The 144179-nt window shown below is 37.2% G+C and overlaps 2 protein-coding genes across 5 annotated transcripts; one reads left to right on the plus strand and one right to left on the minus strand.

Annotated features, from left to right (window-relative positions):
* Positions 1–10115: 10115 nt before the first annotated feature.
* Positions 10116–95043, minus strand: ESYT2 (extended synaptotagmin-like protein 2). Of its 4 annotated transcripts, XM_014945021.1 has the most exons (24): positions 94514–95043; positions 65053–65094; positions 63982–64116; positions 61125–61201; positions 55213–55285; positions 53737–53826; positions 40315–40370; positions 35363–35483; positions 34572–34748; positions 34075–34157; positions 32722–32770; positions 31943–32032; positions 31279–31374; positions 28252–28353; positions 23957–24019; positions 21910–21984; positions 21563–21649; positions 20635–20784; positions 19216–19604; positions 17640–17738; positions 15392–15523; positions 14402–14507; positions 13461–13510; positions 10116–13337 (listed from the first exon to the last, which is right to left on the minus strand). In XM_014945021.1, exons 1-24 carry the CDS (start codon positions 94874–94876, stop codon positions 13292–13294), a joined length of 2751 nt encoding a protein of 916 aa, XP_014800507.1. In that variant the 5' UTR covers positions 94877–95043; the 3' UTR covers positions 10116–13291. The 4 variants fall into 4 exon arrangements, with proteins under 4 accessions (XP_014800507.1, XP_014800508.1, XP_014800509.1 ...); XM_014945022.1 differs by lacking the exon at positions 23957–24019; XM_014945023.1 differs by lacking the exon at positions 28252–28353 and having other exon boundaries at positions 94514–95042.
* Positions 95044–102293: 7250 nt separating this feature from the next.
* On the plus strand, positions 102294–134133 carry WDR60 (WD repeat domain 60). The gene is made up of 25 exons (XM_014944869.1): positions 102294–102546; positions 103914–103945; positions 105981–106034; positions 107583–108015; positions 108595–108647; positions 109273–109599; positions 111096–111154; positions 113817–113874; positions 115556–115633; positions 116813–117008; positions 118666–118768; positions 121234–121363; positions 121888–121999; positions 122371–122465; positions 122790–122919; positions 123791–123963; positions 124293–124455; positions 126198–126311; positions 127516–127577; positions 128634–128685; positions 129808–129868; positions 130199–130289; positions 130705–130836; positions 132388–132611; positions 133736–134133. The coding sequence occupies exons 1-25, from the start codon at positions 102294–102296 to the stop codon at positions 133905–133907; spliced, it is 3357 nt and encodes a 1118-aa protein (XP_014800355.1). The 3' UTR covers positions 133908–134133.
* Positions 134134–144179: the final 10046 nt, after the last annotated feature.

Genomic DNA, 144179 nt, shown 5'->3' on the forward strand with positions numbered 1-144179 from the left:
TGATTTTCTTCAGCTTTCACTTTAGAATCATAGAATCATAGAATCGTCTAGGTTGGGAGAGACCCTTGGGATCATCGAGTCCAACCATCTACCCTACTCTACAAAGTCCTCCCCTACACCATGTCCCTTAGCACTGCATCTAAACGACCCTTAAACACAGCCAGGGATGGTGACTCCACCACCTCCCTGGGCAGCCTGTTCCAATGCCCTATCACTCTTTCGGTGAAAAATTCTTTCCTAATGTTCAATCTAAACCTACCCTGTTGGAGCTTGAAGCCATTCCCTCTCGCTCTGTCACTAATTACCTGTGAGAAGAGACCACCACCAACCTCTCTACAGTATCCTTTCAGGTAGTTGTAGAGAGTGATGAGGTCTCCCCTCAGCCTCCTCTTCCTCATACTAAACAAAGTCCAAACTCCCTCAGCCGCTCTTCATACGATTTGTTTTCCAGCCCCCTCACCAGCTTCGTTGCCCTCCTCTGCACTCGCTCCAGCACCTCGATATCTCTCTGGTATTGAGGTGCCCAAAACTGGACACAATACTCGAGGTGTGGCCTCACCAGTGCTGAGTACAGGGGGACAATCACCTCCCTACTTCTGCTGGTCACACTATTTTTGATACAAGCCAGAATGCCATTGGCTTTCTTGGCCACCTGGGCACACTGCCGGCTCATATTCAGCCGTTTGTCAATGAGAACCCCCAGGTCTCTTTCTTCCAGGCAGCTCTCCAGCCACACTTCCCTGAGGCTGTAGCGCTGCATGGGGTTGTTGTGGCCCAAGTGCAGGACTTGGCACTTGCCCTTGTTGAAATTCATGTCATTGATATTGGCCCAGTGATCCAATCTATCTAGGTCCTTGTAGGGCTTCCCTATCCTCCTGGGAATCAACACCCCTGCTTAACTTGGTGTCATCTGCGAACTTGCTGATGATACAGCCTATGTCCTTATCGAGATCATCAATAAAGACGTTAAACAGAAATGGTCTCAACACTGAGCCTTGAGGCACACCACTTGTGACCGGCCGCCAGCTGGACGTAAATCCATTGAGCACAACTCTTTGGGACCTTCCAGTCAGCCAGTGCTTGATCCAGCAGATTGTGTGCTCATCCACTCCGTGTGAAGCCAGTTTTTCCACTAGATTTGTGTGATAATAATGGATGGCTCGCTTAAACTAATTACCCAGGAGGAGCAACCAATCAATTGCCCAGACAGGGAGTAAATCTACATACCAGCGTTCTGTAGCTGTCTCTTAAAAGCCTTAACACCTTCAAACGGGGATAAAACATGTTTGGTTAAATTCACGTATAGGCTCAAGAAACAGTATGCCTTTGTCATGGGTTTGGCTTGGATGGAGGTAACTCCTTTGATAGCAGCTGGTGTCGTGCCACGTTCTGGAGTTGGGATGAGGAATAGTGTTGATGGCTCAGGGGTGGTTTTGGTTGTTGCTGAGCTCTCAAGGCCTTTTCTGCTCCTCATATTGCACCAACAGTGAGCAGGCTGAGGGGTGTGAGAAGCTGGGAGGGGACACAGCGGGGATGGCTGATCCCAACTGACTGAAGGGCAGTTACCATGTGATGTCGTGCTCAGTATGTAAAGCTGAGGGGGAGGATGAGGAGGGAGGATGTTTGGAATGATGGCATTTGTCTTCCCCAGTCACTGTTTATGCGTGATGGAGCCCTGCTTTCCTGGAGATGGCTGAACACCTGCCTGCCAGTGGGAAGCAGTGAATGAATTCTTTGTTTTGCGTTGCTTGTGTGTATGGCTTTTGCTCTACCTGTTGAATTGTCTTTATCTCAACCCATGCGTTTTTCTCACTTTTACTCTTCTGATGCTCTTCCCCATCCAAAGTTGCGGGGGGAAGTGAGTGGCTGCCTGGTCCCAGTTGTCAGTGGGAGTTAAACCGCAACGGCCTTTTTCCATGGATCTTGGGTAGCGTGGATGTACAAGTACTGCAGTAATTTCTGCTAGCTCACAAAGCCTGCATCATCCATTTGATTACACTGGTGTCTATTTTCTCCAAGAATGTTTTTGTTGCTGTTGTTGACAACTACACATTTAATCTTAGTCATGGTGAACAGTGCATGTGTTACACGCTCTTCATCCAAAGCGATGAAGAGCTAAACAGGCTACTCACCAGAATTTATAGGAGACTATGTAAGCCAGATGATATTTACACTTTGATAAATAAGTATTTTTTTTATCTATCAGGAAATGCTGCTTTTTGTTTCTTCTCAAACTTAATTTGCGGTACTCAGAAACAGTTGGACTCAGATCTTTGAATTGAGCATAATCAGCTTTCAAATTCTGTGGTATTCCCCATTCCATTTGTTTGATCTCTTCTGCTATCTAGAAACAGTCAAGATGTCTTGTTAAGGGCTTAATTTATATCTTTCAATTTTGAATTTGCACTAGTGCAATATTTCTCAGGATGTGTTGTACAGGAGAGGTGGGTGCTTGACTGAAATAATTTACTTTCAGACTGTGCTAGCAGCACAGCATATGCTGCTTTACTGTGCAAACAAACAGAAAATCAACAATAATTTCTATAAAAGTTCTCACATCTGATTGGACTTTTCTGGATTGTAATTTTTAAGATTTTATTTAATATTATATGTAAAAAATCACTTCTTAAACTAGTATTTCTGTCTTTATATTTTAACATAGAATCTTCTTTAATCATCCTACCTCACTTTCTATTCAATATTAAGACTTGTCAGTTTTTCTGCTATATGTATTTGGCTTAAAGACATTTCCTGGTTTACTCTTTTAAGTTTTTGAGTAAACTATTTACCTGTTTTTTAGACAGTTTGAAGACTATAGGATGAAAAATAGTTTATTATATGCTTATCCCATATAAATAGTGCTATTCTGTGTTGCTTAAAAAATGTAACAGATGACTAACGTTAACTGAAAGCAAAGATAAAAACTCTTTCAGTTCCTGAATCATCAACTGAGTCCACATGACTTCTGAAATAACTGGATTCCAAAACAAATATGGGTGATCTAGAAAGTTCTGTCAGCACTGCAGAGCTACATTCCTTACAAGCTGTAACTGAGATGGTGGCGTACCCCAGGCAGGGAGGACGTGGCAGAAGGAGTTAGCAGCCAAAAACTCTTCTTGCGCAATGTAACTGCGCGGCGGCAGTTGAGTGCCACACTCTTTGTCTTCTCCTGAAGCTGAACACACGCTTCCCCACACCATATGGCCATCTAGACAAAGGCCCGGCTCCTCAGAAGTGTGGAAATATCAGTCCAGGACACGGTTCACATCCACCTCCCGGCAACTACAGAGGAAGGTCCCAGGAGAGACAGGTCCCTGGAGAAGTGCTTGAAATCGCATCTGTCCTCCAGCCTGAATCCCCGCACTGCAACAGCCAGAGGCATTGGCTTCTGGAAGTGGGCTACCAAAAGAAGGGGCTGTTCTGGTGCTCTGCAGCAAAGGAGGATGGAGTCAGGGTTGGTTCAGGTCCTATGGACTTGACTTCAGTTCTTACGTTAGGTGTCCAGCTGTGTGCAAGAGGTGTCCCTGCCCACGGCAGGGGGTTGGAACTCGATGATCTTTAAGGCCCCTTCCAAACCATTCTGTGATTCTAAGTCTGTGAAACAGTTTGCTTGAAGTAAGTTGTGTGAGCAATCATCATACTCGTAGAATAGTAAAAGCAAATAAAAGAGTATGAAAACTGACATTTATACATTGTGCTGATGTCTGTCCTTTCTGCATACATTAAGAATCTTTGCCATTTTAGATCCAAACTGATGGTTTTATTTATCATGTCTCGTGTGGACCGAATATTTCATTAATACCTTGATTAGTGTTTTAATTAGATGCTACATTAGTCACCTGGTTACTGTTTATTTAGTCGGGCACGTATCCATTTAGCAAACCAACTAAAACATATTTTAGCTTATCAGTTGTGTTGCATAGCAACCACAGAATGATTTTTTCACAGTATTGAAACTGGAAGTTGACACGGATAATAACAGACTGAATAACACCAAATGATTCATTTTAACGGACCACACAGAGAAAAGAGAGAGGCAGAATACCGTTTTTCAGGTTTTTTCAAGAATTGTGCGTGCACTGCAAGCTAGTAATGAAGCTACAACTCTATTTGCAGCATCTCTAATGTTCTCCCTTTCGAGAGTACCGAATTACATGCCTCTTTTTGACATATCTGTTCATCTGTTCAAAATAATCTATACCCTGTGATAATAATCTCATATTTATTATCATTTTCCTGTCAAGTCAAGTTAAGGCAAAAATGAAAAATGGGCCTTCCACACATGGTTGCTGAGCAACAGCAAATAAAGATTTGCTTTTGTGCCACCGCTTCATAAACTGGTCTTTATTCTTGGTGGTGGCCTGGGTAAGAGATCTCCATTACAAACGTCTCTCACAAGAGCATCGTGGCTTGGACCAGAGCAACTATTCTGTTTTAACCTACTGGATCCAACATTAGAAATACTTGTAAAAAATAAACAAGTAATTCCCTGAATGTCAGATGCTTTCTTGGCAGTTGTATTTTTGTTCATATTTACCAAGTTATTTTCTAGATAATAGAGTCTGATGAGATTATTGTACACGTTATCTCCTAAACATGTTAGTATTGCGACTCCCTATTTCTTTTCATTTGAATACATAACAAAATTTGTTATAGTCAATACAGTATCCACAAAATCTGCTCTTCCTCAGAGGCAGGCTGTTAATAATTTACACGCCTTCATTTCCCTTGATTTTTTTTTTGATCTTCACGTACTTTGATAAATAATCCGAACAGCACGGGAGGGAGATGAAGTTTCACACTCTCACACTCTTCCACTTCTCCAGCTCTAGATGTCCCCTTGCCTGAAGGTGATGCTGCCAGTCACCCCAGCCTGCCCCCCCAGGCAACTGTCACTCTCCCTGGGCGCTGTGATTAGGCTGGGAAACTGCTTATTGCCCTTAAATTATTAATATTAACATGAAACGATGTTAGAGTTTAAGAGATTAAGTAGGAAAACAAAACAAAACAAAAACAAGCCCAAAACATTCACTACAGAAGAAAAAAAAAAAAGTCTCCTGGAGCAGCAGCTGCCAAAGCCCTGACCCACAGGTTACTCACACCGAGCTCAGGTTAAGGTGTGAAAACAGCGCGACTTTATTTATTTTCCTTTATTATTATGCTTTACAATAACGTATTTATTATTACGACTTGTGCTTGTACTGTTATCCCTCTCTCCTCATAGGCAGTGCTATAAATCCCAGTCATTTTACTCTGCTAACTATTAGCACCGTGGAAATAGAAAGATTTCTGAAAGGCTATAAAATGCTCACAAAAAGAAATTACAATAACAATATTTGCATATCTAAATCCATTCCACTGTAAATATATGGAATATCACTTGTTGTGATAACTACAGCAAACATTTTCTTGTATAAATTCATTAGCATATTTCAGAATATTATATATCAATGAGTAAATGTATAAGTTTGTCAGTTAATTTGTTTCAGATGTAAAACGCTCCAGTTACATCTGCCGTGTCTACGTTATTTTAACCCTATTAAATTTAACATCCTGAATTATTAGAGATTTACAGGTACTACTGTAAGAATACTTGTAAGTATTCTATCTCCTTTCAGCTCTCATTCTATTTTAGTCTTTATGCTAAAGAGAAAAATTGTTTCTAATGTACAAAAATACTGTTATTTTTAATTTTACAAGTGCTCTTCAAGGTTTCATTGTGATAGACATACATCATCTAGATATGGCACCGTCTCTGTTCCATCTGTCTAGTATGAAACATGAAAATACTGTATAAATATCAGAATGGACATGATTTGTTTGTCCATATTAGTTTTTTTATATATATGTGTGTGTGTATGTACGTGCAGACACATACACACCAAACTACATTGGTTGGAGAACATACCGGCATCTTCTTGTCTCTCGTACCAACATTGGCTTTGTCAGGGCCTTTCCTGATCAACTCCTTAAAAAAAGGAAAATTGTTTTGTAAGATGTTTTTTCTAGTAGAATTTGATCTTTGTCCCCTTTCCCCGCTGTGTCTATTGTTTCTGCTGTTGCTGGATATCCCGAGTTTGTAGCTGCAGGCTTCAAGCAACGGTAGCAATAAAGACTTAAAAGATGATGATGTTTCAGATGTGCTGGTCAAGGCCCTTCTCCATGTCTTAAACTGTAATTTCACTTCTCCCTGCCTCTTGATTAATTTCATGTTTTAATCTTATTAAAGTTGTGTCAGGTCCTCAGGGGAGCTCTATAATCAACTCTAATTGTCTAGGCTGGGTACCTCAGGCACGAAACACCCAGGCAAATTACTGCCAGAGGCAATTACGGTGAACTTAGAACCTTAATCTCCAGAAGTTTCATGTTTCCTCAAGTCATGGAGCAGTTGTTTTATTTGCCAGTGCCTCATGATTAAATGCTTTTACAAAAATATTTTGGCAAATTGAATCTGGATATTATTAACCTCCATTATGAAACTCAACTCAAAATATCACCTGCGCCTCAGAGCACAGGGGCACCCTGCCTGTTTTTCACTGCTTTTAAGGTAGGATGACTTCAGGCTCCACTCCCAAAGATGCCTACAATCCACACCACCTTGTTATTGCACAAGAAACGAAGTGCAGGCAGCAAAAAAGGCTTTTCAGAGTAGGGTCTGCACTACCATCTAGTGGAATATAATGATGTCTTCAGAGAACAAAAATTGAGCAGTAATGAGTATGAATCCAAAGACTTTAAAGTCTCATTGTGAGCTATAAGATGAGCAAAACTAAAATGCTTTATAAGAAATGTGAAAAACGAAACATTTTTTACATTTCCAATAATCTGAACTTGAAAATAAAAACAGAAAATAGAACAAAGTTGCCTAAAACTCTTAAGATTTACATCTCTTTTCAGAAAGCTCATCCCTTTTAGAGATCTTCGATTCTAACTACTTTACACACACATTAATTAATGATTTACCTAATAAAACACAAAGAACCAACATTGCTACAAATACCATTCTATGAGTTAATTTCCTTCAACTCATTTTCTTTACTTTTCATTTTCATCACCCGGATGAATGATGGGTCTGGAGACAATCCGAGTTCTTCAGCTGGATGCCGTTGTCACAGTTTGTCCAATTTGTCCAGTTGGGCTCTGAGCTGAAAGTTACAGTAGAGCACCCATTTGGTGGTTGTTGTAATTACTTTAGCTCAGAGAACATTTCATGATTCATGCAAAAAAACAGGTAAAGGGTTTTATCAATTCTAGGTTGAAAACACTGCAACATGGTAACTTCAGCTAAACTTCCAGGCAGCAATGAAAAGTCATGCAAAATATGGCAGGACTTCAGCTTCTCCCATGTTGAGGTCTGCATGGAACTATCTTGCAGGATTCTCTTTATTAAATTATTAATCTCTGTGAAATGCTTGCTAAGCTCCAGTTGTCAGTCTCTGAGAGTTTGTAGGGCAACACACAAGCTTGCAAATCCAGCCGAAGAATAAAAAACCTTATTTGAAATTCTGTGCTGGAAACAGCCACCATTAAACGTGTTCACCAGTTTTTGTTTTAGGGATCTCACCCCAGTTACCTGGTAAAATTAACGACCTTCCTTCAGTACCTACAAATAATTATCGCTTTGCTAGCATTATCTATATTGCAACTCAAATTGTATTTTAATTACTACGCAATTTTTGCACCCTGACTTAACAAAGCTTGGAACTTCCTGCTACGTGCCCCTTTGGTTGCCCAGCCAGGGTTGCTCCATCCCCATCTCCGAGAGCTTGGGGTCAAAATTCCCAGGAAGAGCTACTGCACAGACTGAGCCAGATTGCAGAAGAGCTCCAGTACATTTACTTATTTTAACATTAAATAAAATGTACTGAAGACTTATATAAGAATTCAGGTTGGAAGGGACCTCAGGAGGTCATTGAGCTCAATCTCCTGCTGAAAGGAACTACTATGCTTAGAAAATATGTAACAATCAGAACCAGATTCTTGCTACACACCTGATGAATGAAATCCCAGGACAGCTGGGGTGCTGGGACTCCACAACTTTCTTCTGAATGTCCTTTCTTGCTGGGGTGCTACATGCCCAGCTCTAAGGGCAGTTGGATTATCAAGTCCTGGCAGGAACGGACCCCACTGTCCCCAAGCCAGGAGCTGCCCCTGCACAGCCCGGGTGTGAAAGGTTGGAATCTTGACCAGCTTTGTCTGTCCTTCAGCCTGTTTCTATACGGATCTTAGAGGGAAGAATGGTTGCTATTAGCCCTTAATGCCTTTGCAATAAAGGTTACGGCTGCTGAGGACTCAAAGAACCACCAGGGGAAGAGAGGCTGGTGCCCTTTGGTGGCATCTGAGGATACAGCTCCGCGGGGCTCTGCTCAAATTGGATTCCACTGCAGGTGACTGGCAAGTGATATTCCCTGCAGACGGTGAGAACAGAGAGCATCACCTCTATCACATGAATGCAGATTAGAGAGCTTTTCTCCCCGAGCTGCCATCTCATCTGGCAGTTAAATTCACCGCGTAACACCGCAAGAAATACAAGTGGATTTTTCACTTCAGCTGCTTTGCATTTTTCAAATAATGTATTTCAGAAGGTGACTGAGAATATTGTTGAGAGCCTGACAGTTAGGCTTAGAAATCAGCAGGAGAACATAAAATCATAAAGTTAAACACTTTGTTAAGATGTATTAAAACACCATTTGTGATTAAACAGACAGACTCCTTCAGCGACCAGCTACAGCCACAAATAGGTCTTGGTTTTGGTTTTTTCTATCTACCAAATAGCAAAGGTACCATACAAAATTCAGAGTTTGTTTCGGGGAGAACATAACTAATAAAAATGATTAAAACAGAAACATCATAGGAAACTAAATTTGTATTCAGCTTTTAGCTGAGAAAATACCTAAAATAATCATATTGGTAACCATATTGGCAACACACTGCTCTGAGATGGAGACTGGATGGCCCAAACCAATTTAACCATTACAGCAAATATTAAGAAAACGTCTGAGCCCATCAAATTGATACCAAATCCACCTGGAGGAGTGTCTTGCACAGTAATTTCTGGTCTCTAACAAGATGTTGTGAATACACGGGCAGCGTTCTTGGGCGGGCACCGATCCAGTTACCACCTGCCTCGTGGGACAGAATGGGAGGTTTGATTTTGATCCCAGTCTGGAGAAGGCAGACACCAGTTCAGTGCTGGCACTGCCCCAGAAACACCTTCCCGTGGGGGACTGAGGAAGATGGGCATGTTTTTACTGGCTTTAGGTGCCTTCCCATGGATTAGCAGAAGCCCTTTATTCTGCTAAAAAAGGAAGACATCCCCCTTAGGACAAAAACCCCAACAAACCTGAAGGTAATTTTGTAGTTAGTATCATTAAAGATTATCCAGTGGGTCCCTTCTAAATGCGATAGTGATTGGGTGATGGACTTCTCCAGCTTTTAGTCTGACTGACTATTAGGAATTCAGACAAGTTGTAGCTGTTAAAGGGAAGAGGTATCATAATTAATTATGGTAATATAATTAACTAAAAACTAATGTTTAATGCAAACAGCATAATTTCTATGGTTGTTTTTCTGTAATAAGAAGAGGGGTATTGGATCCTCTATCTATTTATGCAGCACATACTTGTATTTTCTATCAGTATCTGCCTTAACAAGCAGGTAGGACAGGAAAGAAATCTGCTGGTTCTAAATCCAAGGCAATTACATGCAGTCCCAGGTGCTTTTGAAAACATAATTCATGACAACTGATGAGTAAGTGCTAGAACCGTGACAGCTTGTCCAAATGATCATTTCAAGAAAAAAAAAAAATTTAGATACTTAAGTTGATCAAAGGGACATTCTAATTCTTACGTGTGAATCTGTTCCAGACCAACAAGCAAGGAGTGCCCCAGAGAAGTATCCTGTACTCATTCCACTGTTTCTCCTGTAAAACCCAAAAATCTGCCTACAAACCTTACAGCAAGGCTACCCAGGTTAGCACAGTCAGCACACTTCACATATTTTACAGACATACACATTTCAAAAATTCACCTCATCGTATTAGTAATTATTAGGACAGGGATATTAAAAAAAAGGGGAAAAGGGAGTATGTGTGTAGAGGGAAGCAACACACCCACTTCCATATGAACCATTTATTGAATAAATACATGCATCATAATGTAGAATTACATGAGCAAAAAAGGCAATCTGTACAAAATTGATTACCCTTTGTTCTCATTTCAACTCTCACCATTTGCTGCAGCTCTGATAAAGGATTCAAGACAGAAAATGAAAATTCTTTTAATCCAAATCCAAGTGATATGCATGCTGATTTGAGTTCGGCTTATACCACTGCTATAATTAAGAAAGCTGGTTTTCTTGTCAGTGAAGCAGAGTAAATCTAAAAACAGTTTCGATAGTAGAGAACACGTGTCGGTACATACAGGTAACAAAGCTTATTTTTAGCCATATCTTAAACATCTTCATATGTTCATATTTTAAGGCACAGGATAAACAAGAACTACATGAAAAGCTATCGGTTGATATTGAATACATTGATTTGATAATGAAGTGCAATTTTTGCCCAGAGGAAAAATGTTATTTGTCCTTCCTACCTCCATATAAAAGGAACAATCAGAATTTGGTTATTATACAGAGGTTTGTTTCCACTATCCAAAGAGTCAGTCCCATCTTGGCAATCATATGCTGATCCAAATTCACATTTCTAACGAGTTTGACATCCAGGACTGATTACAGCCCATGGGAATTACTGTTGCTGAATTACAATGACAATTCGATCTCTTAATTTTAGATTCCTAGATGGGAATTAAGCTCTTTTAAGAACTCATCTCTGATTTCAGATTGTGAGCTATTTTGGAAACCTGTCCTATATACTTTATTCAGTTACTCACTTTGTGCAATCACCTCAAACGCAGCATTTTTCCCCCTCTAGATTTTAGAAGACAAACATGCATGTTTTTTTTGTTTAAGTGCAGAGTCTTTTAACACCTTAACAGACTTGACTTAAGACTTGAAACACGCAGTCAGTCTAACAGCCCCTTTGCTGGCTCTGGGTCAGACTCTGGGGAGTCACTGGCCAAGATGTACAGTGAAAGTCCTTCTACCTCGGGCTGAACCAAAGCAGAAGACAATTCTGCTGAACTGCTGCACTTAGACCTCCTTTACTTAGATCAGCTTTCACTTTGTGCATTTTCATTGCATTAACAATAATTCTCTGTCTTTCCATTCTCAACATTTTAATGGAGAACTAGCAAAGAAAATATGTATTTCATAATATATTACATTTTATATGAACAGATGAGTGTGTGTATATATATACATAGATAGATAGATATTCATACATTCCAATATAGAGTGAAGCCTTCAATTGGAAATGTTTTCTTACAAAGAACCTCTCTCTATTGCCCAGCCCATCAGAAAGTTAACAGCAGCAAAATTTACAAAGTAAGTTTCTTTGCTAAAATTGTCCTGTAGAAAATGTGGCAATAAGAAGGCCATCACTGTATAGAGGTGTATATGTGCGTGTTACACACATCCGTGACAAATGGTCATGTTAAACTGAATTTAGACAAACTGAAATGAGTCAATTCTTAAATTTGAAAAAGACAAAAAGCTACATCTATGGTAGGCACTTTGGTACATCTAGTGATGTAGGCAAATTCTACATCTAGAATTAAGGTTCTGTCAGTAATCTTACAATAAAGCTAATTTCAGGAGTTTATTTTTCTGCTTTAAAAATTCTTTCTTGGCTGAGAGATCATTCTAGAATCTTAGCTAAATAATATACTTTGTCTGTCTAATTGCATACTTATCCAAGAATGAGGGTGTTGGCTCTGAAGGAGCTGAACTGTTCTCTTGGATTCTTAATGCACATTTTTATAACAGTCTGAGAAAACTTACCAGAAAAAGGAAAATTAGCTCTCAATAATAATAATAAAAAAAAAAATTCCCCGTAATTCATTAAGTTAGAGGTATGAGCTCAGCTGTTTAGACTGATACCCTCCCTGCAACTCTCAACTGTCTACTTCCATCAGTTTGTGCTAATGGTATCACTGCTGGTCTTGCAGCAGAGGATGGCAACGCTGCAGAGCAGAACGCCGTTACATCTCAGGCAATCTGTGTGGACCACTGCAGTGCACTCCCTCCATGCACCAAACATGCTACGGAGCAATGAAGCAACTGGAAAGAGAGTCAGTTTTAACTCAGTTTCACACTTTCTTACTTATTGGTGTTCAATTTCAGCATTACAGAAGGTATAGCATAATATACTATTTATATTATTGTGTAATAAAAATAACGTATGTCTTGTATGTATGCCTACTATATGAACTTACATTGCAAGCTGATTTGTATACCTTATAAATCAGTGAAACATGGCAGTTAGGACAGTTCTAAGTGGTTAGAGATTTTGTTTATAATACAGAAAAATCCATGTCCTCATACCTTCAAAAGGTCACATGTCTGGTACTATGGAGTACAGGAATAAATAACAAAATCCAAGTGAACCTGTATAATAAAACCGTACTGTTCGTTATGTTTACTCCATTAAATGAAAACCCAGATTTAAAAACTGTGATTCATGGACCTCATCCTCTAGTTATACAATATTTATAGAATTCTCATTTTTGTTTATAATATTCTATAGCATGATTTCCCAATAATACATTTATATATAAATATTAAAATGTTAATGTTTTGTACATTTTAAGCTAGCCACATTGGGCCAGGAACACAATAAAGTAAAAATGTTTTTCTGCATTTTGTTTTTGAAGAATATCACAAAATGATTAAGACCATTGTGCTGCAAAGACAAGAGATTCTTCTGAAGAAATTAACATGCATTTAGAAGAAAATATCTATATCCTTTCTCTAATTTTCTTCTGAATTCAAACCAGCATGAAAGAATTATAAAAAAATAGTATATATTTACATGGTACAGTATACCTTGGTGAGATATAAAACAAGGCAGGAAAACAGCAGAACATAATCTTTTCACTTTCTAATAGGTACAGCCGTCGTACAGATCCATTGAAACACAAGAGGTTACTTTACTCTACTATTGCACATTGCGTAACACATAACATTGTTTAGCAAATTAAAATACAAAGTTTAACAATGAGAAAGGCTTTGTCTACATAAAATGACAGAGTGTTACAAAATTATTGGGGATGTGTCTAAGAACTAAAGTCAGTAAAGCTATAAAAATAATATTGGTACATCTGTGAGAACAACGCTTTAAAAATATATAAAGGTTGGCAAAATTCTGCACGGGGAATTCCCAGTATCCACGGGTCTAACTTGCACCATGTGGCCTTGTACCATCTTCTGTTAAATCATACCTGAAAAGGAAAAAAAAAAGTTGTTTTGTTTTTTTTACGATGAGCAGGTATTGTTAAACTACTATTAATGCAGCAGTGATTAGTATGTAGTATTATTAGTAATAAAGGAAATACTATACTTACCACTGGGTCCAGCCTTTAGCAAGTTCTTCAGATGCCAGAGGTATTAATACCTGTGAAAAGTTAAATTGACAATCTATGAATTATGTCTGCCTTTCATTCTATGTCTTTTAAAGTTCAAATCTGACAATCCTGAAAACTACAGTGTAAATAATGCCATTAATAAACAATGTATTTTACATCCTTGTCATCATAGCTATCTGCCCAACTTTAGTAAAGTTTCGAGTTGCTGATTTTGACCTAAAAATCTATACCCTTCAATGATACAGTCCCAGACAACCTCAGAGGCTTAAATTCTGAAGATGGCATGTCTTGGCAATGGCAATCAGTGGTTCTGGTAAACAGGAAAATGAAGAACACCATTCACCATGAACTGGCCACAACTCTGGTATCTTTCATTCTCTTTACAGAGCTTGAACATGTTTTTTGCACGCTCCAAATCACACATGTAGGAAACAGAGTGATTAAATGAATGCCTTTAGAACAGTGAAGCTGTAAATGCAATAGCTGGTTTTGGCATTGGGAACATCTCCAGTAGCAGTTCTTTCTCATGAATTTTAAAATCTGAAATTTTAATTACTAAATACACATTTGTTCTGTGTGCTTCTTCAAGTACTCTTGCTTATCTTTTCAGTTCTGTCTGAACATTTTGCTGAGATATCACCTGTTTTCTACTGGTTATTTTCTTTCTATGAATTTATGATTAGTAAGTCTGACATGCAGGTTTCTCTCTCTAGAAGAGACTACTGCCTCATCTTTTGATGTCTCTCTCTGTAATGTGTTCCCTCCCCAACTGAAGCTTGACATCTAAGCCATCTATAATTTTTAAAAGCTTCGTACCTGAATCAGGTGCTTCAGTCAACACTAACCAGCTCATATGACGAGGATTTTAGTATTATATAATAATATGCTGTATTAACAGAATTTTCCTGTTGTCAGCTTACTTTGCCAAGCAGCCCTTTATCTTTGGACAAGAAACCACCACTGTTCTTCACTGCTACATCTAGTGTTCTTCTCTGTACTTCAGGCAGGGAAACACTGAAATCAAATCTGAAAGGCAAAGTGATGCTTTAGTGAGAATTTGGTACCTGAAATGCAAGTTCTAAACAACAACTCAAATCATAACCAAACTATCTCTACTCCCCAGGCAAAAAATAAGGTCTGAGATAAATGAAGAAAAAGAATCCTGATGTTTTGGCTAAAATTTTTCTTCAATCCTATGATCAATATCAAATATTTGACACTTCTGTTACCAGTGGTGTCTAGAAGCCACTGGTAAAGCAAAACAAACAAAACAAGGAAAAGGTCAACTGCTGACTCTACAGAGAGGAGAATGAGGAATCCTATCTTGACAGCTCAGCATCACTGGGCTTCAAAGGGAAAGACTGGTCAGTCTTACTGATCCTCATTCCTCTAGAACCAGAGCTTCTTTTCTTTCCTGGCACACCAAGGAAATGTATCAACTCTTAAGGAAGAACAGATTTTGTTTGCTAGATCTAGAATTTACAGAAAACAAGGGCAAGATTGCACCACAATCTATAACTATTTGTCACTACAGTTCTTTAACAGCTTTATTGCTTCGTAATACATTTTGCTTGGAAAGACACAGTAAAACAAGTCTATTACCTGGAATGAACAGGAGAGAGCTGCAGTCCCAGGAAAACCTACCAGAGCCCCTAACTAATGACTTACAGATTTCCCTGGGACAGAACAGACCAAAGTGTTATTTTTCCCCAAATTAAGTTTCTGTCCGTAGAGAAAGGTCTTTATTGATATGTGATGAGCTATTATAGCAGAAGGGAAACGTATGACCAAGTCTGGTGGTGACAACTAGAAGTTTCAACAGCTCATCCAGTCAGGTAAGCTGAAAAACTTCAATTTGACAGCTTTGTAATTGCATGATATAAACCTACTACACACAGTTGAGAACGTACATTTGATCAAACACTGGGTTTAAGGTCTTCTTTGATACATGTGTTTTTCTTCTTCCTGATCGTCTCTTATCAGGCAATAAATACATTCGCACGTATGGATCAGATCCCTCTTCTGAAAAGGCTATTAGATTTCTGTGAGCAGTGAAAAACAAGGGAAAACATTTAGAAAATAAGTAAGACATTACTGAATATAAGTGACTACACTACTATTGTTAATTTAGTACATCAATCAGTTGTGGGATACCCTGCACAAAGTATGATGTGCAGGGTACAGCACATTGCTAATAGCACCGGTAAAGAAAAACTAAAAATATGCCAAGCAGTGACTTGTACAAGATCAGAGAAATGGTGACCAGGCAGCAGAGGAAGGAATACAATGTTTCTTAAATTCTAATACAAAGGTTAGATATGGTTTTCCAAAAATCATGTGGTTTTTTCATTCCATGAAAAATTCAGTCTCTTGGAGATACCTTCCAGACACTGCTCTTCCAGTGTGCTGCTACACATCTACATGCCATTTTCATTAAAAATCTGACAGAGATATAATAGACAAATACAAAATCACAGCAAAATCTTCAACAAAGTTTTTACTGATTCTGAGTATAGCTCTGTATTTTTTTGTATTTACACATAATTACAATTAGTACGTTATTTCAAAAATAGCAAAGATCATCCAGACAACCAATATATTTTACGTCCTTGTTATCATAGCTATCTGCCCAACTTGTAGTAAAGTTTCGAGTTGCTGATTTTCACCTAAAAATCTATACCCTTCAATGATACAGTCCCAGACAACCTCAGAGGCTTAAATTCTGAAGATGGCATGTCTTGGCAATGGCAATCAGTGGTTCTGGTAAACAGGAAAATGAAGAACACCATTCACCATGAACTGGCCACAACTCTGGTATCTTTCATTCTCTTTACAGAGCTTGAACATGTTTTTTGCACGCTCCAAATCACACATGTAGGAAACAGAGTGATTAAATGAATGCCTTTAGAACAGTGAAGCTGTAAATGCAATAGCTGGTTTTGGCATTGGGAACATCTCCAGTAGCAGTTCTTTCTCATGAATTTTACAATCTGAAATTTTAATTACTAAATATACATTTGTTCTGTGTGCTTCTTTAAGTACTCTTGCTTATCTTTCCAGTTCTGTCTGAACATTTTGCTGAGATATCACCTGTTTTCTACTGGTTATTTTCTTTCTATGAATTTATGATTAGTAAGTCTGACATGCAGGTTTCTCTCTCTAGAAGAGACTACTGCCTCATCTTTTGATGTCTCTCTCTGTAATTAGTTCCCTCCCCAACTGAAGCTTGACATCTAAGCCATCTATAATTTTTAAAAGCTTCGTACCTGAATCAGGTGCTTCAGTCAACACTAACCAGCTCATATGACGAGGATTTTAGTATTATATAATAATATGCTGTATTAACAGAATTTTCCTGTTGTCAACTTACTTTGCCAAGCAGCCCTTTATCTTTGGACAAGAAACCACCACTGTTCTTCACTGCTACATCTAGTGTTCTTCTCTGTACTTCAGGCAGGGAAACACTGAAATCAAATCTGAAAGGCAAAGTGATGCTTTAGTGAGAATTTGGTACCTGAAATGCAAGTTCTAAACAACAACTCAAATCATAACCAAACTATCTCTACTCCCCAGGCAAAAAATAAGGTCTGAGATAAATGAAGAAAAAGAATCCTGATGTTTTGGCTAAAATTTTTCTTCAATCCTATGATCAATATCAAATATTTGACACTTCTGTTACCAGTGGTGTCTAGAAGCCACTGGTAAAGCAAAACAAACAAAACAAGGAAAAGGTCAACTGCTGACTCTACAGAGAGGAGAATGAGGAATCCTATCTTGACAGCTCAGCATCACTGGGCTTCAAAGGGAAAGACTGGTCAGTCTTACTGATCCTCATTCCTCTAGAACCAGAGCTTCTTTTCTTTCCTGGCACACCAAGGAAATGTATCAATGCTGCTACACATCTACATGCCATTTTCATTAAAAATCTGACAGAGATATAATAGACAAATACAAAATCACAGCAAAATCTTCAACAAAGTTTTTACTGATTCTGAGTATAGCTCTGTATTTTTTTGTATTTACACATAATTACAATTAGTACGTTATTTCAAAAATAGCAAAGATCATCCAGACAACCAATGTAAGAGGATAAGTCAAGATATGACAAAGTTTATAAAGAAATATGCGCAGAAATGAAATTTGGCATTTCATGCTTACCTGCAGGAATGCACTACCACAATCAGTTTGTTTCTTTGTGAACTATGACGAATTGTTAGCTGGATCTGTCCCAATGGAGACTGCCCCAGAGTTGTTCCACTGAGGAAAAAGTAGAACACTATACTTAGTTCTTAAAACACATATTTAAAGTAATATGTAACTGAAATATATGCTGAGTAGTTTTCCCAGAAATCATATCTTATCCATTTAACTTTTCACCAGACCAATGTAAAAAAATCCCAAAAATCAGTATGTCTATAGAACATGGGGCCTGCAATAAAGGACCTCCTTAGCCGTAGCTTTACCACTCCTATCGGATGAGAAAGTATGAAATTTGTATATTAAATAAGGAGTATTATTTCAACATTTATCATAATTAATGAAGTCTAACCAAGTTTTGGGCCAGAAGAGACTAACAAATGGAAGACAAGACAGCAGAGGACCACAAAGATAAATGGGGGACTGCAGCACTTAAGCAGATGGTGAAGGAAATGTATTTGTACAAATGAAAGAGGCCAACAGCAGATTGGACGTCAGTCTTTTACCACTTAAAACAGACATTATAGAGAAGACCGAGTCAGACTCCTCGTGGCTCTACACAGTAAAGAACAAGTGGCCACAGTCAGGTTGCAGCAAGACAAATTCCAATTGGAAATAAGAAAAAAACACTTTCACAGTGGAGTGGTTAAGCATCAGAACTGCTGGAAAAGTTTGCAGACTCTCCATCCTTGGAGATGTTCAAGGCTTGTTTGGACAAGGCCCAAGAAACCTGATCAAACTTTGAAGTGGGATTTGCTCAAGGTCAGCCCTTGAGCAGAGGGCTGACTGACCTGAGGTTCCTTCCCACCTGTATTACTCTTACTGATTCTATGAACTCTGATAGAAAAAGATGAATTGGTTCAATCCCTTACAAATAAAAAATTTAAATCTTTCTACTTAGATTCACAGAGAAGCTAGATGAATAGAGAAGTAATGGTTTCCATCCTGCTCAGAGCAGAATGGCTGCTCAGCTGTCTTTACTGGTAAGTATAGCTGCCTGTTGAGGCAAGTAAAAAAAATTAGAGAATTTAAGAAAGCATGGCTGCAGCGATCCTCATTAATTGAATAGTAACTGACTATTCATTTAACATTTTTTATAGTCAACTACCCCTCTGAGTAATTTTAAAACACCAGCTATATTCAGCTTAATTGGCTTAATATTAATGCTAATAGGATTCAGTAGTGAAACAGGCAACCATTGCCATCAAAGCAATTAATGTTGTATTGAAAAATATCTTTCTCTCTTGCCATCCCACTCTTTTTAGTGCCACACAGTGTAGCTATGAGAACAAGGGAGACTTTGTCTTGCAGATCATCGCAATGGTAAGGTAAAGGAACTTCCAATTGCAGAATCTGTTTAACTGAGGTACTGGGAGGAAGCAGAAAATCACAATGACTGATTTTCAAATGACAGGCTCAAACTGCAACGGGAAAAATTTCTGAAATGCAAACTAAGGACTTTCTCTTTGGCTGCACTGGTGACATTTTTTATAAATCAGCTTAGATGTATTGCAAAGCCAAGTAATTAACACCATACTTCTCAAGCTGTCGTAGTCTTTGCCGTAGCTCCTGCGTGGCGATGGGCAGAGATATGTCTGAGGCTATGCTGGGAGTGGGTTCTTTGACCGAGAGGTGGCTGGGAGAGTAAGAGAAGTTAGAGGCATGAAGACTGGAGGAACTTCGGCTGAGATCTGTTGGCCACTGAGGGCTGGCATTGGGAGGCTGACTTTTTTCAGCTGCATCAGTCTTTTTATCACTATCAGTCACTGGGGAAGCTGGAACAGGTTTGTTTGAATCAAGTGGTGGTGAGACAGGAACCTGAGGCTTAAAAGATGATTTTCTTGCATCTTTGGAAACAGATGGCCTTTTCACTTGGGCTGAGTGTTGATGATCTGGAGATCTTGCTGTCTTTTCAAGAGAAAGGACCTGGATATAGTAAAAATACATATAATATTACTATTTTCCAGTATAAAAATCAATAACAAGTTTGTTTCTACAAGAGTACTGGTTAGTGACAAGTTGTTCAGTTCAGACACTAATGCAGGACCAAAAATATTCACACTTATTCACTCTACAGTAGGAAATATTTTGCACAGCAAAACACAGCTGCATCTTCTTTGCGGCAACTGCAATAACTATAAAACCATTAATTTAGAATTATTCTCCTCATTGTTCCCTTCCCATACTTTACACACTTCTGGTGCAAGTGCTATTTACTTTGCAGCTCTAACCACCTGGAAAGCTATTCTATAATTATTTTCTTCTCATCTTTGAAATGTAATCCTACATCACAAGTTGTTCTTGCTCCTTGTCCTTACTTTCTTTTGTAAGTTATTTTCAGTTATTAATGACAAGCAAGAAAGAAAGTGATTTAGAAAAGAGCAAATAACAGAAGTTAAAAGAAGTTTGACAGTGCTTGCAAAGAGATACACTACCTTATTAATCAAATAATTTAGCTGGGAAAAAAGACAAACCAACTTTCAGGTACACAAGTTCTATCTTCAAAACTCCAATGTGATTGAAAGTTGATCTGAATTTTTCTAGTACTATGAAGGTACTTCCTTTTTTTTTTTTTTAAACCATCATTGTCCCAGTTCCATTTCTATAAGACAAATGTGATTTCACCGATTTGTAGCCTGTTGAGTCATAACAGACTTGAAGGAATTCAGATTCCAAACTTGATTTCCAAACCTAAAACCCTAAAACCACTGGGAACCTCAGTCACGATCAATGTAGCTTGTAACTGTTTTGTTCAGAGAATTTTCTGGTTGTGAAATAGAATGCATTTAAATTAGAGGTTATCTTTGTGTACTTGATGGCACTGCCACAACCAAGGACACCTGACACTGGGACACCCAAGGAAATGTACTATCTTCTTCATAAAGCTAGAAGACCAGAAGTCACAATAGTCTGAAATACGCTGTCAGGTATTTACAATGGGAAAAGCTTAGAGTACCCTGAGTGCAATCTTCATGTTTATAGTGCTGTTTGGACCGGAGTTGCTCAGGTGGAACCGCTGGTGCATAGTTAAATCTTCACTCTCCAGCAACTGGCTTAGAGGCAGTTTGAAGTTCCCCAAAGAACACTGGTGCTGTTCATCCCTCACCTGAAGGAACACAGAAGCTAAGTCATTTTGATGATCTGCTTTGTAAAAACTCAGAGAAAGAAAAGGAAATGACAGTGTTATTTAAAAACAAAAAACCCAAACAATATCAAATGTAGCTTGTTCTTAAACGAAATTTTCCTGATCATAAAATTACTTTACATTGAAGAAGGAAATAGCAAATATTCTCAATGCCTAGTTTCCACATCCCTATACAGCAAAAGCAAGACAGAAAACTAACCACAACGTCTCCATCTACCTGACCCTTCATCAAATAACTACATGGTTTGAAAACAGTCTGTGTGGAAATTAATTCCCACAACTGTTAGAGGAATAGTAACTGGGACAGAACTCATTTACACTTCAGTCTCTTTGACTTGTGTAAATGACACATCAGCAGTGTAAAGGGATACAGTATTTGGATAAAGCAAAGAATTCCTTGGAATGAGAGAGGAAACAAATCAGCCATTCTGCTAGCAGTTAAGACTGTTAAGGTTTGAAACAGGTATCAAAATTACTTATTTTTATTTTCCTTTTTTTAAGTAAGACAACCATCAACTATGTTCTTCTGGTGAGAGACTAAAAGTACTAAATGCTAAAAGTATTTCTTTCTTTTAGCAGTAAATGCAAATCAACAATTTCATAGCTTGGTCTTTAAAACCACTTTAAGTATAATCTTATATGGTGTTGACAACATATTCAGCCTCATTTCATAACAGCCTATAACGCCTGAATATTACTACTGAAATGTCTTGGAAAGAAAGGGAGTGAAACAACGCACCTCAACTTCAAGATCTTGTCTTTTGGGATTGTGTACAAAGAAAGTAAAGTTCTCCTCCCATACTGGTTCATTGGTCTTGTATCGAATCTGAAGTCAGAGAACAGGAAGCACACAAATTATAAAACATTTTTGTCTACTAAAGTTGGTGTCAAGAGTTGAGTACATTTTTCATTTTGGCTTTGCAAAATCAATGCCTGAAACCTGACATATTTAAACAAAGGCAATTTCAGTCCTGGTGGTAACTTTTACTGCAGTGGATACACTCAACGGCCTGACAGCCAACACCAGCCACACACAGCCACCAAATGTTTGTAGACAGAGCCAAGTCTAAAGAAGCAGGAACTTACCTTACTTTCCTGTGCCTTGTGTCCAACTGACAGCAAAACGAGTGGGTTGGGATTGCTGTTTATTTTCTTTCCTGACTGGTAAAGAGAAAGCAAAAACTTTGCCTTCAGAATAAAGCAAAATCTCTCTCCCCTGAGACTTAAATATTTGCATTTTAAAAATACAAATCAGATGCATTCTACTATATGCTTATCTATTATTCTCAGTATTTTATTCATCAGGTTTGAATGGCAGACTGGCCAGTAACTCGTGAACACATCAACATGAAGGCATCCAACAATCCTATATACGCTGAAGCAAAACACTACAAATAAGCAGGAGTTTTAGACTCCTTTCTGTTTTCTTTGAATGAAATTGGTAAGGTGCAAATTCTTATCCTTTAATGAGCATTAAAACGCCTGGAGCTAATGAAGCATAGCTAATAATGCAAAATAAATATCGCATGCAGATGGGAGATATGGAGAAAGAACAAACTCAGGAAGCTTACTTTATTTACATTGCAGTAGTATTATTAAATTGGATGTAGTACCAGAACATTGACATTCCCCCCTTTTCATTTTGGGGGGAAAGAAGATGCACTATAATGTACCTGATGTATATTTCTACAGTTTACCAAATACTCGTTATTAGAGAATCAACCATCTGCCATATCTGAGCCTTGCTCTCCAGGTGTATTAGCATTACACCAAACTGTGAAAATAAACATCAGTTCAGAAACAAATGATATACACAAAGGAACATTCCCAACTACATGTTTCTTTCACAAATTTTAAAGTAACCTAACAAAAAATTAAATTAGAAAGAAAAGTTAGACATGAAAGTTAATCATCTCAAGCAGGTATTAATGCAGTTTAAGAGGCCTAGAAAATATAGTATATATGGTTAATAATATACTTTGAATTCTACCAAATAGGAAATTGTACAGATAAGGTATGTAAACAGAAAGTTAGTTAAAATCTACTTAATGCATGTAAGGTCACAATTACTACCAAGTGATTAAAAGATTTTTTTATTTTTAAATAGAATGTGCATATTTTAGTTATTTTTGGATCTGAACTTACATTTTGTACATGTTGCTTCCACTAATATGACTTGACTTTAATGTGACACTCTGCTTATAACCATACTTTCCTTTAGAAAAAAAGCTGTAAAGAAAGCACTCCTTTCTTGGAAAAACGCTGCATTGCTTTTTTCATGATTTCTAATCAAAAATATTTAGCTCTCAAAGACAACAGAATACAAAGGTTTAAGGAAAAGAAAGTCAGATTACATTCCAACTGATGGTGTTTAGAAATAGTAGGTGAAATTTGTTTCATTTTTTCTTTGTTCATAAAAAGGTGTACAAAAGTCTCTTTTCCTCATAAAATGATGAAACTACAAAAGATCCTTATTGCTTATGCTGATATGTAAATATAAATAATTTTAATGGATGCTAAATAGGCAGCAATATGTACACACACTTATAATATAGCTCTAACACCTGCCACAGAGATTTGCTGTTGACAGTCTGTTAGAGACTGCCTCTCGTCCAAGTTTCTCCAGCTGAGAACTTTGCTTGTGCCTTCCAAGTTTGCCTCTCAACTTTATGTCTTCCATTTCAAAGAACTGGGCTAAATTTATTTAGCGCTTGTATGAAAGACGTAAAGCCTTCTCAAAACATCTAACAGAAACAAGACTATTTCAAAACACGCCAGAGATTGATTTTATTGGTTAGTCATTCAGAGCTGACCAATAAGGTACCACTCAGTATGTAAAAGATGTTTTAGCTTTCATGTCAGCCTTGTTCTTTAGTTACTGCTACAAATGAGTTCTCAGGACTGTTTTTGCCACAATCTTCTAAAGCAGTTTATACTCCACTCAACTGATCTAAAACTCAGATTACCACAGACCATAGTATTTTACCAGTGTCTTGACTGCTTCTTGAATAACGGCACTAAATATGTATCTGGCAACAGAAACTCCGTCGACTGTTGGAAGAGAAGTATCGCAGGCATTTGTGCATTTCCAGTTACTTTTGTGACCTTAAATGGACAACTATATTAGTTTTACCTTTAGGGCTTTCTGAACAGCAGCCTTCTTCAAGCCATCAGGGTTAAATTCTAATGGATTATGCTTTTAAGTCAGGAAAGAATGAACATAGGAAGGGTTAGTAAGTCATGCAATGAAGCAATTTCACTAGGTTAATTAATTATGACATGACAACATAGGACAAAGTGGGAAAAAATATCAACCTAAAACAACCCCCAAAATCTTTCAAACAGAACAATGAAAAAGCCACAACAACAGCAACACCAACAACAAAAGAAGCCTGACAAACTTTTTTTTCCCCTTTTGTCCTCTCTGAATCTTTGTATTCTGCTTTAAAACTAATATACTCGCTTTTCAGTCCACTTATATTTTCGTTCCTAGGTTTTTACCATAATAAACTTCACAAAATAGGATTTATTGAATACATGATGTCCTATAGACTGCCTTCTGAATAAATCTTTTTAAAATTTGGTTACATATATTTTCACAGCATAGAAGCTTCTCTGATGAGAAGTCAAGTAATTATTTGAAAGAGTCAATTTACTGGAGAAATAACTATGCTAAAAGTATTGATAGGGCTTAGATCATTATAAAAAACTGTTGTTTGAGCCTCTTCAGCAGACAAACGATAAAAATACTGCATGCTCACTAGAATGAAGGCCTACTACTTTACTCAGTTGAATGAAGACATGCAGATAGATAAATTAACAATAGGAATTTGAACTGATTTAGCAGGTCAAAACCTCTGACTAATTTCCATTAACTAAGCAAATTTTTAAATTTTATTTTAAGAATAATATATTGTTCTTGACGTGACACATGTAAAGTAGAAAAGTATCACAGAAAATTTGCATTCAACTCATAAGAAGTAATTTCAGGAAATATGATTTTGAAATAAAACAGATTTCAAGTTACTATACTTTTGGCTGGCTTTTTCTTGAAGCACAATTTTTGTTTCCAGGGAGAATTCTGCCTTAAAAGCTATAGAGCACAGCAACCAAAACATTCATAATGGCCTTTTTAAACATGCTGGTTTATGAACAGGAACCAATCTCATTAATGCTTTGCCAAAAGAAATGCCTTCCTGAAATTCAAATCCAAAAGTGACAAAAATTTGAAGAGAGATTTAACCTTCATGCAGAAATGTATTTTTACATTTTCTTTTGGAATGTTATATGCTGAAGTTGGCCGATATATACATGATGAGATTCCTGGCATTCAGCTTTAACATTCCTATTTCAGAATGTACATACCATATGATGAAACTGGCTAAAACTAGAAGTAAGGTTTGGCTGGTTTTGTGGGACGTTTTTTATTCATTATTTTTCTTAAAATAAAATCAAGGAATCTTTCACAGCTATTTATTTTATATGCTTGGGACTTAAATTATTGTTCTTAAAGACCTTCAAAGATGGAGACTTCCTAAACATATGAATCCTAATGTTTAACTTTCCTTTTCATTAGAAAATTTGCAATGCCAACAGGTATGTTCCTTGCTGGAGTTTAAGGGCTGTTTCTTGATTTCTGACAGAGGTTAAAAAGTCACTTTGTTTGCAGCAGCCTTGTATCATTTCCATCCCCACCTTTGCTTCCTAAGGCTAAACTCATCCTAGTTACTCTTCTTCCACTAGTCACATTTATTAGCTTTCTCGTTATCATCACGGCTGCCTTTCAGATCTTTAATTCCTGCAGCCAAATCAGGGCAGTAGAACAGAAGGACTATGACATACATCTCACAGGCTACACTCCTCTTTCCACATACAGTACGGTGCTTGTCTTTCATAACAGCATGATACTACAGCACCACTACAGATCTGTTTCTGTAGAGCTATCCAGCAGACAACCATTTCTATCCTATAATTATATGTGTACAATGTTCGTCCTCTATGGAAAAGCACTTTATTTTTCCAGATCATATCTGCAAGTCATCAAGATGATTTTGAATTCTAAACTGCCCCACAACTTACTGGTCATCTTTCCTTCACATTTGCACCTGCATATTCAGTACACATCTTTTTCCCCCCTATATTATTATTTCAAAGAATTTTAGAAGTCAAAAACAAACCTATGTGATCAATTATAAAGGCAGGCAACCAATGATTCCTGGATATTGAACATGTCTCAATTCCTCTGGAATCATAGCAAGGATAGGCCAAGGGGGACATCAGCTGGGGCAAATATGTTTAAGCCAGACTTCAGGTTTGAAGGGAAGGAGCTGCAGGTCCATGTGGATGGTGGCTGAAAGGCTGGGCGGGAGGAGACTAGGAGAAGAAAAGGGAGCGTTCAATATAAAAAGCCAAGAAAAGGACTTGCCTTGGGTGACAAAATTGTCTCACTATGGTTCTGAGTGTTTCTGCAGTTATAGGAAAAGGGGACAGGTATACAAGAACTATACTGGTAAGTGACAGAGCGGAACAAATCAGATTTCAGGCTTGCATTCTGTAACAGCCAGTTACTGATCTGTAAGAGCTGATTTAAAATATGCATAATTTATATGTTATATAGACACCAAATTAGAAAAAATTAGCTATTTTTTGAGCTAATGATAATGTATGATAAAACTAGTGGTACTCACTTCTAAAAATTACACTAAGAACACTTTCATATTCCTTAACTTCAGATAAATCTTACTTAATGTCTGGATTAGGTGCCATGAATCTAGGTTCCCAGCAGCCAATAAACTGTCTAGAAAGGAACAGAGAGCACTCAGGGCACTGGATTTTCCTCTCCCTCTATAAAGTGAGTCTCCTTTTTAACAATCCTCACACCTCCCCAAGGAACTCATGTTACATGTTGATTAGGCATCTGAACGTGCAGGTGTGAATGTGTGCATAATGCCTCCTGTTTAAAGATGCCCTGAAAAGGAGGTGCAGTTTTATGACTGCTGAAGCTGTTATTACCTCTGGGCTACTACAGTCCTCTCCTCTCTCCTGGCCTGCAGCCACAAATATCATCCCCTTGCCTGCTGCAAGACTAGCACCCCTGCAACTGCAGAACAGGGCAGTTGAGGCTGCTGCTGCTGAAGGAAATCCAGACCTGGCTTTCGTGAAGTGGTTGTGATTCCACTGACTCGCTGAACGCTGCGGGGATTGGGAGAGTTTTGTCCAATGTCTAAACAAATGCTGCCAGAAGTAGACAACGTGTCCTAATACAAAGGGCCTAAGATCAACAAAAAAAATAAGGGCTACGCTCTTTAACATGCATTTTGATTTTTTAAAAAGTTATTATTCTTTTTAAAATCTATCTCGTATTTCTATAACTAAAAGAAAGAGCAACTACTTATTTTTAATACCAAGACAACTGAACCATAGCTTATGAACTGCATTTGTTATTCATTACATTTTAAAAAGATTTCGTAATGGATCTAATTTTTTTTGATACTTTAAAATGAATTTCCACACGGAAACTAACTGAAAGGACCACAGAAAAAGGGTTTTGTTGGGATTTGGAGGGGGCGGGGGGAAGGTGCTTTTAAATCAAGGTTTATAATATGAACCACAAGTAGCCAGCCAGCACGAATTTATCTGCACAATCTACAATGGCATATCCACCTCTCCCTGGCAAAAGAGGTTCTTATTCTGAACAGATTCTCTTTCTTTTTTAACATACCAAGGTTGTGTTTACAGATTAAGTGTAACATATTCAGAGGCTCATTACCTAGTAATCATCTTGTAACCTTAAATTCAAGCAAAAAGTATTAATTGGTGGTTCTCCCTGGCCTGGATTTTCCTGACTACTGACTAATTTGGAAAAAAAAAAAAAAAAAAAAAAAGAAAGGAGCTTGGGAATTTGCAAAACAAGGAGCATCATGAAGTGAAATAGAATTTACAAGGGAATTTATATTTTGGGGAGCACAAAGAACCACACCCATTTTTAAAGCAATACTTGAACCTGTGTGGAGAGGTTGCAAGTTCTTACAAACATTGAATGCATCACCTTTTAAAGAAACTACAAGGATGTTGGTTGTAATGTTTACTAGTTTAATTTCTTTGCACTAAAAGCACACAGTGTGCAAATACAGTATGCATTTTATTTCTCAACGAATCAGCAATTTAAGTTAAACATAAGAGCTTTTACAACAAACTTGTTTTGGGTTTTTATCACAAAAAGTTACTTACCCAATGATATGCTGATCAATGAAATTTAAGTAGCCTTTAAAATGCAATAAAAATAGCACAAAAACAATGCACACTTGTTTAAATCATGCAGCAAAACAAATTGCATGCTCTCATTCCACTAGAGTGAGTGGCTTTAGTAGCACTAATCCACACTCTGGCAGAAAAAAGGTACAATGCAAATAATACCAGAGAACTCACAAATAGTGCTCTATAGAGTGAGGTAGTGTTTTCACAAAAGACTAGTCCCGATGCTCTCCTCTCTTTTAAGTATCCACACCCAAAGTTTCCCTCGTAGATACTCTTAGGAAGATGGAAATGGAAGGAGAAAGCAGAGTGATGGGATTGTGGCAGAATGAATGCATAAGCAGCTTTACTACACAAAAAAGTTAAGGAAAACAGTCAAAGGATTCCAGAGAAAACAGCAGATAACATAGAGTAAGTAAATATTTGTCATCCTAAATAGCTTAATCTGTTAAATGACTTTCTGTAGCGCAGCAAGGTGAAAAGTTTTTTGTTTTTTATTTCTTATTAATTATTCAATGGTATTAGCCCGCTTGCCAAGTTTACTCTTTGTAGTTCAGGTTTATACGTCAGATTCAACTAAGTAAATTTAGAAACCAGCCTTCTACACTGTTTCTATTTCACTTTAAACATATTTTAGATAAATCATGCCAATATCTCAGAAACCCACAATTATGATGCAGCTGTGCAAAAGAAAGGCCTGTGCTGGAAATTATCCACTGTAACTCAAACAAAACAAGGCTGATGACGAGATCTAAAATGTACCAGTGATAAGTATTAACTTAAGAAATCCGTTTTGAAGGTACTAAAAAGTAATTATTCATCCAGAATATATTTCAGCTGTAACACAAAGCTGCAGACAAAAGTCCTCAAAATTATTAATAAGGGTCAGTGTAATTTTAACACTTCATTATCTTTGAACATTTTATTCCCCATAAATACAAGCAATCCAAATGAGCAATTAATTTTGCTATTACACTACACGACCCCTATCAGGGAATATGAACACAACATGAGAAGCCAGCAGATTTTCGTGTTTAGTCTGGTAAATGTTGTTCCCTATCAGAATCAAATGGACATTAAAAAGCTGTATTCACTGCAGTTTGTCTAGCAGCTGCATGACATTATCTAAGCATTGTCTTTATTGAATCTCTAGGAAACTTTTGAGTTCTCCCACATGAAGAAGTCCTCCCATATATTCCCACCCCCACTCCCCCCCTATAACTGTGAAGCCTTCTTGTATCTGGTTTTGGACAACTTGAATTTAACACAATGTTGTATTATTTTATTGTTGTAAACTTGTAAATGGAATTTTCAAGTGTTCAATGCTAATTTCTATTATATTCTTTATAACATATTTCTGGAAAGACAATTAGTTGAAGTTAAATACTGAGTCATTTGTAGAGTTGTAGCAACTGCTTTTCTGGGCTGGTAGAGCAAGAGAAAAAAAGAAGGTTAAACAGGTCCCACATTATGATCATCCTTATTCTCAACCCACCCAGGCAATCTTGTAATGAACATCAGACACAGCAATAAGAAATCTGGGATCCTGTTCTCAAATTTCCTAACTGGTCAGCTTTGTGCCAAGAACTTCCCCTTTCTGTTCCCTACAGCATAGAGATCTACTGATTAGAAGTACTGATTAAGACATTTAAATTAAAATACTGTCCCCAAAGTAGGTAGAACTCAAGACTTGCAGCCTAACCTTTCTGAAGGAGGGAGAAAACGTTACAGAATGTCTGTTTAAAACAGGAAGGGGAAAAAACTAAACTTAGGACAAAACCTGTGAGTGTTTGCTGGAGATGCTCATCTAATACAGAGAACTGGAACTGTATGGGAAAAAATTGGAGATTGTGGGTGAGAGAACTTTCAACTATTAAGTAAAGGCTTTACTGTATTTTAACAAATATATTAAACTTACAACAGTTTGAGTAAATTCCAGTAGTCAAAAATACAGAAATGGGTTCAATTTAATCTAGTGCACAAAAGAGATAGCAGATAAACTTTTTCTGCATATTGCAGTAGTCTGAAACTGATGTTAAGCACACCATAATTCTATTTCTGCTTACTCTGTACTAGAGTAATTATACTCTTTTTCTGCTAAGTTAAGAAGTTCCCTCAAATTCAATACAGTGAGGTGAAAAAGATAATGCAGGGCTCTATTCCAAATGAGCTACATCGTTTTAGCTTTTAAAATAAGCTATAAATACTACTTCCCAACACTGCTCTATACACCCTGGAACAGACATGAAATCACCAGTCAGTGATGCAAATTGTTTAGGCTACTAAGCTTTCATTTGTTACCACTCTGTTTGATGCAGCATTTTAACTTAAACTTAAGATGAGTAGGAACATTTTAAAATGCATGCAAAAATATCTGAGGCTTGAAAACTTTATTCTCCGATTAGTATTTTAGTCATCACTTCCAGAATTTCTCATCTGATAGCAATGTTGAAAACCAGCAAAACTCAATGTTATGATTCACATATCTATTTATGGTAGGGTTTACTTTATTACTACTATCATTTACTTTACTACTTGAAACTTTATTTTACTAACCTGAAATAAACTACCAAACCTGAAATAAACTACCAAACTGTCTGTGCTTGTCATAAACAAGCTATTTCACAGCCCCATCATATAATCCACATAATGACAGTACCATTAATTTTTTTGGTTTTATGTTTTGCACAAACAAATAAACAATACTCCAAATGACAACCTGACAGAAATCCCATGCAAGTGCTCTGCCACTGTAACATCAACCGCACAGTAACAATTTCAAGATGAGGACTTCAGTACCTTCAAAGCTACTACAGATACCCTAAACCAAAGCAAGCAAGTTTACCTGAACTTAAGATGTGGGTCTTTCCCCAGTTTCTTAAAATTTCTTATGCTAATCCCATACTATTTACAGAAAACACTGTGTAATAAAAACATGCAGCCTTTCAAAATCCAGGAAAGGAGCATTCTTTAAAGAAAAATCACACTTATTAAAGAGAAATATTTTATTAAACATACATCTATAGTACTATAGGACTAGAAATGTGGACCTTACATTACACGTTTTGAAACGAGAGAAAGTATAGAAAACATGGCATAATGTGTGTTAGTAAAGCAGTGTGCCATACTACCAAGCAAAACATGCTGGAAGGACACGAGAGATACCCATGACAAAAGGGGATCCATCAGAATATAACTTACAGGCAGGTTTCTTGCCGAGTCCAAATAGAGAATAAGCAATGCAGAAGAAAGCCCATCATTGGCTTGGTCTTTATCAGCTTTAATGCTTGTTAGCACCTAAACCAAAAACATACTGTAAGCCTTTCTGAAAACGAAATAACACTATTATTTCCGTCCCGTTCCTGAAAAATATTTTTAAAACATTTCCCAAAACACAAACATTCACAAATGCACACTAAGAAGCATAAGAAGTTTTCAAGACTCATACAGATACTTCAAATGCATTTTTATGGAAATTTCCACCCCATTGCCTAATATATTTTTTTTCTAGCCTGAGCAGATTAAAATATCACATCCAACATTATCTTCCAGGCTAATGAAATGTTAGCTGATATTCTCAAGCCATAACATTAAGAGAAAAGCAGAGGACCACAAAAGCATTTTAAATCCCATGCCACAAGAGTACATTGACAGATATGACTAATTTGAGATTGCTAAAGACAGACAGGTTGGAATAAAGTTATGGGTTTATCCAAATTCAGAATAGCCAGAGAATTAAATTCCTAACATACTTAACAAAGAAAACCCAAAACAAGAACAACCCAAAAAAATCCCACAACACCCACAATAAAAAATACCTCACAACAATTAAGATTAGAATAAAAATAATGTGTTAATTTCATACCTTGTCTAGATTTTCAGCAGTTGGCATCAATGTGAGCCATTCCAGTTTTAAATGCAATTTTCCTTTGGACACTTCATCCAAAGTAAACCACTAAAAGTTAAGCAGAGTACTGTGAAATAACCTGACACCAAACAAATACATGGTTGCAGTTGGCTCTTGGGGACGTTTAGGAAATGCTAAGATCTACTAGAAATTTTATGGAGCTGAAGTCTGCATAACCGGAAAAGATGTGATTCGTTGCTTAAAATTTCCTATTTCACACTAAATATTACAACACAGAATAACAACAACAGCCATGCAAACCTCTATGTTGTACAGTAAAAGCATTTTTTAAATATCAAGAGAATTCTTTAAGTTCTGTAAAGATGTTCTGGAAATACAAACCCTGCATAACATACTTCTGAACAATACATAAGACCTCACAACAATCCCTCTTACATATAGGATAAAAATTAGTCTGCTAAGTCAAATAATAGTTAAACTTGGCAATTGTCCTATTGTCCTAAAATTGACTCTTGTCCTGCAAGGAAAAGCTCTCACCAAATATATGTTACTGTTTTTTGCATACTAGTAATCTTAAAGCTCCAAGACAGAAGAAGAATGGCATTATTCTTCAGGTTTCACCAATTCAGATGTCCCTTAAACCACTGTATTGATCATCAAGGAATCTATTTCAATCGCATTATTCATGCGAATACAGGAAACAGGAAAAAAATAATACAAGAACTACAACATATACAACATATGGGTTTTTAAACCAAAACTTGCTGAACACTTACCTCATCTAGAAGACGTTCCTTTTCAACTTCAATTAAATCTATCATCAAACTAGAAAAAGAAAAAACAAAAAAACGAGTACTTTAGTCAAGAAGCAAAAAATTTAATACTGAACTCAAATCCCACCCTCTGCTTCCTGAGTATCCAGGCTTCCATTGAGATCAAAAGAACAGAATACTATTCTTTTAGCCCCTAAGAGAGGAAGAAGTAGGGAATGAAATGGCTTAAAGATGAAAGCAGGATAACAGAAAATATGCCTATACTAGAGCCCAATTTGCAGCTACAATGAAAAATGGCACAATATGGCTCACATACATATGACCAAATTTTCAGAGCAGTAACTACATCCAAATTACCCACTGGAAATAGCCCCTGGACATATGCTATGACCAAATTCATGCTTTGGCATTGTCTGGAAAAAGTGCTAGTTCACACAAGCTAAAAATGTATCACAGAATCTGCTAAAAATTAAACAGGGCAGACGACTACATGCCAGTGCACGAATATTTGACGTGGCTTTTGATTTTATTAGTACTGATGTACACATTATGCCACTTTTCCCCCCCACCACTTCAGTGTAAGATTAGGGAAGTGCAAAGAAAAGAAGCCTTTGTACTACCTACTTCTTTATTTTAATGAGAAGAGAAGTAGGTACTGTTGCTCCTGTTAAAGAGAGAAGGAGCTGGAAAGATAAGGGAGTTCTACTCTGTATGGAAAGCAACAATGGGAAGCTCCAAAACTCTGCAAGAAATAAAGGTGACAAATTACTGGAGAAAGAAGCTGACTAAAACCCTGTTTCTGGGTCAACACTAAAGGTAGGCCTATGGACTCTAACAGTGAGTAATGTTTGCAAAAGCACTACAGCAACTTTCCTGAATCAAACAGTTAAGATAAGCTTTTACAGAAAAATAAACTGTGAGATAGCCATTTAAAAACTGTGGAGATGAAGAAGATACACAGCTACAAAAAAGCTATATTAAGGTTGCCTGAAGAAATAATTAAGACTCAGTGATGCTTACGAAAGCAAGTAGGGCACAATTACTGAAAAAAACCCACCTTTTTTTTTTTTTCCCAGGTATCCACAATACTTACCTTATTTTTTGAAAGATATATGAAGATCTAGATGTGTATATACACAAGTACATTTTTATATACACATATTTACATGTATGAAGTACTTAGGGAACTATTACTACTGCTTACTGCCACCATTTTACCAAGATAATGAACTTATAAATACAGTAATGGAGCAGAACTACAATTGCAATAAAATGCAAAAAAACCCAAAAAAGATGACATCAAAATATTTCATATCTCTTTTCAATACCTACAAGCATATTGTCTACAACATTTACCTTCCCAGGAAGTCATCTTTATCTGGATCTTCATCAAAGAGCTCAATCTCTAGCTCCTGTCCTGGATGTTCATATACTAAGGCCTGGAAGTACAGTAAGATGGCACTGTCAATGGTAAAACTAACTACCTTTGTTAAATGGCATAGTAACAGTAAAACATAGAACTACAGTCCCTCTGTGTATTGGAACACATCAATAAGGAAATGCTTTAAAAAAAGATGCAATTTAATGAGTAGAACAAGTATAAGAGCTTTTCAGATGCGATTTGCTAATGCTGGCTTTAAGAGAGTGGGCTGCTTTTCAGAACTACTGATGCTTAGTCTAGACAGAAGTATAGAGATCAGTGGAGAATTTTGGTTTTGTTACAACACTTCGGGCTTTTAGAGGGAGACATCAATAAGTTCCTCAAGGACAGGCCCAGAGTATCTTCTTTAACAAAAGAAACTTCAGAAGACAACTTTACAGAACACACAGCAAGGTATTTTTAGTGATTATACCTCATAAACTTCATTCCATTTTGGGTTGAGATTTTCTTTGATGACCTTGCTTTGGAAAATCTGGTTGCCCACACGGATGATTCCGTAAGGATCTGACTTTCCTTTGACAATCCCTTTTAGGTAAGTATCTTTCCCCTCCAGGTCCTGAGCTTCAATAAAGTGTATCCTTAGAACACCCTGAAAAAAGAAAAAATGAGCTTATGTAGTAATCTGAAAGCCTCTGTGCCATCGCAATTTATGCAATATATGTTTTATAATTTCCATTGTGATTTTCTTAACATGAAACTTAGTTTGGACATACTAAATGGAGGGATATCAATGATGATCCATATACACAGCAGACCTAGCACAAAAGAGATTCCTGAAAAGAAAAACTATCATCAAAAAATCAGAAACTTGCCAGTTATATCAAGAAAAGCCACGCTACTGGATGTGAATAGCAATAAGTAGTAACAACTTTCAAGTGAAGAGCACTAACAATAGCTTGCAGTGATAATATAAAACATGTGTCACTTAATTTTTAGTCTCTACAGTTGAACTATGTTTTAACAAGTAACACATTTAAGATTCTAACAAAACAAAAAGTCCTCCTTAGCATTATTATTAAACATTAACTCCACAGAAATCATTTATAAATTAAATCAATTATTTTAAGTGACTGGATTCACAATAATTTGTACTATTGCAATAACTATATTTAGAAATTCACACAGATGTGCATATCTTTTAACAGTAACTACTACAGACAAACCTAAATGCCGAGCCATTAGTATTAACAGAACCGTGCTTACCTTTGGTATAGGAAACCGCAGCTGAGCAATCTGCACTTCACTGACAAGGGGGACTGTAATTCTATTTGGAAGGACCAGGTAGTTGGATATTATATCCAATATTATTGTATCTGATAAGCCGCTGTTGGAGAAAATAATCCTCAGTTACTTCATGAGAATTAAACACATTATGTCATACTAATATATTCCTTTTTCTGCTTAACAACCTAAATGGGGAAAACATTTGCCTTTTTGGGGAGGTAGAAGACACATCTGCTTTTTAAACTCTTTTTTTTTTTTTTAAATAAAGGATTCTTGTAAAAATGGCCACCAGGTGGAAGCAGCTGACACTGAATAGCAGAAACCACAGAGATGAATATGCTCATTTCCCCGCCACCACCAAGTTCCCTTCTCGCTCCCCTTTTTAAAGCCACCCAGGGTAAAAGGCTGTTGCACAAGTTTTCTTGCCTGCATTGCATATAACCAAGCAGATGTTAAGTGTTAATCTGCTTTTGTATTTCAATAATGATTTAACTGTCCCTGAAAGTTTGGCTAACCATGCCCACATTGTTATGAAACAAGTTCTCCTCTTGAGCTGGGAGGACCATCATTTAAACCAGAAACAAAGAAAACACGCTTGTGGCGTGGAGTAAAACATAGCCTGGGGAAGCAAAACAGGTTTTGTTCTGGCTAAAGGGAGTGGCAGTACAATCACATCATAATGAATCATCTAAACACCCAACCCCATACTTCCCCACAAACACAGAAAAGATTTCGAAGCTACAAGTCCACCCAGTTTGGGTGTGAGCTGGCACCAAATCGGTAGGTTGTCAGGCCAATGCCGTTGGTTACACACATTGCCTACACTGGCAGAAAGGTAGAACTGGAGTGGTACAACTCACCACGGAAGAAAAGGACTCAGGAAGATTTTAGGGGTATGTACAAAGGCTCAGAGAGAAAATTATAGAAGTACTTGAGATATTCTCAACGGCACATGCACTCTCACTAAAGCTGGCATCCCCTTCAGGGATGAATGACTTCTCCCAAAATACACTTTATGATTTTCCTTTTACAGTCTTTATGGAATTAAGATGCCAATAATATTTGATTATTTAGAACATTTTTCAGAATAAGCACGTGTGTGTGATCACCTTCTGAAGTTTTTCTAAGACTCAATCTCCGGTTGGGAGTAGCTCTGACTCAGCAGCTAACATACAAGGACAAAAACTGCAGTGAGATGTGTATTACATTTTAATTTGGGAAGAAAATTTCATGGTGATTAATAAACATATTATGGTAGAGATGGGTAACAGAATTAACCCATTGAATACAATCTGGCCTATTTCAAATTCATACTGAACTTTCATGCCAGAGATTGGCAACCTGTACAGCCTACATCCCCTTGGCTGCCTACTTCCACTGTAAATCCAGATGAACTACGATACATGATAGAACACAGCTGACTTTTAATGGCATCCAGTACAAGAGGAACAGAAGGAGCTCAAAACTGCATCAAGATCAACAAGACAGGTCTGTGCAGACCTCGGTTTATTCTCTAAAAGAAGCAACAGTGGACCATGTTAAGATATTGCTCAGAGGAAAAGCTTCCTCTCAACTTCTGTTAGTTCACATCTCTCCTAGAGAGGAGTCTTAATTTCCCCTTTCTTTCTTGCAGAGCTTATCCAGATATACTTAAAAAGATTTTTATTCTACATGAACACCGAACCTTATAAATTATAGTCTCTTCAGATAATTACTACAAGAAGATAATTATGTTATTTGAAAATGTGTAGCTTCCTTGGTAACATAAGTTGCTTTTCAAATTTCTCAGTTCAGTTTTGCTAAGCGTCAAATTCTCAACTTATGTAGGTTAGACTTTCTCTAAAATGAGCCAAGAAAATAGAACCCATTATTTTTTTAGACTTGGCTTAAATTTTTAAGATAAACATCTCAAACAGTCTTAACATTAAAAGGAAAATCATCACCTCAGTTTTTTTTGTAACTACACAAGCAATAATCACACTTTTCAAAATCCAAGTCTGATGATGAAGCTCCAGGAGAGAGATCAGATAAGTTTTTCCATTCATGCTTTTGTTAGTGTCCCTACCGGGCAAGAAGAGAAAGCTCTGCCTTTATGGTCAGTAAAGCACACGCCTTAAGAACAGATGATTAATGTAGAAAACTAACTGACCTAGGTCAGAGAAAGCAAATGAGCAGTGCAAGAGAGACAATGGCACCTGCAATGCCTTAAAAGAAAGGTTATCGTGCTCTTCTCTCTTCACAAACATTATGAAATAAGCTATGGGCATGAATAAGCCTATCCTGGACTAGGAAAAGGTTCAGAGATTGATTAATATTCAAGTGGAGCTACAGGAGATGTCCTTAAATAAGAGAAAGAGACAGCCTGAAGAACAACAGAGCCCTGTCACTTGGAGGATTCACAATCCTTTATACTAGGACCAAACCCCAACTCTGTGATTCCAAAGGTTTTATCCCAACACAAATGCTTGAGTTCACTAAAACATCTGCAAAATTAATAGGAAAAGTGAACCAGCATTAATGGAATTTCACAGTTTTAAACAGAGAAACTGGACTTGTAGGAGGTAGCAGATATTCCAGCTTTAAAAACAGGGAGCTAAAAAAGAATGCCAAATATCATAACTAAGTAATGAATTAAATGAATTATAAACCAACACGAGACTTTCAAGCTGTTCAAAACTTACCTAACCAGATATTAGCCAACTGGGATGCTCCCAGCTCCAAAGTATTCTTCATGAATACAAGGCAAAAATAACAATCATATTTATTATTTTATTATTTAAACTAAGAGCTCTGACCCATGAAAAAGATTCAAATCACTGATCAAGCAACAAAGAAAGATGTACCAATTTAAACTCTTAGGTTGATGCATCATCAATAAAGAACCTAAGATTGTAAACTCCAAGTCATTGATTCTAAGTACAATTATTTTTTCAGTTCATAAAAATGAGAGAAGTGTGAAAGGCTTCAGATAATTTATTAAATGTCTTCAAAACCTCATTTCATTGCAGTAAAATAATTGGTAGTTACCCACTCTGTTGTATTGCTCTCTAGCTCTACTTAGTTTTTAGTGAACGAATAAGCAGCTATGTATTTTTCCTGTGTCTTTATTCATACTGCAGAGACAGCACATCTCTGACTGCACCAGAGTATTTTTACTATAGCTCAAGCAACCATAACAGAATTTACCTTCCCATCATCCACTTTCCCTCCTGACAGCACGTGAGTATTCTCACAGCCTGGCTTTTGCTCACAGAGATTTTAATTCCACTCCTCTGTAATCTACGCTAATGATAGGATATGAATTACTTTTGTGTCCTTCCCCTTGTGGAGTCATACACGAAGAGCAACTGAAGTTGTTAACAGCTAACAGGGAAGCTGCCAGCAGCAAATGCAGAAATTCATTTAGCAGAAAACATTTGCATACAAAGTACAAGTAAGCAGTTTAGTGTGCAGCCAGCAGCCGCAGGACAAAAAAGCTACCTGTGGTGGCAGCAACCTCTTGTTCATCATTGTTCATAACAACTACATATGTCAAGCTGTTGTACCAAAATATACAATCTATCTATACAGATGAGAAAAAAAAATACAGCACTGAAGAAATCTCTTGGTAAGGCAGAGCGTGAGTCACCTCAGTTACAGTTACTATAGAAACTATACTACATGTAGATGGCCCCGTTATTTGCATATGTGGCCAACCTCGGTTGCTCTGGAAACCATAAACTTGAGATTTTTAGCAAGACTTTGTATACATCTGAGGTTTTGTGTTTGTAGTCAGGCAAATATGTAGCATGATATGAATCTCAGGAGCCCGGTATGTTTAAGTACTAAATGTAAATTTATTAGCAAATTGTTACTCAGAAGCTGTATTTTGGAAGCCATTCTCTCACTCATGAAGAAAACCCCTTTCCTCAGAGGCGGTCTTTAGAGGGCTTGAATCATAAGCAATTCTTGCATCCATTAACCTACTTAATGCAAGTTCTAATTTCAAACTGTTCAATTGGGATTCCATGCAATGGCTTCACATGTCTAAGTAAAGCAGAAATTGTTTCAGGCATGCAACTGAGCACTAAAGGATTAATTTAATACCGAAATTCAAACTCTTGTTTTCAAACAATAGAAAAAATAATTCTGGAGTCAGCCAACTCTTGAGAGTATGGGATTCAATAGAAGAATTAGACACAAAATTCAAGTGTGTATCAGATCTGTCATTATCCCCTTACCCATTGTCTCAATATTAAAAAGCCCCTGGGTAACCATTACAACTTGATAATTATGAATATATTCATGGGGATTTAACCTTATTAGGATTGCAATGATTCAAAGAAGCTTGATTTTCACCTCTGCTTCTGCTTTTTTCTTTGGTGTTTTATCATGCGCTATTTTGAAAAGCTCTGAATACACCAAGCATTTTTTCTAGCTATATTTTTGCTACTCTGTTCGATCTTCACATAATAAACTGAAAGCTTCAAAAGTTAGTACTCAGAGAGATTAGAAAGTTTATTTAATTTGATTACTGTCTTAAGGTATTCCTAACTACCTTTACACAAGCAACTAGAGATGTATCCGCATACAAAGCCATAAACCAAGATGTTGTCAGCTAACCGGTGTGAAAAATAAGGCTCTTTGTCTTTCTGCTGTAGACAGGAAATACACAAGATTCTGAGAATCTGGAATGGCTGACAACACTAAAAAAAGTAGATTAAAAATTAACTTTTCAGAATGTTTTTAATAAGACCTACCAGATATGCTTTTAATGTACTTTCACTTATAGTGAAATCACTACCGTCTGCCAATTGCACAATTTCGTATAATCTAAATTAATGCATAACTGCTCAGAGTAATTTAACCTAAAATTTTTTAGCCAGTGGTCTTCAGATTTTCTGGGGTTTATTGGAGTGGACGAATATGAACACTGGTTTACATATACTCACTTCAGTCCCGGAACATCCAGAAGATTGGTCAGTCCAGTCCAGTTAATTTCCAAAAGCTGTGAATTACAGAGAAAAGGACAGGAGAGTTAAAAAAAAAAAAAAAAAAAAAAAAAAAAAAAAAAAAAAAAAAAAAACCAAAACAAAAACGATAGCAAATAACAAGATGTGGTGCTATTTCCTGGAGTAATCTTCTTGTATTCACCATAGACCTGTTACAGATGAAGCCACCAACATGAATTTGCGAAGTATAATAAACTGATGAAGAAACCCATTTGAGACCAGGAAAATAAGAGATCTAGAAGACACGACTAATGGAAAAAATGAAGGATTGGGATTAAGGAGGAGGACATGGTAACAGTTTGCAAATACGGGAGGTTGTTTTCAACGACAAAGAGACAAATTCATTCTACCACTGATGCAGTGAAGAAGAAAGGTATAAACAGGATTAAGTATTGAAGTGAGAAAAATGCTCAGAAATAATACGGGTAACTCATTGCTAGATCATATATACTTCCTTCACTGAAAATCTTTACAGAATATTATACATACAAATGCTGTAAAAGTACTTATTCTGTTTCAGGACTGCTGGAATTAACAACTAATTTCTAATTTCCTTTTCAGTCCTATAATCTTCGAATTCTAGATAACAAAACTCATGGATAGGTCACTTCTCACTGAAAACGTTCTATTAACTGCACAGGAGTTAACTGAATATAAACAACAAATAAATCCAAACCCATCCAACTACCACCATGCTTCCAAATCTAACTAACCCAATCTAAGAACTGCATGAAAAAGTTAAAAGGGTTTTGAGATTTCTCAGTTAAGAAACTGTGGTGTTATGCTAAATGCTGAAATAATGAGCTTCTACAAGAACATATGTTTTATCTTTCCACAAAGAGGCAAGAATAATCACCCTACATTAATTTTCCATTTCAAAAAAAAGCACATAATATTCTTTTATAAAGGATCTGTTAATAGTTTAGTTAGTGATTTCCCTTGTGAATACTTCCACTGAAGATAACACGTTATGTATTTGCTTACATAAGGAGCGCTGTTACTTAATATCTCAACAACATTATCTACAAAGCAGCCAGCCTACCTGTAACAAACCATTAAGCAGAAAAAAAATAATTATTCTTTCAATGGAAAAGGTAGCAAGATTTAATTGAATATTCCAAAACAAAAAGGCAAGACTTATCATGGGATGTACTGCAAGAATCTACATGAGCCAGCAATATGCCCTTGCCACAAAGGCCACTAATGCCATCCTGGGCTGCGTTAGGAAAGCCATCACCAGCAGATCCTTCCTCTCTGCTCAGCACTGGTGAGGACACACCTGGAATGCTTGGCCCATTTCTGGGCTCCTCAGCACGTGGACATACTGGAGAGAGTCTAACAAAGGACCATGAGGGTGATTAAGGGACTGGAGCGTCTCTCCTATGAGGAAAGGCTGAGAGAGCTGGGACTGTTGAGCCCAGAGAAGAGAAGGCTGAGGGACATCTTATTCCTGTCTATAAATACCTGAAGGGAGGGTGCAAAAACGACAGAGCCGTACTATTGTCCGTGGTGCCCAGTGACAGGACCAGAGGCAATGGGCACAAAGTGAAACACAGAAAGTTCTTTCTCTCTACCTCCACCAACCAAAAGGAGAACAATGGAGATCTGCTCTATTTCAACATTTAGAAATCAAGGCACCAAGAACAAAAGAATTATAAATTTATACAGATCATTACAATTTATCTGTTTGCTTCTTTTAAATGCAATTTTCTAAAGCCTTCAGGATATTCATGTTTCCCAGACACTGAAAGAATGAATGAAAGTCAAAACAATTTTTCACTCTGTCGTTACAGCATCAGACAGAAGAGAAGAGCTCTCAGAACGACAGCTTAGCTTAGTTTAGTTCTATTCAATTCGTTTTCTTACTTCACATTATTTTATATTGTGAGGGTAAAATGCAGTAAACAATACATTTCTGCCAGTTGCATGGATTTTATTACATTTAATTATGCTGTTGCATCCGCCATTTCCCCTTGCCAATTATAGAGTATTTCCTTTATCCATATATTTCATAAACTGATTTTCTCCCAGGAATCATATTCAATATCTCAACAGATACAATAACGATGAAGTTTTGATAGCAGGAAAAAACAATAAAAATCAACATTTTTATTGTTCCACTCTGACCCTTAAAAACACTTTCCCAAAGTATCCACAACAAAGTAGCAGTTGTACAGAAAACTGAAATGTAATGCTTTAGACAATTCACCCAACTACAAGTAACATGATTCCTATAAGCTTAATTCTGCAGCTTTAGGAATAACAGGACCTTTCCAATAAGATACTGCAGAACTGATGCTACTGTGAAAACTTTGGTTGATTTTTAAGAGAGTTCTAAAACTATATTTTGCAAGTTTGATCAGGAAGTTAATGTTTCCTTTTGATTTACTTTTCAGCACAATATCCCCAGCAGACACAGAAAATAATAAGTCGGAGGAGGTAAAAAAGTAACAGAATTTTTAACTTTTTACTAAATAGCAGTAATTTCTTTTTGCAGTTTAGGGCATAGAGAAACAAAGATAAAATAATTCTTGCATTAGCTGCTGGTTAAGCTTCTGTTTTAACCTTTACATCATTGGCGAAATGCACCACTGGGCAAATTGAAATGAAAAATGTTATTTGTCTGCTGGTAATTGCATTTCACAATTAAGATATTTTGTCTTTAAAACTAGCAGGTTCCAAAGACATCCTCTCACTTAGTCGTTTATTTACTTGACTCTGTGAATTAAAATGCTTTTGCAGGACAAACGAATTATCTTGCAGGGCAAAATGAAATACAGCACCAGATACTATTTAATATAAATCTGAATTTCCAAGTTCATGTTTCCAGATGTACAAAACATTGGAGGTAAACAAGGTAACATTATAAAGGAAGACATTCTCCAACTGTAGTATTAGCTCTAGCGACGAAATTGCATGAACAGGTAGAAATAAGTAGCTTTGAAAACATAAGTTCTGTGATAAAATAATTATTTTTGGACTCTAGAAATTTTACTGAACAGTATCCTTACCCAAAGGCTGGAACATCTCTAAAATACTAACTTCTATAAATACAAGGTGAACAATTATGGTCTCTTTGCTCTTTTACATGATGAAAACAATGTCAGATGGCTACCTTGCAATAATTGATATCTGTGAAGTTGATAGATGTTCTCATTATAACTCTCTTTACTACCACTCTCTTTACTGTGAGGGTGGCAGAGCCCTGGAACAGGCTGCCCAGAGAGGTGGTGGAGTGTCCTTCTCTGGAGACATTCAAAACCCGCCTGGACAAGTTCCTGTGCAACGTGCTGTAGGTAGACCCGCTCTGGCGGAGGGGGTGGGCTAGATGATCTCCAGAGGTCTCTTCCAACCCCATGTGATTCTATGATTATAAAATAAAGGGCTTTTAAACACTCAAAAGCGTTGAATGCTGAGAATTAAAATCTCAGAGCAAAAATAGTGATTTAACTGACCACACACAGGCACCTAATTTCATTTGAGATCCATTAGGATATAGAAACAGAATAGTCGGGGTTGGAAAACATGTCTGGAGATCATCCAGTCCAACACTCCTTTTCAAAGTGGAATCAGCTGTGTGAGGTTGCTCAGGGCTGTGTCCAGTTAGGCTTTGAATACCTCCATGGATGGAGACTCCACAACCTCTCTGGGCAACCTACTCCAGTGTTCAATCACCCCTACAGTTAAAAAATAAAAATAATAATATATTTTTTTAATGCTTAAAAGGAATTCATTATATTTAAGGTTGTCCCCATTGCCTGTTGTCCTGTCACTAGAAACCACTGAGAAGAGTCTACCTGCGTGGTCTTTACTTCCCCCATCAGATATTTATATATATTGAAAATATCGCCCCTGAACCTTCTCTTCTCCAGGCTAAACAAGCCCAGCTCTCGCAGCCTCTCCTCATGTGAGAGATGCTCCAGCATCCTAATCCTAGCCCTTTGTTAGGCTCACTCCAGTAGGTCCATCTCACTCTTATACTGGGGAGCCCAGCACTGGACCCAGTATTCCAGACGTGCCTCACCAGCGCTCTGCTACTTCCTCAATCCTGCGATCTAACAAATGTTTAAGTAACATACAAGTAGCTTGGTAGCAGTTGATAAGGCTAAACACAACTTGTGTTTTCAGAGTAGTTCTCATGTTCTAAACACAAGTTTTGACACCACATTATGTAACACTTTAAAAATCTATGTCTGGAATGGTCTAGAAAAAGTAATTTTATACTGTTTTAAGATAAAGAACCCAGTTTATTACATGATTTCTTCCCTTTTTCATAGGCAAATTAGAAGGCAAATACATACCATAAATACCCCAAAAAAGCGGCCTCTATCCTAAGACATTCATACCTACCTCCTGTATTTAACAGTTTTGCCTACGGTTTTCAGAATAAATAGAAAATGCAAGAATATTTGCATTTCATGTTGATTTTTTTCATGCTTTGTTTAGTATATTGCATAGGGCAGTTCACAATGCAAAGTCCTGTGAAGGCAAAGGCTGTCTCCTAAATAAACTCAACCAAATTAAATGAATTGAGCAACATAATGCATGTTGAAATTCAGCATTGAGAAACTTCTCCTACAGTAGACTGAAATATAAATCATAGTGGGTTTTATATTAACAGCCGCAACCCAAAACAAAGAACAACCTATAAGATACCATTGAGAACTGAAAATTTTTCAAATTATATGACCAAAAAGCATTTCAAAACGTTGTAGCACAGCATATGAAATACATAGAGTGCCTATAGTACAATTTCACTATTAATACTTTGATTATTACACAGTTCTTCTCAAAAACAAGGCTATTGATTCATTCTGTCATCAGTCCTGAGACCATGAAAAATGTAAAAAAATAATTACACAAAGAAATTGAAAAAATAGTGCTACTAAGCATGGCCATTGAGACAACAAATGCAATTAGTACATTTATTATCAGAAACTTCTATTCATCCACTTATTGTACAGGAATAAATAGAAAGACAGAGGTCAGTTTCAGAAATGTTACAGACAAATCCTTTTCCATTCAAAGTTGGGGCTAAGAAATTAAAACACGCTCCTAAGGCTAAGTACTTTACAGGATTATGAGAAGAGCTTTGCAAATAAGTCTTAAGCCATGAAATGTTCTGGAAGGAATACAAGCCTTCAGACTCCTGGCATAAATCATGCTTTAACTATTGGGGCTTTGAAGGTAAGTTCTCCTTGCAGACAGGATTTGCCACATTTAACTCACTATAGCACTTCCTCTCCAGTTCCTCCAGCAGAGCCCTGCAGCAATGAAGCACACTGACAGCACTGCAGTAACACACTCTCTAATCTTAGTCTACAGATATTAGTGACAGATGCTTTTTTTCATGTTTTTTGGGGGTTTTTTTTTTGGTTTTGGTGTTCTTCCCCCCTCACCTCCCACATTCCTCTCAGTAAGGTTGTTTCCAGTCTGCACTTTTGGCTCCCAAACTTAATCAGACTCCAGCATTAGATACACCTTTTGCAACATAATAAAAGTTTTCCAAAAAGGAACACCAAGTTCAACTAAAAACAGCTTATACCTGCAGTATTATGGAAATAGCACTGAGAGCAGAGAAACTCACAGGAGAGAGAGAAGAAAGCAGTCAAATCTACAGTAGTGCTTGATACGCAAGAGGGAGCCCTTCCAGCCACAGTCCAGCCAAATAACAAGGATTTTCATTCCATATTTTGGGCATGACCATGCCATGATTTGTTAGAGGGGAAAAAGGTCCCCTAACTTGTGGTTCTGACAGTAAGTTAAAGCAATGCCACCACCTCATCAAGTTGAAGAACCCTATGGAGAAAAAGTGAGCAAGCAAAGACTGCCAGCTGATGAATCATTTTTTGAAACACCGAATATAAAAAATTCCACACTTAAAAAAAAGGTTTTGGCCTATAAATCTCCAAAATAGCTCAACAATATCATTTCCTTCTCTGCCACCACTTTGAGCAACGCATAATTCTCTTAGTTTAGCTAAATTCAGGGAATGCCAGCTGGTTCTCTGCGGCAGAACTAACAGGGCACTGGAAAGACTGCGTTAAGGATTTGTCACCAAGTGAAACTCTGCCAGGAGCCAGGAATGATGCGGTGCCTTTCCACAACACGCTGCAACCCAGAGAGACCTGCCTTGCAGAGCCTGCTACCGGCCAGCTCTCTGGCCCACAGCGAGGTTTCAGACACCAGTTACACTTTCCGATGAAGCAGTCAGTGCGTACGTTGTGTGACTCAAAGCTCTTTCAGTTCTTCCCCTGCCCAGAGCAGCGAAAACAAATTATGTTTCGTCCCTGAAAACCAAGAAATTTGCATCTTACCAAGGCTCTGAACTGAGAAGTAGTGCAACACACGCTAAAACGTACTCATACCAAGACACAAACCCTTCTTACTCCTCTCAGTATTTTGTTACCTATGTTGGAGGAAAGGAACATAAAATCTTTATGTGGGGAACCAGTGATTGTCCAGCATCGTTAATAGCTTGAAATTGATTAGACATCTTTGTACTCATAGGTACAGTGACTGTTATTGCACCTGCTATCCCACCAACAAAACATGTCTACATTTAAATACGGACTTTGTCCAAAGCTTGTGCTCATGGGCTGTCCTAGGCCTACTGAGCCCTGAGGCCCTGAGCTGGTGGTAAAGGTAGCCAGAGGGCTGTGATTTGATGAGGCAGACACAAGAGTCTGGATATGCTGTAAAATAAAGTTTGGAACTACTAACACACACAAAGGACTACTTATATGCTTAGCTCACAGTGAAGCTGTCCACAGCAGGAAGGGGAGATGAAGGTAAGAAAGGTAACTAGTTGCTCCATGCTGGGCTAACTGGTTGTCTGATTGGGGCACCATATAGTTAAGAGCCAGAAGATACATCTCTCCCAAGAGCAGCTGAACCTACTGAGCAAAGAAGCGTTTAGAGTGATGGAGAAACAGCATGAGCAGCCTTACAGAAGGGGCACTGCTGAAACACCTTCTTCTAGCCTTTCTTGCTACTAGTTTTCAAACTTTACTTCAGCTCAAATATTAGAGCCAAGATATGTTTTAAAACCTACCCTAACTATTTTGCAGTTTAAGAAAACCCAAGGATCAAAACCCTGGCTGACTTAAGGTTTCACCACAGGGTAATGCAATTTTGGAATTTATCAAACATCAAGCAAGACCAGATATCATGTAGAATCATATTGTATATCATGTTATATGGTGGAAAACCCAGCATAAGCTATGACTTCTAAATATTTATTGAATTTTCCTGTGTTTGCTATTTCCTACCTTCCTTACATCTTTTATTCACAATATTTGAGACTTTTACGTATGCTTAAAAAAAGCCCTCAAACCCATGAACACTGGAATTCACCTACATAACACAGTGGCAGAAGCATCATGAGAAGTGGAAGGTTTCCAAAGCTTACAAGAAAAAAGAAAAGGAAAGCTCCCATATATTCCTTATGTGTAAGAGATGGAGAAAGTTGGTTGCCTGTAATGCTTATTAATCATCTGGAAAAGTGACAGTAAATAGAACTGGAAAACAAAACAAAAGAATTTGCTAATTACTATGCTGCTTCTTCATTTTCATAAGACTATGGCAAAAGTCAAGAGCATCTAATATGCAAGGTGTGTATTTTAGTGTTAATAAAGCCAAATAATGCAATTGAATAATACACATTAATCAATTTCACTGTTGGGGAAATAGCCCTGCAGATGTTACAGTAAACACGTAAAGCTCCACTTCAATCTGTGACTACATTAATGAGTTTGATAAATCCCTGAATAAGTTAGATGCGACACGGAACGAGTGTCAGGATGCACAAGTAGCAGAGACAAGATTAATTCTGATGTTCATCTATGTTTAAATGAACAGCAACAGAACAATCTTCCTAAAACTCCGTGAAGATCAACAGCCTGTGAAGCTGTTTTTAACTAGAGAGAAAATGATGAAAATGATAGAATTGATAGGACTGACATTCATGTTTTGTTAGAATGCAAGAAACAGAATATTGTAAAGATGTGACTTACAATTCCTTTTATTATTACATGCAATAGAAAAAAAAAGAACAAAAACAAGTCCAGCAAGCAGTGATCTTTCACAACTTCTGGGTACAACACACCACTGAAGGTAATAGACAAGTAGATTAACTTTTTTTAAAAGTTAATCATGTAACTGAGCTTTTACTCTTCTGAACAGAGACAGTAACAGCTCATTTCATTTTTTTCTATTCTGTTCAGCCATGGAATTATACTGGCTGTATGGTATACCAAGTGGGATGGACCACTGCTTTCAGTTCTGCACCAAAATTCATTTCTTTTATGATATTCACAATTCATTCTTTTGTTATTGCTTCTGTGTTATACTGAAAGAGTTTTAAAAAACTCTATCTATCCCTGCATCCTATAAGAAAAGGCAGGCTAAAATGTGATGAGCATTTTTACATATTTGGTGTTCTCAGTGCCCTAGATGCCTGTACAAAGGGAAAAGAAGGTACTGGAACGTAGAATATACAGGGCCATAACTGAAGTTCACAGCAGCACAAAGGCAGCCGCTAAACACTGCCAACCTTGTGGCTTGATCTGGCTGCCATAAGCACTAATAATTCTCAGAAGAGAAGCCACAAAGTATTTTAAAATTCTGATGAACAACTTCCTGCTAATCAAGTTCTGGAAGTATAAGATTTCTGCAGGACAAATTTAAGGTCTGCCACAGGGCACAATGATACAATTCCATGGGATAAGTTGTGTTTTTTCCTCAGAAATTTATTATAAGAAGGGGACTAACATGCCGTCTTCCGTTACTTCTGAATGTTCATGCAGAAACCAGAATTTGTCTGGTAGTAGAGCACAGCTTATTACCACTACAATGCTAAAGTGCTAACTTTATTGTAATAATTTAATAAGTGACATTATCCAGTGTATTTCCCCAGTAAACATATAATAAACTCAGCCACTCAAACAAGGCCTGACCATACAGTGTCATAGGAAACAGAAATCACACCAATTTTCATCATCTCTATAGGAAACGGAGCACATTTCTGCCCAGCAACTGTGTTTAACAGTGGTTTTTCAGTGATAACTGTCTAAAGATTTAAGTGAGATAATTGCTACAGAGATAATATGTATAGTTGTGGGAGCAAAAGACAGAGGAGCCAAGTTTTTGAGTTAAGGTAATTGGAAGAAGGATCACCGTCAGTCTTACAAAATCCAGTGCACCTCACTCTTCTCCATAATGTCAAATACTCAAAGCCACAGTTCAAGTTGGTTCCCTCTACTTTCTACTGCTTCCTACCCTTCTACCAGTCCCTGACAAGTTTGAAAAATACATCCAGCACTGAATTTTCCAAAGGTAGCCAATATTAAATGAAACTAAACCAATATCAAATAAATCAAAACAACAGGACAGACCCAATCTGTAAAGTGAGTAGAGAGCGAGCAGGGGTCAAGTCAGCAAGTGGAGGGCAAAAGTTTGAATACAAAATGAGAGCTTTGGAAGAGTTGCCCACTTTTCCTGGAAGGCATCCTGTTTTTTAGCCATTGTTACTTTAGAACAATACTACTGGTATGTTCATGTGTCTGGTTTTTTTGTTTGTTTTTTTAAAAAAAGAAAAAAGGGTTGGGTTAAGACAGACCTTCAATATTAAGTGTGCCACTAAATAAGCTTTTGAAAATTACCAATTTGCAGTACAGCAATAAGCCATATACACTTCTAAAACTGAATCAAAAAATCAAAATAATTAACTATGTGATTTTTTTTTCTAAAAGTAAGAAAGCCTACACTTAGACAAGCAGAATATATGGTAAATACACATAATGTTAAAATAATGAGAAGTATTGCAAAAAAAACTTACAAATCCTGACTATTTACAGAGTGCTAACTTCTCTCAGCACTGAAGCTCAGAGATTTAAGACTACTTCAAAACACTACAATGCATATATTTCTCTCTCTTGAAATCTCTTATATATTTGGACATAATTTATAAGCTGACGAAACTTTCCGTACCTTCTTCACAATAGTAACATCAAAATACAGTATTTAAAAAGTTTTGTATAAAGTAAGAACTCTTGCAGCATCAAGAACTTCATGCATTACTCAGAAATTTGAGACTGGTAAATTCATTAAACAACTATGTTTGGAACTATTAATTTAGGCAGCATTGCCTTATATAGTCATTAAGGCCAGCAAACAGATGATACAAAGCAAGAGGAATTGTTGCCAGTTACTTTAGACTGGAAAATATGAGAACAAAATCTAACACTAGCTGCCAACTAATTCCTCTTCTCGTCTAACAAAAATACTGAAGAAAAGCTTTCCTTGGCTGCAGCCACTTGCTCTCTAGTAAGAGAAGAGAATCTGGCTATTGCTATAATAAACATTGTTTTACATTTTTCCGCAGAAGTAAGAAAAATAAACACCAAGATGACACACTGCAGTGGGGAGAGAAGCTTGCTTGCAAAAAACCTAAACATTCACATATAACTGTCAAAATTATGGAATAACTTGATTCAAAGATATATTTTCGAACAATTTCACCCTTAAGTTTGCTCTGACCTTGACCACTAGCTTATTTTTTAAATGAAAGGAGGGTGAAAAATACTTTTAATATTTCTGTAACTTAATACTTTTGGGGAAGAGTTGATTTTTAATTTTTATACTCCGGGCTATTTCCAATCCTTTTTTGTCCCACTAAGTCAATCAGACCCTTAACAAAGCACCACGGGGGTAGGAGTAAAGACAAAATTACTCTGGATAATGTCTTTCACAAAGTGACACGTTCAGAAAGCTACTGACCACAAACAAGAGGTGTTTCATTTAATGTATTTTCAGTTTAGTGTTTCAAGTGCAAGTTATCCAAGTTAAACACTTCGCAAAGGCACGGCACTTCGAGTGGATGAGGGACAGAGAGGACTGGGCACGGCTACCGGAGCTAAATGCTGACTGGGGAGGTATCTGGGGTACCAGAAATTAAAAGTTCACAGCTCCAGCACCCAGTGTGCCAACAGAATGGTGTCTGCAGGAGGAGGGCACACTGGTTCCTCTCTCAGTGAATACAAAGCAGCTTAGACTACACAAACCACATCTACAACACAGAGAAAGTTCATTCCAAATCCTGTAGAAAAAAAAGTATAAGCTCTGTGTCCACACAGCTAAACTCTTCTCCCTGCTCCTCAAAAATAGAGCGTCCATGTGATGAGCTGGGCACTGTACAAAGTCAGGAAAGTCAGTCTCAGTTTGGGAGAGCAGTAAATAGCAAATTAGTATCAGAGGATGCTAACAATTACACAGTGCAGACTACCATAAGGCAGTGTTCAATCCTCCTCATGGCCCTGCTTAGTTTGTTAATGTAAACATGAACAGATGCCCTACACTCATACTCAGAGGGTAAGAATGAGACACAACTTAAGCAGACACCTCCTAGTGTTTAGATTTACTTCAAAGAAATGTGTGTAAATCCAGATTTGATTCATCCCAATATATTTCCCCAATTGAAATCCCCCCAATACCCTTTCCAAATAAAAGCAATGATGTTTTATCAGTTTTGCATGAACTATTTTTACAAAAAAGCTCACTAAATTATCCACGAAGTATTTCCAAATTCTTACATTTTTTACTAAGATTTAAGTCTCCATTCTGTCTAACCGAGCACACATGTTTCTCTAGATGAAACATGAATGACACTAGAGGTTTTTCCTAGGCCATACATAAACACCCATACAAACTTATTTTTTCAACAAGTTCACAAAAGTTTATCATAGGACATTTATTAGTTCAAAAGGATTATGTTACAAGAATGTGATTTCACTGAATAAAACAATAACATACCTTCTAAAGCTGTTTATGTAAAGAAAAGGATCCCACCCGCCAAACACTGAAAACTAGATCAACTTTTTAAAGTTGCAGACAGCTGAGGAAACCCAATTGATCAATCTGAGACTGTTTCAAAGTGCTTAAACCAATATACTTGCAATTTATGACCTGGCATAGTCTGAAACTTAAATCTTGACATCGTAAGTTTTGACTGTTTAATTAGAACATATCCAAGAAACAAAAGCTTCCAATGCAAAGCTTGCTACTAAGTAAGAGATGGAAACAATTAATTTCCTTAAAGAAGTCATGTAGCATAAAAATTTCCATGATGTTCTATTTTCACGTTTTCTATTAAGCTCTATTACTGGCACTTATTAAAAGCAGTATCAAACTTCAAATTGCTAAAACTGCCTTCCACACACATATACCACATTCAAAGAATTTTCCATCAGCAAATGTGCAATATGTGTTATGTTCTCCTTGACATTAATCTAAAATAAGGTTGTTCAACACATTTTGTAACATCTGTTCTTTTCTTGATACATTTGTAGATTAGGAAAGACATTTCCTAGAAGTAGTAAAACCTAGACTAGAATCACTGTCATATTTTATGAGATTTAATTAAATTAAAGATGTAGAGTATTTTTTCCTCCTTTTCAGACAGTTAAAATTATATCTGTTATCTGTCCTCTGTTCTTTTACTAATGCCAAACCAAGTTACCAACAGACACACTGGTGCCTGTCAGCCAATCTTACTTGTGACATTCAGATTACAGCTTTTGAAGTGAAACAATCAGTCCAAGGTGCAACAATCCACTACCTGTAGTGCCTTATCATAGCGCAAACCTCAAAGATGTACATCTACCATTTGACATTGAGGAAAGCATTGAACTGAAATTGTATGACTACACCATTCAGGTTCCCAGCTTTCAAAAACTATTAGTTTCAAACTTCATGTTTACTGTCTTTTTAAAAAAGCATATTTAAGTTCAGCATGAAAAGACAAGATAGCCATCCAAAACACAACTTCTCATGAAAATTAACTGTACCAGGTAATTTGTGACAGGCCAGAATTCAGAAACTTTTGTGGCCTCAGAAAACCTTCCTTAACTCATTTTCTTTGAATTACTCAGATGACAAAGTTTTCTTCCCCTCAGTGAGCTAAGGGAATCAGTATCTTTAATTCTCTTAATTCAAGGGAATTTAAATATATCTGGAATAACTAAAAGGTTATTGATTCAATAATCCGAATCCGAGTGCCAGACTCCGTGATACACATCAGTATTGGCTGAGCCAAAAGATCCCCGGTCACTTTCATTGTCATTTGAGTAGTAAAGAACAGAGAATCCCAGGAAAGACTTCTGAAGTTTATTCAAGGTAATTATTATTCCACTTGGTTTCTTCTAGTATTCATACAATTTGCCTACTATTTTTCTGGGAAAGTTCAACCACATGGTATCAAATTCCCAAAGTCTTTCCTTTTGCTGCTAAATTCTTGCTGTGTCATTTTTTGACTACTGTCATCAGCACTCTAAAAAGAGAAGAAACAGAGATAAAAATACTTACAGGTTTCCTAAGGAAAAACAGGGATAGTGCTCCAATGAGGGGCATGTCTCCAATTAGTGGTTCCAGGATAACCCTCATAGTGCCATGAATCTGTAGAAGGGGAGGAAAAAAAGGCAATGGAATTGACTTCAGTTCAAGCTTGAAATAAAATTTATTCACCAGAAATGCTCACACGTCTAATGCATTAAACTCTAGACTATGAAAAATTTTATATATATAGCTTTACATGTCATGCAAACCACAAAAAAAATTAACACAGACACTAAATAGTTTGGCTTCCAAATTCATTACATTCATCTACGTGATGCTGTGTCATGTTAGTGGTAATTTTGCTAAAAATCTGAAGTAGTTTATAGTTCAAGCTTGAAATAAAATTTATCTACCAGCAATGCTCACACTTCTAATGCATTAAACTCTAGACTATGAAAAATTTTATATATATAGCTTTACATGTCATGCAAACCACAAAAAAAATTAACACAGACACTAAATAGTTTGGCTTCCAAATTCATTACATTCATCTACGTGATGCTGTGTCATGTTAGTGGTAATTTTGCTAAAAATCTGAAGTAGTTTATTTATATAGCTCAGTGTAAACAAATGTTGCACAATCCAATCCAATGGCATCTGCAGACACTAGACCAAAAGAAGGTAAATGCTTATAGGCATGTCAAGACACATGCACACAAAAAAGCATATTTTTCTTCATTAGAGAGAGAGATCTGTCATCAGAAAGTTAAGGAAACAGTATCAGAAGGCAAGGCTACTAATAATAATTGCGTCTAACACTGAAATATTAAACAAAACAAAATTTTAAGCTCCACATTCCCTTTACAAACCTACACATCACATGAACATTGGCTTGATGTGAAATTATCTCCATCTTTTCCAGAGAGAAAATAGCAAGCAACAAAACTGCACAATAACTTTTTCTAAGTTTTTCTGATGAAATAAACTATTTCATCAATAATAAAGATTCAGTGATGACTCAACATCAATAGCAAAGAAAAAAAATTAATCTCACCTGTATACTTTTCACACCAGCTCTGCAGAAATATCGCTTGATCTCCAAATCAATCGTAGATACTAGACCAAAAGTAGGTAAATGCTTATAGGCATGTCAAGACACATGCACACAAAAAAGCATATTATTTTTCTTCATTAGAGAGAGAGATCGATCATCAGAAAGTTAAGGAAACAGTATCAGAAGGCAAGGCTACTACTAATAATTGCGTCTAACACTGAAATATTAAACAAAACAAAATTTTAAGCTCCACATTCCCTTTACAAACCTACACATCACATGAACGTTGGCTTGATGTGAAATTATCTCCATCTTTTCCAGAGAGAAAATAGCAAGCAACAAAACTGCACAATAACTTTTTCTAAGTTTTTCTGATGAAATAAACTATTTCATCAATAATAAAGATTCAGTGATGACTCGACATCAAAAGCAAAGAAAAAAATTAATCTCACCTGTATACTTTTCACACCAGCTCTGCAGAAATATCGCTTGATCTCCAAATCAATTTCACAGTTTCCAACAAAACTAAAACAAAAAGGAAAGTATACATTTCATTTTTAAGGACTAAATTGCAATACACCATTAGTTCCATATTGCACTGTCATGAAAATGTATTTTCTCAGTCTATACATAAAAAATGCATGTTAAAACATTACAACATATAATAAAGTCAAGATTGTGAAAAAAATGACATCCCCTTCAAAGCATCACTACTGTCATCAAAATCACTCAAACTAATACAGAGGTACGTTTTCCTCTCCAGAAGCACACATAAGAGAAAATACACAAACAGCTTTACTTTTGGGAAATAACAGACACAGATTTCATACTCCATGCCAGGAAAGCTCCACATAGGTCTCACTGATGTACCCAAATCCACTCTCATCTAATACAATCATGAGAAGCACTAAATGTAGATTGTTATTTTGCTAAAAATCAAGACTGTCTGAAATATCAAGAGACTTGCAAAACCAGTCATATTTAGAAATTCAATAAGCTGGGCATTCTGAGCTGGATGATCCACTAAGCAAAATTTAATCCAAAAACAGTTGAGCCTTTTCTGAAGGGAGAAGAGAGACAGGAAGCAAATTAGAAAGTAATATATTAAAAACAATGCAAGTTCTTCCCTGAGCCATTTTTGGTTCCCATTTTTGACGATGCAAGGTCAAGACCTTAAAATTCTGTAGATGTTGCCCTATATCTCACAGATAGATTTGTGGAAGATGGTAAAAGAAAGACCTATCTATTTTGCCCATGCTATAAGACTAAACAATTATTTGCACACAACTCAGACTCAGATTTTAGCAGCTGCTTTTCCTGCAGTGCCCTATATCTCACAGATAGATTTGTGGAAGATGGTAAAAGAAAGACCTATCTATTTTGCCCATGCTATAAGACTAAACAATTATTTGCACACAACTCAGACTCAGATTTTAGCAGCTGCTTTTCCTGCAGCTCCATGTAGGTCAACGCATGGACCAGCAGAGTTGAGCAGATCTTTTTCAAAAACTGATTGCTGCTGTGAGCCACACTGGGTCTGAAAACAAACTAATTCTGAGACTCAATAAAGAACCTAGGAAGAAAGCCTGAGACTCTGATTTCTCAAGGGAATTGGTCAATGATTCTACAGAATCAGAGCTAAAACCATACCAAATAGATTTAATACCAAGCTACAACTCAGGAGAGACTGGCCAGACAAGGAGCCTTGCTAAGAAGATATGAGTTATAACAAAAGAACAAATTAAACTGGAAGCACTTTTTCAACACACTGCCCAGTTAAAGAAAATGGAAGCAGGAACTAGGTGAGGAAGGGATAAGACTGCTTAAAGCCAGACACTGCTGGGAGGGGGGGCACGATTTCTGGAACAGGGCATCCTGTTCCAGATTCTGCAGTAAAGCCCAGGCTTCCTCACATGAGGATCCTCAGATCTAGCCTGTATAGTGGAAAACTGTTCACCCATGTTTAGGAGTCTGATAGAATCTTATTGCAGAAATGATGAAGAAAATGGAGTTGTACTTCTCATGGGGCCATTTTAGGATAAAGTTCAGCTAAAATAACAGAGCAGTAGGATTCCTGCACACTCCCCCCTGAAAACTGATGGCCCCAAGGTACGATCAAAAGGAAGGTGAGAGTTGCTGCATTCAGGACATCCATTATTCAAATCATCTGTAGCCTCCTGTACCCTGTGTGTGCGGGTGTTGTCTACAGGATTTCAAGAAAATGCAAATCTTATCAATCCTTAAACAGAAATAAACAATAGTACCAAGACATTCTTATAAACATCCAACACTAGAATTTATTTTGGACTATTCAAAAGATGACACTGTGCAGAATCATTTTGGTACATTTGGGGAGCTGAAAGACAACAACATGACAGGGGTCTATGTGAAAGGAAGGTGACCATTGCTTTCCCTGGAAAGAATGCAATGTGACTGTATAGTTTAAAAATAGGTATATATATTTTTAATAGACAATTTAAAAGGATGTAATTTCTATTTTTACCTCCCTAACTCTATATAGAGATAGTAGAGATATATATAAATACACACACACATATATAATTGCATAACAACATGACACAGAGAACCAAGGTCAATTAAAACCTGCAACTGAAGCCTCAATCTTGGCACTTTGTAGCATGAGAACTATTTGTGTTATGAAGACAGGGAAGCAATATGCTCGTTTGAAAATCCATAATAACATGATGACAAATTGAAGTAAAAATAGTAACAAACTGCATTGGAGGTTAACATGTCAACAACTTTTAATGTTATAATAAAGCTGAACATGGTTCCATCCCCTGTGGCTGGGTCCGTTAACAGACAATGCTGTACAGAATTTCACTGGAATTTAACATAAAACTTAAAGGCTCATTTAGTAAGCAAATTCTATACATTCAGATCATAATATCCCAGAAGTATTTCTGACCCCTGCTACATACAGATCACTGAGATAGATTACAGTTTAATGAGGACAGTCTTGTAAGAATATAACAGCAGCTGCACTAAATCAGATGAGAAGCAAAATGTACTCGATGTGGCCATTGTAGCCAGTTTATGACACCCAGAAAAAAAATAAACAAACAAAAACATGAATAGGAAAATATATTTCCCAGATTACAGTGATCTGTGATTCTGCATTTTGGACTATCTACATTATTTTTTAGGTCTCTACAAGGTCTTTTGACCCCATTTTTACACCTGTCTTCTGCCAGTACAAGTATGCAGGTGTGAAAAAAAACTCAGCTGCGTGCTCTTAACAAGTATTTCCTCAATCTTTTTTTTGCTTTTAACTACCATTCACATTTACAACTCAGCTGCATGCTCTTAACAAGTATTTCCTCAATGTCTCAATCTTTTTTTGCTTTTAACTACCATTCACATTTAATTTGATGGTTTATCTTGTTTTCTATTAATCCATAACCTTTAATTTTCCCCGAAGTGTTTACTATATTCATGCACTTGAGCAAATGTAAGATTTCTATTTATTACCAATTTATTTAGACTTTATCTTCATTTGATCAAGTAGTTGAAGTTTTTCCCTCGCACATCTTTATCACCAGAAACTAGACTTTCACATTGTAACATGAATTTTGACAATTTTTAAAAATATAGACCAGAGTAAGTAAGAAAAAGGTAAAGTGTTCCCTTTCCAAACATGGCCCTGAAATTGAATCTTTAAATACATTTTCCCATGACTGCTTGGTGGATTAGCTAGTCAAGCTGCTTACAAGAGTAAAGTTCTTAATTGGATCCTGAGCGATGCATAGGACCTGTTTCAAAAGGTTCTGAAAAAACACTCTGAGGCAATGATCACAATGCACTTGACATCCTTGCAGAAACAATAAAAACTAAACCAAAATACACTCCTAGTGCAATTAAACTTAAAAGCAAAAAAAAAAAAACACACACTCCTATTGCAATTAAACTTAAAAGCAAAAACTAAACAACAAAAAAAAAACAAACCAAAAACTCATGGAAGCTAAAACTAAAGAAGTGTTGTGGAGACTGTATGGAAGTTCCTACCCCATCACAAACAACTGACAATAGTAAGGGCTATAGGAAGCCATGATGGTGAAACGGCAGGATAAAAGATTATTAAAATAATTAATGTACCTAAAAAAAAAAGAAAATCTTTCCTTCCCTCCCCCCGCCATACCCCTCCACAGGGCTTGGATTCATACAGCTATTCTTACCAATGCTTAGAAAGATTGTTTTCCTTCTCAACTGTATTTACGGAATGAAGGGTTTATAGAAAGCTCCCAACTTTAAACTTAAACATAAATTAAAATTAGAACAAACTAATTTAACTGGTGATTAAAATCTACAGGGATAAATACTCTGAAGGACAGATTTTTCTCCAGCAGTAAGACTGTTCTGTACAATCTTGCAGAACTGAAGTTGATTTCCTAAGAAATAGTTTAGGGTTGGTATCTGTTACTACTGAAACTATCCCAGCAATGGACACTCAGAGAACATACCAAATAAAAATCAAACAACAACAACTGATACTGGGGTGCCATCTGCCTTAAACTTGCATAAGGCTTTGAAAAAGAGCCCTTTCCCAATTAGAAGGTGTCAAGGACAAGTCTTAAATATGGAACAGGCTTCCTTTAGTCTAAACCTGAATTGCCAGAAGCCATGATAGCCACCCCATAGCTCTCCTGTTTTCATTTTCTTCCTGGAAGCCTATGCCACTGGCAGCTAGGGGTACATGTGCACCTGGCTAACTCAGCGCTACTATTGTTATTTAAATGATTTGAAGGAATTTATTTTAGCCTTTTAGACTGGATTCCAGTCCAGCTGTTACCACTTCTCTACGTAGGTTGCAATGTAGTGCAATGAGACATATGGGTAAAGATTTCCTTGAGGTCTAGGTAATAGGACATTATTCCTGATTATTTTGTACAAACCTATTGTCCTTTTTACCTTTATTTGTCCCAACCTACTTCATGAAGATGAGCAGGAGAAAAAAAAATAGCAAAAAAGAAACACTCGATTTACCCTTTCCTCCTGTGGGAATAATTCTGCTTTAGAGGGAAGAAGTGATCTTGGGAGACTTGACCCCTCAAATGTCTCAAAAACAGCTTCTCAAAAATAATTTCTTTGCACTGTGTCCACAGTGGTCAGACAAGTTTGTTTTCCTGAGGGCTTAAGTCTGAAGAGGTGAGGCTGTTCTCACAGCTGCTATGAAAAGTGGCAACAAAGAAAAAACTAAAAGAATATTTTCCATTAGGCCTAACAGCATCCATCCAGTGAAACAAGCTCTCAAGAGACAAGCCTGCTGTATTTTGTCCAGCAACACCAACCCCTGCTTTGGATAGCTGTCTTATTCCTACAGAAATAAAGTGATGCAATTCAAGAGAGTGGGCCCTGATCACAGATGCAGCCCCAAACCCCTTCTGAAACCCAGGAAAGAATGCAGCAACATCTTCTCTTACCACTCTGGTGCCCAGCTTTGACAAAGCAGCAGAGCATTCAACATAGCTGAGATTTAGATAAATAACTCAAAATTAAGAATAACCAAGTTCAAATTTCGGAAGCAACTCTGGAAAAGAAAAGCTGAGAGGCCCAGTTACCCTTCTGGTTAATGCCAGGGAAGCAGCAAGAAACCCAGAAGGCTGCTTTTTACTGGATTGTCAGTGACTGACAAATCTGGCCTTTCCACAAGCTACAAACAAGCAAAAGTAGTCCCTGTAACATATATCTCTGATGGTCAAATGTAAGAACATTGCTGGGTTCACTGACTGAACTTTCAAAAAACTCTGTAACTGCAGATTGTGTTGAGAAAGATCTAGGCAACGTTTGCCAAAGTCTATTTATAAACCTATATAAAAGGGTCATGATGAAAGGGCAAAGAAACCTGAAGCAGCAGAGCACAGTCGCTCTGGCATTATATAATACATAGATTTACTTTGGTTCATGGTATCAACACAAGTACTTCAGTACCTATCATTCTCAGCTATCATTCTCTTTTTCTAATACTGTGTTTAAAAAAAAAAGTAACTGAGAAAACCTACAAAGAATCCAAATATATATTCAATTTCAGACTAGACTAAACTTCATGGCAAAGTTTTAAATGTTAGAAAAAAAGTATCAAAGATATTGCTTTAGCTCTGGAAAGTATTTTTTTATTTACTAACATTACGTTAATGATGCAGTCAGACTGAGTTGATATACTATTTCCCCTCAGATAAATGCTATTTACAGCACGCAGTTCCTTCCTCCATTTATACACAATTAGAACTAATTACATTTGCGTAATGAAGCAATTCTTCTCCTTTTAGGCCAACATAACTGCAAAATCAAAGCAAGTACATATAATAAAGTATGGGCATCATTGTAATACAATAATAAAGCTTACCTGATTTGAAGATCCAAAATGATCTGCCTTTTGTCCACATTTTCGGTGTACACTTTTACACCATTTATCCGTAGAGGCTGAAACAATGAAGTGAAAGTTGGATTCTTCTACTAAACTATATTATATTGAACTCTTAACTTTGAAATAAAGGTGAATATGCCTGAAGGTAAGAATTTACTATAAACATTATTAAAAGGTGTGAAGCAAAGCTACACATTTAGCTCAAAGTGTTATTTCAAGGGTAAAAATTACCTTGCTAAGAACCACCCAACCACAACTCTTCTGGCAATTACCCTTGGTTTAAACCACTAGATTTCAAGATTTACCAAAGATTTAATATCAAGCTTTCCCTGTCCATCCCCAACACCTCATTTCTCTGTACTAGTCCACGTCTAACATTCCCGTACAAAGCATTCTTTTCTGTGCAGCTAAAACAACATGCTAAATTTAATTCACAAAAATGTAGTTGCTGTAAATGGAATTTAGTTGGAATGGATGGAAAGATAATCCATAATCCCTACAAAAAGTTGTGTCAACAACTGTGTTCTCTCTCTAAACCGCTGTTCTCGTGCTCCCCCCTGCCCCCATATAGAAAAAAACACGTATCAGTCAAACATTCTCAAGACTCAAATGTTCATCAAATACTAGGTGGGAAAGGATAACCAATGACCTTAGTCAGCACCACCTCCTGTCCCATTTTGAGTTTTTGCCTTCTGGAAAAATTGCCATATTTCTGTTTACACCTTTTTAATAATTTAAGTAAAAGGGCAATTTTGCTGCTGTCAGATCCCCACTGTCTTTGGGGCTGTGCAGCTCCCAGGATTCAACTCAATCAAGGCTGCAATGCTAAGTAAGAACAGCTGCTTCTCATGTTTGAGGTAACTCAGTCCAGCTGCAGAAGCATACAGAGGTGTGGAAACTAATTTAAACCCTACTCAAAATGAGTATTACTTAAAAGGAATGCTATTCTATAGTCTGTAATACAGGTGCACCCAGGGCAGAACACAGCCCTCTGTAAAAGGATTTACAACTTAAAACAAACAAACAAACAAAAAGACACACAGAAGGCACAGTAAAGTATAAAGAACTGTGACAAGCAAGAGGAACACAAAAGACAGCTTCAGGAAAAAGCTGTTAAACTACATGTTAAGAGATGTAAAGCTCACACTGATGCAGGTTAGAGTAACTAGTGCTGAACTTATTGCAAGCAGAGGTGACTTATTCTTAGCTTGGACTGGTTAAACAGGCTCTTCTGCAGGCATCTAAGAGCTATATATTATGACCCCTTCTTTCATGAGACCGAACAGAAGGTAAACACCTCCCTGCTCCTTGATACTGTGGTATGTGCAGTTCTTTGCAAAGCTGAGCCAGCAGCCTTGTCACTGGACTAGGTATATAACATCATTAAAAGTTCATCTGTTACAAGAAAGGTAATTACACCTAGGTCATCTGACAAGAAAAGGATAATGCCTTCTGCTCACTTAATGTAAAGCATTACATAAATAGTATTAAAACTGTGTTGCTATAAGCTCTTCACATGACTAGACGTTACAATACTTTGAGTCTCCTCCTCAGGCAAATTTCTGAAGCAGAGACCCCAGGAAAAAAATAAAAATGAAGCCTCTATAAAACAGCCACACACTTTTTTATTTTAATGTTACAGGAGAAATCAGAATCAGGCTCACCACCAAGTGTCACCAAGAAACATTTTTGTGCATATTTAAATGGGTTACATGAAAACTAGTCAGCACCACCTCCTGTCCCATTTTGAGTTTTTGCCTTCTGGAAAAATTGCCATATTTCTGTTTACACCTTTTTAATAATTTAAGTAAAAGGGCAATTTTGCTGCTGTCAGATCCCCACTGTCTTTGGGGCTGTGCAGCTCCCAGGATTCAACTCAATCAAGGCTGCAATGCTAAGTAAGAACAGCTGCTTCTCATGTTTGAGATAACTCAGTCCAGCTGCAGAAGCATACAGAGGTGTGGAAACTAATTTAAACCCTACTCAAAATGAGTATTACTTAAAAGGAATGCTATTCTATAGTCTGTAATACAGGTGCACCCAGGGCAGAACACAGCCCTCTGTAAAAGGATTTACAACTTAAAACAAACAAACAAACAAAAAAGACACACAGAAGGCACAGTAAAGTATAAAGAACTGTGACAAGCAAGAGGAACACAAAAGACAGCTTCAGGAAAAAGCTGTTAAACTACATGTTAAGAGATGTAAAGCTCACACTGATGCAGGTTAGAGTAACTAGTGCTGAACTTATTGCAAGCAGAGGTGACTTATTCTTAGCTTGGACTGGTTAAACAGGCTCTTCTGCAGGCATCTAAGAGCTATATATTATGACCCCTTCTTTCATGAGACCGAACAGAAGGTAAACACCTCCCTGCTCCTTGATACTGTGGTATGTGCAGTTCTTTGCAAAGCTGAGCCAGCAGCCTTGTCACTGGACTAGGTATATAACATCATTAAAAGTTCATCTGTTACAAGAAAGGTAATTACACCTAGGTCATCTGACAAGAAAAGGATAATGCCTTCTGCTCACTTAATGTAAAGCATTACATAAATAGTATTAAAACTGTGTTGCTATAAGCTCTTCACATGACTAGGTGTTACAATACTTTGAGTCTCCTCCTCAGGCAAATTTCTGAAGCAGAGACCCCAGGAAAAAAATAAAAATGAAGCCTCTATAAAACAGCCACACACTTTTTTATTTTAATGTTACAGGAGAAATCAGAATCAGGCTCACCACCAAGTGTCACCAAGAAACATTTTTGTGCATATTTAAATGGGTTACATGAAAACAGTATGTGAGACAGAACCTCTTAGAAAAACGTCACCAGACACTGACCTGATTACCAATATCAATCTTTGTAAAACTGAAGGTACTGAGGTGGTTGTTCGCTCCTCTTACTGCTGGTTCTATGGTCTCCCGGAAGAGTTTCTCAATAAATTGGCAAATAAAAGGCCACATCTGTTTTACAGTCTAAGGAAAAAAAGAAATATACATGGAACACAACTTCACACACAACTAAAAATATTCTTTAAGGCATATATAAGAAACTTTGTACAAAGTTTTAAACACCCAAGTTTTCTAAGCAGTTCATTACAGACATAAGAACTTTTTCCTTTTTACATACAGGAAAGCTTCCTGGAATTCTCAATTTGCATGTTTTATACATTTGCACAAATCTGAAACACTAGAGGAAGAGAAAAATGATATTAAGCATTTTATTCTTTTATCCCACAAATATATGTATACGCAGTCAGCACTGATGCTGAATGTTGGAGAGAAGGGTGAAGAGGTTTATGCTTATTTGCATGTAAAGAGAGGAATAAGAAAAAATAGGTCAAGTGTATTTCTTAAATAGATACATAATGTTTATAGATGTAAAATTACAGTATTTTACTGTCATATCTGAAAATTCTTTATTGTTTATTTTTTCTCACTATTTCCTAATTAACTCATGCTCTTCTATGCTCTTTGAATGAAAGATATTTTTAGAAAACTCAAAATACATAGATCTATATCTTAGATTATCACACTTATAAATCAAAACTGCAAAATTGATTTATTTTTAGATTGTAGGTCAGGAACCTACAGTAACTGGAAAGAATCCCAGACAAGTAGAACATGAAAGTCTGTGTTTACAGCTGCTATGACTTCCACACAATTATAGTTGTCATTATTTTAATGCCACCTAAAGTCATTCTCCAAAACTCACAATTTCAAGATCACGAAAATAGATTTCATCTTTCTTATGACTAACTGGATCGACAACCAGAAGCTTCAAGTGTAAAAAGAGCGCAGAAAGTTAAAATTACTCTGTTCTCAGATTCTTGCCTCGTTGTTTTTTTAAAATCTCAGATTTCTCTCCTCCTCCTTCCCATTGGGAAGAGATGCTAATGACTATAGCCTTACCTTGTTGAGCCATTCTGCCCTCTCTGTGTCTGGAAAATGGACCTAAAAAAAGCCAAACAAAAAAATTGAGCAAATACAAAACACTTCTTAAGTAATCATGTCCAGTCATTTATAACACAGTAAAGCTTAGGGACCTCCCTATGAGCAATGTATACAGTGAACAACATTAAGCAGTTGACGTGCTTGACAAGAACATTAGAATTCAATCAGATAAAATATGAACTCATTTCTGAATTACATAGATACAAGTCCAAGCATATATTTAATAGTAGAATCTGGAATAAAGTATTGCTTTAACATCATAAAAAAGCTAAAAAAAATATAAAATAAAATAGGCATAGCTGACACAGGCTGTGTCAACCAAATCTACCTCTTGTGTTTCAGGGGGTTTGACACATGACTGCCAGAGTCCTGACTGCACTTCTACTTCTTTTCAGTCCTGCCAGATCTTTTGCAGTATCAATAAATCATGGCTAGAAGTATTTAAACAGTGAAGCTGAAGCTCGGGGATACGGATTTAAGCTCCGCCAAAAGCCCTTCAACAGACATTTTTAGTGACTTCTTTTCTTAAACAACTGCAGAAATCAGTAAGCGACAGAAGTATGACGGTATATACACCAGATGGAAAGTACCCATCACAACAGGAAAACACCAATTAAACTCTGGAAGAACCGAGGCAGTTTTCCAGACACAGAAGGAGAGCACAGTTAGTAGCTTTACGTCTTACACACACACACACACAGATGAAAACCTGACGCATTTCAGTAGAAGCAGAGTTAACAGCCATTTCTTTAGAAACGAACAGCTTCTACAATGAGATGCAGCTCACACTTCTGAAACACAAAGAGCCTTTGAACACACTAAAAAACTGTGACCTACATATACTGACTTTCGTGAAGCAATGTAGCAATGTGTCTACTTAACTGAATTGCGAAGTCTTAATCTCTTCATAGCATAACAGATTGTACCAGTGGTTTTAACAGCAGTGCCTCCTGGTTATTTTTATTATGTGTATATCCCCAAACTGAACAGGCAGTTAAACACGTACTTTTAAAACTGTATCTTCAATAAGCTGGCTTTAAAGGCAAGCCCTGTTAATAATTTCTTTCTTTTTTATTAAATTCTAGCATTAACAATCAGCACTATCACATTCTTGAATACACTCAAGTTATCTTCAGAGAAGTCCTTCATTTCATCTAAGCATCCAAGTTGTAGCTTTGCTGGAGGATTGGCCCCTAAAGCATAATGAATATTGTCAGTTATTTCTCCAGCCTGTGTCTCTCTCAATATTTTCAGGTCCATAACTAAGGTGAGCCATACTTTTTTTACAGATTCTTAGAGAATTTCAGATGCTGCTTCCTCCACTGTCAAAAGAGAGGCTCTTGCATCTCTTTCAAATGACTTTTTTCAAGTCTATCTCATATCTATCAAAACCATTACAAGCAGCACAAGAACGACCAATGCTTGACTGTAACAAAAACATTCAATAGCATTTATTTTACTGAGGGAGTTCAAAGAATTGAATTATTAATAACGGATGGAGTAGTTTGGGAGCCACATTATTATGTTTTGTTTATTTAGAATTAATTTCCTAGAAAACTATGGTGAGTAGATTGTCAGAAGTCAGTATTTAGAGGGTTGGGCAGGGTTTTGTTTGTTTTCTTAAAAGCAAAAAATGCTTGACATTTTTGCATTTTCAACAAGAGAAGCAGTTTTTGTATGTACATGAATTTATAGCTGAACAGAGTCCACACTCATTTTGTGTCTTGCAGGGTTCTCTAGTTGTTTCCAGTGATCAAATTTTAAAGGAACAAAAAGAACAATCACTATGTTAACCCTAATGCTAATAAGTCCCATTTTCACCTTTCTCCTAAAATATTTGCCTTCTGAATCTGCAGATGGAAAACAGCTGATTCTCAATAATTACTTAGCTCTTAAGCATGATGTAGGATCATTCCTTCTGATCCATTCAATTCAGTGTTGGATCATTCATTCGATATGTCATTCTGATTTGCTTAGGAAAGCGATCAGTGATGTTCAAAGGGTGGGAACTCGAGCTGTCCCATACAGGGGAGAACATGAACAGCAGCAAAATAAATTAAAAAGAAACAACAAATTAAACACACAGATTTTTTTTTTGAACTTTATCTACTGTACAGTCTTTATTAAGACCTTGCCTAACAAGACATGGTGCTGAATTTTTCCACAGATTTAATAATTACTTGTCCTTTAGTATGCCACACCTATCACACTTCTACCATTATTTTAAGTAGTAGGTCAATGCCTTCATTATATAAGCCTAGTTTACTTCTACAGTTGCACGTGTTAATAGGCAACAAATAATACAATGAATTACATCTTCCCTTCCTGGTTCTCATCCCTTCTCCATCCTTGCTTTTCTACTTACTCCATTTTTAACATAATTCAGTTGTATTCAGTGTCTTTTCTGACATTAAAACCAGAGAGAACACAATCTTCCATCATCAAGACTCTGAAATTTTTATTCCAGCACACCTTGAATCAAAACTTAAGCATTATTTAATCTCTAGATGCTCCACAACCAGTAAGGCTGAAAACAAGGCATAAACATTTACCAATCTACTAATCCCATACAGTTTTAGCCTGCTACATGAGACTGCAATATGAATGGCAACATTATATTTTACCTAAAGAGGTTTTGATATGAAACACAATCTTACACAAAGACAATTGGGGAAAGCCTGACAGCTGGAAGTTGGTACTCCCCATCCGTCAGGATTGACATAAGAGCATCAAGGCAACTGCACAAACACTTTATGGCCAGAAACAGCAGCAGGAATCAGACTAACTGATGTGCAAAATCTGTTAACTCCTGTACAAAATCTACTAGACAAGCATGATGGAAGGAGAGAGAAGTTGAGATTTCAGCAGACAGTCAATGACTAAAAGCATTTTCCGCTTGGTTTCTGTTATTAAATTGCTCATGCAGGTTTGGTAAGTACTGCCTCATTTCAACCAGTTGGCACAGTTATTTATTATTCAAAGGAAAGTATAACTAGAGACAACTGTTCCAAGAAATACCCTAACGACCACGTTCAACACCAAAACCATAATATTACATGTTCCCTGAATGTTCTAATATTAAAGTTATATTGCAATATACTTGGAAGTGCTCAAAAGATGCATTTCTATGCATTAAAAATACATGATTCGGGGTTCTCACATAACTGCTTGTGCTCAGTTCTAAGCAACTCTCTTATTTACTTTCTATTTCTGGCGTGCTCATATCCTGCAAAAACTCAACCCAGAACATTTTTATTTTTTTTAATGATCAATAAAATACCAGAAAGAGCCCAAGGAATGCAGTTCCTTGTTCTGTCCTGGAAGCTAATAAAACAACAGAAAAGAAAAAAAAAAAAAAGAAAAAACCACCCAACAAAACGAAAAGAAAACCACTAACAAGCTCCTATTTCCGTAGTAACAGCAGAACCATTTCTTACCCACAATTATTTTATTATTCAAATTGTATATACACTCTTCATATTGGCTAAATTAACTCCGTTTTCTGCCTAGATGATCATCTGCATCTTTCTAAGGAAACTAGGCTAGACAAAGAACAATAACCATTAAACTCAAAACTCATGAACTAAGGACTGGTAAGAAATTTTGGGAAGTCAAACAATCAGCAAATGGTATCAAATGAGTTTCAAGGTGCAAATAACAATAATATTGCTGTCTTAAATATCGTTCTTATAGGGGGAAACATAGGGGAGGTTTCACACATCTACATAAATGTCACTAAAAGCATGGCAAGAAAATCAGAAAGAAGTTACAACACCCTCATGGAAATAATGGTGAATTGATCTCAGCACAAGTTACAGATATTAATAATCTACTTTAAAACATAAATTGCACAGTAGTTGTTATTATTCACTGATTCTCTCACTCTAAAACACTTTTCCTTTTAAAATTATCTTCATAGCCTTCTTCATCCTTAAATTTACCAGCCAACCCTTGTTATATTTAACTTCTATTTAATGATTATGGTTAATACAGTACATAAATCCTAAGGATTAATTACATGAACTGAAACAACAAAAATGGCACCTGCATTGAAAGTACAAAATTGCTGCTATTGACCAGAGTATTCCATAAAGTGAAAACTTTTTTTGCTACAAACCAATCACTTTCTCATAAATGGTTAATTGCAGCAAAGCAAGCAATAAAAGCAGCTTAGATTTAAAAACCAAAACAACAACCCAACCAAACCAACAACAAAAAAACCTAAATAAAGCCCCTATATCACTGTATATTGGCTTCCCTTCCCCCCAGATTTAAAGTAGAAATTGAATTTTATACTACATTAAAAATGTGTTATAATAGCTATGTTTAATTTGAGTCAGCATTATTTAGTTTATGTCCAGTTCCTTCTATTCGTACTGTTTAATTACTTGTTGCTCCAGATTAAAATCTTAAAGACACTGTAACAGCAACTTTTTGAGTAAATATAAGGTCACACAGCACAGCCAAGTTTCTTGATGTAGTTACAATGTAACTAAGTAGTCTTGAGTAGTTTTCCAGTTATTTCACAAATATATTAGATAACAATCCCTTCTACTTACTTTGGAAAGCTAAAATTACATGCAAAAATCCTTCTCTATCAAAAGCACGTTTGTCTGGCTTAAATGTAAAAATATAAAAGGGCATCACAATTAGTTTTCACAGTCTCTTCATGCATCATCAGTGGAGGGAACGCATCCCCAAAGGGAAATTCAGAACAGAAGCCCAACTTGGGTGCTCTAAATCACCTTCTGAACACACAGCATAAGCAGTTATTTAACTACTAAGTCTAAAATTAGCTGGTGTGGCAAAAAAGAAACACACTAAAATTAAATTGTCCTTCAAATTATAACTGCCAGATTAATTTGTCCAAATTTACTGCCCTTTTAACTCAGAAAGGCTAGAGAAATTTAAGAAAAGAATTAAGAAGAATCCCAGCACGAACAGAGTAGAGTGTCATACAGTGATATTCAAGCTCAATTTAACAGCTATTTGCTCCAGTGTTTTCCAGTGGGTAAAGCAGGCTGGCCAAAGGACATTTTAGGTAAAAAAAGAGCTGAGCAGGGCTAAAGGCTTAATCCCATGTATTCCAGCCAGAATCCCTTCTCTCTCTGGAAAAACGAAGAGCAGCAGTAGGTCAAGTATTTGTTCTTTTCCAAAAGGAATGGATGCAGAGTCTTCCGCTACTCAACACAACCTGAGGAGGTTTACCCTCAGTCACAGATGGGGCAGCAGCCGCTCCTTCCTAAAGGGAGGTAAAGAAGGGGGGCTGGAAGGGAAAGCAGGGACCCCAGGCTGTCTCCTGTTACTCCAATAATCCACCTCCAGGGTTATCCTACCGATTTTCCTAACTTCTTCAACCCCAGAAATACTGTAGCTCCCATATCTTCTGAACTACAAGGAAAAACACACCAAATATTTACTGTCGCAGAACTGCAGGATTCCTGAAAGAGAAGGTTAGATGTTAATAAACAGTGGTCCTCAAAAATGCTGCAGTTAACCACAGGCATTTGCTACTAAATTAACAAACAACTGCTATTTCCAATGTATTTGGTAAGCTGATTCTCTTTAGCATGCTTTGGCATGGATTTTGGGTTTGCAGTCTTAAATATATTAAAATGACTAGCCTTTGCACATCAAAATTCATATTCAGTATTACAAATGTTGTATGTTTTCAGTATGGGGATTAAGTGAAACAGTTTCACTGAGAACATCTGGGATGTGTTGCATAGGAAGTGTCTTTCAACCAAAACATCTGGAAGATCCAGAAGTAGGCTGAACATAGAAAATCAGTTTTGTCAAATATGCTATCAAAGCCCAAAGGGTATTTGATATAAACAGTATTTAGAAGGGCCTGTGTAAATCAGTGTGACTAACCTAAAATTAAACCTCTACAGAATAAGCAGTACAGGTTTTGATAGTAATTTGATAGGAAAAAAAAAAAAGAAAAATTAAGAGGAGGGAAACAAAACAAATCCCCGCACACAGAGTCAGTAAGACAGAGATAGAGGAGGTGGGGAAGGGCCCTAGAGTTGTTGCCATGGCTCTCTGATCACTACAAAACCTGAAAGTAAAAAGGAAACGTAGGAAGAAGTGGAAACATATCTCTGTGGAAGAAACAGTCGTAATGCCAAGCAAGGTATTTATTTATAAACTGGAACGTAAGCCATTGAAGCGCTTGGACAACACATCGGAAAAGAAAATAAACCTTTTAAAAAAAATAAAAAAGGAATTACATGCCCTTTGAGTCAGATTTGCACCTATGAGACAAGAGTGGCATTAGAAACACATACTTGGTGTCCCACCAAATGTTCCTAAAACATTCTACCAGCACAAACACTGTCATCCCACGTGAACTGCCACTATCAATTCAGCAAGTCCTAAGAACTGCCACGGCAAATTATAGACAGCTATTCAGCACAGCTTTTCCAGGGTGATCTCTACCATATTCTCCCCTGCCTCACAAGCCACTGGCTTCAGAGTTAGCATGAGCATCAAGGTGAAAAATAATTCTTTCAACAACACTGCAATTAAACACAAAACAAGTTGGAGCCTGTAGAAAGTCAAACAAACGGCTTTTCAACACCTCCGGGTTTCAATACTAACACAGCTACTATAATAAAATTAACATACCTCAAGTAATAAAAATGAGATTCTTTATATGGTATAGAAAGTTTTGTTTCATTGCAGCCTTCTGTTACTTCTGTTCCTCTCCCCTTCTTAAGAAAGGCCTAATTTACTGACCAGTTCAAACTAAATAATAAACTGCAGCTCACAGACACAGGATCCTGCTATGCCCTAAAGGACATATTTCCTAACATGCATTTGTAGCTATTGTATCTGGGAGACAAGGAAAATGACTAGCAGCACACAAGCTGTCTTTTGTAAAGTCAGGCTAAAGGAGCATAAAGCAGGTCTTCATTAAATGCTGTAAATGGCAGCAGCACTGTAGGAAGAGTGGCGGCTGCCCGTACACACACTGCTGAACTTAACTGAAGCCCAAACTACACAGAGGGATCTCACATCCAACCTTTCTGCTGTGCTAGAATTAAAACATAAAATTAAATTCAAAATATTTAATGCTTGTTTAAATTTTACCAATGACCAGAAATGTACCAGTGTTTCTCATTTAAATAATATGAAGGTGCTACTTTGCTTAGATTTTTTAAGAAGTGTGTATATATATATATAAAATACACATATAAGACTGTAATTGAGAAAGTTGTTCCTCTATTTTCCTTCTCATTGCATAATTCACTGGAACAGCATTTAGAAAATTAACAATCCTCCAACTTTTGCTAGCTGTCTACAAAAATCTGACCAGCTTAAAGTTGTGGAAGCTGTGGATTCAGAATCCATCCCTCTGCAGCCCTGCCATCAGCATATTCTCACCTGGACATTGCCCTGAACTTCTACAGTAAACAATGTCTTTAGCAATGCTGTATTTGCAAAAGAAAAGTCCTGCCTAAAAGAGGTTCCAGAGCTCAGACAAACTGACCCAGCAGCCCAGAAGCCAGTCATGCAATTCAGAACTAAAGGATGCTGAGACATTACAAAGCACAACACTTTCATCTTCTCCACGCGTATCTTTCACTTCAACTTCTATTAAATATGCTTCACTCATACTAGCAGAGAGGCTTGTCAAGAACTGCATTGCTGTTCAGCAATTTGACTCACCAGTACAAAAACTAGATAAAATTTGCTTAAGTGCTGCTATTTTTGCAGAGATGGAGCAAGCACACTGCAATATAAAATTACCCAGAAACCTCCTACGTAGCAGCAACTTGCCATAACAAAATCCTCCGGAATAGGCATTACAAGTAGCTGCTTTGGAAGAATGACAGAAGAGTAGTCTGCTAGCAAATAAAGGACCTGGGAAATCCTGCTTCTAGCCTGATGCTCAGCTTTTGCAACCCCAACTCAAGGAAAATTGTTCAGCCTAGAAATTAAAAACTGAGCACCATTTAACTTCCAGAAGCATCGTGGCTTAATCACCTGAAGAGCAACACACACAACAAAAATCCCTTGCTTTACCATTAATGATTACACAATTTCCTTCCAAACATCTGGAAATACATTGGCATGGGCTTCTGTCGTATCTGGATGCAGAATCTACTCTAAACACAGCACACCAGGTCTGCTAGAGTGAATCATGCAGCTTTCCTTTCCTCGTCTGTTACCTCTCTCCTAATAGAAACCTTTAAGCCTTCAGTCTCTACCACAGACTCATCTTCAGTGCAGCCCGACTTCAGAAGTACCTTCAAGCACTAACATACCAGCAGTATGTATCACAGCTCAGGCTTCGATAGAGAGATTAAGTCAATGCTGTAACCAAACTGCTTTATTCTCAATGCAGTTCAAGATGATCTTGTCATTTTTCCTGAATTGTTGTGTTCACACTTCTTTTCTACCTCCCAGCTGGAAAAGGATTGTAAGTTTTCAGTGATCAATTATTGGTTTGAACTGGGACAAGACAGTAAAAAGAAATTTAAAGAAAAGTAGAAGTTGCAGGAACCTTAATGGTTTTCTGTTTCTGAAGGATCCACATGCCAAACCTCTGACATAAGATTGATATCCTGACACAGAAAGAAACATATTGTTCATACCTACTTAGTATTTTTCTCTCTTTTCTGGACCAAGTCTAAAACAAGATCTCTGCTTCCCAGGGTGGGAGACTTCCAACAAGTAGCTTCAGCAACGTGTCACAATATGTCAAATTTGACAGGAAGTGTTCCTAAGACTCAAAACAAGTTATTGCAAACAAGAAATAGAGCCTGTAGAACTTAATTTTGCTAAATAGAAGGATTAGTCTTCCCTTAATCTTTCTCTACAAGAAAAAAAATTCATCATGATAAATACACAGACTGAGGAAATGAGGTTATGCTTCTCACAATTTGATAGCTAGGCTTTTTATTTTAATTTTAAAATTCTCTTTAATATAATAATAAAAAATCCCTTATATTTCATATCAGGGGATTTATATTTAAAAGCACTCATTAAATCACTGGATATACTAGCAATGCAAGGACTAAAACCATCATCATGTTCAGCATGCGGGTCCACCGAGACCTAACAAGTCATCTGTATATACATTTTCCTGACACCTGACTGGCGCCTGCTGCCTGGCAGACCCACAGAAAGCCTGCACTTCAATTCCACCCTTGAAGTTCATAGCCAGCATTCAGAACCCATCAAGAATTAAGACCCACTGAAAGATAACAATCTTCAAGGTTACAGGGAGTGGAGGACTCCTAACAAAACTACTTCAAGGCATTCTTCATCTAACCATTTACCAGTCTTCTAAATTGTCAGCAGGAACAGAAGTGATGTTCAGCACCTCTTTAAGTGAGGCAACGGAAGAATTTAGGTTTAACATTTTGCTCGCTTACTACCCACATTTCCAATAGTGCAGTTATCTACACTACTTCTTTATTCAGAAGATCAGAACTCTTTATCAACTGTTATGACAGCAGGATGCCCTTTTCACAGAATCACAGAATTGTAGGGGTTGGAAGGGACTGTCAGAGATCACCTAGTCCAATCCCCCTGCCAGAGCAGGTTCACCTAGAGCAGGTTGGACAGGAATGCTCCCAGGTGGGTTTCAAATATCTCCAGAGAAGGATTTTCCAATCTCACCCTCAGTGGGCATTCACAGCAATAACAATTATATTTTAAATGCTGATGTCCAATGAAAGGCCAGGACGAGTTAAAAAAAATAATCAAAAACTAAATAGCATAACACTACACAAGCAATATATCAAGAACTGGATTTATACCAATTAAAGTTTCACTGTCGCACCAAGTTATAAACACCTAGTGTTTATAACAACCAGTGTTTACAAAATAACATTTTTTGATAGCCCAATGTTAGTACATCTCCAGATTCCCACAAGCATTGCAATCGTTACTGGAAACGGGGACACAGATTTTAAATGTTTCAACTGCTGAAAGGCATGGTGTGAACCATAGCCTAAGGATGCACTGAATTCTACCACTTGAAAAATCTTGCACAGTACGACTTTTTGACATGTTATCAACTTTACCCTTTTATTCTCAAAAGTAATTTCATTCGTTCTCTTCCTTTCTCACATAAAGTCTTAATACCTTGAAAGTCAAGCTTTCAGGTTTTAAAAATTTTATAAAGGCATTAGCACCTTATATCCAATTTGTCACATTTCAAAACATGACATCCTTCGTGTTTTTAAGCCTCTATAACAAATTCTTTTTCAGTTCCCTCGAGAACCCAGGCATGTTCCCACTCTACTGCATACCAGAGTGCCTAGCTCTCTTGACGGTTAAAAGAAGAAAAGTTTTCCTGTCTTTATTGCTAAAGATTAGCTTTCAAAATAGCTTATACAACTGGTGTCACAGCACAACTTACTGTCCTTTGAATTGTCTATGGCTATGAAAAGAAGTGCTGGGCTCTGCACCAAACTGTCGCCACCCTTGTTGCTGCTGTCTAGACTAAAACATGGAAGTTTTCTTCTCCTTTCACTCCACTGACACACACCACCCGCTTCACTAACCCCTGCAGTCAGGAGCTCTGATTCACTAAGACTACGGTCCCTGCACCAGGGAGATCTTATTCCTGTTAACACTTGCAAGATTACATAGCCAGTCTCTCTCAGGGAACCATGCAGGTGTTCTGCACAGACTAAAACCCACATAAATTTTCAAGAAAGGTAAGTGTTCAGGCAGCACTGACCGATCTCTGCAGGACTGCCCGTCCTCTGCTCAGGCAGATTAACTGTCCTTTCCTGTCTTTAACTGGCTTTCCAGCAGCTAATTACTGAAGAGTAAAATGATCTCCTGTGAGTCAATGTGCACATTTTCTCCATCTACCAAACTCCAAATTTCATAGATTAACATTTTTTTTCCTTTTTTTTTTCTTTTTAGATGTAACCTATAACTCACAATACTTTTGAAACAAATCTATGAACTCCAAGAAGACAAGTATCATTCATTTTTTTATGGTTTGGGGGGGCAGCAAGCTGCAAATTTGTGTTTGAAAATACAAAAGAGTAAAAGGGAGAACTTCAATTTTTCTTGTGGTACTCAAGCTGAAATACAGTACGAGAGCATGCATATTCAAGCTGGGTTAATCTGCATCCTAAGAAGTCAAACAAGTCTGTAGAATATACTAATTACACAGCTCTTATGTGCTTGTTTTTTACTTCTTACACTAAAAGAAAATATAAGCACACTCCTGTTTTGACTGAATCTGACTCCTAACACCAGCAAGGGCATGTAACTTCTACATACTGCACCTCATCCAGTACTATCCAGCCAGAGTTTATTCTTACTATTATAATATTTTTTAAACATAATCAGAAATCATTCAAGGTATAACAGGCTTTTTTAAATCATCCTGTATCATTTCTAGCTGAAACACTAGAAACTTACTACACAAAATCCAGAAAGCATAAAGAGCATAGACAGACTGGCCAGCAGTTTTGTTGGACCTGTAAATATTCAGTGATAAACTCTCTCTGAAACTATAAAACTCTGCTGAGAAAGTAACAGGAAGCAGAACCGTCTAATAACGTGAAATCAAAAAGAGTGGCAATGTTTAGTTTGGGTCCCAGTTAATACAGTGAATAACAAATGGTGGGGAGGAAAGCCCTAGTTAATCTGATAGTATCGGGTATCTGATGACAAACAGCTAACATCTTTAACTCTTTCTGGTTCTTCCACTTGAGCATTTCACCAGGTGCTTATACCAAGCTCTTATAGAAAGCTCAATATTTCTAAAAATCAGGTGCATGCTAAAATTTCTAAGATTTATGACATTTGTTCTCTACCCTCTCTAAAACAATTTTGACTCCCCAATGGACTGTGTTTCAGCACAGAATCCAGTATGGTGTTATTTGTTAGAAAAAGACACTCAAAATATATCACAGATTTGATTTGCAACACATAGCACAGAAACTTCTGCACTAGAGATCAAAGGTTCAGCTAACACAGCAACCAGAAATGATGCCTAAGGAAAAATCAAAAACAAAGTAACTCCATAACTATGGAGTTATCCTTCCCTGAATATCCGCTCAGCTTCTGCAAAGACTGGCTGTAACCCACAGGAGCCGTTGTCATTCTCCTTCATCCTTTCTATCCCCAACCCTCCATCCCAAAAATAAAAGATTAATCCCATTTTACTAATACCCTTGTATCAGATAGCTCACTTGAGGCAAAACTGACGTTCTAGATTTTTAGGGCAGTCTTCATCTTCACACGGGATCATGCTGAAAATACGAGACCAATGAAATACATAACTGGAAAACCCTGACCACTGAATTAAAATCCTCTGCAATTGCAGGCATCATTATCCTGTTTCTGTTTATAAACTCCACCTTAAAACCACGGAGTTTGCTGCCATTGCTCAGCACAGACCAGGAAGGGCAGCTCTAGTGTGGTTTTGGTAGGCTGCGTTGCTAAGGAAAGACACTGAAGCACTCCCTGCTAAACCAAGTTTCTAAACTTAGGTATGCTACATCATATGTTTGAGTTACAAGGTGGAACCAAAACCCAGACCACCTCCCAACTAAATTAACCATTATCCTCATCCTTAAATATCAGTCTGACTACTTTGACTCTATGTGTTAGGCACAAAAGACACTTTAGAGGAAAAAAAATCTTCATCAAATGACAGAAGATAACATTCAAGACAAATAAAAATCCCTATCAAATTCCCACCCAGTAATATCACTTGTTTTTTAAGTAGAAATGGTATTTTCATTATCTATTGAAAATATTTAACAAGCATGTTTTCAATCCGTGCCTACAGCTTGTAATTCCAAATCATGGATCTCTTTCAACAGCCTATCTTTCAGCTAGAGTATCTGTCCCATGACTGAGCTTAGCACCTCTTATCCAAGAAGCTATTTTAGAAAAAGCAGAGTAAGTGTACTTAAATCATACCTGCAGCAGGAAAGGATACTACTAGAACTGCAACTTCTGAGGAAATCTTGCAGGCTTGTGCTACTGGATTGACACATATGGCACCTGTACAGTACAGCATCCAGCAAGTTGCAAATCTCCTGCAAGACTTTCTGTCAGTCACACAGTCACCAACAGGAAAATATTGTGGGAAGGTCAGAAACCGTAGGTTTTCATATATAAATGCAAAGTTTGCTGTTGTTTTTTTTTAATTCTCAAATTAGAGAAGTGGGTAAAATCCTGGTCCAAGTAAAGTCAGCTGCCAAACTCCTATGAATTCAGTAGGCTCAGAGGAAGAACCCTTCAGTAGGTGGACACAGCATATAAAATTTTGCTCTGGTATGTGGATATGGTGCCCAAGACAAATACAACATTAAAAATAGATTGACAGCCCAGCACTGAGACTTAAAATTGACACTGATGAACTCAACTTTCATTAAAAATAGTAAAAAATTGAAACAAACAGAATTTCACACATTTACAGAAGTTGCTGTTCTAGACTACACACAGAACAAGTAGGAGGACAAAGCATGCTTGCAGTGTCTCTCTACAACTGTACAATAATTTTTGCCAGAAAGTGAGTTCAATGCCAAAATTCACCGTTCACAGCACTGCAAGATTTATCATCATCCACAAACAGATGAACGCTGTCTGGCAGGCACCTCTGAGTTTGCAACGTAATTAAGTCCACACTTAGCAAAAAGGAAGAGGAAGCTCCTCAAGTGGCATTGAAGCAAATGGGTACCAAAGGGCATGTACCTTTTCTCCAACACATGAATACATGTTGCAATATTTTTGTTAAAACATGCCTATATATTTGACAGTCCTGTTTATCCCTTGACTTGTGTACACAGCAACATTTGTTCTGTCACTTGTCTATCCATGCAAGCCTTTACAAATTAACAAAGCCAAGGGAAAAATAAAAATACTGCTCTAAGTAGGAAACCTGGAGTTTAAAACCAACATTTAACTTTGTTTGTTTGTTAAATTAGTAACCAGGTTCCAAGAAGATGACATCTTTTAAAAGATCACTAATAAATACAAAAATAAAAATGACTAAAGAGAAATAAAAAGCCTGGTTGTCAGCTTGCAATGCTCCACTTCATCCTACCAAAATTCCTGCAGGCCCTGGTTCCAGGAAACATCCCCTGAGATTCCAGCTTCCTGCAGACACAGACACTTTCTCTCATGTTATGACTGCAAGCCATCACTGATACCGTCTTTCAAAACAGTTGTCTTACAGTGCATCTCTGCATCAAAACATTCTCCAGCCTCTGTTAAAGAGTTTTTCCATTCTAAAAAACAGGGAAAGAAAGTGATCATAAACTCTAAAAAACATAAATCCTCTTTCTAGGTTAAGCTGTTTTTTAAAACAATACTGGAAACTAAACAATCTGCCTTCCCCTGATGTTTGGGGAGTTTAATGTTTGGCAATGTATCTTTTAAATGATACTCCATTAATTTCTCTGCTTTTAATGCAAACTCTCCGAACATAAGCAAGAATGCAAACTCTCCAAACATAAGCAAATAAAATAAGTTCCTATAGTTTTTGAAATAATAGACTGTAGTTTTTACATAAGCAGTTACAAAACCAGCCTTTCAGTGGAAAGTAAACCGTAGGAAAACCACCATCTTGAGTACATAGCAAATATTTTCAATAACACCATCAATTTATTTCCAGGTAGCATGCCCAATCACGTGTGTGTAGTTGCTGACCTGAACCACAAAACTTGTTTCTATGCACACAACCATTGCTTATGCTCAGCAAGTGCGTGCATGAAGATGTTTACCCTCAACTGAAATTATATTCTTGTATAAAGGCAGTTAATGCCCTTCAAACAAATAATGGGTAGCAAGCAGCTAAGTGATTAAGATTTGATATTTTCTTAAATGCAAAGGAGGAATGTTCCAGTGTTAGATTGCTGGAATTGTTGGGTGTTTGAAAGGCAGGATGAAGAGGCAGTACAAGTGAAGAAGAGCTGGATACGTTTTTCCTTATATAAAAGCAGCACAGAGCTGCCGCTTCTTCTCTCATATTACTGATTATCATCAATGTTGAAGATAACCAAAGCACTTGGGGATCTCCTGAATATTCTTTACCCTAAATTCAACCATTACAAACAGTCTATATTCTTCCAAATTTAGCAGTAAAAATAGCCATCATAAATCAATACTACATTAATTAATGACAGCAGTAGTAAGTCAATTTATAAACATACTGCCTACAATTGAATCATAATATTAAGCACACAATAAACTCTTTAAAGAATGAGTTGCTTGTAATGACACTTAAGCTCACTACTTCTGCATTTTAATTCACACCTACTGTCCCACTCTGGACACTTGCATAGTGTACAGCTGGAACATGGATAATCAGATCCCGGCTGCAGTTTACAACAGGAAGACTTTTCTTACATCTCAGCAACCCTTTTTACCTATATATGGCTTCACAGCCATTTCAAAGGTTTACATTTTAAAGATTCAAATATTGGTGAATGAACAGTGGGCAACTGCATTTGCTGAATTATTCTCCAGTTTTCAAAATTTTACCTTTTACATATCCAAGAACAATTTAGTCACTCTATACCTACTGTATCATTAATAGAAATAAGGGCCACTGGAGAATCATCTGACACCTTGAAACATTTCTCCTATGATCAGACAGAAGAGATGCCTGTATTGCTCATAAAGGAAATCTTAAGTGAATTTGGACTTGTATGTCTGAATTTAGGTCCAGCACATTCCAGCTCTAAGTAGAGGCCAAACACCTTGTGCCTAGAAATAAACTGAATATTAATTCTGTGAGTGGAAATAAATTTCTGTCAATTAAAGACAACTGCATGAACTGCAAATAATCAAACACCCAGTTTGCTAACACGTAGCTTCAAGAAATCTTGCCCATAGTAATGCCACAGTAACTATACCACTTTATGTGATTGTTCCTAAGCAGAACCTTCCTTAGTCTGCACTTCCCTTGAATGTTTGTGCACATGCAGGGAGTAATATATGCAGTCAAGTATCACTGTTAGCTCCTAAACCCTCAGCAGATTTTACAGCAGATGCTACTGCACAGTGCTAATAATTTCTTTTACACGTTCTACAACAGAATATTTACTACACGTATTAATTAAAATCTAACAGCTGTGGCCCACATTATTCCTTGCTAAATTTAGGCACGTGAAAAGTAGCGGTGAAGTTGTGACCTCATTACTTCAGATTCTTATTATACAGAGAAAAGGGATCTTCTGCAAAAAATTCAGCTCATCCCTTCCCACTAACTAAAGACAGATGGCAGAAAGAGACATCTCTGTATTGAAGTGCCCAAGTTCAATAGGATGAATCTACATTTCAGTTTGCTACAGAGAACTTCATTGAGTGCGTAATTGGCAATAGATTTTTTTATGGCTTTTCCTGTTGATTGTGTTGTTTTAGGCCTAAATCCCAGCCTAGTAAAGCTATGAGATATTTTCAGCAGTCTACAATCTGTACACAGCTCTTAATCACATGTAATAGCTTTCTTGCAAAAGACATAACTTGAGTTTAGAAGAATGCAGTGATGACAGTTAAAATTAAATCAAACCCCCCCGAGTAAAATGCCACAGTTATTTTCAGAGATCTGCATAAATAGCAGTTAATTTGCAACTATGTCATTGCAGCTGAAAAAAGTATTTTCAAGAACTTGATAAAGGCTTTTCCATGTACAACTAGCCTCTGAGGAAAAAAGCAAGGATTTTATTTCTTTTCAGTATCAAAGGGATGTTGAAATCATGTCCACCATTCTTCTTGCCATGTATGATTTGCTGCACGTGATACAGTCCTGACTCTGCTCAATGTATTTGAAAAACTGTTAGGACATGAGGCAGTCAACAAGCTTAACTTTCACCTATGACACTCTTTTTTTAAAAAATAAAATTAATTGAAGACTTCTGTTTAAACTAAATAGCTGAAGATCTATTCGCCTATGGAAATGTCTGCAATTAAAAGTAACTTGTAAACTACATTGGAAAAAATTAGAACAGCCTTTGGGATATGCATTTCAGTGTCTCATTCTCTGTGTTCTCTCTTATCCTCAGGAGCTCAAATAGTTACTTTTTGTTAAAATAGTGACATCTCAAATCCCAGGTCACTGACTAATCTAAGCTGCTCCAAATCAGAGGTTTTTTCCATTTCACTTACTCAGTGGGAGATCACAATGTAACAGCTTTACTTATACATTGCGTTCTTCGCTAGAGTATCACAGACAGGAATGTTATTTCCATGTGCCTGGCAATGCAAACAATCACAGCAGCAGAAACCAGAGCTGGAGTTCATCACTTCGATTGCTGGAAGAAGAAACTAGGACAAATGAAAACCTGCAAAGCGACCAGGGTTGACAAAAAGAAAAAACATTTCCCCAAGCACTGCAAGTCTCAAGCAAGAAAGCAAATGACCTTGTCAGTTCTTATAGGTTACACCTAAACTAGAAGCTTAGGTGTTGCATGGGAATCAAGAATCATAACTTTACAGTAGAGGAAATTCCAAAGTGATACGTCAGAGCTTAAAACCCATTAATTTCAGGAACACTGATGAACTAATCTCTCTCTGGCAAATGAATACATTTCTATTGCTGCTCAATAAATTGAAGCTTTAACGATATTCTACAGTTTTTTCAGCTCATGCTCTGAGGACGCAGATGTAAATCAATGTTATTACAGTCAAGGATAAATGCTTTAAAGCAACTATAAGTAAAAACTACAATCACTTCCATCCCTTTACCAGTTTCACTTCAAGCACAAATGCCTCCACTCCTTACTCTAAAAAATATCTGCCAAATATTCTACACCCCAAATACTCCTTACTCTAAAAAAACGTTTTACAAAATATCTGCCAAATATTCTACACCCCAAACACCAAGCTCACTTGAAGTGACAATGAAAGTCTGGATGTCTTCAGCCTGAACCAACACAGACTGTCCTGGTATCCCATACAGTTTTTCCTATTACTCATCTTCCATGTAAACGTTTGAATATCTTAAAAAAATTGTCAGTTAGGCATTAATGGTCCTGCCTACACTTATCCCTAAACAAGAACTGCCAACTACAAATGCCTACCACTCAGGTGTAATATCCAGAACAACATTGTGCAAATTCTCCCCAAATCCAACAGAGGCTTAAGCACTAGCAAAAAAATAAGGCAAAAAATGAGGAAAAATACCTAGTTTCAGGTATATACACTTGCACTTCCACTGACAGCTTTGTCAGAGTATGGTGTTATTAGTACAACGGACTTTCTTCCTAGCTGTGTCAGAAAACCAAAAAATTCAGTATAATGGAAGCAGGTACAGCAATAACAGCATAGCTGTATTGGAACAAATCACTTTACCCTGGATTACTGTTTTCAAGGAACACTTCTGTAGTTCCTCATTTCTCATATAGTAAAATTAGAGTTTGTATTCTTATATGATAAATTGGTTTTGTTTATTTTTTTTTAAGTGATTTCCAAATCAAACCTATTTTCAGGCTGTCACTATGGCTCTGTGTGTAACGGATTACTCTGAAGAAGTAAAACAAAAAAAGCCCTAAACTTCATTGGGGTTTTTTTGGTAAATCAAAGTAACAAAGTGAACAGATTGGTTCTGTGTTATTCATAACACATAACATATAAAGTGTTATTCACTTTAGAGAATGAAAGGTAAGACACATATCGGCTGCTGAAGTTTCTTTCCTGTAATTGCAAAACTTTCAAAATACAAAGGAACTGAAAAAAAAATGTTGGCAAATATGTTATCTGTTATCATACATCTATGTTAAGACCTGCAAACAACATAAGCACATATTATACGCAACTTTTTAAAAAGCTTTATACATAGCCAAATTTAGTAGAAAATTCTTCTTATAAAGACTTACATGAACAAGACAGAAATAAGAAAACAGGTTTTATCAAAGGAACATGGACAGTTTAGGCATATTCACATCAACACAGTACTCATACCTAACACACTCAAAAAAGAAAAAAAAAAAAACAACCACCACTTTCAAAAGCCCAAATACTTTCCCTAAAATATAAACCAAAATAAAGACTACCATGACTAAGTAGATAACAAGAAATTATTGCAATTTAAACTAATATATCAATCGCTACTGAATATTCTTATAGCACATACAAGTCAAATGACTGAACACTGGGTTTTTTTGTTCCCCCCATGAAACACTCTCTTATCATTTCCTGGCTGCTATTTGACATTTAACTGGCAGAGGGTGGGCGGATGGAAAAGCATTCTTTTTCTAGTTCAAGTATTTTAGGAGAAAGTCATTGGGTGAGGAACACAGCATTTCAAAATATAAATTTGGTCTGCATCATAAAATTGATGACTAGACTAAGACAACTTCCTAGCCACACATATAAGAGAATTTAGCGTTGTAGTTCAACAATTAACAAGATGAATCAACAGACTGGGGAACAAGGGAAGACACTTGACTCAACACAAATTACAATCTTCCAAAATTCTGCACCAGCAAGCTTACTGTACTAGGAAATAGTAACAAATTAAGACAAGACATTTCCTTGTTTGAAGTATCATACATTCGTTACATTAATAGTCTGCTTGAAACACGCACACAGATCCAACTTTCTTAATAATGCTTAAATATAAAGCAAACTATGAGCTTCCTGAGCTGGTAAGTTCCATTTGAATTCCCCCACACAGTGTTTTCCTCCCCACAACCCATATTTACGTGGTTTTTTTTAGTATTCAATTTTAAAAATGAACACTCACAAACTTTAAGAGGACAAATCGGGATCATAATACGGCACAACTAATTCAAACTGGAACAATTACAGTTTTATAGCTACCTTCATGCTTCAATATGTCTTGTGGTCAATTTGAGAAATGAGTCAATTTGAGAAATGAAACAGGAAGACACAGCGTTTTTAGCAATTTGTCCTCTTTCTTCCCACCTTTCTTTTAAGGTAGACAGAGACGGAATAGAAAACAATGGACTGTCAATAAATTTAATTTTTGCATTCAATGTTACATCTTTCAAAATCTTCCCAAGGGAAACTATTTCAGCCAGTCTGGATAATTCACGAGCCAGAATCTGACCGAAGGAATGCAAACAAAGGTTATGAAAAAAACAGTGCTAAACTCTGTACTAGACTCTCTCAATTAAAGTCTTCGTTAAAACAGAAGCAATTTACATCATCAACATAAATCTCTTAGGTGTAAGTGCTTGCAATTTGAACTAATGTAAACTTGACCCATGCTGCTATATGATAAGGACAGTCAAATGACAATGTAATGCTTGTCTGTCATATGACAGTTATTTTCAGCCAAGTAAAACTAGTTTCGTATTTCTAGTAACAACTTCATGGTACTTAATTCCAGACTGCTTCAGCTGAAAACCGTTAGCCTATTTCAAATTTTCAACTCCTAAGGAGAATTTTGTAGTTGCATCAGGGTGCAGCAGACAAAACTTTGTGCAATGACTCATTATATGGCAACGTTCATCTTCCACAAGTTATTTATATAACAGGAGTTCCATTTGAAAAAGTGTATGTTCTAGCAATTTGCTGAGCAGAATTTTAATACTAGCTATTTAGCTGACAGGCTTCTGAGTGACTTAAAAAGTCTCACTACTTCTCACAAAACACCTCTCTAAATATAGCCATCATCAATTTTAATTTTTTTTTCTAGTACACTTAATAGTTAAGCAAATACTGGTATTTTATGCAGAAAAAGTTTCTTACTGTTTGTAAGCCACAACTGCAGACTGAAAGCTAAATGACAGCTTAAAACAAAAACAGAAATGATAGAATAATTCAGATTGGAAGGGACCTCTGGACCACGCACTAAAAACAGAGCCAACTTTTAAGTTGGATCAAAGTACTGAGAGCTTCTATGTGATGATTAAGTACATTAACAGGTCCATTGAAATGTTATAAAAAAAACTTGGATGTGCAACAAGTCCAAACTTTGCTTCCCCACAGAGACACCTCCGCAGTGTTATTTGTCACTTCTTTCTAAGAAGGTCCTCTTCACGCCGGCTATTCTTCCATTTCACTGTAAACCTGACCAGAGCCTTCCGTAACCTCCTCTTTGTAGGCGCTAGAACTTGTGTGGTTGCACAGTAAACTGACTCAAGGAACTGATCCAGCTGAACACTAAACCTGGCAAAAAGCTTAGAATTAGGCAGCCAAGTAAATTCTAATGCTGGCACAAAAGGCAGTGGGAAAATGCAACTGGATGCAGAAAACCCTTTTTGTCAGGAGTGCACATTTACTTTGTTTTGAAACTGCAGAATCATTCTCTTTAACTATTAGACTCCCTGCAATAAGCGTATTTGAACGAAGAGAAAAGCCTACAAATGAAATTTAGGGATGCCGTTTATGCATATTCTCATAAATAAGGAACTGTAGGAAGAAGCTTTAAAATTCTTGCTGCTCCTCTAACTTTTAACAGTATCACAGGAAGCACGTAGAGAGAAAACAAAAGGCTGCACCATTTAAACAGCAAATAAAATAAGAACTCCACCAGTCTAACAGAGACTGGTACACAAAGCTCAGTAGAAGTTACTGGGGACGGGGATGAAATGACTCTGCAAGAAGGCTGAGAAGCACCTCTCTTCCTCCCCTTCTCATGCACCATATCAACAGGATTCAAGAGAACAAGCCACTCCACTCCACACCTGAACCCTGAGATAAAGACAGAGACCCAAGAGAAATACAGAACTATGTTAAAGAACAAGGGATCAAAACAAAGTACCTTGAGTACCTGAGGGAAATGGAATGGACTCAGCAAGGCCAGCCTACTTGTTGAACACACGCCCCCAGAGTCAGGATTCTTGAACCTTACTTTCGTAATGCAACTTCCTTATGAAAGAAGTTTCATCTGGACTAATTTCTAGTCAATAGAGAAGAAAACCTGCTATTGCTGTCAGTTACTTGATTAGCTGATGTGGCAAGTTTGTACAACCTCACTTTCCAGGCCTGATGATCCATTTTGTGACTTACTCTTCGACTACTAGCTAAGAAAAGCTATTTAATTTATATTGAAAACATAATAAAAGGAACAACATCTGTAAAATAAAGCACAGAGAAGGTGGTAAGTGCCAGAAAGAAAACAGGCACTATCCAGATCCTCTCTTTCTTTTACTGTGGAATGAGAAAAGCATTTAGTGAATTAGAGATGGGACTGAAGAAGAGTCCTGGGTCAGTTCATGCCATCTTGGACAACTACAAACTCTGTAAGCACACGAAGCTGGTAACTGCCTTCCACCATTTCACGCATTTAGCAAATTCTTGATTTGATTCATCTGTCTTATTCCTCATCCAGGATTTTCTTTCTAAACTTCACAGAACTCTCTCATCAACTGAAACAAACCTTACCCATAAATATCAAAGTGCTATATGATCCATAAGCTATACAAGTGATAAAATGCCAGACCTCCCTAAAGAGTTGTTTCATAATCTACTTAATTCAAACAGTCATTTAAAATGAAAACACTCTCCCATCTTCTTATCAAAGTACTGTTTTCCCATTGTTTTTATTCACATTCAACTCTATGTTGAATAATCCATCTCTGTGTATTTCCCTTTATTTTTATTAAGTGTTCACAAACACCACCCAAAGATAAGGATTTCATTTTCTCCTTTGCCCCTGAACATGCAAAAGCAACTCTACATATACTACATTTGAAGTTCTGCTGGCTTGTCAAGCTTGGTACGTAAAACTTAGACGCTGGCCTCTGCGAGGCTACAGAAAAGCCCCAAAGCTGCTGGTGGGGTGTCTGTTCTAAGCTTCCTTAGTATCAGATTTAGTTTACATTATACAACAACAAGGTAAAACAAAGAGCAAGATGACACTTCACAGATCAAAACACCCACTGTATCTAAACTGCCAGTGTCTCATACAAAATATCTTCTTTCTGTAATCCTTACAGAAGAATCATACTCTTTTATTGATCCCCTTGTATCTACATGTTGAAACACACCAAATCAATGGCATGGGTTAATTTATAATCATGAACTGCTGCTTTCAGTATCTGATATACTACTAAAAGGCTCTGACAAACTGTTTTCAGACACTACAGAGGATATTTAAAAATTAGCATTCTTTTAAGACTTCATAATTTACAATAAAACTCACACGTCAGATTCAGTGCAGGCATATGGTCAGCACAAAATTGTTGCAAAGCTCAAAAGAAGTGATGTTAAAGGCAATTTCAGTAACTGAAGAACCTTTTCAGTGCTATAATGGGTGACAATTTGATAAAGAGGAGATAAATAATTTGATTTTTACTGCAGTTTAAGTCAAAGATTTTTATCTTACCAGAAACAAAGTGCTGCCTCTTCTCTAATTTTAAAAAACAAGAACAGGACACCAAAGAATTTTTTTGAATACTTAATATTTCCGGAACAGGCTTTCACTACTAAAAACTACAATGAAAATGTTTTGACAATAGCCCTGATTCATATTCCTATTTTCCAGCAGGCTCTCATGTGCCAAGAAAAAAAAAAAAAGTCCTAGAATTCATATTCAACAACCCTCTGTGATGTGCCTCTTATAGAAGAGGAAGAAAAGGTCAACTGCTACTCCTGACTTTTTTTTTTTTTCTTCCACAAAACCTCAGTCTTTACCGATAGGATCTTTAGGACTCCCACGTTTTCAAATATGGCTAAAGCTGAGCCAGCCCTTATATGCAAAACTCTTTAGGCATGGAAACATCACTAGCATACTAAAATGCAAATTTAAAATTAAAAAAAAAAACCAACACCAAACTGGTATACATTTTAACATATCGTAGTTATTCAGAGAAAGAGTACATTTAAAGAACACATTAGCAGTAGTCCCAAAAGTCAGTAATAACTGTTATATAATATCAATTTGTTATATGAAAAAAGAATGTATAATACAAACACATTTAGAAGGCCTGTGGCACATAAAAACAGTTCAAGGAGTGCACCAATACTGCCAGGATAATATTTTTCTTCAGTAGTTTGGTATCATGTTCATAAACATCAGTTCATCACGTGGCTTTCTACCATAAATATTCTGGAAAAGGATCTTTACGCATGAATCACATAGTGACGCTTACCACATTACAACGTGTGAGAATGTGTTATGTGACAGACATCATCCCAGCATAGCTTTAACACATTAAACTTGAAGCCTTTATTTGAGAAACAGGAAGATATGATCAATTGTCCAACATAAATGCCTTTTCTTTTCTGCTTCTCGACTCCTAAAACCATCATTCATCTGTCCTTTAACTATGGGATATTCTTAGAAAGTTACCCAGGTTACCTTCTTGACTACAAGAAGTAATACTAAACCAAATTATACTTCTAAAAAAAACCAAACCAAAACAAACCAAAAAAAAAAAAACACAATACAGGTATGTATGTATACATACATTATAAGGCACCTAGATCAGAAGACAGTTTTGCAAGAAAATAATCAGGCTGAAGAAGGACGTGGACTTCAGTTGTTAAGTACTCACAAATTATTATTCTATTCTTACTCACACCCCTTCACACTTTCCAGATGCAGGCTGGAAGCCTGGAGTACGTGGCCATCTGCAGAACTCACCATATAAACTGATTAGATCTAGCTAAGCATTAAGTAGCTCTACATGGGAGTAAATTTTCTTATAAATCACACGTCTGTAAATTCAATCTAACACGCTCAACTAACATTTGGAGAAAGGATCAGAAGAATGTGTCACAATGCCTTGCAGTCTTCCTTTTTGTAGTATGTTGTATAAAAACCCACCTACAATTCCTACAGCTACAGTAACAACAGCGCGAGCCAAAGGTATAATTAGTAGAGGAAGATCATTTTCTTCTATGGTAATCAAAAACTGACATTGTATTGGAGAAGTCCACTTGTTTATCAGTTTTAATGAGTACATCCTTAACCATTAGCAAGAATTATTTGGAGATTCCTGTCCTGAACTATCAATATAAGATCCAGTTAGCAAGCTTGATTCTACATCAGGAAATCTTCACATCAAATACACGTAAGTGTGTAACCACCTCAACCTTCTCTGCAGATGTCATTCAGTACAGGACACGACTCTGCAGTTAGGGCAACCTAACCATTTATCTCCCACAAACACTGGATCTGCCTTCCCAACATCAGGAAAACCCAAGTCTTTGTTGCTTTAACCATATAATTGGAGTATTTGACAAGAAACTCACCGGAAGGACTTGGTGGAGGGGGAAAGTATGTATGCATGTTCCATTCTAACACATGAGACTAAATACAAATAATTTCATAGTTATAAAACACAATTTCCTTTTTCAGACACATGTTCTAAAGTCTGCTTTTATTCAGAACAGTTCCTCATCCCTTAAACACTAGCAGTTTGTTCAACATTCAACACAACATTCAACTACAAAATACGCAACCGCCATTGAAGTAATGCTTTACTGAACATCATCACTGCAAAAATGCTCAACAAAACATGGGTTGATAATAATTTTATTGATTATTGTAGCTATATATCTAGTGAAAAGGGTAGATGCTGACATTATCTCTTCCCTACAGGTGTAGCAGTAGTATAGCAATTTAATGGTAATTCATAATACTCACAGCCTGCCAGAATTTCATACAGCTTCCCAAGAGAAAGATCTACCAGACTTCTTTACAATAGAACAGTAAATCAGTTTAATTAAAAAGGTGACAACACATATTTATGTTCCTTTAACCTAAATGAGAAAGTAAAACCCTAAAAGTGATTCCAAACTAAAGCAAAAACTCGAGTCTGTAGGACCCAAAATGCTACATCAGACTTGTAATTAATGTCTTAATATGGCATTACTTTTACTATAATAATGGACAGAATTTCAGTTTCTGTATAAAACATGGTTAGGGATATAAAGAAAACTGTCTAAATCTGTTTTCACTATCAATTATTTAAAAACGCTAAGATTTGTTCCTATTTTGGTCCCCTGCTGATTGCTAACAGACTGCACACAGATACAGCTCCTGGTACCAGGCCAAATTTACAATTAATCTGGGGGGAAAATTTCAGCATGGCTTTTTATCTGTACGTTGACGAAAACAGAAATCAAAGTTTCACTTTTCAAAAAAGAAATCAAACATGATATGTTGGCATGTTATATGAGTCACATAAAGCAACTAAAACTCCCTACAGTGACAAAATTAATTAGCTTTTCCGGTTGTTCTGAGAAAAAAAAAGCTATACCACCTAGATTACGAAATTCCATTACCCTTCTGAAACTAACAGGCAACATGACACCTGGCCTTTAAAAATCAAGAATCCTGGTTTCCTACCTTCTATCCTTTAAGTAGTGATAAGTAAATTTCTACTTCCCTTATATATGTTTGCATTTTAATTACATTCACGCCAGTATAAAATACATCTAGTGTATAAAAACGTTGCTAAGAAAGGGGAAATGTCAACTTTAAAGTAAACACTATTTGGATACCCAACCCTTTTGCATTGTAAATTCTGCTGCCTCGCTTTAAGCGACTTGGAAAAGCACCCACCTCTGCTCCCTCCCACCCCATATGATCAGTGACATCTTCCAAACACACCGCAGAGCTGTAACTACATGTCAGCAAGTCTATGAGTACAGATCTTTTTCTTTGAAGACAGTAATCGAAGTATTTTTTAGCACATACATATTTCTTTTAAATAATTCAGTGTTGACATTTTAAATAACATAACTTGTATTCACGTTGAAATAATTCATTTTACATTTACAGTAAAGAATATTCCTATTGTATAACCACCTGCTCATGGAAGAAGTAAAATCTAATTTAGGAAACTAATAATTAACATTATGAACTCTAGTGTGATAGCACAGCAGCATCACTTCCAAATCGTAACTGAGCACATTGCCAGCAGAAACATCTTCTCCTGCAATAACCGCTTTCTTAAAAATAAATAACTCAATGCAGTATTACTGAATACTTGACATGAATCACTAAAGCAGCAATCGATCCCAAGGTGGGAGGTGGAGGGGGGGAATCAAACTTTACATACACAGCTGAAGTTCTTTTCCTATCAAAAGCTCAGAAAGATCCCAAACGTCAAATAAATGTTTGGGATGTTACATAATTTTAGTTGAAAAATGGTTTATATCTCAGTTTCAGTCCCAGAAGAGTAAAAAAATTTCCTATATTTAAAACACAGCACTGTCCTACTCCAATAATTTAAAGCTTATTTCCTTGACCAGAAACCAAGGGATCATACACCAGTTTGGAGTTCATATTGAGACAGATAAACTTTATACCTATTAAAGAGATATCAGGCTCCAGATACCATCCAGTAGCTCTTACTTGAAATATGACTGAAATCCATGAATCTCCAAGACAACACACATAAAGCAGAAGGAAGGAGAACAGCAGTTTTCCAAGACACATTACTAACACAGCAAAAAGACTCATATAAAGCCTAATGACTATGGCAGCAGACACTGAAGACCACTTTTGATCTAAGTGGGCCTTCAGTTCTCAGAAGAACTTCTGTTTTCCAGATTGCATTTCATCTGGAAGCTACATTTGGAAACATGGTATTTCCAGAATATAGCATATATGTCAGCAGAAAAGAAAGAACCAAGACCTTTAAAATTTAAGAACATGATTAAAGAGAAAAAAGTTAAAAAAAATAATAATAAAAGAAAACAAAAAAAAACCCAAGAGCGATTTACAATGCATCTGCCAACTGCTGTATCAGAAGGTCACACTTCTGGGGAAACCCTGCATATTGATCACTTGCTTTCTCATAATACCATAGGATATGCAGGGATCTGCAGCCAGCACTCATTCCTCTCTATCATTTTTTTGCTTCCGACTTCAGTCAAAAGGCCCCTTTCTAAACCTTTAGTTATTTGGACAACTCCACACAGGAATCAATTGCCATTTTATCACAGGAAACAAACTGTTACTTAAAATAAAATTTACACACAGTACTAAGCTCAAATATCTACTCCTTAGTTACGAGCAGATAGTTACTATATACAACCCTCCACAACAAATCTAGTTTCAGTTAATTCATTTTAAATGCATGAAATCAGATCACTTCCATTATATGGCTGCATGATTACTGGGGGTGGAGCGGACGGGGGAGGAGAGGAGGGAAAACCACCAACTTACAGATAATATAAAAGCTATTCACCACATTATTCAAGACTCATATCTCAGCTTCAAGTGGTAAAACCACCTTATCTTGTTTAAACACTGTCCCCGTTTTTAACCACGATCTTCCACTAGAACGTGGGTAAAAGATATGGAAAAAAAGAAGGGGTAAAAAAGCCTCCCATTTCATGCCTATACACTGTTCAGATGTCTGGAACTCCTCTAACTTCCTTAGAAGAGCTGGGACAGGTGACATCAGGTATAGTGATCACATGAAAACAGCTACTTGGATAGTTACCATCACAACACTGCTCGATGCACGGTCACTAGAACCCAGCAGAGATGTGGATGGCTATTACTGAGGAGCAGAGGGTCATCAGCAAAGAAACTGCATGGGAAGTCTTAGTAGAAACCCTCAAGATTTCAGGTACGGAGACCGAAAGAGCCACCAGCTCTGCACAGCGGGTCACCGGGGCAGAGCAGGACACAGGGTGGCCTGGATGAGCACTGATGCCATCGGCTGGCTGGATGTCGGCCCGATTTAAAAAAAAAATCGTTAAGCCTCTAAAGTAAAAATTACAAAGAAAAAATATTCAACTTTGAAGCTGAGTTTCAGCTAAAAAAAAAAAAAAACAAAAAAAAACAAAAACAAAACACCCCACCCCGGTAGCTCTGAAGACTTATTAGAAAGGCTGAAACTTTCAAAGGAAAACTCCACTTTTGAATAAAGCCTTTTAAAACCCACCCTGGCAAAGCACAGACACGGCCACCAAAGCCCCTTTACTTCAGTCCTCATGACACAGCCCCGAAAACAGCCAGAAACACCACCTCATCCCTCTGTCGCTCCCTACTAAGCAAAGCTTTACTGAAAACCACGAACCCGTTAAGACACCAACTTTGCCTGCCTCTAATCACAACTTTTGAATAGGTTCCTGCCCGAGCGGTGAAATCTGTGCTGGGGGGCCATCACTACACCCGAGACGTGCGTGCCACTGGCACCTGAAGGGAAAATAACCCTAACCCTGAGGTAAAGTTTATTCCTGCCAGGGACAACCCGGCAGCGCCCAGGGATGTCACCACACGGCAGCGGCGGCCGCCGCCCGCGCTCACGGGACCAGGTGGCCGCGGCGGGGACAGGCCACCCCGGTGGAGGGACGGTCCCTCCGCCTGCGGCAACGCCGCTGGACGCCGAGCCCCGACAGGGGCTGGCAAAGCGGGACGAGTAGCCCAGGGGCGCGGGAGAAGCCGCCTCCTCACCCCCGCTCCCCGCCGCCGGGCCGGCTCCGGCGCTCCGGCCTGCAGCCAGCCTCGGACCCCGCAGCCCGGGGAGGAGGGTGGGCGACAGGCAGGTCCCGGGGAGGCGAGCGGCTCCCTCGGAAGCGCCGAAGGGTGTTGGCCACTCACCCAGGCAGGCAGATCGGCGGAGGAGACGCTGAGCCGCACCGCCTCCTCCTCGTCCTCCAGGAAGGCGAGCGCCCGGCCCAGGCGGGAGGTCTTGCCGCCGCGGTGCCGGCGGATCCAGAAGAGCCCGCACAGGGCGATGAGGACCCAGCTGAAGCTCAGTCCCAGGTAGCCCAGCACATACACGGGGAAGATCAGCACGAAGCTCCTCGCAAACTGCGACACCAAGCCCGTCACGTCCACGCTCAGCAACGGCGGCGGCGGCGGCTCCGGCACCGACTCCCCAGCCGCAGCCTTCTCCGCGGCGGCGGGGGGATCGGCGGCGGACCCCGCGCCGGGGGACTGCTTAGCCGCGGCCCCGCTCATGCTACCGCGGCGGCGGTTCCTACTGCTGCTGCCGCCGCTCCTCCTCCCGCTGCTCCTCCTCCTTCTCCTCCTCGGGCGCTGGCTGCGAGCGGGCAGGGGGGCAGGGCGGCGGCGGCGCCTCGCATCCTGCGCCCGGCCCCGCACGCCGCGCACCGACACCAGCCGCCGCCCGCTTCCGGGTTCGGGGCGGCCCGGCCCAAAACGCCGCCGCCGCGGCGAGCTGAGGGCGGTGCGGCGGGATGGGCTGTGCCGTGCCGTGCCGTGCCGTGCCCGGGAGGCACCTCCTCCCCGGTCGCCGCTCTGTTCGGCTCTGCCCCGCCGCCTCCCGCCGCCCCGGGCGGCCGGGCCTCCCGCGGCCCCCCCCTTCTCGGCCCCCGAGAAGGGGGGGGCCGCGGGAGGCCCGGCCGCCCGGGGCGGTGGGACTCCCTCTCTCAGCCTTTCCCCTCCAGGCCTGGCCTGCGAAACGCGGGCTCGCCCCTGCACGGCGGGATCTGGGCCAAGAAGGAGATGGTCGCCTCAGACCCACTCGCCCGCCTTCTTCCTAGGGGCAAGCCGGCCCAACTGCCCGCCGGTAACGGGCACCGGATCTGCTGGAGGGTAGAGAGGCTCTGCAGAGAGATCTCGACAGGCTGGATCGATGGGCCGAGACCAACGGGATGAGGTTCAACAAGGCCAAGTGCCAGGTCCTGCACTTGGGTCACAACAACCCCAGGCAGCGCTACAGGCTGGGGGCAGAATGGCTGGAGAGCTGCCTGGCAGAAAAGGACCTGGGGGTGTTGGTCAACTGTCGGCTGAACACGAGCCAGCAGTGTGCCCAGGTGGCCAAGAAAGCCAACAGCATCCTGGCCTGTATCAGGAACAGTGTGGCGAGTAGGGCACGAGAGGTGATTGTCCCCCTGTACCGGGCACTGGTGAGGCCTCACCTTGAGTACTGTGTCCAGTTTTGGGCCCCCTACCATAAAAAAGGACATTGAGGTGCTGGAGTGGGTCCAGAGAAGGGCGACAAAGATGGTGAGGGGTCTGGAGAATAAGTCTTATGAGGAGAGGCTGAGGGGAGACCTTATTGCTCTCTACAACTACCTGAAAGGAGGGTGTAGAGAGATGGGGATCGGTCTCTTTTCTCAAGTCACAGGCGACAGGACAAGAGGAAATGGCCTCAAGTTGCGCCAGGGTAGGTTCAGGCTGGATATTAGGAAAAATTTTTTCACTGAAAGGGCTATCAGACATTGGAATGGGCTGCCCAGGGAGGTGGTTGAGGCACCATCCCTGGAGGTGTTCAAAAGACGGGTTGATGTAGTGCTGGGAGGTATGGTTTAGTGATGATGCTCCTTCTTTGTTGTGTGGGTGTCTATTTTTGTCAGTTAGGTTGACGGTTGGACAAGATGATCTTTAAGGTCCCTTCCAACCTAGAAGATTCTGTGATTCTGTATCCCTTTATCACAGTCACACCTGGTTCCCACATTATTCCTCCCACCATTCCTTTATCTTTTCAATAGTTTTAATGTAACCTTCCTGTCACCTAAGGGGCAGCTGTTGCTTGTCCTTAGCTGTGTTGCTAATCAGTTTGCTGGTACACAGTTGCTGATTAAACTCAGCATTTACCAGAAGGCTTTTTTCTTTGGGCTTTAAATAGCCAACCATTCACTTAGTGTGAGTTCACTTAGGGTCCTTGCTCCTTTCTTCAGCTGCCAGTTTTCATAAAATTTGTAGGACTTTATGGGACTAGCATTTGCAGGCAGGGCCGAGAGAACAAATTTAGCCAATAGGGTAAAAAGTTGTCAAATAGGAAAGGTGCACAAGCTTAATTTCCTTAAGAAGTGAAAGCAACTTCATCTCAATCACCCAGAGAAATGGAGAGTCTGAAAGGCAATGGTGCAAAAGGAGTGGTTGTTTGCTCAAGTGCTGCACAGCAGAATTGGAAAAATAATCCATATCTTGACAACTGAATGTGCTGTTCTCTTGTATCATCTTTCCAGATTCCCTCCGTGTCTGCAATCGGACACGATGGACCACTCTAAGCAAAGCACATTCTGGCCATAGACTAATGCTGCTCTTTACTCTCTCTGCCACTGACACCGTGTGTGTTCTCTGCCTTTCTGTTTAGGTTAGTCAGGATGAAAATTGAGAACAACCAAATGATACAAAAAGAGTAACAAAACCGATGATTTACAACTGTATGGTAATCCAGGCATTGAAATTACTATTTACTTGCTTTGGATCTTCTAGGGAATTCAAAACACCTACAGGCTGTAAGAGCAGGGGGACAGAAGGGCAGCATAAGACCCTATAAAAGCTTGTTACCTTAAACTGGAGGTATTGAGCACAACGGTGATCCCTTTGGATACCAATAATATCAAACTACAGTAAATGTGGGTGATTTTTCTGCATTTATTGTATTCCTCTTCTACTTGCTGTGTTTATATAGGCTTTCTTGGGAACTCTTCACTCCTGAGTTTCAGTAACACCTAGTACAAATGGCCATGTTGGATGTTGACTCCCTCCATTATAACCAATACTATTAATATTTTCTCGTTTTTTCATGCCCTTTGTTCTCAGTCTTGGATTCCATCGCTCCATTTTACTTCCCTATCTGGCTTCACAGTATCTGAAGCAGAATACAACAGTACCACAAACCAAAATGAAAATTCAAAACAAGAAAAAAAAAAAGTGCTTGAATTAACATGATGTTTGCCAACTAACACTTTACCATATGCTACATCCTATTCTCCTCTCTTTTATGTCTCAGTGTGTATTCTGCAAATAAGCTGGATATAGAATTAGTAGAGAAGTACCCTGTTCGGTCAGTATTAATACACTGGAGAAGCACATCAATAAAAAAATAATCTTGTAGTAGCATTTAGGATGACAAACATAATTGTATGCCCGACAGCCTAGCATTGATCCTGTGCAGAGTAATTAATTAGTTGATATGGAGGTTTGATTAATCAGAACTAAATGTGCATGATACTGCGCCAATCAAACAGGAAAACAGAAGGAAGATCTGTAGCATTAATTTAATAGGATTTATCTGTAACATCAATAGAAAGTTCTAATAAAGAGGTTATTGCTGACTTCTTAGAAATTCTGTAGATAAGTGACTTGGCCCCACGCAGTATTTTGATACAGAACTGGGTGGTATGAAATTAGCATACCATTATTATAATAAGGAAAAGAGACTTGTTAAAATCAAAATATAAATTGCTAGAAGTTAGAGTCAGTTACTCTATTATAAAGCTTTTCATAAAATGTTCTGGATAAACACAAGTTATTTGTTTATTCTAATCTTTTTGATGCTGATAAATTGTTTAATAATTTGCTCAAGAATCTTGGCATTGTTAATTCACGTATTTCCTGATCCTATTTTTTAACAGTTACAATAGCAGTCTTCAATGCATCAGGAGCTCTTGAACAAGATACTTATGGCACAGAGATTACTCTGGCTTTTCCTGAAGTATCCTATAGTGAACTGTAGCAGCTACAGAGCTGGTTATATTTATCTCATTTAGATAACATTTATCCTTTTCATATCCTACTTTGTAGCTCTGTTGCCTTCTTAGAATTCTACTTAAAATTTTTTCTTGCAGTATTGCTTTATACCCATTCTTAGCCATTTATGTTTGTTCCTCCTTTTTATTGGATTCTTTTTTTTTGCTTTTTCAAACTCGGTAGCTTCCATTGGAGTCAAAGCAGCGCCATCCTTTGTTTATCTTGACTTTGCATCACATCAGTTTGCCATGATGCTTTTTTTTCCTGTACGTACCAGCACTATTCTTCAGAATAGCTTCCCAAAATATCTTATTTATACATTTGGGTTTTGGGGGAAGAGAAAAATTGGCAAAATTAAGTGTATACAATGAAAAAGACAATCTTAAGTTTCCCTGATTTCTTTGGATTTCACACGCACACACAAAAAAACCCATGTTTTGGAAGCAATTTTAAGTGTTGCTTCTTGACCATTTTCAGTAACAGTTAACCTTCCTGAGGAATGATATTTGATATACCTTATTGTACTCAACAGCATTATTGTAGTCTGATGCTTCTCTTTACAGGTTTTTAACTATTGAGTATAAATTTTTATTGAATAGAAATCTGAGAACATTTACTCAGGAGTTTTTTCCTAAAAATTTTGGAATTGTTAATGGAAATACAGTTTACATGAAGTTTCATCCTAATAAATTCTCATGATGGAGTACTCACTACTTCTGTGTTTGATTTTATGCAGCTGTTTCAACCTGCTTCCAATTATCTAGTATATAGCACAAATATTTCCTGCCTGCTTCAAATTATCTAATACATAGCACTAAGAAGAGTCAGAAGACTCTGCCATACCTGTTCAGTAAACAGAGCTTCTGTTGTTTGGCACGAAACCGTATGTGTCTGATCCCTGGCATCACCCAATCTGGCTTCAGTTTCACTGAATGCATAAATTGTACTCTCATTGTAAGATCCTCAAATATTTATTGTTCCTGAAGAGAGAAATACTTTCCACTAAAATGTGTTTCTTAATAAGTTTTCACAATAATCAGAATCTCCTTTTTTTTTTTTTTTTTTTCCCCCGTAATGGGATTCTTACAAGTTAAGAGTTCAAAACTAAAGGCACAAAGTTTACTTCAGAGATTGGCATTTTTGCTGTTTCTAGTTATGAACTCACAGGACTAACATAAGCAGTTTGACCACTGCAAGAGGTGATTTATGCACCTCTGTTGATAGTAATATTTGAGTTTTTTTCTCATCAACCAGAAACTGGTTGAAAAAAGGGAAAAAACATAGCTACAAAGCCTAGATCCTAACAAGTCTCTTCCTTCATACAAAAAAGCACGTTTTCTTTTTTTCTGTTTTTATAATATTAAAAGTTTTATAATTTTTAAGCATGGTGGAGGTCTGTCACGTTGCCCCTAATTTTTTGGTGTAGTGCTGTGGTGTGTCATTCCATACAGAGGTGAAGAAAAATACAATATTGCTTCCCAGGATTAGAGGAACAACCAAAGACATAAAATAGCTTATTATTACAGAATGTAAAAAGCCGAGTTATTTTATATTCCTGTCTTTCAGAGAACAGTGCCAGTGAAGAAGATACGTGTACCCAGCCAGGCAAGAGAAAAGTGTGTAGAAGCTAAAATCATATTAAAATTCCTGGTGCTAAAAACCTCCCTGTTTACAACACTTTTCTGTATGAGAAAAGCCAGGGCATCCTTTTATGCTCTCGAGTAATACAGTCAACACGTGGCATTTTATTGCCCATATTCACACAATTCTAACACCCATTTTTATAAAAACAGTAAAACTACTGATGTATTCATTTTTTCCACTACATTGGTGAGAAACTGTAGCTTACTTTAATAGATAGTGGAAACGTGCACAAATTTTAGTTCCGTTATTCCAAAGGAGTTACTCCAGCTTGTATTCTCTTGCAGCAGTTAAACTTCAGTTTGATCTCTGGCTTTAAGGTTTGAAAAGTTCTTTCCAAACCCTCTAGTGGTGCCTTGCCACATCTGTAATTTTTCTTTTGCCATAAAGCTGCTTTACTAATTTACTCTAATAGGGGTAAGGAAAAGCTATTGGCAGCCAAAAGGGAGTTGGTTTTGTTTTGTTTTTTTTTTTGTAACAAATACACATGCATATTCTAAGAGTAGATGGTAGGACTAGAACTTGAAAAAAGGCTTTTTCTTCTGTCCAGTCTGTGGTATCGCTGTCACATTTGCTAGTTTTAGTTCTGTGTATTTGCCATATTGTTGTTTAAAACAAAATTCAGTGAGAGTACTTGGAGGTAGATTTTGTCCTTCAGCCTCTATACGTAGGACAGCATTTCTGTAGGGTTTCCTTTTTTAAGCAGATGCCTAGTTCCGTGTGTTTATAACAGTCACCACTTGGCTAAAGAGCTCTTTAAGTTAATCCAAGGTGGTTTGTAGGTGCATTTTTATTTGTTCAGGGAAGAAGATATAAAATGCTTATAGATTATTATTGCTCTGCCAAAGACAGCTAAATAATGCGTAAGAATGTTTATAATAGTTTAGTACCCATAGATGCTTATATTTAGTGGATGTAATTTAGCCCTTAAAGGTCATACTTACAGTCAATGGTGGTTTGTTGGTGTTGGTTTTTTTTTTTAAATAAAATATTGAGGGTTTCATTTTTTTCCCTCCTTCCTAATTGCTTGCTTAATTTGCCTTTGCATTTCTGCTACATGATAAAGGAAAATATTTCATAGTCCAGACAGTGAGGCAATTTTTACAGCATTTTTAATTTATTCTGGGAACATGAATAGAAGGCAACTGTATGAAGGCCTTCCTTGCATGTATTTGTCAACTGACCCATTTAAAGCCAAGTATAAAGGGTTAAATTTTATCTCTTTGAAGTCAGTGCGACTGACTTACTGTTGAACTACAAGAATGTTCCCTGAATGCAAAAATGCCTCTTCGTTTGTATTTTTTTCTCAGTAGTGTTTTCTACAAACATTGAGTATTAGCAGTAAGTCACGTATTAACTTTCTCCTTTTTTTTTTTTTACTCCTAAAAAGAATAAATAGGCGACAAAGTTAAAAGTGCCCAGAGGAATTTTCACCCGGTCTTTTAAATCACACAGCATGTTAACAGGTTGTAAATATTTGCTGTGAAAATAGCACACGCCTTTCCTGCAGGCCATCGTCGTTTATGTGGATTGTTTCACATGGGTTGGGTAACCAGCCGCTTGCTCTTCGCTAAAGAAAACAGCTCTGGTATTTGTTATCGTGGGAATATTAACATTTTTATTTCTACAGGTGTTCTTCATACCTGCCTCTACCCAACCTCTGGGTAACGGCAGATTAAATTAAGCATATCACCTTTCCCGTAACATTTATTTTTCCACAGTAATCACGCAAGACTTTTAATAAAAGTAAATCAGCTTCGATTAGGAGTGGTTTCATGGTACCCTTAGCCTACAAAAGCCCCGTAGTGAACAGGAGAGCAACAATGCTCCGGAGGCCGCCCCGCTGAGCATCCCGTCCCGCCTCACGGCACGGACCTGGGAGAGGCCGAGCCCTCCCCGGGACACCCCCGTCCCCTGAGGGAACCCAGCTGGGCACCGGCCCCAGGAGAAAAACCTCCCCACAGCCACACCGGCATCCCAGACCGCTGCTTCTGCCTAGAAAAGGGCTAGAGGTGGCCAGCCGCCAGCCCGCAGCGACCTACGCCATGAGCGGCCTCCTCCCTCCCCTCATCGCTGAGGCGGCCTCTCCCTTTCCCACAATCCCCTGCGGCAGCAGCATCCGCCCGGCCTGGCGGCGGATCCCGGCGTTCATCCATCGCTCGGCCGATCGGCTGCTTCCCCCTCGCCGCCCGTTGCTAGGCAGGCCCGGACGCAGCTGCCGCCGTTTCCTGCCCGCTCGGGGGCGGCCGGCGGCGGGACGCGGCGCCCACCCTCCCTCTCCTTCCCCGCCATGGAGGGTGACAAGGTGAGGGGCTGCTGGGGAGCCTCCCGGCACCGCGCGAGGGGCCGCCCTGCCTCGCCTCTCCCCTTTCCCCCGCACCAGGAGGGCGGCCCTGAGGGGGCCGGTGGGGCACGGCCGCCGCCCGGCCCGTTCTTCTGCTGGGCCTCCCGCTGCTCCCGGTCCTCACTGCCTTGGGTGCCTTGGTTTCTTGGCGCCTGCCAAAGCCATCGCCTCTCCCGGCCGCGTCTCGCTGCCTCTGCCCGTATCCTCGGGCTTGGGATAAGCCGGGGAATCTGAGGGGCCAAGGGCAGGGAACAGCTCTAGTGTTTCTTCTGCTGGTCCTGAGAAACCCCCACGGCACTCCTGGGACAACTCCGGTTTCCTTGCTGTGTCAGCACGCATCACCCAGGTAGCAGTAGTAAGGCAGTCCTTATTCCTCTAACAGAAGGATGAGGCTATATCAGCCACCGGCCTTTCTGCAGAAGAGAATGGGTGGTTCCTGAAAATATGCAGAGCTGGTCACGTTTCAGAATGTAGACAAAGCATATTTAATAACTGATACTGCTGTAACTGCTAATTGTTGAGTTTTAGTTCTTTAGGAACCCATGTGCCTTTTGCATGATGGTGTTCAATTATGAAAAGTTCGTAGAGCTCCAAAATAAAGGAAACAAAACCACATGGATGTGCTGACATCAGTTATTGTGTTATCCATTCACTTGAAAAAGAAGTATCAAATCCCTTTTATTACTGTTGTGCATCTGTGTTTTACAGCTAATTGTCATGCTGAATAGAAAATGCAGTTGGAAATAGAGTGGCAGGGCAGGGTATGTGAAGTAGTATGTTGGGACTGCTCTAAAACTTTCCATTCAGATATCATTTCAGTAACTTTGGTACCTCAATAACCTCCTTACTAAAAAGAGGTGAGTTAGTGAATTGTGATGGAAAGTTAAACTTGGATCAAAAATTTTTCAGGTGTGTTGGTATAAGACTTCCAGAGACCCAGAGGCAGTCGTACTAACAACCACGCTGCACGAGAGCCTCCTTTTGAGGTTTCTGTTCTATCAAATCAAGTTTAGCACTTGTGCTTTTTACTTACTTGAGGGCTTTCAAATAGGCAACTCATTGGAAATAAATATAAATATTTATATGTAAAAAGTAAAGTATATTTCTCTGGCCGAAATACTGACTCCACGCGATTTTCTGTTTAAATGAGATCTTTGCTTAGTTAAAAACTTAATATTTAAGTTCTGAAAACTTCCAGTCTTTCTAGGTTGTGAGTAAAGAAATCCCTCTTGATCTCTCGAAGAGTTTATCTAAAGTAGCAAGATCTCTTGTTCTGCTAACTTTGTTAGGCAACATACTTATTGTTTAGTTTAAAGGACAGATTCTTAGATGTTAAAAATTTTCATGACACTTTTTGAGTTCAGTAAATCTGTGCATTTTGTGTCAGCTGATGAGCTCTCCATGCTGTCAGGTGGATGAATCAAGCTAAACCCCAGTATGGTTTAAATAACTAATCTTAATCTGGATTTAAGTTAGTATATAAGGACCTCTAAATTAGCAGACAGGTGAAAAACTTCAATAAATCCATTTAAAATTTCTTTTAAACATTTCTTTTTGTGTATACAGTGATTCCTTTCAGAGGGACGATGGTCTCAAAGGTATTAAGTTTCTTTAAGCTTTGTAAAAGATCTCTCTTTTTCTATTTGTTTTGTTTGTTAGTTTCCTGCAAAAGCAGAGAATTAAGTGGAAAATCACTGTATATAAAAGTAACAGATTCTAGTGGTGGTGGGGACATGAAGACTGCAGACCCTTATCTGATACTCTGTCTTATATTGTCTATTGGTTATGCTGGTTTTAGACTGTTAGCATTATTAGCATTCTTTCTTTGCCGATATGTACGTAAATATTTTCTAAAACAAAAATGTAATCATATATATTAGGGATTTTAAATAGGTCACTGTTTGAGACTATAATAGAGCACTCTGTTCTCTTCCCATCCATATCCTTCCTTCTAGCTTACCCTCACACAAGTTCTTTTGAGTCTCATAGGCTTTGTTAAAAAATTCACTCAAGAAAATGATTGATTTCTCATCTGACTTTTTGCAGGAGTAAATATTTGTGCTTTTTCACCTTTTTTAAGGATCAGAAGAAAATAAAACTTTAAGGGCAGTTTCATTTAGTTACAAAGGCTGCTTTCTTCATAATTCTGATTAACTTCATCTAAAGTTTACCAGCCCACTACAATCTTCTGTCAAATCTAAGTTGGAAATGAAAAGGTTTTTTTTTAATGTAGAATAACTAAAATATACTATTAAAATGCTGCTTCTGTATAATAAAGTAGCAAAAAATGGGCACCATATGTTTATTTCCTTCCACCAGTGCAGTTCATCATTCAAATATTTATCAGCAATTTATTTTGTTAACCTTTACTTACTTTTACCAAGTCTAAAATTTGAGAAGACTTGTAGTCTGGTCGTGTCATTTTGAATACAGTCATCATCCTTTAATGAGCTGGTTAAAAATATTCAATAACAAATGAGAGTAGAATAAATACAACCTGACTAGGGAGCAGTCTAGTGAAATAGTCTTCATTTGCTCTGATTATTTTCATGATCCTTTCATGTTTTTCTTCAGTGCTACATACCAGTATTTCATATGGCAGTCAACTTACACGTGTAATCTGAACCATTCTAAAATATTAAGTAACAGTTGATTGAAAAATAGTGCCAGCCTTTTTTGAGATGTGTGCAATGACTCAACCAGAACCTTCCTTGGTTCACTTGAAATGCACAGTAATCTAACTATTTTTAACTTCTATTTCTTAAGTGTCTAACAAAAATGTGCTGTGGGTATGTCAGATCCCTGCTGCTGATAAAAAAAAAAAAAAAAATTGCATTTGTCATGGTATTTTTAGATTCATTACTTGTCCATGTTATTTATCCCTTAAAATAAAAAAAAAAAAAAAAAATTACATTTGTCATGGTATTTTTAGATTCATTACTTGTCCATGTTATTTATCCCTTAAAATGTCTTCAAGTATGTACAGAGGATCTATGGGAAAGATGGAGCCAAATCCTCCGAGATGTACAGTGAGAGGACAGAAGGCAGTGGCCCTAACTATCAGCAAGGAAAATTATCACTCAGTATAAGAAAACATTTTCAAATGAGAGTGGTCAAACCTGAAAACCAAGTTGCCCAGATAAACTCCAGCTTCAGGGATATTTAAACCTCACCTGGATAAATCCCTGGCCAGGTCTTATTTTGAGGTTAGATTTAATAGAGCAGGAGGTTGAACCTAATGACATTGATACATTGATTACTTTCCAAAAGTGGCCTGACCATGTGTAACCGTTTGGTCTGTAAGACAGCTGGATAGCTATCATTAGAAGGGCAATTTTGAGCCTTAATGAAGGGCCACACTGTTATCCAGCACAGGCAGTGACCTCAGAACTGGTCACCATGCCTATACAGAGCTGGATAACCCAGTAGTGAGCATCAGCTGCTTCCAGGTCCAGTCAGATCAGGCAAACTAAGTATACATATTAAGGCTACATCAAATTAGTGTTTACATAACAAAATGCAGTGGTACTTGCTACATATAGCTTGATACTTTCTTTTGAAAACTATTCTTTAAGTGATTTACTTATCGCTGCAACTTGATTGCCTGGTCTTTTGCTGTCTTTTCTATTCTAGAGAAGAACCAGAGAAGATACTTGGAAATCAGAAGAACTGTGGAAACATCTCAGGGTAATTTTGTTTTATTTCTATTATTTTTGATGTTACTTTACAGCAAGGGAATTTGTTAACAGTCTAAACACAGAGGCTTGACTGCTTATTCTACTAGCCACCCTGCCTCCTGGACCTGTAATAGCTCTTTAAGGCTTTTTGGTAACCAGACATTTCTACATCATTGAACACAGACCAGACGGATCTTTAATGTGTGACTGTTCTGGACTCTGTCTCGTCCAAGTGTGTCCAGAGGCTGGCCCACTCAACTATTTCTAGCTACACAAGTCATATAAGATTACTGTACAGAATTCTTAATTAGGTAAATGGAACAAATACCATTGTTGTGGTAATCACACAGCACACAATGGGGTCTGATTTGCTTGCTACCCAAATCCAAGTTACAGCTCTGCTTAATATATACTTATTAAGTGTCCTACATGTATATTATGTATTGCATTTCTTATCATCACCTATCATGTTTGTCATGCACTTTTTAACTGGTTAATTACTGTATTCACTGATCAAATAGGCCTTCAGGCTCCAGTCAGTAACACCACTGATACCCATATTAGTTTTGCGCTATATTTTTTAAAAAGCTGTTTTCCCATATGTATCTTTTCTTCTATATCTTGTGCAGATTTTCATTAGTCCTTTGATAAACTAAAGCACCCTACTGTGCATCTGTTACTCTATTACCTATCTTTCTATTACCTGGCTTCCCATTACTTCAGTGCCAGTGCTACAGTATAAGTACTTTGTATTTTTTAGACATTCAGTAACATTTCCACCACTTCCACGTGGGCTAAAAAAATCTGAGTTGAAATGCTTTAATTCCAACAGAAGTGATGTGGTTGGACTTTCTTTTCTGTGAAACAGATGGATAAAGTTTAATTCACTTTACTCATTGACTATAATCAAAGCAAGTTCTGTTTGTTCTGCATTGAGTAAATAGCTGAAATCGTGGGTATAGTCAAATCAGTGGGAGTTGTGCTACTTGCTTCAGGAAGGTTCAAATATAATGTCTTATGACTTTAGAAAAATACAAGAATAGTTGCATCTTCAAGGGATGTAGGCCAAAAACTTCCTTTCATAATCTTTATATGCTGTTTTCAGTTCCAGTAAAAGCTAATCTTCTATTTTAAAGGCAGCCGCAGGTTGCCCAGTTATCTATCATTATTTTTTGTCTGTGACGTGTTTTACAAGATGGCACAGTTTCTCTCTACATGAGCTAACAGCTTTAAGATGTTTAGCTAATTTTTCAACCAGCTCTAAACAGAATGCACAGTTCCACGGTAAATTTTCTTTTTTTTTACCAAGTTCTTTTCAAATACATTGAAGATGCAGGTTATTATTTATTTTCTTTATTAGTTCTTTTTACAATAAATACAGACATTAGGTTAGCTATTTTACAAAGTGAACGTAGAAATATATCAGCATTTTAATACAGTTAATACATTTAAATTCATAGTTAGCAATCCCCTATTTTTTTTACATGAATATACTATAGCTAAACAGATCACTGAATTATTATAATATAATTTTAATACTTTTTTTTTTTTATTTCAGGCATCACAACCAGATAGTCAAAATGAAGACCAAAAGCACAGAGAAAAGAAACTGCAGAAAGAGAAGTCTGTTTATGACACAGACACTCATAAACATGAACGCAAAGACAGAGGGAAGAGCAAGGAAAGAACAAAAGACAGAGAGCGATTTAGATCTGGTGAAAGAGACAGGGATAAAATGAGAGAGAGAGAAAGGGGAAAAGAGCACCAGAGAGAAGGAGAGCGAGAGAGATACAAATATAAGCTTCGAGAGTCAAGTATGGAGAAAGACAATTACCACATACCAAAAGATAAAGACAAGGAGAGCAATAGGGAACAGGATAAAAAACATAAAAGACATGAGATAAAGCAAATAGATACACAAAATAATCTGAAGTCATTTGAAGGAAGAGATAAAGAACATCACAGAAGAAGAGAAAGCAGGCATCATTTGGGTAAGTTGGTTTGGGTTGCTCTTGTACTTTGAAATATTTGATATTTAGATAGAAATACTCTGAAAGCATGCCTTACCTGGACAGAGAGGATAAAGACAGGCAGGTGTGAGTACCTACTGAAATGTGTATCTTTAGGGAATCTTGTTGTAACATAGTTTTATTTCAGTGCTTGCAAAAATGTTAGTGCTCATTTCCATTCCTCTCAGGAGAGGGTGAATGTCACTGGTTTTTTTGGTCACTTGACCCAAAGAGAGTAAGTACGTTCCTGCTGAGACATTCTCTGTTGAGTGGTCCATTTGTATCCCCAAGTTGCAGGCTGTTTGCAGGTTACAGGTTAGTAGCATGTGTCTTTACTCTTAACCATTACACAAGACAATTGAGAATAGAGGGATTCATTAGGAAAGAAAAAAGAGTAACCAGCTCTGGAGAGAAAATTTCAACAGAATATTAATTTATTTTTAGAAAGTTGTCATATTTTAGAAAACCCACATCACTGAAATACTGTTTTCTATATGCTAGAGTTAATTATGCAGAGAGTTTAATAATTTTTTTTCATTGATTTATACATATATTTTCTAGAGGAGGAGAAGACAAGAAGCAAAGAGCGAGAAAGAAGACATACAGAAAAGAAGGTAAAGGAAGGGAAAGGAATGAAGTGTTTCATAATGGAATAAGATAAAATTGTAGAATAATGAAGAAACAGGATCAGAATCCAGTTCCCAAAAAATCTAAGAGATGTATAGATTGTAAGGTCCTGACAGTTGTACAAAACACACAACAACAACGGATATTCTAGCCATTCTATTTTAATGACATACTTCATTCTTTTTTAAAAGTAAAATAAAATTTGCATAGCAAGCATTGCTTTATTTTTGTACAGCTACATCAAAATTTTCCATCATTTATTTCTGCCTTTATTACAAAAATTTTGGTAAATATACATCCTATTCTATGTTAGACCACCTAGTAAACAAAGAATTAATTTTTTATGTGAAGAATACATAACCCAAAGAATTTTCTGTAGCAAAGTATGCAATGTCCTGAGAGAAGTATCAGAATCTTAAGTGATATGATAATTTTAAACTTTACATCATAAGAGATTTTTTTTTTTAAATGGCTGGAAGATCCACATGACAGAAAGAGATTAGGTACTTACAAATCCGCCATTATAATAGCCAAAATTGGGTAAATTTGTGGTGAAGATAAAACAGTCTTGGAGAGCTTGCTAACTCTTTAATGCTATTTTTCTCTTTCCAGGATAATGATACTAAAAAGAGCATTGACAAACTTTTAACCTACAGAGTTGAAGAAGGTGAACGTGTACACAGGATACAAAAAGATCAAGAGCTGGATAAAGAGAGAGAGAGAAGACATAGAGAAAAAAAAGAATATTCTGTTGGGCCAGGAAAAGAGAGGCTCTCAAAAGAGAGAAGTCATAAACGTTATGAAAAGGAAGAGGAAGACAAACATAAATCAAAGAGATCTAAAGAGGGATCTTCCCATGGAGACAGAGAACAGCAACCAGCAGAAGCTACTGAGAGAGGAAAAAACAGAGAAAAGGAAAGAAAGAAGCACAATCTAAGGGTTAGTTTTGTTAAGACTGTAAAATATTACCTTATAGTTAACTTTAATTGTTGATATGTCATCATTGATAAGGTGAATAATAAAAATACTAGGCTTGTAAGTAAATAAACATTTTCTGAAATCTGAGGCTAAAGTGGTAGATTTAAATACTGCATCTGCAGTAGCCTAACCTTCTATGCAATTTAAACTAGAATCTTATCTATGTGTTAGAAACATCTTTTATTCATAGAATTCTTTATTGCTATGACTTTTGAGATTTTTGCTAACACTTTGAAGTGGACATGAGATTAGGCTAGAGATCCATTAAAATATATTGGTTGGCTTTATAGAAAAAAATATTATTTTAATAAAAGCTATTTTCTATGTTGCCTGTAAAGGGAGCATGGTTATCTAACTCACAAGTAGGCACATGAGTATAGATCCCTTATATTCATGGGTTTTTGCCTCTACTTCTGAAACCATAGAATATCTTTTGTGTTTCTAATACAGAACATATCAAAACTTTGATAATTTTTACTGTGATTTTACTTTTTACAAGTGATTCCTGTACCTGACTTTCTGCAGCAGAATTCAAAAGTCTATAAGGAGCTTGCTCAATGTTTGACTTTCTTGGAAATTTACTCAAGTAGCTGTTACAGAATGTACACGCTGATTGTTCTGTTTCAGTTATGAGAATGTCTATTGAATACGTTTCCAAACTTAGGCAAACCTTTACAATACAGAATTTAGGAGTCAAATCCCTCTAGTTCGGATTAAAGTACCTGAGACTGTTCTCTGTCCCTGGGTTCAACTGGTGTGAATTGTTACAGTCCATACTGTTAAAATCTCATTCTTTGAAACAGGCTGGCCACAGCCTCCTGAGATCAGCCCTTAGTCCCTATCAGTTTTCCAAACGTTCCTAGGGGTTAATTAGGGAAGGACTCGGGGCTGACATTTTAAGCAGTGTACACTGAGCCCAGAGCACTTTTACCCTTTGTTACTAATACAGTAATGTGGAGCTACCCTATCAAAAAAGCCAGAATTTACTCTGGTTGCACTGAGCCCAGAGCACTTTTACCCATTGTTACTAATACAGTAATGTGGAGCTATCCTATCAAAAAAGCCAGAATTTACTCTGGTTAAGCATTATAAGGTTTTGTTAAGCAAAGGAATAGACTTAAGATCTCTTCTTGTTTCCTTTCTGAAATGCATTTCAGAAGGGGATGTAGCCAAACTTCACTCCTGAGTATTTAATATTGTCAGAAGAAGCTCATATTGTGTGTATAGCATATCTTTGACAGGTATTTATTTTCTTTGCTTACCATATCTGTAAGGAGGAGATTATTCTGGTGTTAGTTCATACACAGAACTTCTTACAGACAGTGACTCATAAAAAAATAGTATGTCATTGAAATAATTAATTAGAAACATTTCTTACTGTTTAACATTACTAATACATGTTCGTATATTGCTATCCCAGCGTTTCTGACATGTGAATATTGTGACTTCTTTTACAGAACAGTGAATACAAAAAAGAGGAGAGGATTCAAGAAGATACGAGCCATCAACGTGCAAGGTAAATTCAGAGATTTAAAATAAATATGTACTGTATGGCATCTACTAAAATTCAGTCACCACCAAAACAATAAGCATGTATTGATCTCAGTTATCTAGGATTAATATAATTTTTTTCACAGGCCCTTTGTACAATACTATACCAATTAAAAAAAAAACACCACAAAAACCAAAAATCTGTTTATATGAGGATTTGTATAAAAATGTATGTATTTGTATTACTTTTTTGGTTGGTTGGTTGGTTGGTTGGTTAATTGATCTCAGTTATCTAGGATGAATATATTTTTTTTCATAGGCCCTTTGTACAATACTATAGCAAAAAAAAACTATACTATAAAAAACTATACTATAAAAAAAAAATAATCTGTTTATATGAGGATATAAAAATGTATGTATTTGTATTTCTTTTTTGTTGGTTGGTTGGTTGTTTTCTACCCCGGAATACCAAGTTATATTCTACAGTCCTTGAAAACCCCGAGATACCAAGTTATATTCTACAGTCCTTGAAAACTACATGTATATTAATTTGGGTACTTAATTTGAGAGGCAGAAATGCTGTATTGTACCACTTGGAAATTCATTACGCAGTCACGTGGACACATGGAAGGTTCACAATGAACTACATAGGACTCTCTTATAGCATTTATTTTGATTTGAATATCTCTGCTTAGTTCCTACTCTGAATGGTATCTAAAGCATTAGATATATATAGCAAGTTTACTGTTGCACGAAATTGAAAGGTCCACGTCACCCTCAGTAAGATCAGTAAAATTTCAAGATGATATTTCTAAGTTTTAATAGTAGCAAATACAAAATCTTACGGAAATTCTCTATATAGTCTAGTTCTCTGCATTCTTTAATGCTTCAGCCATGTGAAATTCCTGTACAACTTTCTGAAGTATAACTCTCTGGATATGTTGTCAGTCACAATTTGCATTCTTAAACCCTAGTTTAGCTTCCTAGATAAATGGAAGACTGGCCTGGTGGCTTCTGTGGACACTGACAGCGATAGTGAAGTTACTACCACTGTTGGCTATTTAATACTACCATTTCTGGAATATAAGAGGTTCCACTCAAATATGAGGAGAAACTTCTTCACGGTGAGGGTGACGGAACCCTGGAACAGGCTGCCCAGGGAGGTTGTGGAGTCCCCTTCTTTGGAGATTTTCAAAACCCGCCTGGCAGGATGATATTTCTAAGTTTTAATAGTAGCAAATACAAAATCTTACGGAAATTCTCTATATAGTCTAGTTCTCTGCATTCTTTAATGCTTCAGCATCTGAAGTATAACTCTCTGGATATGTTGTCAGTCACAATTTGCATTCTTAAACCCTAGTTTAGCTTCCTAGATAAATGGAAGACTGGCCTGGTGGCTTCTGTGGACACTGACAGCGATAGTGAAGTTACTACCACTGTTGGCTATTTAATACTACCATTTCTGGAATATAAGAGGTTCCACTCAAATATGAGGAGAAACTTCTTCACGGTGAGGGTGACGGAACCCTGGAACAGGCTGCCCAGGGAGGTTGTGGAGTCCCCTTCTTTGGAGATTTTCAAAACCCGCCTGGATGCAGTCCTGAGTAACATGCTCTAGCTCTAGGCAATCCTGCTTCAGCAGGGGAGTTGGACTAGATGATCTCTATGGTCCCTTCCAACTCTAGAAATTCAGTGAAATTCAGTGAAATTCTTAAGTATGGAACAGATCACTTTAGTCTCAGTGAATTTGTCATTGTGGAAGTGTATTCCTGTACAAAACAAAAAAAAAAAAGAAATATATCAGGATGCTTCCTAGCTCAGCACTCAGCTGTGTCAAGCAGTGCCAAATATCCAGGTTATATTTTGAAGCTGATGCTGATGGGGTGTTGTGGGGAAGTCATTGCTTGCACGTAGCTGGGAAGATGGAGTTAGCCATTGCTGAATGGCAGGGAAGGCAATATGATTTATTGGCATGTCCCAAAACCCTGGTTCAGCCTCAAACACTGTCGAGATTGAATCATTCTGATTTGTTATGAGAGGATCAAATCGAATTTTTATTTATATCATTGCCTTTTCTTACGTTTGTCAGTCCCAACAGCAGTATACGTGAATACCCTCTTAAGAAGTCAGAACATTCTCTTCTTCAAGTCTGATACTTCACTTACAACATAATTAAATAGGTTGTTAAGGAGCAGAGCTGGTTGTTGATTTTCTTCTACTCTCTGACCCTGATTGTATTTGCCTCGTAAATAAAATCCCTGAATTAAAGACCAAGTTTGAATGTCAGTGTATGACTTACAGTCTTAGAGCACATTGCACTAATGTGATCTTGATCTCCAGTTTGCTGCGGACATTAATACAACTAATAGGCTTTTTCCTCCTTACTTTTTCTTACATTTTGATGCAATTATAGGCATTAAATTTGGACAATTTTTGCAGGTTCTAGCTGATTAATCACTTGAGTGTTTCACTATCATTTCATATCATATATTGAGATCTGTGAAAGTATTTGCAGCGATGTTTCAGTTTGTTGGAAATTTTCAACTGTTCTTTCCTTTTCAGGAAAAAAGACCTATTTTTTCTAAAACAGACAAACAAAAAAAAACCAAACAGAAAAGAGAACCAAAACAAAACTAGTGTTTTCTTCTGAGTTAACCAATAAAAGCGATGTTTTTTTTTTTCAATAGGACTGTAAGTGATAAAGGAAAACTCATTGAAAAAGAGGAAAGAGACACAAGACAAGAGGTAAAACTGTTTGGTTTTGGAACACAGAATGTTGCATTTTTCTTGGGATCAATAGCAATTACAATATGCATTTCAATACAATGCCATTCTAAGATAAGATAAGATTTATGTATATTGGTCTTCAGGTATCTCCTAACCTCTCCTTCTGGATACAGCATTAGAAAATTGATTTATTCTGTATAAATTTCCTAAGTGTTGAAGGTAGCCCACTATTCAACTGTATCTCAATATCTTCTATGCTTGAAAAAATAATTGTCAATAATAATAAAAATATTTTCCTCTTCATTATAACAACTGTTTTAAGAAACATAAATTAATTACAAATCCTAACTGCATTTTACTTCATTTACACTACACATTTCCTTTGTAGTTTGTGAAGAGACATAGACAGTTCAGTTCTTTTATATTTGGTCTCTTTGTCCATTATCTCCTCTGCCTTCATTGGCAATAGGAGGCAACCTAGGAGGGTGACATCCCTACTTAAGACCTGACTCGACACATATAATTAAATCAAATTCAGTGGATTTCCACTTTATGCTTTTGAGTTTCTTCATGTATTTCTTCGTGTATTTGTTACTCCAAATGCCACAGTCATCCAGGTATTCCAGCACGACTTCCTAATCCGGCTTTGTATTGACAATATATTCTTCAGCTGTTGTTTAAAGTAGGAACGTAGCTGTGATAGGATGATTCTGATTTCCCATGAGAATGTAGGAGGTTCTTATGAGGATGGTAAGATTTTGACAGCTACTGACAGGTGGAGGTTTTTAGTGTGTAAAAACTACATGTGTTGCAATGTTATAAACATCTGTGTGTTATTAATAAAAATGACAGCTCTATAGGCATATTCAGAGCTGCTATCCTTTGGTTGTAAATATGGAAGCAGGTAATAGGTGTGCAGTTATGCTTTTATTTCCATTTTGAAATCTTGTTGAAATCCCTTAAACATGGATAATTTAGTATATGATTATTGAAGGAAAAGGTTGACTAAGGATTGGATAGATCGGTGTATGTTGTTTTAAGCTTTATGTTTGTTTGAGGTACACGTTAGGGTAATTAAATAGCATTATTTTAGTCAAGTTCAACAAGCTAGAGAAAAGCAATTTCTTTGAAGTTGTTTCAGGGCTACCATAAATCTTATTGCATGTAAACACAGTAGAGTATTCAATGTTAGCAAAATTATATATGCATAAAAATATCTTATTTTTCCTGTTGTATCCATGTATCTGCTTTCCTGGTTCCAGTGTCTGCACTGTTTTATTAATAGATTGAGTGTCCCACTGTAACGTAGGTATGCAGATAGTTTGGTGTAATCCTCAAAAAGTACAAGACTCTTATTTTGTTGTTACACCATCATAAGAGCTACTGTATGCTACTGAAATTATAGGCAACATAGTAGATTTTATGTCTCTCAGGAAAAATGCTGGTGGGGAAAGAGTTGGTCTTCCCAAAATAGGGTTGAGTTCTGTTTTGTCTTCCTGTATTATTATTTTAAGTAAATAATTGTCACTTGTTAATATACTTTTATTTATATTTCTAAACTGAATTTGTTGTATGTTTGCTTGAAAATGTAGAAATACTTGAGAAGAATATTCATCTATACTTATGCTAAGATTTGGCAGATAAAGATTTAATTTTTGTGCAAGATTATTTAACAGTTTTGTTTATTTTTCTCATTTAGGAAATGAAAGATACATACATCTATAATTCAGACATGGGAGTTGATAACTTTTCAGCAAATTATGAAGATGATTTTGAAGTAAGTAAAAGCATAGAGTTGTCCTTTTGAAACACTTCTCAAGTATCAAAACTACAGGATGTTATATGGTTTTCACTTACTCTTTTTTGGTGACAGTGACCTTAACTTGGCTAATGGTTAATAATGAGTAATTGAAATGTTATGTAGAAACTGTCTGCTATGTACCTACTTAGTTTTCATCAGAGGTTTGGACCCAAGTTTTGCTTTTGAGTTGAGATGCTCTTTCAGTCGAATTTCTTTGAATTTCAATTACTGAAATGATTTTTTTGTGTGTGAAAATGCTGAACTTTTAAAATAATGGGATCAAATAATTTCAGGAAAAAAAAAAGCCTCATTGTTTTTCATTGCAAAAAATATCGTAGAAAAAAAGTATTGACAAACATCAGTCCCTTCACTAATTTATTTAATTGAACTCTATTACTTTTAGCTCTCTTTTGTTTAAAGTTATTAAGACAGAAGAGTGTGTTGAATGTGCTTTCATTGGTAGCTGAACCAGCTACGTCTTTGTTCAGTGAAACTAGAATTCATCTCCACTTACATTAGGAGTGTTGTTGAGTTGTTGAACATGGTTCAACATGGTTGAGTTGTTCACTATAGTTGCCCTTTGCCACTCAGTGCAGAGAAGTGAACACATTTAGCACTTGTCATTAGTGTTAGGTGATTATTTTAGCAGGAGATGAATTGTCTTAGCTAATTATTAAAGCATGAGGCTTGTGCATGGACTTGCAAACAGGTAGCGTGGTAGTTAGATAAATTTGAGCCTGCCGTTGAAGGACAGCTCGTATTAAAACCATCAAATAAACAACTATACATCTGTGAAGCATTTATGCCACTGAATCTGTCATTTTCTTTCTTTAAAGAACACATAATTCACCTAAATATATAGTTCCTACTTTAGGATTATTTTTTTTTTAAAAAAAGGAATCTATTTTGGGCACTGAAGAACAACACTAAAGGAATTTTTCTTCTCTTGATTAAAATTACCACACAATCAAGACATGCCATTTTCTTTCCATCAAACAGTTATTTTAAAATGCCTTTCAGTCAGAGGTTTTACAGCCATCTGTAAGAGAATTGCGTTTTTATTTGGATAGCATTTTATAGTTTCTTAAAAAAGATCTGAAAAATACATCTATAATCCATGTTTATTAGTTACTGAAAGTCCTGTTACTTTTAAAGGATTATGAAGATGATTTTGAAGATGATGAAGACAAAAGTGGTGAAGAAAGAGATGCAGAAGAAAACCTGAGGGAGATTCCATTTTCCAGAACATCAGAAATTGAAGAAATTCAAAGAGCAATTAGTGCAGAAAATGATAGAATTTGTACTTCACTGCCAAAGAAAACTGAAAATGTAAAAAAGGAGCCAATCATGGGTATGTGACTAGATACCAGTCGTTTTTTTTATTAAATGTATGAGTAACACATACAACTTCGGAGTAAACAGGCCACTTTTTTCTAAAAGTCTGCCTAGAGGCAGAAATCTGGTCCTTTGGATGACTCACTTAGGTTTGTGGGTAGGTACTGTAACTTGCACATTGCTAAAGAATGATTCAGAGGCATTACTAATCATTTAAAATGTGAAGTATAAAAATTTACAGACTGACATTTAATATGTCGTATTTTGGGTAAGAGAAGGATATGAGAGTCTGGATTTTGAAAACTGGAGGAGTGCTAGAACAGTCTGGGGCTTCCGGTGATATTAAATTGCCTTTTTCTTTTAAGCAAAGTTGAAGCCACTGCTCTGGGTGGGAAGGCAAGAGAAATACAGATATTAAATATATAGTCTTATATCACTTTAAAATGTTTTGGTTTTTTTTTTTTTTTCTTAAATGTGGATGTGGAATCATTCTCTTGTATTCAGTTGATCTGATACCTGTGAGTGCCACATCTACTTAATTAACTAGCTACAGCTGTGATTCCCCTTTGCACACTCCACTTACACGAATGTCAGTATAGAATCATTGTGTAAAAGAATCTTAAACGGCTTTTTACTCTAGTTCGTGCAAAGTTTGTGCAATCACGGAAGAATAGCATAGAATAATTTCTGTAAGTCTTTACAGTATCAATAGATTTTTGGTTAGTAGGCATTGCAGGTCAGAACCATTATACTGTAATATGAATATCTTCTTGCAGAAGATTTATGCAATTATTATTATTTTTCTAATAAAAATCAATAAAATAATTCCATTAATGTTATCGAGCTAACGAACAGGATGGAATTCTAATATAGAATCATACTTTTGAATTCTGAGTCGTAGCACTTACTACTTTATTGTAAATTATGCAGCACTCTCTTTTTTGATAAAATTTTGATCTTGTTTGGTTAAAATGGTTGTTGATCATTCTGGTAATGATTTTTAGAAGGTTAAAAACATTTTACAAGTATTATCTATAAAGGCAGTCTTCCTCTGAGGAAGTGAAACACCATTGGTCCTGACTGAAAGTCAGATATTAAGGTCAATTAGCTACCACCTAGCCAGGAAAGGCAGGAAAATCAACATGATATCAGATGTTGTAGTTGTTCCATAAACTGTGGCGTTTAAAGCAACAAGTTTCAGTGTTTTGCTTACTCTTCCAAGGGCACCAGTTAAGCTCGAGTTGATGAGTTTCTCAACTAGCTGGAGTGATGAATTCTCATTTAGAGGTGTAGTGTGCACCTGGTGCACTCTGCCTGAGTTTGATCTGATTTTAAATTGGTCATAGAGCATTTTACTGTGCACGGGGCACAAAGGACCTGCTAATGGCAGGAGAAAGGAAGAGGCACTTTCTTCTAAAATAAAAATTACAATGGCCAGTCACTTTGAATTGCTTGATAAAGGACCATAATAAGGGAAAAATGCTGGCCCTTTACTGAAGTGAAGCATCTTATTGTAGTGCTAATTGTGCTAGAGCACTTTGTGTAATATGCAAACTAGTAACATTTAGTAGCTGTGTCATAATAAATCTGTTGCTTTTCAGATTTACTGCATTACATTTTAGTGCACTGTAAAGTGTGAATTATAACACTAATAATATTTTATAATATCACAGAAAAACAATACCCTTCTGTCAGAAACTCTTTTTGTGGAATATTCATGGATTTTCAAATGGCAAACCAACGACAAAGTAGCCGAAGTATGGCTAGTAAGCAGAAGTAAGTATATTTTAAATAATTCACCCAAAATGGAACCACACTATGTGAGATGTTTATTTTTTTTATTATATTTGAAATATGTGAATTTTATACTCTTGAGAATTTTAGAGTCAAATATTATTTTGTAAGCTCACAGTGTTTAGTTCTTAAGTAAATATAATTTACAGGTTTTGCTACACGCCATTTTATAACAGAAAGTTAACTATGTATCAATTTATGTGTATCATTTTATTACAGAAGGAGTTGTCAGGATTGTCGTTACTTAACCGAATGTGACTTACAGTACTAAAGAGCAAAGCTTTTAGCTGCTCTCAGGGCTCTGCAGGGCTGTAATTTCTTGAAATAATCAAGACTCTATATGGTACACACTGTTGCCAAAATAGCATGTTCCCATTCAGGGATAACACCAGTTGGTGTAGAAACATGTTATTACTGATCTAAAATTGATCTAGATTTAAGATATCTAAGACAGCTCTGTATTAAAGAAACAAATTGATGCCTGTTTCTTGTGGAACTTGGTGGAAGCTCCAGATTTAACTGAAGCAACGTATATATCTCCAAGTTTTGTTACATCAATTGGACGCATAAAGCAAAGATATTACATTTTATTGATAGTACTAGATTCCTCTGCTTCTTGGCTGTGTGTCAGCTCTCACATAAGGGAGATTTTACCATCTATGCTGTCTAATTCACCTTCCCTAAATTTATATGCCCCAATTTTGCAGGAGTTCATTGTCTAGGCTTCCTCCCTAGACAGTGGAGACAGATAAGGAAATTCAGGAAGGCATCTCTCAGAAGATTTGCCTTCTGAAATATTTGTCAGCCTCTACTAATTATGTGCTATGACTGATTATGACTATGTATATAATTTTGTGTACATGCCAACAATGTATATAGCTTGTGAAGATAACGAGCATTTTCATGGAAAGATAAAGGGTTTGTGGAATTTAATGCTGTCTAATGCATAGCTGCCAGTGAATAGACTGGAAGCATCCCATAAATGACCTGTGGCACTTTGGAGTTGTAAGTATTAATAAGAGGCTTATTAGTTTATTTTAAGGATTGGTCTATATGTATCATTAAGATTTGTAACTAGGAAGCAACTTTCATATGTTTGAATTAGATCCCAGCAATCTGTGCCCACAGTATTTGTGAAGAGGTGGTGTATTAGGAAATAGAAGTAAAAATAAAATGTGGGTAAGAAAATGCAATAGATATCATCAAGTGGCAAAAATGAGATGTGAAAATTGTCGTTATGCATAGAGAAAAATCCAGCCTAAAATATCACAGGACAAATTCTAGCTCATATTGCTCCAGTCTTTTCCCTTTTCAAAGACTGTATTACTGAGAAGAAACTGCAACTAGAATATGCATCCGTAAGACTATTTAGATATGGAATTGCTACAGACCCTTAAATGTATCTGGGTTGTATTTATATTAAATATGTTAAAAAATCCTGAAAGTGCAAGGGAGAGAAAGGGAGACAACAAAAATTTTCTCATTGTCAAGGAACCTCTACAGTAGCAAGAGCATGGAATTAACTTGTAAACATACATTTGTATGTAATTCAAGCAGTTAGCTCTTAAAATATCTTAACATTTTCATGACATTGAAATAGATAGATGGTTGTGTGAATTGTGACAAAGATTGGGTGTCTTTTCATTATCCACACATCCATACAAATGCTAGGAGTGGTAGGAATCTTTTTGTTGTTGATGATAACAAGCAATATCACATAATATCAAGTAAATGCTTTTTACTTGTTGGAGTAAGATACAATATGTGAAGGCAGACTTGTTTTCATATTAAGAATCAAAATATAGTTTTATTTGTGAGCAAAGATAAAAAAATTAAGAATTGAGGTAGGCAGAAAGTAAAAGGATTGGCAGTTGAGTTATTTTTTATCATTCCAGCAGAGGAATTTAGGAAGATGGAAAGATTTGGTATTTCATAGGACAAAGAGATTCCGGTATCTCAAATAATGTACAATTTTCTAATCTTATTAAAAACAAAAAATAAAAGCGAAAAAATACATAGTCTACCTCAATCTTGAGTACTCTTTTTCATATTATTTAGATCAATTATAGTCCAGGAACTGATGGATTTTAACATTTTTTTCATGTTAAGTATCAACAATAAATTCATTTAATGTATATATTAAAAATATATTTTAGGATTGCTGCTATTGTTATTCTATTGTTACTTGTTTCCCTAATGATGTAGAGATACAAGTTCAGGCACTCTATGAGAGGTGGAGGTCTTTCAAAATACATTTGCATAAGTCTAACAAAACCAGGACATTATAGATGATCTTTAGAAAGCATGTACACATATAGGTGATGTAAGTTAATAAAATTAATTCAGGAGACTTAGCCACCATTCTAACTATGGGAAGAAAAAGATATTCTTCTGTTACCTCACAGTGGTAATGGTCTTAACCCTTTTTGTGTTTCTCCATTCTAAAGAAAACGGAGTGCGGAACTTCTCCCACTAATTGATCTGGACTTCTCAGTTAGTTTTTCCTTACTGGATTTGCCTCCTGTAAATGAGTATGACATGTATATCAGGAATTTTGGTAAAATGAACACTAAGCAGGTGGGTAACAAATGTGTAGTAATATTTAAATCCTGAAAGTGCTGATTCTTGTTCTGGACAATAATTTTCCTTACAAAAGATTTTCCTTAATTTTTCCTTACTAAAGCTAATAGGATTGGAAAGTAATAAATGATTAATTTTCATCTCTAAACCTTAATTACCATAAAGCAATGATATAAAAACTTTTGGCTGGACAGGCCATTTATTTTCTGTATGGGAAGAGGACTCTCTTGTTCTTTCCCCTTCTTCTAAAGGACTTTGTGTATGTCGGTGGCTCACTGTCCCAAGCATGCTGGTTTAGTGTTTATTTTGTATTTTTGCAGTAAGTCTGGCACTCTTGTGTGAAATGTGGTAAAGTATGCATGCACAAAACAGTGACACTGTCAGTATGCTTAGGTCTGAATTTACAAACAAAGAACTTGAGCACATCAGTTTTAAAATGACTGTTTAAGTTCTGTTCAGTTATGTGCTGTCATTCTTAGCTGCATCACCCATATATTGATCACTTCATTTTTCTATTTTAGGCATATGTTCAGTGCAATGAGGACAATCTTGAGAGAGACATTCAGACTGAGGAAGTTGAGACATTGGAGAAATGGACACAGCATCCAGGAGAAAGTGCCCTTGTGTCTGGAGGTGAAGAATACTTTAATCTTACTCATTTATAGATGGATGTATGTAATCTTTCTCTTTTGTACCCATTAATTTTCAGAATTTGTAATGTGGCAGGATGCACTGGTAACAAACTGCTATAGGCACTCTGAATCCCCTTGGGGAGGGGGGGAGAATAAGTGGCAGAAATAGTTTCTTCCTTCTGGATTGCTGTTCATGTTGGCAGAAGATACGATTCCCCATCAAATCTTGTTCTTCAGTACTGTTACTTCTGCTGAAGAGAAGCTGATTCCTGCCACTCTCCTCTTGCTTCAAAATTGCATTGTTTTTATGGTTTTCTTAACTGATCCTCTTTTGAAACTTCAAATTTGGGTTTGGTTTTTGTTTTTCCTTAGGTCCCACAAACAGCCAGGATACGTCAGTGAATGGAGCTCTAACACCTAAAATTGATTCACAAAGATTAGCAAATTTCCTCCAGTCTGCTTGTCAGGTACATTTATGTACTTAATATCCCTTATGAGTTGTGTGCATAAGTATACAGTATGATAGATCATTTACGGTACTTGTTCTGACTAATTTAAATAAATTACTTAAATAATAGTCGTTATCAGGGAGATTCATCTCTCTGCAAAGGAATGGAACCAGAGCTGTGTACATTCTTTGTCTGTAAAGCTGTATTTGCAAAGATATGGAGTTGACAAGAGAGTTGATAAAGGTGTATTAAATTAACTCACATACTTTAGAAAGTTACAAATAGCAAAGCTGAAAGATAAGACGACCCTTTTATTTCTATAAATGTAATTATGTTTGAAAGGTGATTGCTGTTTTGCTAGAGGAAGATCAAGTTGCAACACAACCCAGGTGGAAACTAAGATCTCGACAAACCAGTCTGTCTATTAGTGATAGCTGTTTCCAGTTAAATACTAACCAGCCATTCCTCCATGGTAAGGGAACTTTATTCTACACCTTTTAGTATACAGTGTGAACTCTTCTTCCTTATGCAAAATGCTCTTTTTCATGACTGAAGTGCAAATAGCATAGATATACCCACATATATAGATGATGTAAAGCTCACTTTTCATTGCGCTAATCTTGTTGTAAATCTGTGCAGATTGTTTTCACACAGGGAACATAAGAGCATCGTAGCTGCTGGGAAATCAGAAATATAGCTAGCAATTAGCATGCTAGAGGGGTGCCCTGGTTGTAAGTTCTTGCCCCTGCTGTTGTAGGGCCATCCCGAGGGGTGTAATTTCAATTATGCTCTTTATGCTGACAGTAGGGCCAAAGTTGCAAATAAAGCAAGGTTATTCAACAGGGAGAATATAGCCTGGTATTTTTGAACTGTGCTTATATCTCCCCCATATAAACAGTAGAAGTTCAAATGAAAAGGAAAATGAAAAATAAATCATCTGTTAACGCATCTATTATAGTAAAACCATACGTATTCTAACATGACCACGAGATGAACAGGAAAAACCTCGCTTATGCTGTTTCATGTTTGAGACTTAGCTCAGTTTTCAGTGTATCTGCTGACGTCAGATCAGATTGGCTTACTTATGCCCACAATAATTATTCTATTAACTTCCTGGCTCTCTTCCTTTTTGCTTTTTACTTCTAATTTTTTTGATTTCTTCTCTACTCCCTCTTTTTTTCTTGTATAGCATCAAAACCAACCCACTGCAAATAGAAATATTCTTCATAATTACGTCTTAGCTCCTTTGGTTGTTGCTATAGCAGCTAAATATGCTTTTTTCATCTGCAGTGAGTTTGCTTTTTTATTTATTGTTTTTCTTTCTTGATTTTTTAATGGTTTAGGCCGAAAAATATCCTGCCTATATGTCTCTCAAGTTCAGAGGCAGACACTACTTTCTGTTCATGGATTACCTGAAAAGGCAGGTGATGGTTTACTGAACAGAAAGAGCATCATATGTGTTTGGAACATCTGGCAGCCCTCCAGTCCTCAGAAAGTTTTAATATGTGACTCAGAGGTATGTTTTAATAACATTGTATATTTTCCCTTTGAATAAAAGTCTTAATTATGTGGGTTTTGTTCTCTTGTCTTGCTGCAATATTTGTCATCTTGTGAGAAACACATTTGAAGAATGTGAGCACTATTCTCATTCCATTTTGTGCTCCAGTACTAGAATGTAGTGATGGTCGTAGTGGTTTTTTGGTTTTTGTTTTTTGTTTTTAATTTTGAATCCATTTCACAGTTGATTTGGGTTTGCATGCCTAGGAAGAGCAAACATATTTCAGGCTTATCAAATCATTGGCCTTTATGATAATATCAACTGTGCATATTTTTACTGCTTAACAGGTGATATGTTGCTGCTTAAGTCCCAATAAAACAACATTAGTTTTTGCTGGAACAGTAGATGGTTCATTGTTGGTGTGGGATCTTCGAGAAGACTCAAGAATGCACCTTCATATGATGATCAGTGAAACTGACTGGACGTTTAGAGTTCCAACATTTTCTACTGGTTAGTGTCTATGCATTCTGATTAGTCATTTTGTAGGCAGTGAAACAGTTCCACTACTAATTCTTCTAAGCACGCTCTTTCTCAGTAGCCTAATTTAGCCAGTATATTTAGTCTAGCAGAAATTGCCAATCAGTAACAGCTGTAAAGAAATGTAAGCTGGCTCAATATGCATCAAGCAGTGAGAATAGAGAGGGGGACCAGATGTAGAACCTAATGAGCGTTGTAATATTAAAATGGACTACTTGAATACTACCTCATCTGAAATTTTTAGCTTAGTCAATTTTCATCGTGTTATCTCCCTTAATATAACCTGCATTTCTTTTTATCTACATCTAAACACACATATGAAGATGTATTTTTAAAAAAATCAGAGTAATTAAAGAATTTAAAACATGACTTTTCAATTATCATTTAAAAGTCACAATTTGTACAAATTGTCACCCAAATCTTGACGTTTCTATAAGATTGTATGCAAGATCCAAGTGTATAAATGCATAACCTCTGTTAGAATCAGTGCAGTGCTGCTCTGTGGGATCTAGCAAGCTGTTCATCTCATCCTAATGTAGATACCTGCATATGGTTTACTGGATTGATTGTATTGAATAGATTTAGTTCACTTTCAGATATTACAAAGCTGTAGATACCACGTAGGTATGGAAATGTAGATACCATTTTAAGTGTCTTAATCTTTGGTCTGAATCTCACTCTTACACATTTCTAATATTCCACTTATGTAACTTTATTACGTCTGGGCTATAGATACACTGAAAGCTGAGTCAGGATTGTGGTTTTTTATTGCCAATTTATCAATTATTGTAGCAATGTAAGGTTTAAAAAAACCACCACACACTTGCACAAAATCCTCTTTTTTTTTTTTTTTTCCCCAAGTGTATCTAATTGCAGTGGCCATGTAAAAATAAACTTTAGTTGCTTGACGCAAGTGTATCTAATTGCAGCGGCCATGTAAAAATAAACTTTAGTTGCTTGATGGACTTTTAATTTTTTCAGTAGATCAAAGATGCTTCATCCTGTGTTGCACAACGGGCTACTCTTCAAATGCGTGTATACAGTTTCATGTAGTTGCTTATATAAGCAAGCAGGTTTTAATGCTGTGTACTTAGGAAGCTTTATGCCTTTCATTTTAAATGAGATTAAGTTCAGTGCACAGGGCAAGTCCAGAAATCAAGAGTATCTGACAAAGAATGCATATTGAAATTGCTTTAAATATACACTTATTTTAAAATGTTATTAAAAGGTAAATACATATTTTCTTGTGGTGAGTTGTTTGTTTTGGGGTAGTTATTTTCTCTTAAAAGTAAATTTTCAATTTTATCTTTTCTATAGTAAGCAGTGATTTATTTCTACCTCTGTTGTTTACGGAGCTTGAAATTAACGTAATTCTTTACATGGTAACCCTGAAATGGCAGATTTTAATGAAATGTCTGGTACAGTGGCATAAATGGTGCAGCAGTCATGCATAAATGGTGCAGCAGTCACTTGGGAAATGAGAAGTAAATACAAATGGTGAAATATTGATTTATCTAGTAGTATGTTGTTAATTTAGGAAACAGTTTGCAGAATTGTATTTCAGACTTTTACAAAGTGACTCTTTATGAAGTTCATTATTTGCCATTCTTTCTCTGTAATCATCATTCTTGCATAAGCTGAAAAGTGATTAGGGTTTTGTTGTTGTTTTTCTTGAGAATAATAGAGTGGTTAACTTCCATTATCCTTAATTACAGACGGCGTTCTAAACTCAGTAACCCACACCTCTCCTGTACTAGCAGTGGAACCTGTCTCAACCTCCCTCTGTGCTGATCAGAATTATGGGCTCTCAGGCCTCTCTTATCAGGAGGGTATGTATGTAAGCTGCTCTTCAAAGCATCAGTACATCTGAGTCTTTCTTTACATGTCTAGTAAAAAAAATGTATCATAGCCAAAATTCAGTTTATAATTATATTCTGCCTCTTAAGCTGTCTGTAGTATCAATTGCATAGAGCATTCATGTTTATTTTCTGTGCTCATTATTATTTGATGTTCATTCAGCACAGCTTCACAACAGATGTGGGTGCATGCTAGTTGTAGTGTCTCTTCTCAAGACACTATCTTGTTCTTCCATGATAAAACAAGTTATCATTCAAAAACTGCCTTTAGAGAAGTCTTAGTGCTTCTACAATGTCTGAAAAAAGCCTATCTGAATCAGTGGAACAACTTGCTTATATATGAAAGTACTTAAAATATATGTACATGGTGTTTGTTCCTGTGCCTTTGGCCTAATTTTTCATGACCAACATTTGAAGGAAACTTTAATCCTCATGCCCCCAAATTCTTAGGCAATGTGCTGGAGGAGTCATTATTACTTCCATTGCAAACTTCCACTTTGAAATCCACAGCCCAAAGAAATGTGCTGCCTATTGCAAGTTTTACAAGATTTCACCTATTGCACTTTATGTTCTGTTCCAAAGTCCATGCAGAATCCAGGTATTTTAAAAGATGCAGACAGAAATCATCTGCCTTCCTGGTAGGACACAGAGATATAGAATGGATTATTTCAGTTGGGCAGAAATCATCTGCCTTCCTGGTAGGACAAATGGAATGAACTAGAATAGACAGAGATATAGAATGGATTATTTCAGTTGGAAGGGACCTACAATGACCATCTAGTCCAGCTAGGACTAGGTCAGCTTCAGGGCTGACCAATTTAAGAGGCATTGTGTCTTCTAGTCCAGCTAGGACTTCAGGGCTGACCAATTTAAGAGGCATTGTCCCAAATGCCTCTTAAACACTGCCAGGCTTGGGACATCGACCAACTCTCTAGGAAGCCAGTGTTTCCAGTGTTTGACCACCCTCTCAGTAAAGAAAGTTTCATGACTTTTTCATCTGTGGTAGAATTGGGGCACTTTCCCTTTTTATGCAGCTGGAGATCGTAGGAGTTTCAGGGAATGTGTTAACCTAGGAGATGTTTCAAATCCTTTGATATTGTATCAAATCCTTTGATATTTGATATTGATGCACACTTTGATAGTGTGCAAATATAAATTGTTACTATTCCTTCCATAGAAGTGTCAGGCTCTCCATTTCAGATAGCTTCAATGGATGAAAATGGAATCCTCAATATGTGGGTGAGTAATATATGTATAAAAAGAGAGAGTATCATGGGTTGGAGTAACAAAATACTTCTTCAAATATAGCAACCCAAATCTGGGATTTCTGATGAGCATTTTCTCCCTGAGAAGTACAGCAACACTAGCCATTCTGTTGGAATTCTCCTCAAAATTTTTGACCTCAGCCCCTAACGTGATGATGTTATCCTTAGGCAAAACTATTAACAGGTCTGTGAATTCATGAAAACAGGCAATCAGTAGTTTGCTTCATGGGAATATGTTAACATATTTTTATTAACTGAATAATAGACCTCAGTCCTCTTTCACCCACCTATTTTATTTTATTTGAATCACAGTGGTGTCAGAGACTATACTGAATGTATGTGAGAAATGACATTCATAATTTATATAAAATAAATGTTCAACAGGCAAAATGTGAAAATCTGTAGATAAGATTACTCTGCCTAAAATATGACAGTCAGGTAAGAACCAGGGCTGTTGCTCTTCATTGCTGTCCTGACAAATCTTCTTTCTATCAGATTTTTTCAGTCATTTTCTGATGCAGCTTTGGCCCAGCTGCTGAACCTGTTGTTTACATCTGAATTCATCTTGGCTTGAGGAACTGAGTGGCTCAGTGAATACTAAGGGGATAAAAGTATTTCCTTTCTGTATCACTAGTTAAGTCCCTTAAAGCTCTAAGTAACTTTAGTAGCAACAGATTCAGGCCAAATGATCTAGCCTTTCTATTTCATGAATACCAACAAGCACAGGAAATTTATTTTGGGTGTTTAGGGTGGTCTTTTTTGTGACCCACCAAACTTAATAAGATGCCAATTACTGATTAACTGTTGAATGTAGCTTCTCCTATTCTGCTTTCCAGCAGGCATGCAAAGCTATTTTTAGCATTGCAGACATTGAGAGGGAGTAGAGAACCTACCTGTAATCATTGTAATGTTAGACCTACCTATCTAAATGCTCCTTTAGAGTTATGTCATACCTTATTACAACTAGTTAAAAAATGTTAAAGTCTGGTAAGGATTTATTGCTTATTAATGTTAAATATTGACTTTTCAGGTAGTTGTTGAATTACAAAAAGTGGATTTAGCTGGTTCACAAACTGATTTAGGTGAGTACTTTATATTAGAGGTAGAATAAAGTGCTTGAATTTTGAGATTATGAAGTTAAAGAGAGAGGAAGAGTCAGTGATGACAAAAATAGTTTAGAAGGCAGCAAAATTACTGAGGAAAAGATTCATTCTGAATAGGACATATATTTGATATTTGGCGTTATTGGTTAGGTATCATGAGGCTTATTTTCACTGCTGTCTGAGTCTCATCTGCTAATTGCTCATTTGGTAATTGCCATCACAGACAACCACATTTCTTAAAGCAGATTTCTGTGTCCCCAACAGCTTTTTTTCAAGGAATATGAGATTTTATGTCCTTCTCAGTCCTCCTGTTCTTTTTTAGTTTTAACCAATCTGTTTTAATGCCTTTCTTGTTGCCAATATTTAAAATTTTGAAAATTGTCTCTTTTGGGAAAGGTACTTAATTTGGTATAAGAAAAAAGTTTATGTGAAAAAAGTGAAGAACAAAGTCCTTTCAGCTCTTCTTGAGTTATGTGAATGAAGAAAATTACATTTTCTGTTCTTTGAACAAATGTAGACTTACATACTTAGCTAATTGGAAAGGACTGTGATTAAAATCTGGATACATTTTAAAATACAGGTATAAAAAATGAAGTAATTCTAACAAAATAGAATTTTTGGTCAATTTTCTAATTTAGGAGCTTTAGCTGCTAAAGCTGGGTATTATGTCCGTGGAGAGGGACATTTTAAAGCTGTAGTTGTGTGTTGAAATAGTTTTACTGCCACCAGCAATCATTTTTTTTGTCTTCCAAATATTCTTGTGTTTGAAGGATTTGAATTATTTATGTTATTCTGCATTATTATAGTCTCTCATTACTATAATTTATTGTCAAAGATCCAAGTGACGTAACATGCATTTTCACTGTTCATAGAATTGGGTTTTATAAATTGATATTACAGGATCTTATATCCTCCTTATATCATCCTGTAAAAATAAAACAAATGTATAATCATTTTTCCCTTTCTCTATCCTCTTTCTTTGATTCATGTCAAAGATTACACCTCTTCAGATTTGAATTCTGAACTATTAGCTTTGATAATAGCACTTTTTTAATGCAAAGTGCTTAAATCAGTTTAAATAATTATTTTATGTAATTTTAGGTTTAATTCCAGGAGGGAAAGTGAAGTTAGTACATAGCTCTACTATGGAATTGAATAACAGGTAAGAAAGCAGGAGTATTTAGATTTTACACATATATCTCACAAAGATTATTTTTTCTCTCCTTCATTCATTTACTGTTATGCAAGATATATTTAACAATATTTTCTTTAGTTGCTTGGATTTCTTTTAATATACAGTTAGTCATAGACATTTTAGATCAAGAGTTTCTGTATGTACTTGCATAGCTTTAGGAGACAACGTTCTGTATTTATGTCATCTTTTATCTTTATGTTTTCCTAGCCTTTTCCCTATCAAGAGTTTATGTGCTTGCATAGCTTTAGGAGATAGCATCCTATATTTATGTCATGTTTTATCTTTATGTTTTCCTAGCCTTTTCCCAAAGGATGTGCGCCAGAGAATGCCCCAGACACTGACTATTAAATTTCAGTCTTCTAATCATTTCATTGTTGGAACAAACATTGTGAGTAATGTGCTGAAATTTGTCTCGTTGCTTTTTATTTTGGAAGTTGCGCCACTTGGAATTTTACCAGTAGACTGTATATAAAGTTTATAATTTGAGACTATTATTACAATCTGTTAGCGATTAAAATTTTTTAGCTATTAAGGATCTTCTAAGGTAGCAGCTCTGTGAATTAACTTTTTCTTGATAATGTAAATTTTGTTTTCTTTTGTTTAATTCATTTTCTTTATATTATTTGTAGGGCCTGGTGGGCCATGGTACAAGACATGATTTAAAAGTTCTTGTTTAACTTTTTTGTGTAATATTGATAATGTAAATTTTGTTTTCTTTTGTTTAATTCATTTTCTTAACTTTTTCTTGATAATGTAAATTTTGTTTTCTTTTGTTTAATTCATTTTCTTTATATTATTTGTAGGGCCTGGTGGGCCATGGTACAAGACATGACTTAAAAGTTCTTCCAAAGCTATTCAGACCTCAGGAAAGCGGACTGAGATCTATAAGCATCAATGCAATTGACTTCTTCCCTTTTGGAAAGCCACTATTTCTGGTATGAAAACATTTTCATATAATACAAGTTTCATTTTTGAATTACCTGCTGAGGGAGAAATTCTAATTTGACATATTTAACTAGATGTGATGGTTGATTTACCTCACTGATTCCAATCTGCCGTGAAGGGTGACAACAAATCTTATGTCCTGGTGTTTGAACTTTGCTTATGTAGAAGATGGACCATCTGGCTCACAGAAACAAATGGCAATCTCACTTCAGCCTTGTAACATATTCGTTGTTTTTTTACTGCAAATTCATTGCGAGCAGGTCTTCTGCTTTTAATGAAGCCTCAGCTGTTTCTCAGTCTTATCATACCTCTTGTAGTGACATAACCATTTTGAAGACAAAATATCTGTATTTATGTGGAATAAAGGTCTGTGGGGCAGCTCTGGGCATTCCCTGCTTTCCTTTCCTCTCTGCATCAGGCACACCCTGGGGTCTGCCTGGCAGTGCACAGTGTGGTCAGGTGTGGTCAAACCTGCCCCCAGCAGTTCTTATTGACACACCCCCTGGTTTTATGTGTCTCCCTTGTGAAAGTTTATTCAATGCAAGTTGAATATAGCTTTGGATTTTCCATCTGCTTATCCTCTCTTAAAAATGCCTTCTTTCTAAATTTGCCATGATTTCCATCACTCCATTGGGATTGCCTAAGGTATAAAATGGATGTGTTTGGCTACAATGTACGTAGTTTGAGTCACTACTGCACACTCAGAACTTTCTTTTACCAGTGTGGATGTTCTTACCTTTTTCCCAAATCCATTTATTTGGAGGGATACTGACTTCTACAAGGTTGTATCTGCAGAGTCCTTTAAAATGTAAGCACAATTTCCAAAGTCAGTGTAAAAAGTTGTCATAATTTGAACATTCCATGAAGTCTTCCTGATGTAGAGATGGCCCGGAGTAGTAAGAATAAGTTCTTTTCCGTTTACATAGAGTAGTTTCTTTTGTACCTGAATTAGAGCAAACTTAGAAATGCTATACTGGGAAAGACGAAGGTTATAACAAAATATCTGGAAGCAGTGACATCTGTCTGTCTTTGGATTTAGCAGTTCATTATGAATCAGTTTAATATCATTATACTGTTAAGCAAAGCCTGTCCTTCTGAAAGCTATTCTTGGTTTTACAGATTACATGTCACTAAGTAGCCACGTGAACCGGTCTCTAGGCCCTGACCTCGCGCCAGTTCAGAGTCACTAAGTAGCCACCTGAACCAATCTCTAGGCCCTGACCTCGCGCCAGTTCAGACTACTGTCAAGTTGTGGTGGATCATAGTATTAGTGAAACTGATAGTCTGAGAACTTCTTTTAAAACAGGAAATTGGGACTTCATCCCAGGATTAGTGGATTAGATCCCTAATATGTTCAGTACAGAGGTACTGCTTTTGAACTAAAATTTACATTAAAAGTTGAAATCTGGATAGTCCGTGACAGAGATACGCCACTTGAGTCAGCTAAATATATCTGATATTCTCAGGAATTGAATTGCAATTTTTGTGCTGCTTAGTTTGGTTTGGTCCCAGGAAGTTTGTTCTTTTTGACTATGATATAGGTTGGCTGTTCAGATGGAAGTATTAGATTACATCAGATGACATCGGAATATCCCCTCATGCAGTGGAACGACAGCACAAATGGCCAGCCAATTATTGCCCTGCAGTGGGCTTTAACAAGACCCGCTGTGTTTTTTGTCCTGGATGCATCATCTAATATTTATATTTGGGATCTTCTGGAAAATGATTTGCTGCCTGTGGCAAAGCAGACCATTCCAGCAGAGAAGTAAGTATATTACATTATTTTTAACAAAATATTAACATTATTATCATCTACATCGATGATACATGATGATGATACTCTAATCTACATGATTAGAGTTTGGATGGGGGTTTTTTTGCCTGACTTGAAATCTTCACTAGAATTGCCTTTTCTAGCTGTATTTTTAAACTGTTGGAGGTGTGGAAAGAGACTATAGCAAGCTAAATTTTAGTTTATCTTATTTACTTATGATTTCATACGATCTGATAAAGAAGAAATAATGTTAGTATAAATCAAAATCAGATATGTTGTTATCAGTTAGAACAGATGTCTGTACATGGAGCAGTTGCTGTTTATATGAAGAGAAAAAAAATCTGTTCCCACTAAAATTATTGGACTGCTTAAGGTCAAAGACAGATTTGCTGGATCAGAATCAACCCCCTAAAATAGGCAAGATATGTTGGACAACATTTTTAAATGACTATATATAGTATGGTTACCAATATAAAGAAACATATTATGTTCATTGTCACAAAGCAAACAAGAATATTTTTGGCTAGCACGTATTCACCAAGACTGTCGATACTGTTCCTGTTGACAGTGTGGAGATCTGGGCATCCTGTAGATTGATACAGAGGAGCAGTTTAATTGAGCCTGTCTGAATAATAGCCTTGAGGATTCTCTTTCCTCCCTGATGGGAGCCCTACAGGGAGACTCTGTTTCCCTAAGCTTAAGTTAGTCTTGCTGAATGTCCCTCTAACTAAAAGTTTTCCTTGTTGCCTTGTAAACTATAGCAAAGTGCTGCTAGTTTGGGGAAAAAATAATATAATTTTTTAAATTGCTACGAAGTACTGGAAAATAGCATTAAAATAGTTCATTTTTATGAGCTTGAAATAATTTTTAAGTCATGATTAGAAATCTGTGAACAGGGGAAGAAATTATGTTATGTTTATATTAAATTATTGCAATTGGTAAAAAGCTAAAGAACATTCTGGGACTTGAAATAGTGAGGACCGTTACACTGTGATGAGCAGAAAAAAGGAATCATTTAGTTACCTATAAGTAACCTGCTAAAAACACATTTGAAAACACCATTTTCTATTAATTTTGCTTTGATTAAAATTACTCACCCATTCTTTTGATTTCAGTGTTGTGACTATGACTCTGCTGGGAGAACCAGAAAAAGCAAATGGATTGTTAGGGATTGCACTGGCCAAAGACTGCGGACAGATAGACATCCAGTATGTGAAGAAGAAGTGGGCATTGCCTCAGCCGGAGGAGTCAGAAAAACTACATTTGCTTTTATTGCAGTCTTTTTAGAACTGCGCCTCTTTGGCTGTACAAATTGTTGTAAAATATTTAGATTATTTTTGGCTGCAATTAGAAGTTTTATAATGTAATTTTGTATTTGTATATAACTTGTATATATTTTAAAGAGTATCAGTACAGTATTTCATCTGGAACCATATATTTTATCACAAAAATGGCAGAACCAAATTTAGCATTATTGTACTCAAAAAGATGATGAACTGTATTTCATTATTGAATATTCCAGATGTATATATTTTCACAAAAATATTGAAAATATATTACTATAAATTAAGCTGCTGTTTCTCATTATTCTGCTCTGAAGTAAATGATAGCAGCCCTTTGTCTGCTGAGCATGAAGCTGTGCCTCTGTAAGCAACCTTAAATGTATGGAGACTTCGACCTCTGAGCCTTTTAAACACTAACACTTGGTAAAACTTTCTTATATCCACTTAAAAACAGTATGCAAACACATCAGAATACAAAATTACATCACATGATAACTTACATCTGATTTTGACCCTGAAACTTTGCAGAAGGAATACCTGACTGACTCGAGCTGTCCTGAGATGTACACTACGTGTTTGGATCAAACTATCTAAACAATACGCTTGTGAGATTTACTGAAATTCTAAATCCTTCTGGTTTTCTGATGTAAAACAGAAAATAGGCTCCTGTTTAATCCTGCAAATCATTCCCAAAGCTCTTGTAGTGAGGAATAGGCTAGTTGTCTATAATATTATCCTAATTTTTATATGCTATTGGTAAAGTTTGGACCAAGACCAACACAGAAAATGTCTAACTTTTGTAGCTAAACAACTTCTGATTCAAAGATTGTGAGGAAAACCATGATTAAAGGAGCACAGACTCAGGGAACAAAAGGACAATTGCAAGACAATGTGTTCAGAATTTAGTGAACATGTATTTGAGATATGTACCGTCTCCTTCTAAGGTAGACTGAAACAATTTGTAAATTCTAATTAATTTATTGCAAACATTTTTCTGTGCAAATTGTTACTTAAATTGAGCAAACTCAAAGTGGCCACATGATGGTGCCAAGTCACAGCAGTAAAAAATGAGATGAGTGCCTTATATAAACAACGTACACCACTTCAGGAATGAATTTGTTGTAGTCCATGGCACGTTCCCCTTGCCTCAAAAGCAGGGGCTGCAATCTCAGAGAGCCTGATGAACTCTTGGAGGGATACAAGACCATTTTCGCTATCATTAGTAATATACACTACAAGTTAAAGTAGAATAGCTCTAGTAATTCAGATAAAGAACAAATGGCAAGTACTTTTTTGCAATAAGGTAGCAGAGCATTGCTTCTGAGAGCCATAGTAAAAAAACTGCTGCAGATCTCTTTCCCTCTCAGAGGCGCATACACACACACACCCCACCACTCAATCACTCCCCAATTTAAGAAAAATTAAGCTTTGAAATTAGACTAGTCTTCTGAATGAAATCTCTTACTTGTCATAGTTTCATCACTTTCAGGACTTACCGTCCTGAATTTTCTTACTGCAGCCACTTCTGCACATCGAAACTGTAACATAAGGTATTGGATTTTGCTCATGTTTCATAAGCAATGACATGATCCTCTATATAAAAGAAAAAAGTCCACTGTTAATTCCAAATTATTTTTGTATCCATATAATTTTTACTGGTAGCTCTGATATGGGTGCATATGCACACGTATCCTACTGAATGATATTTATATAGGAGGTAAACACTACTGTCATAAAACATTTAAAATAGCACCAGTTATATTTTTTTTCCACCTGTGGGCAATTTTGGAATCCATATTCGTAACAGAATGAACTGTAGTTAAAATTAACTGACCCATATAATAGAAATTTACCATTCGAATGATATAAAAGTTGGATCACTATCCACCCATATTAATAACTTTTATAAAATATAACCTCTTGCTCTTAAGCCAGCAAATCCTGGCAGCAAGGCTGAAAATTTTTAAATATGCGAAATGCCAGAAAGTTTTGGATAAACTTCTGCTTTTATTTTCCACTTTATGAATGTGCTTTGAAAGCCTTTTCTATTTAGAACATAAATATTAGTACTGTTTTCATTGGATTTTGTCATCTCACAGATGGGAAAATGAAGTTTTCAGTAGCTGAATAATAAGTTAACTGAGGAACAGAATTCTTGAATCAGATGTCTGATTCCTTAAAACTGTTTAGAAATGCTTTTATTAACCTGTCAGCCTGTATTTGCAGTAGAGCTTGGGAGAACGGGGATAGCAAGATTCTTCTTTTGTACCAGAACATTTCTTTTTAATTGTACTGAAGGTGACCATCCTACCCAATGCAATTTTGCCTTAATTAATCATAGCTGTCATTTAGTTAAGGCGTGTTAAAGGATTCGGGAGCATGGTGGCTTCCATAGCAATGAGAGGACATTCTATGAGCTGGAGTAGTTTTAGCAGAGCACAGTTAGATCATAACAATAGTTATTCTTTATGAAAAGACAGATGTTTTTTTCCTGGTAGAGTTAGAATGTCCATCTAGGTTTGTTCTAGGTGGAGAAATTGCCTGGAGTAGAGCAAATACTAAAGTGTCATTGGATTACGCAGACGCTCGGAATAGGCCTGTCTGTAACATTCCCTGAGGAATTAACCCGGATTTGGCTGTCGGTGGGTGCTGGGTGGCACGTGAGCCAGGGCAGGCTGTGAAGATCCTGGGGCAGGAAGGTGGCTGATGGGCTGTGTTTGCATTGTGAGCTTCGTTTCCAGTCAGGTTTATCAGGAGGCTCGAGACAAAGGCCCGTTTGGGTATGTGTTTCTGAGCCTCCTCAGCTGTGAGAAGGAAGACAGCAGTTCCTGACGGTTTTGGAAAGTATATTGGTGGAAAATCTTTTACCCTGATTCCTGGTGTAGGCCTCTTCTTGCATTAATCAATGCAAGATTGGTATAATCCTTGCTATCGGAGGGCCTACATCTTTGTGTTACAAATTAGGAAGCGGTGATTTAGGTGACACTCTGTGAAAATTGAGTAGCATGTGGAACTATTTATCCTTTTTTTAATGCTACATGAAATTTCCCACTGGAGCTATTTATGTGTGGATTATATTTCAAACTGCTTTTTTACTCAGAGCTTCTTAGCACAGGTCCAGAGTTTTCCTGCTCACCTCTCACGTGCTGATCATTGGCAGGAAAGGTGGAGAAGGGGTGTGGGGTGCCCAGGCCTGGAAGCTGGACATTTTTCAGATGTTCAGAAATTGAATAAATAGGATACCTGCTTCCTGCTGTGGGAAGATACTGAAGAAATCCTCACCCAAGCCTTCCAGTTACCAACCGCGTCCTCTTTACAAAGGGAAAGAAAAATACCCTGTCAGTGTCTGATGCTTCAGGAATTGCAGTGTAGTTGACTGCATTTGGGATTCTTTAAGCTGTTAAAACCAAAGTTCACTTGACACAGTAGTGGTTACATCCCACAGGATTTTACAGGTGGAAACCGAGTGACAACAAACCAATCTAAGCAAAAGACAATCGTATCAATTATTGAAATTACACTTCTGATTATGTTTTGCAAAACCTTATAACGAAGGGCAAAGTATTTACGCCTACTCTTAGTGGTAAAAATAATATTTTTTTATTTAGATCAGCTCTGCCCAGCATTATCTATTTTTAAAGAAGTCAGCAAATGCAATTATGCAAATAGCTGTTGACTATGGCTGGGAGGAAGGAGATGCTTCCTTCCCTCCTTGCACTATTTTCCACTGCCTTTCCCTACAAATGCGGTGATTCATTCAGCCTTTCCTTTTTATGTTCTGCAGTCACTGGTACTGAGCCCACTATACTGGGGATGAAAAGGTATCACTTAATCAGATCACCTGAGATCCTGAATGGTTTAAAACGTTTTGGTAGCTGGCACTGGAAGCTGGAGATTTTTGCCTCCATGGCAGATAGTGTCAGCAGGAGCAATGGAGACTTCCTCTTTGACAGTGTGCAATAGTCAATGAAATAGTCGTAACAAAATAATTTCTTTATACCTCATGGACCAAATTGAAGCCAACCAAAATGAACGTAAATGTTTCCTTGTATACCTTACCTTCCTCCTGTATAGGCTGTGAAACATAACATAAAGTAAATTTCTCACTACAGGTCTGGTCTTTATTTGTCCTGTGTTTATATACAGGTATTTATAGACAGTGATTGTCCCTCTGATGTCCTTACCCCAACACATGCTCTTTTCTCTTGGATGGCCGACATTAATATTGGTTTGATGCCAACTGAAACTATATTGTTTTCTCTTGGATGGTCAATGTTAATATTGGTTTGAGGCCAACAACTGCCTCTTCAGAGAGGTAAAAGCACTCAATCTATTTTCAGTTGTTTAAGGTGATTGAAGTGGAAAAAATTCTCTGAATTGAAGAAAGTAATTTGTAAATCCAGTAAAATGCCCTGAATGAAAAATGAGAATTCAGGTGTGTGAGATTAGTTTCCAGCTGCTAACAGCAGCCAGACCTGGCCACCCTGCCTCCTTACTGCCGTGCCAGCTCTGAAGTCCAGAGATCCATCACTCTTCTGGATGCAAGGGTGGTTTTTGCTAAATCCTGAAAAAGCACAAACCTGTGCTTTTAGGATACCCACCCGAGTATGAGGCATGAGGAAGTCTAGTGGTCTACAAGATCTGGAGTTAATTTCCATCCCTCTCAAAATGTCCCATGTTCGGGGAGCACTGGCTGTCCCTGGCCAGGCAGGGAGAGGTGATCCACTGCTGCTCTGGGCCTGGCTGCTGGTCGGTGTGACCTTGGTGCTCTGAGTGTTTGCAACAGGACAAGGCCAGCTGGGAGGGTCCATCACATCTGCTTTTGGAACAAGAAGGGAACATATAGTCAGAATCATAGAATGGTTCAGGTTGGAAGGGACCTTAAAGATCATCTAGTTCCAACCCCTGCCATGGGCAGTGACACCTCGCAGTAGACCAGGTTGCTCAAAGCCCCATCCAACCTGGCCTTGAACACCTCCAGGGAAATATGGAAAAAACAAGTTTAATTGTGCATACTTATCCTCTGTGACGATGTTAATTCAGGCACTCCCGGAGCTCTGTTGTGTACGCATCTTCCATCTGTAATCAGAAACATATTTTCTTTGCAAAATATAGTTTATTAGTCTCAGTGGCTTAGTGCAACATGGTCCTGAGTTAAACTGGCCTTAGATACATGGAGGCATCAGACCAGATTTATGGAGGTAGACCAGATCACAATTGCTTGGTAACATTTGATGGGCTTGATTTTGAGTGCAAGGAAGTCTGTGCTTTTTTTTTCTTTGACATAATGTCAAATACAGACTCAAATAAAAGCACTAGCGCTTGCACATAATTAGAAAAATCTATATTTGTCATGGATGTAGCTTAAACTTTTTGACACTGTGCCAGTAGACTGATGGAATTTCAGCTCCAAATAATTTATATCCTATTATAAATTAAAGCAGCCTAAGCTCTCTGTTTTCCAGTTTTACAATGGCACAACCCAATTGAAAACAGTGATGCTACCCTAGTAAAAGGAGTAAAATAATATTGTAATAGCCTATACTACCCACTGACATTTATAACATGATTATTTTTCACCTTTAGTTGAACCGTTACTTCTACTGGATTCATTAAATTTTGTAATATATTTGTTGCCCTTTTCTCCCAGATGTCAAGTGGTTTTTGCTTTTAGGAGTCTGATATGTAACAGCTTCATTGGAAACTAATCCCATGCACAGGTCAGACAATCTGTTGCTGCTGAATAGGTTTAATACAATAAATAAAAAACAGTTAGACCATATTATTAGTCTTTCTAGTCAAGCCTTGAGATGGCTCCAGTGTTCTTTAAGACCTCTTTCCTCTTAGCCGAAAGTTCTGCTTCACCAGCTGATAATTTCACTGCTATTCCTCTTTTATGTTGTCTGTCTTGTGACCAGGCAAAACCATTCAACTCGTCTAGACCACAGTTGTTGCACATCAGGGATTTCATAACTTGCCTCTAACTCAAATTGCAATGTTTTTTCTCTCTGATACAGGAAAAAAAAAAAAAGTCATAAAGTCATAACACAGCAGCTAGTTAGACACATATTTTAAAAGTAACATTTTTAATCCACTTGGTTCTTCTTGGAGACAGAAGAATGGAGAGCTGGGTAAAATGGAATTTTTTAGAGACATGGAGAAAGTCTTCCAGAGGCTTAGAGAATGGATATCAGATATTTGCTATCATTTTTAAATAGCAGAGGCAGACAGTGAACCCTTACAGTGAGTTACATAAGATTGTGAATTACCACGACTGCACTCAACCACTGCAGATTTCAAATGCCATATCTTAAGGGCAAAGAATTAAGACAAAAATTTAATAAACTTTCCTCATCTAGAATAACTTTTGACGATCATTTGGGAGTCAAGTTCTATTGCGCTGTTGAAATAAGCGACCAAGTAAAGAGTGTTTGTCTCACTGAGCTTATATGATGTAGATGGAAAAGGTATTTTTTTTTTGATTGCTGCATTTATTCACAATGGTAATAGGATACCCTCAATGCCCATGCAGTTGAGCCAAAGGACAGGCTGATTAATACCAGAAAAGTAGGATAAAGAAAAAAATGGATCTGAAACTGCCCTTCTAACCTTCATTTAGAAAATTAATGATTACTGAGGTTACTTTAGATATCCAACTATTTTTCACGTTATAAGACAGTGTCAAAGGGCATCATTTAAAGATTAATTCACCCAAAATGATGAAATTCACATTGAATATAATGACATTCCTTCACTGGGCTCGTTGGGGTTGGGGTAGGTTACAGAAAGACAATACATTACTGTAGATCCCCTAAATTTCCTTAGGCTTTTAGTTTACTTGCTGAATACTTAACATTTTGGCAGTTCAGCAAGGTCAATTCATTAAGCAAATACATTACTAATTATATTGTAGCTGCATGGGGTCCATGCTGTGCAGATACAACTGAAAACTACCTATCCACAGTCTTCCAAGACACTGAGTTTACATTTGTTTAAGCTCCAATTTGCATTCTTTTCATATTTTACAAAGATAAGGATTTCATGATACACTGCATTTCATATCCTTGCATCCATGTCTTTAAAAACCAAAAACTACACTTCTTTAGTGTCTTTAGTTATCCCTGCAGTTTAAGGTCTTTCAGAAAAATCTATCTATACATGAAAATAGCTATATTTAGACAATAGGTTAATCTTATCCCATCCACATGGGCCAACAGCAAATGCTGAAGAAAGAAATACAGAATAACACAGGAAGAATGCAATGATACTTTTCTTCCTAGTATGGTATGTCTTCCAAGCTTCTGGCAATCTGTGGCATAGGAATTTTCTGACTCAGATGGTAGCAGATCACAGTGTTTAAGAGAAAGGGAGGCATTTTTTCCCATTAATTCATCCAATGGCTTTTAAAAAACTATTTTTATTTTGGCCTCCGAAATTTTTGTGGCAATATATTCCACCAAATAATTGCCCTATGTAAATAAATACTTCTGTTTTAAACCTACTGGCTGATCAGCGCATTAGCTACGTCCTAGTTCTTATATTATCTGAAAAGGGAAACTTTAGCTGGGAAATAAACAGGAAAATTATTATTTCCCAGACTGTCTCTGTGTATTAATGACTCCTCGTAGTGAAACTCTTCCAAATATTCATCATTCATCTCTGTGTCGAGGTGTATTGCATTTAGAACATGATTTAGACTCAAATATTGTCTCACTTTCAACTACAAAGGTGTTTTCTGTAGTAGTCACACCTGGGAATACCAGAAAATTGTGTCAGACCCTGCTCCAAGGACACTTGTTTAGATAAGTGAAGTAGATGTGTGTTGAAATTAGCCTCAAGCAGAGCCTGGGAGCTTCAGCCTTTGCACAGTGTAAATGTAGCCTGTTTGACTCCAGCAAAGGTCAGTAATGGAATACATCATTCGTCTTACAGCAATCACTTTTTAAAATAGGGAATCCATATTTTGGCATAGAATAAGGCTAGTGATGTAGTAAGTCAACCAGTTTGATCCTCCCAGAGAAATGAGAAAGGTACCTTTAATTTAGAGACTGAAGATTTGCAAAGCAGAGCAGAAAGGAGGGAACATCACAGCCGGGGCAGGACGAGTGACCATCAAAGCAAGTTGAGGGGTTACCAGCCTTAGACAAAGAGCCTGGCAAAGAACAAGTGCCCTGTGGAAACTCTGGGCTTGTGAACTCTAAGGTACCAGATCCAAATCTGCACACCACCTCAGGAGACAGACAAACTCCAGCTTCTTGTGACTCCTAACGCTCCTCAGGCGTAGCTGCATGTGTATCCATTAAGCCTCATCTGTTATAATTTTGACAACAATAAATGTGGGTGTCCTTTTAGTGTTTTGGTTTTCAATGTCTCCAGAGAGATGTTCCATTTCAAAGTGCAAAAATAAAACCAAACGGATATTCAAGACTGAAGGAGTTATAGGAGGCTTGGTAGAGTCTTGGGAGTCTTGGGAAAATGAGTCCTCTGCATTATGCAGTGGAAAAGCTATGATGATTTAGAAAGGAACAGATTATCTTTGACTTTACAGAAGACAGTAATTCTCCCTTTCTTAATCAGGCCTCAGTAGTAATCATGTAAATAACATATTTTTGGCCATAACATTATCATTTTAAAACTCTCCAGGTGGAAATTAGACTATCAAAATGAGTCAAGGAGTAACACATTAACAGCTGACAGCTATTGGAATAAACTGACCCTTAAGCAGTTTGTAGGAAATTGTAGGAAAAAACCACAATTTGTGGGTCAGTATTGATCAATATTGATCTTTGAAGTCCAAAGGTCACGGAGAACAGTGACATCATTCCATTCCCAAGAAAGAGCCAAAGACAAAGTATAATTATCGTGTTTTTAAAACACACTTTCAAATACACTAGTAAAATACTGACATGAGAAAGAATATGGGAAATATCAATCAATGGAAGTTTTAAATATAAATGCTAATTAAATAATATAAATGTGTATATACATTTACCTGTTTCTAAAACTTAGACACCTGATATCTAGATTTAGGTGATTTAGAGAGATAATTTAGATTATAAAGATGCTTAGATTCGGATTTAAAAGCTTCTTTGTAAACATAGGCATCACCTGCTGTGTGCCTGTTGCCTCCTGCCGCAGTCACGCCTGCCGTTACCCAGGGGACCTCAGTCCTGGGCCAGGGACAGCCACTGCTGGTGTCTTTGCCAAGAGAGACATGCCACTTACACATAACAGCAAAACAAGCCAGATTTAAGATTCAATGTTCTCTTAGGTTCCTGGAATGTCCCAAGATAACAGACTTCAGGGTGATGTATTTCAAAGAGGGAGAAAAATGTTCCTCCATGGCATTACTTGAAGCTGTTTGTGGCATAATAGTATGACTGACATGATTCAAATGAAATGAAGAGGGACAGAGGCAATATTAGTCACTGCAAATCTCATAAATGCCTTCATCTATGTCAATGTGGATCTGAAATCTGCTCTCCCCAGCCCATCATCAGTCTGACAGACTAGGGGTTTCATTATAACAATATAATTTACCTCCTGCTGTCAAACAACAGAGGCAAGGCACCAGTTCCAGAATAAAAATTTCATCAAGGAAAGCTGCTGAAACCGAAGTTTCTGAAAAGTTCTTTTAGTAGTCTCTCTGCAATATATTTATTGGAGATAAAATATGTAATATTGCAGTGTAGAGCAATGGGCACTGCCTCAGAAAAAGCTATGCTGCTGTTCACTGCCCTGCCAGCTTGTGCTGAAGCTGATGCCATCCCCATGGGCAGGCTCTATAGGTATATGTAGCAAATGGCCCTTAGGGCATCTAAAAGGCTGACAGCTGACATAAGGAAAATCTGCAGTGTTGGTCTTATGCGGCTCTGGCTGTTGATATTAGAGTCATTTGCAATATTTCTATAACTTGCATCATTCAGCAGCTGAGTGAGACTTAGAGCAAGCTCTCCCGGAGGATCTCAAAGTCTCATCTCCAAGAATAGTTGTAAAAAGTTTCTCATAAAAGTGACATGACTCAGATGAAATGAAACAGTGAAGCAAAATTAGTAGGTGCATATATTTCATAAATGTCCTTCTTTGTGTGAATGTGGATTTGAAATCTTTATTTTCCTCACTCCCATCACTAGTCTGACAGACTGCACGAGAAGCATGAATTTTGCAGAGAACAACAGGGAAGGAAAGTGGTACTAATGTGTCCCAGAAGCAGAATAAAAAATGAGTGCGGATTTGGGGTGTTTGCATTAGAATTGCACTGGAAAACACTTCAACC

The sequence above is a fragment of the Calidris pugnax genome, unplaced genomic scaffold (genome assembly GCF_001431845.1).
Source record: "Calidris pugnax isolate Ruff unplaced genomic scaffold, ASM143184v1 scaffold54, whole genome shotgun sequence".
NCBI classification, from domain to species: Eukaryota; Metazoa; Chordata; class Aves; order Charadriiformes; family Scolopacidae; genus Calidris; species Calidris pugnax.

Excerpts from the sequence above, each read along its gene's own strand:
- ESYT2 (XM_014945021.1), bottom strand. The coding sequence starts at position 94,876 with ATGAGCGGGGCCGCGGCTAAGCAGTCCCCCGGCGCGGGGTCCGCCGCC. Across the intron at positions 65,095-94,513 it reads CCGCCGATCTGCCTGCCTGG|GTCCATTTTCCAGACACAGA; the intron begins GTGAGTGGCCAA and ends GGCTTTTTTTAG. Across the intron at positions 40,371-53,736 it reads TGTTTTTCCTTAGGAAACCT|CTTTTGGAAATTAACTGGAC; the intron begins GTAAGTATTTTT and ends TGTAATTCACAG.
- WDR60 (XM_014944869.1), top strand. The coding sequence starts at position 102,294 with ATGGAGGGTGACAAGGTGAGGGGCTGCTGGGGAGCCTCCCGGCACCGC. Across the intron at positions 115,634-116,812 it reads ATTATGAAGATGATTTTGAA|GATTATGAAGATGATTTTGA; the intron begins GTAAGTAAAAGC and ends TTACTTTTAAAG. Across the intron at positions 122,466-122,789 it reads TCCTCCAGTCTGCTTGTCAG|GTGATTGCTGTTTTGCTAGA; the intron begins GTACATTTATGT and ends TATGTTTGAAAG.